At 42.5% G+C, this 121,306-nt stretch overlaps 1 protein-coding gene across 1 annotated transcript; it reads left to right on the forward strand.

Annotated features, from left to right (window-relative positions):
* The first annotated feature begins 3,696 nt into the window (after positions 1–3,696).
* On the forward strand, positions 3,697–116,129 carry TCF7 (transcription factor 7). The gene is made up of 12 exons (XM_065410188.1): positions 3,697–3,894; positions 4,037–4,103; positions 4,785–4,891; positions 84,007–84,139; positions 87,867–87,957; positions 92,088–92,174; positions 94,815–94,925; positions 95,331–95,493; positions 97,714–97,821; positions 103,624–103,713; positions 106,640–106,688; positions 115,962–116,129. The coding sequence occupies exons 1-12, from the start codon at positions 3,697–3,699 to the stop codon at positions 116,039–116,041; spliced, it is 1,284 nt and encodes a 427-aa protein (XP_065266260.1). The 3' UTR covers positions 116,042–116,129.
* The last annotated feature ends 5,177 nt before the right edge of the window (positions 116,130–121,306 follow it).

The following is a 121,306-nucleotide window of genomic DNA, read 5'->3' on the forward strand; positions in this document are numbered from 1 at the left end:
AGGATTAGATTAGATAAAATAGATCTCTTTAGTCTTTAAAACGCATAATTATCACCCGTGACTTAGTCACATAAATTATTGTACATGTTTAATTGTTTAAAAAAAATGGAGGGTAATTAGAAAATTTAACAATGCTGACAGCAGATGTGTTTCTTTACTTTAGGTGTCTGCTTATAGAAAAAAACCACGAACAAGTATGTCAGAGGCACAAAGATGACAACAGAAAAGGTTCCTTAATTCACAGATGACTGCACCTTTCCAAAAACATTAAAATGGAAAAGCTTTATTGATTTAATCACCCATACAAGCGAAACAATGTAATGATGATACTTAGTGCCAAATTGGTCTTTTGGGACCTTTTCCATGTAAATAATACAAAATCAAACCTTGAGGTTCAGTGCAGATATGATCTGACAAGTGAGCCAAGCTTTTCACTTTACTTTGATCCAGCTCCAAAAACATACCCAAGGTAAAATTGTGTTTAACCATTTTCCATTTCAATTTTAAATTTTAGACATTTATCATATGGGAAACTTGCCTATAGTGCTTAAAAAACAAGTTGACTAAACTGACTCCTAGCCTTTACCATGAAAATATTCCTATGTTGGCTATTAAGTCTGAAAAACATAATCTGCAATATGCCATCTGATGAGATTCTGCATTATCTGATTGTTTTTAATGGTGTGTCCTGGATTTGTACAACCTGACTCGGAATCTTGAAATATTTCTAGCACTGTTCCCCTTCTCTTAGATTTAATTGTTTGAACCTATAGTTCTGAAGATAGCAAAGTGGATAGGCCTTTGTTTTCTAAATGACTTTCCAACTTTACCACAAGCTTCCTTTCTACAAATAGCCAGAATATACTCTGCAAACAGCAGTGAATTGCTTTAGAAGAAAAACTCTGTATGTATTAATTTTATTTTGATTTGCGGACTCCTTTGGTTATTTTGTTGTTATAGTCAAGCTTAGGTGTTAATTTTAAATTTTCACATTTGACTGTAAAAATAAAAGTCTCTTTCCTTAGACCCTATTTTAATAACAGAGTGAAAGTTCAGCAACTTGAAATCTATACAAATAAAAGAAAAAAAATCCTGGCCAATGCTTTCAGAATTGGATGCCTAAATATGGATATAGTAACCTAGCTTTAGGCACCCAGATTTTTTTTTAAAAATTGGCTCGTGAATAATATAAACCTTGGGTATTTTTTTAAAAACTTCCATAATTACTAACTGGTGTATTTAGGATTAAAACGGCTTTTCTCTTCCCCTCCCCCCACCCTTTTTTGTTGTTGTATGTGTGGGTCAAGGTTAATGAAAATAAGACAGATCTTTTATTTTGGGTCTTAAATATAATATTATGTGCCTACCAGAGATATAGGATAAAATATTTGCTCTGCTTGAAGATTATGTGATATTTGTATTCTAAGCCTCACCACAGTGGGTTTCTTTAAATAGAAGCTATACTTTACTCCTAAATTGCTTAAGGCAAAGGAAGCAGAGATGATGTTTTTATGAATGTTTAAATGCAAATGGAACTGAGAGTGAATGCTATGCTAGCTAACATCAAAGGCTCACCAAAATCTCTGCATTAATGAGGCTCTTTGTTTCCTGGATCACAGATTACAACAGGTTTCCAACTCATTGCCAAGGTTTTATCTCCATTTGGGAGGGCTGTAAATCCGACGATTTTTTTTTTCAGATGCAAAACAAGAGGATCATCTGAAAGAAAGGAAAATTTAAAGTAGCAAATATTTCATTCAAATTATTCCTCACATTGATTGCAGCTTTTGATTCTTTTAAAATATAATCTGAAAAAGAAAGGAAATTTACAAATGGATTCGCCTAAACTGTAGCACTTTCATTAATTTGGTTTGACTCGCTGAGTCAGGAGAGGTATAAGCAATATCATGGATAGTATCCTGTCTATTTCACATATCATCTAGTTTTCCCCATAAAAAAGTAGCAAAAAAAATTATCTGGTCACAGTGTTTTTTAAAAATTAAATATATTGATTACTTTTTAAAGTGGCACCAAATAATTATTCTCACCCCAAAAAGCAATAAAAAGCCACACACAGCAATAAGCTCCTTAATTAACAGGCAAAATAGGGACCCAGATTTTCAGCTCCTTAATTCAAGTGTTGAATGCGACAAATATGTGCTATATTGGGTCATACATGGCGTCATTACACCCAGTAGAAAAACTCTCCGAAACTCCGGGCTATCTTATGCAATCTTAATTAAGGAAAACAAACAGCGGTGTGTTTTTCTAAGCTACCAGAGACATGCACCGGACCTGTTGTATGTGATCAGCCGAGATGGGGAGTTTCCTTTCCATGGGAACTGTGGGGTTGTTTTGTTTTTTTTCTCTTCTCTCCAAACTGACGCCAGAACAGACGTGTCTAGTGTCTTTGGAAATTGGCTGCGAAGATGTTTAATTTCATGTTTCCGGACCCTCCGGGCAAGTTAGGAAAACTAATAATTTTCTGGTTTCAGAGTAGCAATAATTTTCTGAAATCCGACGTCACGTCTGTGTTCCTAACGAGATCGGGGAGAGGGAGGAGGGTGTTTGCAAGACTTGCAAACGAGAATGCCCCTGCCCAGGACCCAGCCAGGACTGGAGACCGAGGCTGGGCAGAGGGGACGTGGAGGCTGAGATGTCCCCTTCCAGGATATGCTCAACCCACTGCCACGCTCCCTCGAGGTTTGCACGTTGCCTCGGCCCTGGGCGCGCTGGCAGAGAACCGACGACGCACGGGCTCGGTCAAAGCAGGCTAAAGAAATAAATAAAAATCAATCCCCAAAGCAAAACGTCTGGGATGGGCCCGATCCTGCTTCCCCGGTGTAAGTCAGGGGCGTCCCCCATTGACTCCAGGAGCGGGTCCCCGGGCAGCCCCACGCCCGAGCGAGGTGGGTAGCGCCAGGGCCGGCTGGGGGGGGGGGGGCTGAAATTTAACATTTCAGCAACTGGTGCCTGGTTAGTCCAAAAATAAAATTAAAATCTCACTGTGGAAATCCCCCGAGCCCGCCTTAACCCCCCCCGGGGAGACCTCCCCGAGCCCAGCACAGCCTCCCGGGGCAGCGAGCAGCGCGGGCCCCGCACAGGCGCTGGGGCAGAGACGGGCTGTGCCCCCGGGGCGCCTGGCTGCTCTGGGATGGGGCATGTAGCGGTGCCCAGGCTCCCTCCAGCCCGCTCCGCGGGGACGCGCCTGGGCGTGCAGCAAGCGAGCGCGGGCCCTTTAAGACAGGCGCGCGGGGCTGTGTGTGTGTGCGCGCGAGAGAGAGCGCCACACAACCCCTCCCCTGCGCTGTCAATCAGCCGGCGGCTGCTTTGATGTCTCCAGCCCTTGGCTGCTGGGGCTCCTCCGTCTCGCTCGCACACACCGCTCGGCGCCGGGCGCTCCAGAGCCGTGTCTCTCCCGGCCAGAGCCTCGGGCTTGCACTACCCCAGGCTGCTACTTCGCTGAACTTTCCGGGGGCTGGGGGGGCGGGGAGGGGGGGTGCTGCTGGCCCCAGGATCCTCCTGCTGCTGCTGCTTCTTCATCATCCTCCAGGCTGCAGCATTGCAACCCCCCCTGCCCCCGCCCCTTCCCCCCAAAAAGGGTTTGATCTTCGGGGGGTGGGGGGAGAGCGGCTGCAGCCGGCGAAGTTCCCGTGTGGCTCGGAAGGGGCGAGGCGGGGACAGGGGGTGGGGACCATGCCCCAGCTCAGCAGCGGCGGAGGGGATGACCTGGGGGCCAATGACGAGATGATCGCCTTTAAGGACGAAGGGGAGCAAGAGGAGAAGATCCAGGAAAACGCCTTCACCGAGCGCGATCTGGCCGACCTCAAGTCCTCGCTGGTGAACGAGTCGGAGAGCAACAGTAGCCCCGCTGCCGCGGCGGCCGATCCGGAGGTGAGAGCCCGCGGCCAGCCCCCAGCCCGCACAAAGGGCTTTGCCTCCTTCCAGCCGATTTCTTTCTGGTTTATTGCAATGAATAAAACTTTCTCTCCCCCCCCTCCCCTGCTGTGCTTTTCTCTCCCTCCCTCCCCCACAGGCGATCAGGCGTGTGCAAGATCCACAAAGGGTTTATCAGGAGAAACTCCCGGATCACATGGAAGATGGTTAGTTTCATAAACCATTCATTTCTCCTGCCCTTCCTCTTTCTGTACACCCCCCCCCAACCACTTGGGTGATGCGCTGAGTCCTGGGGAGGGGAGGGGGGAGAGAGAAGAGAAACTTCGGTTTCTTTCTATAAATCAGAGCAGACAAAAAAAAACAACCAGGGAGGAACTTTGATTCGCCAGATGAAGAAGCCCTTGCGTGCTTGATACATTGGATTGCCACAACACAAGGGGGTTTAGTCACTCCCTTGACATTTAATGTGTAAACAATCCTCCCCTTTCTCACAGTGTCTGAAATATTATTGATCTGCTCATCTCTTGGTGGGGTCCTGGGAGGCAAGTTTTGCAAAGCGGCGGTGATGCAGGGTGGATGGTCCAGGAATACTGCTGCTGTGTGAAGTGTGCTTCACCCGAAAGGGAAAAGGCTTGAGCACGGGCTTTGTTACTAAAGCCAAGTCAGAGCTGTTGATGGGGGTGGGCTAGTCCCACAGATAGAAAATACAGTCCGTTTATAAGTCCTAAGGGCAAACCATGCACATGAAATAATTCTACTAGTAGAGAAGGCACCAAAAATATATATGATGCACGGAATGTTCTGTTTGCAAACTACAAGCACCTCGCACAGGCAGAGGAATGACCTGTTGCAGGGCAAGTCCTAATGAAGTACTTTAATTTTAACAGGTATAAAGCATCAGGACACGGGGATGTACAAAGGATCTGCTTATTCTGGCTACCCTTTTCTAATGCTCTCAGACCCTTATCTGCCAAATGGATCTATGTCACCTTTGGTGAGTTCATCATGTTTTCGAGAAGTTTTTAACCTTTCACAATTGAAGTATATTGCTGTCTGCCATGCAATCACTTGATGCCAGTGTTTTTACTGACATGATGTAGCATTATTTCTAAAATGCCTAGGACGGTGGCCTAAAGAAAGGAAAGGAAAAAGATCAGAGAGGATAAATGATGCTCAGCCATAGGACAGTGGTGTAGTTCTGAATTATCCAGAGCAGTTTCTTTTCAGATCACCTCAGCTTCTAGTTTCATCTCCAGTGTTTCAACAAAAAGAGTTACCTCCAGAATGCCCCCTTCATTTTTGCTTAAATATTAGATGATAATTTGTGATGTATGTGTTTAAGGATCTAGCCCCCAGATCAACTTCCCCTTGTAAAATGGCTTGCTTTGCACTCCCCCTCCCTCCCCGGCCCATGAAAGGGTTCAGTGGTGGATGATCTCCATACTGATATACGTTTTACCATATTTAATTAATTGTAGTTGGTCCTGCACAAAGGTCTAATGTGACTAGTAGGCAATATTTGTTCCAATCTTTATTTTACGGAAGTTTTGCAAAGAAATATCAAGTAAGTTCTAGTAATTAGATACACTTCAATACTTACAGTAAATTGTGCGAAATGAAGTCTTTGATATAGTGTGCTATTTAGGGAGGGGTTTTAGCAGAAAATCCCTATCCATAGCCATCTCTAGCAGAGTTTCCAACAGAAATTGCAACTAACAAACACAAAGGGGCAAATTCTGCCGTCCTTAGCATTGCTGTAAATCTGGAGTGATTGCTTGGGTTTCAGCCATTATTCTGGACGTGGAGGAGTTGCGTAAATGAGAACAGACTATGGTTGTCATTTTTAGTTTTGATCTTACTGCTACAAGATTTTGAAGAATACATTTTGACCTCCTTAATGTAAACCTGAGGTTTATTGAAATTCTACTAAGTTTAGTAGAATTTCAGATCATTTGTGCACTGGAAAAGTAAGAATACAAAAACTGCTGCTATGAAAAATGCTTCGGTGGTGGGGTACTATGAAAATCTTTGAGTGAAGGTGTAATATAATAATGTTTGTGTGCATCATCCAAGCAATTGCAATATCACAAGGTTTAAAGTAGTTAGCTTGCAGGGTAGTGGTGGTGTCTAGTTATTTTTGAAATCTACTTGTGTCTGTAGTGCAGTTACACTTTACCGGGCAGATCTTCAGCTGGTGGAGTTGTTGTAATTCCACCAAAGTCAGCATACAGCAGCTGAGGACCTGCCTCTATGTTTTTATAATTTTCTTCATTGTACAAAAATAAATGATACATTTGCCAGGCAGTGCCAATATGGAGCATTGTATATGCATCTCGTCGCTTGCTTCCTATCCCCCTACCCATTACTCCAGGTTCCTGTTAATCCTCTCATTTCTCTAACAGATAATGCTCTTCTTTCACTATCACATTTTGAAGCGTGATACTAAAGCTGTTTTTTACAATGGCATTAATTTGTGCTCCCTGGTGCAGAACTTGGATGAGCTGTCACTTGTGTTGGCACAGGAGCTATTCAGATGCTTCAGAAGTCTGTGAATATTTATATCAATCTTAACCCTTTGCAGATCTTATTCTATTGGTTAAAACTGTGGCAGCCTATTTATTAGCAGTGTGGTTAAGAAATACGCTTTTGGTTAGTGAACCAGTTAAGGAACCTCCCACCACCGCTAATGTAAAAAAGTACAGGTTTACAGTTGGAGGAAGACAGTAAAACAAACAGTACAGAAATCAAGAGAGTGAAAAATGACAAGCAGAGCAGGCATGATTCAAAGCCCATTACAATCAATGGAAATCTTTTAAATCAAGCCATACAGATTGTGCAATGACTTAAGTTTGGTGGATCGAAATGGTGATTTAATTTTCTATCTCAAAATCTGCAATCTATTTAAGAAGTATGGGAAGAGTTCTTCCTTAAGTCAAAGAGAAGTTGCTAGTCTTCTTTTTAAGTGTAAAGAAGGTGCAATACGTATAATACAAAATACGTATACAAAAGTTAACCTAGTAAGTACTTTTACTACTATATTTGTGATTATATTAATACTGTCCATGTTCTATAAGAAGTAGGTCTTGATCTGATGGTTATTCCCACTGATTGTGTGATCAGTATTATGACTGAAGATTTGGGATACTATACTTGTCCTCCAAGAAAAATATTGTGTTTTTAATTAAAATTCTGGCAGGTTAAGGAAATGGAGTTTGTTTTCTTTTAATGTGCGAAGAATGGGGTTGTACATCACTGTAGTGCATCTACTTGGTAGTGAAGTGCTTTCTCTAACTGGGGTTTCCTGTGAACATTTGTAGGCAGGCAGCTGGGATGAATTTTGTAATCTTCCCCCCCCCCCCCCCCCGAAAAAAGAGAATGAGCCAGGCAGTGCTTTTTCAAACTGTCAGAGGGTTTTTTCATTAAACCATTGAAAAAAATATACCTCAGGCATATCAAAGATCCTGGAAAGATCCAAGAGCATTCAGAATTAAGGCTGAAAGTTGAACCCCCGCACTGTAGTGTGTTATAAAATTACATATTGTCTGGAGATTCCTGCTTTACTTAGACATGGTGTTGTGAATTAAGGCTGGAGTTAGTTTGGAGTGTCTCTACTTTTGTGAACAAGTCACAACTTTAGCATAACTGTGGTAACATTAATTTTTTAAAATTTATTTTCACACTAGCCCCAGTTGTGTTTCAGTTTCCTTTAGGGCTCAGTCGTAGTTTGCTAACTGAAGTAATAGACAGGAGTGCTTGAATTGATCTCTTGTTAAGACTTCATAGCATAGTAGGTTTCATATATACATATACATTTTATTGAAATGCACCCAATCCTGATTTTTATGTGCATCTGTGCCTTTCTTGAACCATGAATTAGAAGTGACTTGGTGCTTGAGTTCACCAGCAGTAGAATGCTCCGGTTGATGGGTTTTGCTCTCACTTTACAGCGAGATAGTGGCTAAAGGCCATAGGTGCTGGAACTAGGGATGCTGCCACACCCCCTGGTTTGAAGTAATTTCCATCATATATGGGGTTTACAGTTTGGTTCAATGGCTCTCAGCACCCCCATTATACAAATTGCTCCAGCACCCCCGCTAAAGACCTAATTTTAGCGCCCTGTGGTCAGCTATTTGGCACTCTGGCCAAATTCAGGTTGCCCATGCAATAGACCGATAGGGCTCTTTTAATGTGATTATGATCGATCATATTGATACCTGCTTGAGCATGCTTTGCACAGATTGTGGATGTATTAGGTCACAAGGTGTTCTGGACTAGCATTGTCAATATTGGTGCTGCATATGTGTATCCAGGGACTAATCCCGCACTCCGTCCTCTGAGAAAGCTCTAGCTTTTCCCAGAACAGAAGGTGTAGACTCTGTCAGTTACAAATCTGCATGAAACTTCCAATGAATGAATATGAATGTGTTCAGAAAGTATTTTTCCAAATGAAACATCAAATCAAAAAAGTATATCCTTTTTTTAAATGGTACAAATGACTTTTAAAGCAAATTAAGGTGCCTCCTTAGTAGTTACATCTGTCTTTTAGGTAGTTACAAACAGTAGAGGTCAAACATGTTAAAACTTTGCTCAGATTAAAATCTTCTTCTTGCTCTGGTTGTATAATTGAGTTTAGGCCTGAGGGAGTTTTCTGAACATTGTTACATCTTGTAGCGCATGGTAGTTAAAGGTTTTCAGAAGCACTGATAAGTTTCCTGCATTTTGTATATGGGAATATAAAATAAGGAAATTAACTGTGTGGTAGTGGAAGTGCGTAGGGGCCAACCTTGCACTTCTAAAGTCAGTGACAGAATTCCCAGTGACTTTAACTGGGCAGGATCAGACCATCTACTCCTGGGGCCAAATTTTGCCGTCCTTTTCCATGCAACACAGTTGGATTTGGTGGGCTTGTAAGGTAATTTAGGGAATAATTAATGCTTTTCAAATACAAGACTAAGACTCTGGAGTGGCTTTCCCATTCTTTGGACTCCAGCAAACTGAGGCTTCAGTGCCCCCAGTTATTTGGAAAACAAACACCCTACAGAATCTCTTTAAAAGTACTTAAGAATAGATCTTCAAACCAAAGCTCAAATTGGAAGGGGGAAAGTAGAAGTACTATTCTAAGCTTCACCCATTTGAGATACCACAGTGAGATGCCATTGACAGAAGATTGCATGGATTTTCAAAATCTAATACCCTATAACTCTGTGGGGCTCCTCAGATTTGGTTCGTTCTCAGTGGAGTTTGGATACAACCTTGGGCAAGGCTGGATTAAGGCATAGCCACACAAGGCATATGCCTATAGCCCCAGTTCTCAAGAGTCATGTGATCATATCAGAATCTGTTTGAGCTAAAAGAGAATCTCCATTAGCTGTTAGCAGTATGACATCTATGGCACATGGCGAACCAGTTCAGTTTCCATTCAGTAGAAGGCAGTGCTACACAAACTCTAACCGCTTCCTTAGAATACATTAGCATTTACTCAGTATAAAAAAGAAGTCCATCCTCCTTAAAGCAAACAAGACATACTAAAGAACCTCCCCAGAATTATCCTCTATAGCCCATTTCACCTGGGAGGAGTCCAGAGTTTTCTAGACAAGCCAGTCAGTTTTGTGTCTCCTCCATTACTAGTACAAGACAGGGCTAAATTCTATTTTAGTGCCTTTCCTTCAGAGATGCAAAGTTGCCTTCTCAGTGTCTGAAAATCGTGTCCTGTTCCTGGCAAGTTCCCTCCACTTGCTGTGCCAAAGTATCACATCGCAAAATATTGATCCCTAACTCTCCAGAATATGAACAGAAAAGAAGTATTACAAGAAGTGGCCAACAAATAATGTGTAAATGTAGTTCAGTGAGCTACTCAAATATACTTTAAATCTGGAACTTTGGGTTCACATTCCCATTGGTGCAAATATTGTAATGGTTTGAGATTAAAAAAATGTTAGGGGCAGATTCTGGTCCTATTGCAATCAATGGCAAAACTCTTCTTGGGTTCAGTGTAATCATGTGTCACTATCTATCTCTTTAGATGCTCAGGGCCATATAAATACCTGATTAGATAGATTGGCTCAGACTAGCAGTTGCAAAGGAAAAGTAGCTCTGTGCCTTACCACTAGTGCCTGCTGCTGAGTGAAATCGGTGGTGTCATCATGATTTCAATCAGTTTCTCTTGACAGTAGGTGCCACACTATTGGGCACTAGTGGGACAGTGCTCTTCCCCTGCAGATGCCAACACCAGTTATCCTGCTTCTGTCACTTGAAGGGAAAGGCGATAGTTGAGCAACTCCCTGGCCAAGGGACATCCGAGCAGGCCGGCAGATGACTAATTTGCTCTCCCCTGACCAAACCACATCTTCTAGCTCTTCACCTTGCTTGAGATCAGATGAGGGTGAAAATAGTTCTTTATATTCAAAGTGAAATGTTGGATGGTCGAATGTACCAAGAGACAGAGATTCCAAAGTATTCTATTTACGTTTGGTTCAGCTGTGGTCATATCCTGAGGAAAATTTAATTTCTGGGGATTCATATTGTACCACCATATTGTATTTGAAGCAGTACTTGAAATAATTGAACTGTTTGAAATAAATTAGAGAGTTCTGCGTAAGAAGCAATGACAAGGTATGGCCCTTTGTCCCCCCGGTAATAAAACTTTCTTTTAAAAAAATTGTGACTGAAAAAAGTTGAAGAAAAATCTCACATACAAAAACTTATTTGTTTCTATAACTCTCTTTGCTTGTGAATAGCTGTATGCACATGTTTAAAGGGTGTAGTATATGTATCCTCCCACAACAATTCCTTAATAGGATACCTTGTCATTTGTTGCATCAATCATGAACATAGTTTACTGGTATTTAGTTGTAATTATGTTAATTTTGACATGTGTTAAAGTCACCACCCATGCAGGTTGGATTATTGTTGTTGCTGTTTGTTAAAGTGTTACCAAATCAGCTGTGTAAATATTTTAAAAACAAGAACAAACCTAAACCAAAATTCACAAGGCTCATCCATGTTAATGATTAATGTCCTGGAAACTTTCGCTTTGAAGAACAAAGTGATTTTTAGGTTTCAGGGATACAATGTGTCTGAAACAAGGGAACATACTTGTTCAGCCTAATACTCACCACTTAGCTCTTTGCAAATTGATATTAAAAAATAAAATCTTTAACACAGTATTGCTCCAAGCTCAAGACTAACACATTTCTGCCTGCAGTCAATTTTTTGCAGTCAACTTACAGACACTATTAAACCTCTGTGTTCACATAGAAAGCCTCAGTGCAGAGTTGCTAGCAGAATGCTTCTCTTGTTTACCTGTACATGTAACCATGTATGTGACTAAACATGTAAACACATTAACACGTCTGTATGGCTGACTATATTTACTATTCTCATAGTGTATCTATGCTGGGCCAGATTTTAATAATAGATATATGAGCAGCTTGTATCCCTGTGTATCTTAGAAAATCTGCTAGTATAGCAGATCTTTCAAGGTGCGGTTATGTGCATTGCACACCTAAGATTAAAGTCTGATCCTTACTGTCTATGTATAAAGATGTCAGATTACAGTTGTACACTGACACATACCAGCTGTTTTTAAGGAAGTATCTATCGCTCATGCTTATTTCACCTATACAGTTCTGTCTGGTTACATTTGCATTGTAAGTATTACAGTGACACCACATTTAAAGTTCCTTTAGTGCAACTTAGCATTTCACTTTCAGTGATTCACTTGTGGCCTTAGAGAAAATAAAGGAAATTCATAATCCAAAGTCCCCTACCTCTGCTCATATAGAATTTAAATGAATGATTTGTGAGTATTTTTGTAGGGAGATGAATGACATTTTCTTGGATAGAGTGGGTTTGTGAGAGTTGTAATAAAGTCTGTGCATCTGCCATTCAGTCAAGACTTCTGCCTTGGGTATGAGTCAAGATGGAAAGGGTTTCATGCATTCATTGTTGCTTTGATTCTGCAATGGGCCACTTCCGCTGTAGTGCTGGCCATCCACAAAGTACTTTGCTGTAGTGGTTCCTGGGGTACTGTATTTCCACAACCAGAACTGCAACTTCCCTCTCACTTACTACCTTGAATCAGTGATGCATGACTGCTTAGAGTGACTCAACATCAGACAATACTCATTCCTTTATTCTCTGCTGCTATTCTTTAGCTTTTTATGCCTCTCTCACTGCAGCTTACTTCTTTATCTTGGTGCGTTTTCTTGGTACTGTCAGCATCTCTCAAAGAGTGCTCTATATTGTTGCCTCAGTTTACCAGTAGTGGGTGGAGGTCACAAAGGCAGTAAAGTATGTACATGACTCTTGTCAGAGTCTTAAAGGAGTCACCATCCTAGGGGAAAGTTCTCAGCCTACACAATGTCCTGTGTTGCTGCTACAGTGGGATCTCATGAATATCCCCACGTGGGCTCTTTCATGCTGTCTACCTTCAAATAGTTCCTCAAGGGAAAAAAAAAAAAAGCTATAACATGATATTTGCTCATTAATCTTCCAGGATCTGGAAGATGGAACAAAGGTTCAATAGGAGGACTTGATGACTCAGAGGACTTTTAACGGGCTACAGAGCTGTTCGATTTGTGGTTGCTAATTCTAAGCTAGCTGGATCATAGAGACCTAAACACCATTACTATCTGATAGGCTACTGCACTAACTCCTCTCAGTTTGTCATCTCAGTCCAGTTCCTGATGGACTTGTGCCTGCATTATAAAAGCCACTGTTGCTGTTGAGCTGACTGGTGAGCCATCCCAGCAGACAGCAAGTTCTGAATGATCTGGATAATGGAATGTCTTCTCACCCTGCTATGTTAGTGCTGAGGCACGCTTGGCGCCTCTTGCTGTCTGCACCAAAACTATTGTGTGCGTAAACTGAGGACTAAGCCGACCAGTTCAGTACATTTTATGAGCATTACATCCTCCTACTTTGTTTTTGTAAAGGAAATTACAGCATCATATACTTTTGAGCCTTGAGGATCCAAAGGCCTTTTCTCAGTCACCTCTAAAGTAAATTGGCCAAATATCTCTGACTGTGCATTGGTCTCTCCTCACCATGTGACGCATAATCACTGCAGAGACCCACTGTTTTCTGTCTGTTTGCATTTAGAGGTTTATGAATTAACACCATACTCCAAGCTACTGAGGGCCAAATTCTGCCACCATTACTCAAACTGAGTAGTTTAATGGAAATCAGTGGCATTACTCAGAGTGAGATACTAATAAATTTGTTAGTCTCTAAGGTGCCACAAGTACTCCTGTTATTTTTGCGGATACAGACTAACACGGCTGCTACTCTGAAACCTACTTAATGTGAGTAAGGATGACAGAAACTGGACCTAACTTAACTTGTAGATGTAAGTCATTGAGTGAGAAGGAAGCAGTTGACTGTCCAGGAAGGATAAGCCTTTGAACAGGCCCTTTGTGGTTTAGCTGTGAGCAATGGTACCTCTTGTTAGGAAGCCCATCTGCTTCTCTTTTCTCCACACCTGATATATGGAGTGTTTAGTTCAAGTCAGAAATAAAGTGAGTTACGGATATTCTTGGTGCATAATTTTTTTTTAAATATAAACGTGATACATGTTGAACTATTAGAACGTGTCAAAGGATAAAATGTATATAACATGATGATTCTAAAAGGAGATAGCTGCTGCATTGATAGGCTTTGCAGAATTCAATTTTTTTTTAAATAATTTCAACAGCTAATATCAGGGTTTTTTTTATGCATTTATTTTTATCAATTTAAATTCACAGTTGTGGGAAATTATGAAGGGTGCCAGAATGGGGGTGCAGACAGTTAATGACAGATGTTGAGATTCAAAAAGTTAAAGCTTTAATTGTTAAAACACAAATTGTCAACAGCACATGTCAAACTGTACAAGTAAATATTTTTAAATCAAACTAACTTCTCAAGCAGCATTTTTCTTTTTTTGCCTATAACTAAATTTCAATCATCAGAGGAAATATTTTTCATCAATTTGTGGGGGTGAAATTGGCGTTTTACTGACATTTACAGATAAAAATCTAATCCGTCGAAGCCTAGTTATTGTGATGGGTCATTTCATATGTATTGGTGAGTATTAAAAAAATTCTCTAGAGGATCTATGACTGACTGTTTGCTTCAATTATTGACTAGAAGGCTTAATTAATCCTCTGTGATTATCTAGTATTATTGTTAATATGACATTGGTGTAAATGGTCACTCAGCAATGTTTCTAGGTATCTAAGTATCTTGTGATTGTTCCTGGTCTTCTCTCTCCTTCCAAATCAGAGTTGTTTTCTAGTATTTCAGTGACATAGGAAAGGGGTCATGGTTGGAGCATGCATCCATACTCTGGCAAGCCCCAGCTGACAAAATGGCCTCTTGGCGCCATTGGTACCCAGACTGTCAAACTGGCCAGAAGCTCAGGATTAAAGGGTCACTAAGAGGGCTGACACCCCCAACCTCTGGTCCCGTGCTAAGCACAGCTCAGCTGCACCAAAGAATCTGGTCCATTTTGTTTTACTCGGTCCCAAAATTAGTATTCTCTTAAAAACTAACATGGGAGGTTTTAACTACAAACTAAAACTAGATATTTTAATCTAGAGCACTTTCCACATCCACTTAGAATAGTTTGAAGTCTGATCAAATGTTAGGCAAAAAACACTGAGTGTCTCTTTTGTTCCGCTGAGCCGTTTGAACTGTATACACAAAATACACATCTGTGTAAAAGAGCCACACAGTAATCATGGACTGACCAAATAAGTATATTTTTTAAAAACGTGATTCAAACCCTATGCTGTATTCTGAATTTATTTTCTCCTGTGGTTTATTCTTTGGAATGGCATATGTTAGTGGAAACAGAGATTCTTCTGGGATGTGACATACACAAAAAGGAAAATGTGAGAGGCTAGAATCACAAAATATTATTGACTCGGCAAAAGGGCAACAAAATGAGCATGTTTTTAAAATAATTGTTTAGTTGATGTTCTTCACGCAAGGTTCTTGAAATGAACCTGTGTTCTAACAGAAGAGTGGTCCTACAGATATTGTTTTCATGTTTGGGAGATAAAAATCTCCTAAAATCTACCAAGTGAAAATTAGTTCCTGTTCTATGGCATGGAACGGTTAATGATTTGGATCTCATAAAATATTGCATCCTGGAAATTACTAGCACATGCTTTTGTGTCATGTAAGTTGAAAGAGAAAAGAAGTCGTTTCCTGCTGAAAAATGTTCTGCATCCAACCTCTTTAATATGACTTTGCTGTTTAGATATTGGACCAAATTCTGCTCTCAGTTACACTGGCAGGCATAACCTCATTGACACTGGTATAATGGAGATCAAAATCTGGCCTTTGGACTGGTTTCATGCCATAACTTACAACAGGTGGCAATGTGGGCTTTGAAATCAGAACACTAAGTGGCAAGCAGATTTTCAGGTCCCTACTAACGTTTTCTGGGCTCGTGAGTTGATTTGATGAAATGCCATGACAACCAATTTTGTCACTTATCACAAACAAATACTAACCCTAAATCTGAAGCAGAAGCAATAATATAAAGTAAGAAATGAAAAAAATTCTTAAATTTTCTCTGATACAAAGCAATTTGAGCAGGACTCTACACCATATGAAACACATTATAAATACTCTTGTAAAATCCACATCATTATACCACATGAAAAGCTGGGTCCTAAAAATAGCCATTCACAGAGGATGCTGGCTAGTAGTAATTTCGGCAATCATGAAATAGTTGCGTTGAAATCCACATGCATGCACACCCACAGAGTGCTCTGACTTGAATACACTTAGCAACGGGACATTATTGTCCCATAAATAGTCTTCCATCTATTGCCTTTTCTTTCTGCTTTTATTCCTGCTCCTCTGACTAGTTTTATTGAAAAAATGGGTAATCAGTAGAGATTTGCTTTCTCACAGGAAAACTCTTTCCCTGTCATCAATTTGACAGCCTCAGTGCTTGAAAACATCAGCTGTTGTGTTCTCCTTTCACCATTCTTCTGAATTATTCCTCTCTTTCCCCCCCCCCCCCCTCAATAGGGAAGTTCTTCTCACAGGCATTGTCAATATAATTTCCTTAAACAGTCATATTTTTCTTGTATGGTTTATTAAGTTTTCAGTTTGTCATAGAAGCAAAGCATGTACTTGCCTGATATTTAGACGTGTGGCTGTCAAAACTTATATTCTTACCTAGTGCTCTAGGTTTAAGAACTGCCATGCCTAATCAGACCATGTTGTTTAGTATTCAGAGGAATGTGCAAGAAAGTCACCAGTAGGCAGTTATGGAATAACTTGTCCAAAAGGAAAGCTTCTTCTTAACCTCATCAGTTAGAGTTTGGCTTATGCCTTGAAGCCTGAGAATTTATAATCTCCAAACTTTGGAATTTGGGGGGCAGATCCTCAGCTAATGTAAATTCTCATAGCTCCATGGAAAACAATAAGTTAGGTCAATTTACATTACAAGTTGAACTTCCCCTGTTTTTAAAAAAAATCCTCACTATTTTAAGGGTATTTCTTTTTTTTAAAAAGTTTGCAATGTAGGTGTTGATCTGTAATTTAATTTTTCTTTTGTAAGTAGAGATCTGGACCATGGATCCAAGAATCTTCAAATTTTGAATGGGGGTGTTTTGAATGATGTGGCTTAAGCCCATCCCTACCTTTAACTGTATGTCTCCTCTAAACCCACTGGAAACTATTTATTTCCCTAAAAGTTAGTTTGCTTATGGGATTGGGAGAAAAGCTTTGGAGATATCAAACAAAATAAGAGGGTGTTCAAGAAAATAGCTGGCATGAAAACCATAGCTGGCATGAAAATAGCTGGCATTATATAGCTGGCATGAAAACCATTACGTCTGAAGTTTCATTCAAATCAGATGTAACTGTGGTTCTAATGGTATAGTAGACAAAGTCTTTAGGAAATATAAGTTTAAGTGATTCACGGTGGGAGTTTTATTCAGCCTTCAAATTGCGTTTTAACTTAAAGGGTAAATCTTGTCCCACGTCCAGCTTCAGAGTTCCTTTCCAGTGGTAACATTGTCTACAATTTTTATTCAAGCTGTTGAATTTTTACAGGCCTTCAGTAAGTTTGGAGAATCAAGTGCCATCAAATAACTATTAGCTGTTGCTAATGTAGTTCCTTAAAAGACTCGCAACCTGACTTCATGGCTGAGACCAAGGTCACATTTGGCAATATAAGTGTGTCTAGTTTTCCTGCCATTCCACTGGCCTGGTACAGGGAAACTTTGTGGGGTACTTATTATGAGCAGAACCCACTAAAGAATACATGTTAGATTAGTGCTACGTTTGAATATTGGAAGTTCTTAGTGGCACTTGAATGCAAGAGTTAACGTAGAGACAATTTTACGCATGCATTTAAAAGAAAGAGAGAGTTGCTCATTACATCAAATTACAGTTTTCAGTGTTTGGCGTTGATTGACATTATTGTGTAACTAGAAACATTGTAAACCTGCTTGCAAAGGTATGACTGTAATATATTTAAAATTACATTAGTTGTATTGCCATAATGCCTAGAGGATCAGGTCCCTATAGTACTACACACTGTATAAAAAATTGAGACATTATTTTTGGTAAGGATTTAAGCCCAGCCCACATATATGAATGAACACAATAGGTCTTGGCTAAACCTAATCTATGTTGCATGGTGGGAATTTAAGTCATGATTTTCTGGTTTAAAAAACAAAAAAACCTAAACAATTTTGGCCTCTACTACTCCACTGCCTTATAGCTGACTCTCTCTCTTTTTGAAGAGACAAGGTGGGTGAAGTAATATCTTTAATTGGGCCAACTTCTGTTGGTTACAGAGACAAGCTTACACAGAGCTCTTCTTCAAGTCCTGAAGAAGAGCTCTGTATAAGCTTGAAAGCTTGCTTCTCTCACCAACAGAAGTTGGTCCAATTAAAGATAATTACTTCACCCACATTGTCTCTCGAATATCCTGGGACCAATACAGCTACAACACCACTGCATTTCTCCTTTTTTAGACTTCCCGCCACTAGCAGGTGAGACCATTGCAAACTAATAAGCACTTGAGCAGTTTTAAACACATTCCACCTAACACAGGGGATTGCATTACACCCTTAGGGCCAACTGTCTCACAAATAAGACTTTGATCTTCACTTTTGTGACAGTTACTCTTTTGGCTACCATGATGAAGACAAATAGAGTAGAATGATTGTGCAACCTGCTCACCTCACACACAGGCTTAAAAAAATGAAACGAAGCAAACAGTAGAAATTGTTTGACACAGGATACTTGATGGGGAGGTGGCCACATATCTGGTATACAAGTTACAGTTGAACAAAGAGTTGAGATCCAGCCCCAGAGACTAACTTCTGTCATGTGACTGGAGGGAGGAAGTGAAGATCAGACTTTTACCAACACTTGTGTGTCACACTGTTATTATATGGTGTCAGAAGAAAGTGAAATCTCTGGTAAAATGGAGATAATTAAGGTGCCCAAATCCCTCAGCTGGAAGGAAACCTGGACAGAGCAGGAGGAGGTGGTTGCACCATTTCCAAATTTTTAATGGAAGCAGTTGGTATTGCAAAGAAGTTGGAAAGGGTGGAATCCTCCACACTGCTGAAGAGGGCAGACCTGGAAGCAGTGAAGATCTACAATCCACTAGGAGCATGGAAAGGATGGCAAAACATTCAAAAGTGTCACCTGAAAACATTGCCAGGTGAGACCAATGATGATTACATTATAGGCCTGCATAATGAAGTTAAGTCACATGTTAGTCCATTTGTTCAAATACTAGAAACCAAATTGTTTGTGACTTAACTTATAATTCAGTCAAAACCCATGGTTATTGCCAAGTCAAGTCCAATTCTTGCAAAGAACTGTGGACGTTTGCAGGACTAGTGAAAACTGTTTCCCAGACTGTGGGGAAAGAACAGAAGTGCATGTAAATGAAAAATATGTTCTAAGGGATTAAGGTAGCATACTAGGATAAACAATGAGACCAGATTTGGCTTCAGTAAGTGTGCAGGCAGAGGTGTCCAGCACAGAAGCTGGTGTCATTCATACAATGACTTTCAAAATGGTTGCTAGGTGTGTCGCTCTTGGCACAAGTTGGAAAAAAAATGCAAAAGCAAATACATGAACTGTGAATCCCAACCATGAAACACACTCAAAGGAGTTGTGCCTGCTTCCACCAGGCTGGATTTGACCCTCTGTGTATAGCATCTAGGTTCTAGTTAGGTGTTCATATTTATTTATTTGTAATTGAGTGATCTTATTGATGTAGGGCACCAGGCGCTTTGCCTGATAGGCACAACATGTAAATATCTAATGAATGTGCATTAGTATAGAAGTTGTATATGGGATAATGGAGAATGTTCGAGTCATGTAAGTAGTGAAGGATGTTACCAAGATTTGTGGAAGAGAAATTGGATGGCCTTGTGAATAAAGCACAGGACTGGGAGTCAGAGAACCTGTGTCCTCTCCCAGCTCTGACATTAACTCCCTCTGTGAAATTTGGTCTTTACTTCTGTGCCTCAGTTTTCCTTGAGGTTTAATTATTCAGTGTTTTATGAGGTGTTTCGGAAGCACTGAAAGGAAAGCCATGTCAAATTTAAAAACAAATATCTTGTCCCAAACCCATTGTCAACCTACTAAGGTGATGGGCATTTTAGAAATACTCAGAACGGTTTAAAAAAAAAAAAAACCCCTACTGTTGCTTTCTACAGCATGTATTTCTGAATATTAAACAAATTGTAACTTCATAATCCTTCAGCAAGTTGCAGGTGGCTCCAAACCACTGTTCCCCCCCAGGCAATGGGCATTTTGTTTCACTTGAAAAAACAAATCGCTTTTCCAACATAAATGATAAATTCCATAAGGTGGTGGTAGCTGGATAGAAATGTTGTTGTGAGTGTGTGATCCCAAAATGTTTTATAAGATACATGCACTATACAAATCCGTGTTATTAATCTGACAACAAAGTGTCATTGCTTATTTACCAACTTGTAACATGCTGATGAGAAAAACCTCAACAGTTGTACTACATACTTTTTGGACACATGTACCAAACCTCTGGATGCATAATTCAAATTCCTTGTTGTAAAGAAGCCTGTTTAACTTGGAACATTTTTTACTTAAACTGTAATCTCTGGGAAATCATTTGTTAACTGTAGTTAGCAGCCAATCTGTCAGTTAATGGCTTGAGGCAAAGTCAGAAGTAAATAGGATCCTTTCATATGGCACAGAAAGGTTTATAATGAAAATATTAGAGGACTCTGTCAACTGGATATAAACCAAATTTTGAAGACATGAAGGAACTAGGAGTTATTTGGCTGCATAAGTGAGTCTTGCTAGCACGTCTGTTTGTAAAATATTAAAGCCATCAATCATGCCTATGTTTTGGCTTTTAATTCTCTGTTCTTCAGACCAAGAGCGACAGGTGAGAGCATGCAGGCACACATGTGTTCACGCAGACTGTCTGCGCATTGCTTGACACCTCTTGCGTCGCAGCACATTGATTCTCGTCTGGGCCCAGAGAGCTCCCACAGTTCAGACCGCTGGAGGAATCAACCAAAGCCAGCTTTAGTGACACTCCAGAATTTGTCCATGGCAAAATTCTCCCAAACCCCACGCAGGTTTCATAGCAGCAGAAAGTGGGAGGTACAGACTGTATCATTTCTAAATAAAAGCATGGCTGTTATTTTCATTTAGGTAACAAGAATTATCTGCTTCTTTTTCTGAAGAACATCCCAGGCACAATTATATCCTCAAATTTCTGTTTACATTTAGCCAGATGCTGTGCAGAAGGAAGCCAAGCAGCAGATATGGCCTAGAATTTGCAGAAAGGGGAGTAGAGAAGTCTACTTGGTCTACTCTAAAACCTCTCTGTCTCCGTGTCAGGGTGGGGAATAGCTGCCATAAGCAGCAGCTCTCCTGGTAACCCACAAAAGCCAGCAGAAATTAATGTTGCTTCCTGCAGCAGGATCTTCCATTCCATCGTATCTTTGCACAAAGGGTGGTAAGGTGTGCGCCCTGCCAAGGGATCAGTAGCAGCACAGGCAAGTTATGTGGCCAAAAGCTAGGCAACCCAGACGGAAGTACAGATAGGCTTGCCCCCAAGATGTGTGTCTGAGGCCAAATTTTCCCCACAGATTTTTGGCCTTCATATGATTTGAAGATACCCTCGTCTGCAGCTGCAGTCCTTCCCTCCCCTGAGGGGAAAACAGGGTGGCAACTCAATGAGCTGAACCCTGCGGAGGTTTAGGAGCGCAGCCATGGAAGGGAAGATTTGGCTGATTATTGTGGAACATTGTGTTGCCAGGACTGAGTTTTGGGACAGAACTAACAGTGTGGAAACAAATGCAGTCAGCTTTTACTGAACTGGTTTGTAGATTACTTTAAAAAGACAATTTGTGTGTCTTGTAAAAGGCAAGACTCTCCTTTCGGATCCATGCAGCAGAGTTTGACTCTGATATCCGGGTCTGCCTACAGGTGCAGAATGCCCATCAGGAACTCCCATGTGGATATGAGAGAGGAATTTGGTCCTAAGTGGTGTTTCAGAAAAATGCTGTTGAATTATTCCTTTAAAAATGAGTGTCCTCCTTATATCTCTCTTGGAACTAGCAACAGCTTTAAAGTCAGAGTTTAAGGTCAAAAGGGGCTATCAGATCATCTAGTCTGACCATCTGTACATCACAGGCCATTTAAATTTCACCCATTTACCCCTGTGTTGAGTCCCATGTATTGAACCCCTATACTAAGAGATGAGCACAGATTTTAAGGATATTCAGTCTTGTTTAAGACACCCTCGTTTTGCAGATGGAGATGCATAAACTCCGCTTCAAATCAAGTTTTAAAGCACTGCTCTCTCTACTCAGCAGTTTGACTCATGCTTCATGTTGCTCTAATTATCTCAATTACACTTAACTTCTCCGAGCAATGTGTTGGATCCCATTTCCTGAAATGTGACATTCCATGATCCCAGGAACAATTATTTAAACTGGTTCTGTAATTGCACCATATAGGTACCTGGGTGGAATACCCATCATTTGCATTAAAAGTTGTCCTTCCTACCTCATCAGCAGAGCCAAGCAAAGCCATTGCTACTTCAGAATTTCATCAGAGCTCATCCCTTTGCCAGCTCCAGTGATAGCCTGAATATTATTGTTCTTCCTCAAATGCTTTCACCACCTCTACCCTGTTGGGCCCATTCTGTCATGGTCTTCTGGGCATAACAGGCATGGTCCACCCATTATGGTCTTTTGGTTGTAACTAAGCATAGGCTCCATGTGTTTCAGTCAACCACCAGTAGTCTTTCTGGACTTCCATGAGCTCCTGAGCATTCCCTCTTTTCACAGTGATTTCTGCAAAGGCTTCATAAACACAAAACACGCACAGAAATCTTTTCCATGTATTCTGCACCCAAGGTTAGATCAACAAATGGAACAGCCTTTCATTCATGCATTCCTTACATACTCATTAGTCCCAGAACATTCAGTAAGGTATAATGACTGTCTTTTCAATCTTATTATTCTGTCCTCTCTCTGCTGTGCAATACTGTTTTTTCAGCCAGTTTCTAAACAGATTTCAGAGTAGCAGCTGTGTTAGTCTGTATCCACAAAAAGAACAGGAGTACTTGTGGCACCTTAGAGACTAACAAATTTATTTGAGCATAAGCTTTCGTGGGCTACAGCCCACTTCTTTGGATGCATAGAATGGAACATATATTGAGGAGATATATATACACATACAGAGAGCATGAAAAGCTGGGAGTTGTCTTACCAACTCTGAGGGGCCAATTAAGTAAGAGAAAAAACTTTTGAAGTGATAATCAAGTTAGCCCAGTACAGACAGTTTGATAAGAAGTGTGAGAATACTTACATGGGGAGATAGATTCAATGTTTGTAATGGTGTTGTATCCATCTAAACACCACAAATGGCTCAGCCATTCCAAGTCTCTATTCAAGCCTAAGTTGATTGTATCTAGTTTGCATATCAATTCGAGTTCAGCAGTTTCTCGTTGGAGTCTGTTTTTGAAGCTTTTCTGTTGCAGAATTGCCACCCTCAGGTCTGTTATTGAGTGACCAGACAGGTTAAAGTGTTCTCCTACTGGTTTTTGAATGTTATGATTCCTGATGTCAGATTTGTGTCCATTTATTCTTTTGCGTAGAGACTGTCCGGTTTGGCCAATGTACATGGCAGAGGGGCATTGCTGGCACATGATGGCATATATCACATTGTTAGATGTGCAGGTGAATGAGCCCCTGATGGCATGGCTGATATGATTAGGTCCTATGATGATGTCACTTGAATAGATTTGTGGACAGAGTTGGCATCGGGCTTTGTTGCAAGGATAGGTTCCTGGATCAGTGTTTTTGTTCAGTGGTGTGTGGTTGCTGGTGAGTATTTGCTTCAGGTTGGGGGGTTGTCTGTAAGCGAGGACAGGTCTGTCTCCCAAGATCCGTGAGAGTGAGGGATCATCTTTCAGGATAGGTTGTAGATCTTTGATGATGCGCTGGAGAGGTTTTAGTTGGGGGCTGAAGGTGACAGCTAGTGGTGTTCTGTTATTTTCTAAACAAAGTTGTTCTGGGATCTGTAAATAGCACAATGAAAGTCTGGATCTCACTTCAGGTTCCGTCTTTCAGTTCCAAGGGTTTAAAATCATAATACCACATTTCCAGGGCTTTCACTCTCCTTATCTAATGTGCAGCATTTTGTATCTCTTGCAGTGGTGCTCTCTCTTGCCAACTTTCCAGTCTTTTCTTTCTTTCCTAACTTTTATGGAATCCTTGTCTAAACTCCCTCTGCACTTCCTCACTGAGACTGTTGTTGATCCATCAGGCAGACCAGAGAGCCCTCGCTTTACTACATTTGTTCTGGGACCACCATATTATCCAATAGTCTCCTTAATCTGCTTCCCTTAGTTGAGAGCTGCTCTTCATGGTGCCCCATGCCATTGCTGGAGAGGATAAGGCTATTATAGTTCTAACACGCTCATACTGATGTGATTTTTTTTTAAAGTCTTCTCTCCATTTCCCCACCCCCTCCCATTTTTTGATAACTTGTAAGATTCCACTTGCATGGGCAATATGTGTGTGAGGTGTCTTTCATGGTTAGCTGCAATACACAACAACATACAGTATGGAATGTAACTTGCTGGTCCTCCTGAACCTAATGGAAGCACATTCAACATCTCTTTGGCTCTGAGTATGTGAGGAATGGATGGATTGTGAATAACTAGGTGCTAATTTATTTATTGGTGACAGTCATTTCACCCATAAAGCCTGTATAATCCACACCCCAAGCCCAGGGCAAGGCTATGGGCCCCATCCATGCATGCTGCTGTAATTTATATGTTTGAGTGGTGTTTTCAGTCACCCTTCTCATGCTACTTATATAGGATGCTAAGGGTGCTGGAGCCATGTAACTGCAATTTCCCCCATGATCCCATCCCTTCCAGCCTAGTTAGGGCTGGCACCAAGTTTAATCATTCCCCTCCATCCTGGTGTGCAGATGAAATGGAGTTCCCCTTCACAGCCATTCCACTTGCATTCCCCCCTCCCCCCAACAAACTAGTGTCTTAAGTGGCATGTATGGACCCTACATGGGCTAGTTTCATGGATGCAGTTCCCACTAGCTATTTTGTTGTATAAGTCCTTCTGAACTAAGTACTTTGGTAATTAGCAAATGCATAAACACTTAATCTTGTGATCATGGCAGGCAGATTAGCTCTTCTGCCAGCTTTGCAATTTCTGTGCCAGTTTTGGTTTTAATTGCAAATACATCACTGCCAATTCCCTTGCATATTATAGCAGTAGGCAAATTAAAACATTTGGGCACAGTTGGGCTGGTCAAGTTTCAGTTAAGCAATTAATTGCTGCTGCCAACCAGTGGGTTGTTTTTTTTAGTGTGTGATTGGCATTGGCAATTTTACACTTAAATACAAACTCAAAGACCTTTCTCCCCCTGTACCCCCTTCCAAACTGCAGTCTGCATTGGTGTGTTGTTAAGGTCTACCAATTTCGTGCAGCAAATTCCTGTTTCTTTCAACTCATGGTCAAGAAATTTTGTAGGTATGCAGCTCTATCACACAGAATCCAGTGGACCGGATCCTCAGCGGGTGTAAAAAAAGTGTGGCTCCAATTATTTCACCAGTTCACACCAGCTGAGCATTGGGCCCACAGTGATGTTATTTCATGGGAGAAAATATAATTGATGTAATATACATCTTGCAAATGGGGCCCATTGCCATGTATTTGCCAGCAGAGAATTCCAGGTAGACTGATGAAGAATGGAGAATAAAGGAGTCAAGTACAACTTAACCTTGAGGGGGTGTCATCCCTCTCCTAATACAAAAATCTAAAGTATCATTAATTTGTATACAAAGGCCTGGTCTACCCACAAAGTTACACCAGTTTAACTAAAGGTGTGATGTTAAACCATTTGGTTAAACTAGTGAAGCTTTGTGTGGGGGCATCTTTATATCAATTTAAACGTGTCTTTATAGATTTAGCTTGCACCTACAAGGCCTTTGCCTTTCTTGCACAGAGAAATTGCATTGCTTAACTTAAATCAGTTTTTAAATCAATTTACTTAAATTGGTGCAAAAGACTTGCTCAGTGGCTACTTTTATTTTGGTTTAAACCAGGTTTATTTCAGTTTCAGGAATTGACTTAAACTAAGGCCTGATCTACACTGGGGGACCAGGGGGCAGGAAATCGATCTAAGTTATGCATCTCTTCAGCTACGTGAATAACGTAGCTGAAGTCAACGTACTTAGATCTACTTACCGCGGTGTCTTCACTGCAGTAGGTCGATGGCTGACGCTCTCCCGTCGACTCCGCCTGCGCCTCTTACCTTGGTGGAATACCGGAGTTGACGGGAGAGTGCTCGGCGGTCAATTTATCTAGTCTAGACTAGACGCGATAAATCGACCTCCGCTGGATCGATCGCTGCCTGTCGATCCAGCAGGTAATGTAGACGAGCCCTAAACCAAAATACACAGGTCCACACGTGCTTTTGCACCAGTTTAACTAAATTTATTTTAAAATCACACATTGATTTACACCAATGCCATGTCCCCATGTAGACAACAGCCAGGTGCAAGCTAGACCACTATAACTGAGTTTTAAACTGTTATAAGTGTTGTCCACACAGGTGTTTGCACCACTATAATGAAATAATTTTTAAACCAATTTAGGTTAAACTGGTGCAACTTGTATGTTTAAGTAAGACCTGTAGGGGCGTAAAGACCAAGAGGACTGACACTGTGCAGAGGAGTGCTTGTTCTCTTAAAGGTAACCAGCAAAAGGGAGAGTGCCCCCCTTCGGTTGTTTTAGTTTGCCTTTTTAGGCTGTACAAAGCAGCAGAGAGGAGGGTGCAGGCAGGGGTGTGTGTTTCAAAATAAATAAAAAAAATACTTTAGAAATTCAGGTCTTACCTCTTCCTGTTTTTTGTCTGGAAAATTGTAAAGGTAACTAAGGGACTGGTTGGACTATGCCCTCACACAAACAAAAGCAATGAGTTGAGCGTATGCTGTGACAAGATATGCTGAATTCCCCTGCACTTGTCTCCTGATTAACAGGCCCTCACACATACCATGCTAGTGAAAACCTGACTGAGTGAGAGTGTAGGAGAGTGACTTTTAACAGGCCAGAGCTCAGGCTTTTCATGACGAAGATATATTCTATAGAGTTACACTTCAGAAAGAGACTGACACAATTTCTTAGAGGAAAAAACCCAGCATTAAATAAAAGTCATCTACAAATCATATTGAAGTTTATTGTGAATTTCTCCTAAGCAACTATTGTGTGACAGCCCTTTGTTTCTCACCTCAACTTCCACGCTTGTTGCTGTGACAACACGTTGAGGGAATGTTTACTTGTACCCCCTCACATACACTTCCTTCTAGTTCTCTCGTGGGGCGAGTACTCATCCCGTCTCCTTCTGTGACTCTGGGGGGAGAAGGAGGGAGTACCGTCTGGATCCAAATGGACTGGCATCATCAGTGGACACTTCGTGTCTTAGTGCGGTGCAGCCGATGAGTCTCGTCTTCTCACAGTCACTTGCCACGCCCCTCACCTTCAATGGAGTTTTCCCAGGTAGCTTCTGTCTGCCTTCTGAGCACACCCAGTGCTCACCACACCCAGCTTCTGGCTCGTTCCAGCACAGTCCCCACTGACTGACTCCGACAGGTCTCCAGGCATACAAAGCACTCCAAAAGAAAAGAAATTATGTATTCTTCCCCACTGTTTACTCCCCTATGTATACCACTCTATCCCGAAATGCACGCATGTGGCTTACATTATTACTACGATGTCTCAGTGCTAAAGACAAGCTTCAAGTGTATTGTTGAACGTTTTAAAAAGTCTAGGGGATCTACAACTTAATAGACAGTGTAGTGCGCTGGAAAGCTTAACTAATCCACCCTGATCCAATAATGAAATGTTGTGCCAACAATACGTGTAAACAATTGCTCAGCAATGCGGACGGTTGCAGATCTCCTCTGAGTGTTCCCATTCTTATTTCTCCTTCCATAGCCAATACAGCTAGTTGAGAGTTTTTGAAGTTTCAGTATGGCACCTGTAAGTGTTTTGAGTCTCTGCCAATGCAGAGCCAATATAGTGATGGGAAAGGGAACTGGATTAAAATCTGGTTCCTACATCATGCAGTAAGTGTGCATTCAAATATAGGCAAGCAGTGAGTGGGGTCAGGTCACTACTCAAAACTTGGCCTCATATATAGCTTATTGAATTTTATTTTAGCATGCTGCCTTCCATGGCTAGGAGCTTGATTACTTTGTTTCCATGATAATTGGCCCAGTGCTGTGTTAAAGTGCGATTCTTCTCTGAAAGTGGACTCTGAAATTGTCTAATTGTGCATGAAGCTAGTCTATATAATTGCTTGTTCCTACCTCTTTTCCTCTTTCCCCTGTTCCTTGCAGTTGTTTAACACACTTGCTCTGTTTTGTCTATTCAGTTTGTATTCTCTTCAGGGCTGAGGCTGTCTGTTGCTGTGTGCTTGCATATTGTCAAGCACCATGTAACCCTGCTCCATAGCGGCACAACTGTAATGCACATAAATAATCATATGCTCAATAAATGAACTTTTTTTTTTTTTTTTTGGACTGCCAGCCCCGCAAACTTAGGCTCAGGTCTGAGAGTCAAGCTAAGTTCTTTCCTTCTTGTGCATTATCACCAATAACTAGAAGTACTACAGGACAAATTATGCCTTCAGTCTCACCTGTAAAAACTCCATTGCCTTCGCCGGGTTTGCATATATGCGAATGACTGGAACTTGAACAATTCCACTGATGATGCACAAGGAACAGAATCCAGCTTTCTCTGAGTTGCCTCTGCATTGCTAGCAGAGTTTAAAAAGAAAAAAACCAAAACAAATTTTTATTTTTGGTCACTAAAGCCAGCTGTTGGTCTCTGCATTGTTGAGTGATGTGGACAGCTTTTACGTAGTCCGTGTAGAATGGCACTTTAAACATTGTTTTTGTTTTCTGAACAGAAAACAATGGAGGAAGCACAGTTTTGCTGCAAACAAAACTGAATGTGCTTTAAATTACACTGAATATCAAAGAGCATTTATTCAATACACATTACCACCCTTCCGTTCTGCAGCCGGCACCTTGTTGCTTCTGAGAGGGCCTGGAAAACGGCGTACAGAGTATTAAGTACTTGAGAGTTCTGGTTCAGTGATGTTGTGGCTAGTAAATCTCTATCAGTGCAGACATCAGGTTTGAGTTCAGCCACCATGGAGTCAGGAGAAGTAAACATGCATCTACAGTAAGATCAAAGCACCAGAGAGGTGCGCATGTGCTAATAATAATAGCTTATGAAAGCTCATATTTTCCTTCAACAACATCCTGTCATTTGTGTATTAGCTTTGAAAGGGTAAAAAACATTCAGTATAATTTACTCCAGTGAAGTGAGAGATAAGGCAGATATTTGATTGCACCAGTGCGTATGTGGTTTGCTAAAGGACTGTATATGAACCACCTCCTTCAGTGCATGTGAGAGTCTAGTATGCAGAAACTGAGCTTGCTGTGACCGAAGTACCATTGTTATCTGATTTTTTTAAAAAAAGAAGGTATATACAGTCTGTGACAATGTGATGCAGAAAGAAAGCTGAGGTAAACAGTCACAAAGTTGGTAACCGCATCCACACCTGGTGGACCTCGGAAAAACGTCTGTAAACAGATTGCATAGTGTGTGAGGTTACAGCTAGGCTAAACATGGGTGAAGATATGTAACGGTTTCTAACTACCCAGGCAATCTCAGGAAAATAAACACTTTTTTTTTTTTTTTATACTGGTATTTTTGTTTCAGTGGCGTTGCTCCGGATGTACCCAGTGTAATTAAGATCAGAATCTGGCCCGCTTACTACTGCATGCAGACCTACCGGGCTTTTTAATCAACTGAATAGAAAATGTGTGATCACTGGAATGAGATCAAGATAATCACATCACATGAGGCGTTTCAGGACAAAGTGTCCTCAACATTAGCCTAAATGTCAGATCAACAGTGATTTATTTTTCAGACTTACATGACCTACTTAGGATGAGGTGATCGGTCTTCATAACTGGACATAATGAAGCTAGGACACAGGAAGCTGTCACTGTTAAGTACTGTAGAGACTTTGCCTATCAGTTTTTGTGATCTAGGACACAGACCTACATGTTGTGTTAATGTTTGTTTCGCTCTGTACCAACTTATAATGAGCCTGCCGGCGGTCAGTCACAAAGGCTTTGGGGAGTTAGTTAACTGCAAGGGGTGATACCGGGAGATAGGTGGCATTTGAACTGGGCATAAAATAGAGCCATTTTGCTCAAGATCAGTTAATTTATGGAGGTGTGCCAAAAGGAGGGGCCAAGATGGAATGAATGCTAGTTGCTGGAAAAGGCTATTTTTCTTTCACATTTCACACACAACTTCATAGGTGAACTGAATGTCAACATTTGCAGTTATCTAGTCTAAGGAGAGAGGGGTCATTTGGGGAGCAGGAAAGCAGGGGTAAGAGGTGGTGAAGTAGTCCAGGTTAGTTATTAAAGATGGGCTGGTTGAGGCACTGTAGAGTAGTTAGAAAGGCAGATAGGGTTACCTTTGTTCTTTAAAAAAAAAAAGGTGGGGGGTGAGGTTGGTTTTAGACAGAGGAGCTGTTCCAGGCATGTTTACCCATCTCTCTGATCCCTTTGCTTCTATGATGTATCCCGCATAAGTCTTGTCTTTATTTTGTAAGCTCTTTAGGACAAGGACTCTTACAATATGTTTGTACAAACAGCCAACACAGATTGGACCCGCTGTTAATTGGCACCTTTAAGTACTACTGCAATAATCTTAGCAACCATAAAGCTAGAAACTTTAAAAAACAAACAAAAAGAGCTGATTCTGCAGCCTAACGTTGAAGCCAAGATGGAATATACAACAAATTCTGCAGCCACTGAATCCCAGTGAACATGAAATCCTCGTTAATGAAGTGGTGTTACAGTAAAAATAATAAAATATAGGGTTATTTAATGCAGAAGAGAGTCTTATCTCAAGGACAGTGTTGTAACAGAGAGCCTTAGATGGAGGATGGATTATACCTGTTCTCTACTTTCAACAATTCAGCTGTGGTGTTGCAAGCAGGTCAAATTGTAATAGTTATTTATTATTTGTATTTCCATAGTGCCTAAGAGCCCTATTCATAGACCAGGACCCCATTGTGCTAGGCTCTGTACAAAGACTGAACAAAAAGATGGTTTCTCTCCCGCTGAGCTTATGCTCTAAGTATAAGACAAGACGATGGATAGGGGAATAAAAGGAAAGGGTGAACAGGATTGTTCAGCCTATACACAGTGGTCTTGGTGCATTAGCAGCCTAACTATAGTCAAGTTCTTTTAGGCATCAGGCAAAGGAGAGTTTTAAGGAGGGAGTTGGAGGATAATGAGGTAACTTTAATGTTCATGGGAAGTTCCTCCAAAGTGTGAGGGGCTGCCTGGGAGAAAGCATGAAGGCGTTTGTTGGAAAATTTATCGAGAAGATGGCATCACTGGCTGATCAGAGGTGGGAGTCGACATTTTGTTAATGAATGAGAGAGGATAGGTAGGGTCGAGATAGACTGAAAATGGCTTTGAGAGTGAAGTATTATGTTTGATGAGGAAGAGAAGGCAGAGCCAGTGGAGGGATTCAAAGAGAGGGATGGCTTTGTCAAAGTGATGGGCTAGGAAAATGATCTTTGCAGCAGCATTCTGAATGGATATGAGCGGGGCAAGATTGCATTTGTCAACGCTAGAGAAAAGGATGCTGCAGTATATCAAGATGTGATGAGATGAGAGTTTTAGCTGTCTGGATGGACAGGAAGGGCCGTATCTTGGAAATGTTATTTAGACGTAGCTTGGATATAACATTGGGAGTGCAGGTCTGGGAGTCTGGAGACATAGGGTTTGTTCTCAGCTATGCCACCGACTTGTGGTGTGACCTTTGGCAAGTCACATCATCTTTGTATGCCTAAGAAAGGAACACACCTTAGGGCTCTACATAATCATAACAACAAAGCTCACCCGCCTCTGTGAACAGTTTTAGAATCTGTGATTAAAAAGTACAAAGTATTTGTGTTAAATTAATATCTGCCATTCTAGTCTGTAATTAAAGTGGAGTATTTATGCATACATCCTGCTCCCCATTAAGGAACGGAGTAAGTCAGACTGCTTTGCCATTCAGTACCTGGCCTAGAAAGACGATAGAGGTAAGTGCTGCCATGGGCATAGTTTGGAGGGGGTAAGGGGACATTGCCCCCCAAAATTGCAAGTCTTGGGCAAGTGTGGCATTTGCTCCCCCCATGTGCCTGACTGGAGCTGCCCCCCAAATATAGAAGTCAAACTACACCTGTGAGTGCTGCTATGCCTGATGCTAGTGGCGCTGCTTCGTTGGCTCGCTGGATAGAATGTTTTGAGGGCTGAAGGTAATAAGATCTGTGCTGCGTGCGTGCAGTTAGTGCCTAGTGCTGCACCATTGAAGTCAGGGAGCTTTGCCATTAGCGTCAATGAGCACAGGATCAAACCCTTAGCTAGCAATAGTGCTGCCAGTGCAACCAAGCGTCACTGCAAATTGGCACTGGATGGACTGATTTCTTGTAAAGTTCATATATTCAGAACTGAACCGGAAGGCAAACTGCCTTCACTGTGGAGAACATATAATGTACTGTTTTGTGGTACATGTGCTACACTTGCCTGAGTCCTGAGAGATTCCTTCATTAGACTGATACAGCGGAGCTGCTCCATTAGTTTCTTTTCTTGGAGATGATGGTTGAGAGTTGTATTCTCCACACAACATGCAAGTGATTAGCTGGTGAATAGACAGAATTTCTTTTTGCAAGGGCAGGGGGTTCCATGTTTGCACTGTCTGGTTTTGTGTCACTAAACAGAACCAGTGCCAGACCAGGGGGTCTCCAGCTTTTCCATTCATTGACCCATCTCAGACAAATATCCTCTCCCTACCTATCTCTGTCCCCCAAACACACCGCTGCTTGGTTCACAAAATATAAACATGTTGAGTAGCTCCTCACCCTCCTTCACTTAACCCCCCTATTCCCATAATTATAAAATACCCAGTCATTTCACTTCTCAGCAGAGACTTCATAGCACACGAGGGATTATTGCCAAAGTTTTGTTACTTTTACAGACTATAGTACAGTATATTCACTAGTATAATCAGAAGAAATGAACAAAGTAGATTCGATGATGTAATCTCCTTGATTTTTTGCAGCCTGTGATGTTGGCATGTTGCTAATTCACAAAATAACTTACAACCCCTCCATTACAATTTGCCTTCATCATTACTGCTTCACAGAGATGCTGAATCTAATCAAGAACAAACTCACTCCCCTGCCAGGTACACAAAATAATTAAAAATAAGGGCAAAAGCTGAAAGTACTGTAAAGAGCATCTTGTCTAGGTGCAGAACACATCAGTGGCAACAATGATGATGTTCTTTTGTTTCATTATTGGTGTGTGTGGCATCCCTGGATATATGCCTTTGCAGATTCAGGGCTGGATCCTCAGCAGCTGTAAGTCAGTTAATGGAGATGCACTAACATACACAAGCTAAGTATATGGCCTTTATACTGCCAGCATCTAGGGACTGCAGGTAATATAGCACTCTCAGCTTCATATTTTACCTTTGATTTTTGTGGCAATGGTTTGCTGTTTCCCTACAGCAGCAGCTCCTCTTGCTTTTTGATCATTCTTGCACCATATGGAATAAGTCACAAGGGAGACTAATAGGCCGGTAATCTCAAAGGATCAGTACTTTTTATTTATGGTGGACTGTTATGGAAAAGTCCTAGGAATCAAACAGCTATTGATAACGTTTCTTTGGAATGTGTTAAGCCAGACTACAGCTTTCTATAGCAGGGTATGACACGGTCACCACTCCCAGAGCACCCCTCATCAAATGGGCGGCTCTGCAGCAGCCCTGCCTCAGTTCTGCCTCCCCCTCCCCCGTTTCTCAGGGCTCCTCAGATAAACTCCAGAACCTGGGTTGGCTGCTGCAGTGACTGGGCCCTCCAGCTAGGTCCTTAACACAGATCCATCCCTTCCAGGGAAATAGAGTTCCTTAGTCCATGTTCAAAACAAAATACAAAGTCTTTGACCCAGTCTCAGACTGGGCCCAACATCTCCTCTAATCAATCTGCCAGCCATCCAGGCTCAGCTTTCAGCCCTTCCCAGGCTCTTTTCCATCTCTCCCCTCAGCCCATCCCTTGGGTTGCTCACTGCTCCTTCCCAAGCAGGCACTCCCAAACCTTCCTACCTGGAGTCTTCCACATGCCTCTGCCAGCCTTGTGTTCTCCTCAGTGCCATCTGCCATCACCCTTTCTCCCCAAGCCTCTGGACTGGAAAAGGTAGAGTCCTGATTGGGTCACATGATATTCATTTTTTTCACCTGGTGAGGGGAATTAACTGCCGCACAGGTGAGGAGAGATCCATCTTCCCCTAAACAGCCAGCCAGCCTGTGATACAGGGATATAATTCTTTATTAAATTCTGCACAACGCTTAGTATACTTCAAAGAAAGGAGATAGTTCTCTGCAAAATGCTGTAGATTTTTAGATAAAATTCTATAGAATTTTATCTAAACGTCTGTAGTACTCTGTTGGTTTCGTCCCTGTTAAATTCTATATGACTTTTTCCTAAAGCAGAGGTCTTCAATCTGTGGGGCACCCCCCCCCCCGGGGGGGTGCAGAGTAAGATTCAGGGGGGTGCGGCTGGGGCTTGGACCAGCTTCCACAGGGGATGGGGAGGAAGCGTCACCCAGATCCGCTCTTGGCCCTGGTCCTGGCTGCCGGTCCTGTGCCCAGGGATCCGTTTCCAGCTGCGGCTGCCCACCCCATGCCCAGGATCCCGGCTGCCCGCCCACACCCGGGGCTTCACACCCAGACGTGGCTGTAGGCCTCGGCCCTGGCCAAGGGTCCGCTCCTGCCCCCAGCCTTGGCTCCAGCTTTGGCCCCCTTACCTTATCCATGTGCTCCCTTCCAGGAGCCGCAGCCCTGCTCCTGGCTCCATGGCAGAGGTGTGGACAGGGGTAAGGGTGGGGGCGTGCATGAGGTAAAACGTTTGGGGATCACTGTCCTAAAAGTTTTACACTCCTCTTGAATGATGAATCTAAACTTTCTGATCCAAGCTGCAGTGGTACAAGTCATGGTTTACACTTTGGGCAGTGTGTCTACATGAGAGATTTGCACCAGTGCAGCTATCTCACCAATGGCTAAAATCTCAATGTAGACAAGGCAAGAGGTCTATGCAGCTCAATCTTTTGGAGTAGTTATTAAAATTCAGGGTCCTGTCAGTTCTTTATGGATGCTAAGGCCCAGAGCTTCCAAGGTCTGTAGATACCTAACTCCCATTTCAATGGGATTTAGGTACTTAGATCTGGGTCTGAAGGCCTTATGGCATTGTGAGTAAAAGTAGAGTTCTGAAACACTGTCCTTTATAAGAAACAGCCCCTAGTTCCAACTTCCCGTAAAGTTGGTTGCTACTTTCCACTACACAAGTGACTTAAAAATTTCAGTGTATTCTATGTACGTAGGCTCCTACCCTGCAAACATTTAAGCATATAAGTAACTCTGTGCACATGGACAATCTTGCAGTCAGCTATACACATGTATAAATGTTTGCAGCATCCGGGACGTAGTTTGTAAAATGTTTAGGAATAAATGTAAATGCTAATAACAGTGTTATTGGCTAGGATGTTCAAAGGACCCCAGTGTGGTTAAATGCTCAGCTCCCATTGAATTTCAATGAGATTCACGGACCTAACTATCTGGAGCTCCTTTGAAAATTGTACCTTTTAGTATTATTTTAAAATTTATGACAAAGTGAAAAATTGTTTAATTTCAATCCAGGAGACAAACCCAATGTAAAATGTAGTAGATACAATTGGCAATATACAGTTTTATATAGCCAAAGACAGATTTTGCATAGAACTGAGGAGTATACTTTCACCCATGGCCTGTTTTAATATGATCAATTAAACAAAGATAATTATGCTGATTTGCAGCTGGATTATTTTAATACTTTGCTACAACATCATTTTGACTGACAGTATCTTGAAACCTGTAGATTTTGCTGTTAATCATTATATACATGATAATTAATTCTTCATCTGATCTGATCAGATGTTTAGCATCTTACAACTGTTTTAGACCAGACAAATTGAGTAATATGGGACACAATTGATTTCATTGTCATTTTGGGGTTTGACCGATATCCAGGCAACTATCCCAGTAAATTTCACTGCCTCTATCTTCCAAGTCTATTGCTGATGTCTTACAAAATAGCGCACTCGGAAGAGTTTTCACCAATAGGTTGAATAGCCAACTAGTACCCAGGGTGGAAGCTAAATTTCAGTTTTGAAGACATTTTTAGGCCTTCTGTGGTATCAAAGGGGATAATTTTTTCCCTGAACACTTTGATTTTGAAAATCCTAACTCACAATTCATGTGGTCTCGGAGCTGGCAGTACTTGCACTGAGTTCTCCAGATTCAACAGGAGCCTGCAATCTGTTGGAGCGCAAAATGTAGGCCAATTACATCAGCAAAATAAACCTTTCTTTGGAGGGACAGAGGTTCCCCTGGTCGCCTCCCCACATACACACACTTTCCCTCCATAAACATTTTAAATGCTTTTTTTCTTAGTCACTGAAATCTGTAACATTGTCAGGAATGCACTATGGCTGCTGGAAGAAATAAATGAGGAAAATGAAGTCTATGCATGCTACAAAACTGTAATCTTTAGTTTATGAAAAAAAAATTGAATTTGCCTTGATAAAGTCCAGTATCCTGCCTTCAGCACTGACCAATGTTTGATGCAATCTACAACTAAAAAAAGAAACAAACAAACCTAAAAACCATAATTTAAAATTCTCTGTATTGTCCTCGTCTAGTTTTCTCTAGAATTTCCCTTCTGCTTTAAAATGTTCACCTCAATAGGCAGAGTGAAGGTTTTGCACTTTATCTTACAATTGACTTGCCTGGTGCTAAAATCAGAGTAAGACATGGAACTGGTACAGAGGGAGCAGAAAGAAGGAGAAAAGACAGCAGCGGACTTAGTAGTTCTTCAGTCAAGTTATAAAGAGGAGGGTGAGTTCAATAACTTAAGTATCAGGGGATTGCATCTGAAGAATGAGGTTTTTACCCACGAAAGCTTATGCCCAAATAAATTGTTAGTCTTTAAGGTGCCACCAGACTCCTTGTTGTTTCAATAACTTAGATACATAGCGAAATTATGCTTATATGGGGGATAGGCTGACATCTGTTGGATGGAATGGTAGCCTCCTCCCCAATCTTTGGACTGTATTATCTAATGCAAGACACCTGGCACTTTTGCTATCTAGGTTCCCACACAACAAGATAACCTAGCAGATGGGGGAGCTGGAACCCATTGAAAGAATGGAAGGAAAGATCAGAGACTTGTAGATGTTTGTGTAGCTGGTGTAATCAGACTTTAAGATATTTACCTCATCCAAACTCTGTACTTTTTATCATGTACCTGCATGTAATTTTATCAAAATCTATTTGTTGATGACTAATCTGGGGGGAGCAAGAGGAGTTACATTAATTGTTGGTTCCATATTCTACACCTCCCCCCCCCTTTCCTCACCATAGCATACATTTTACAAAGGATCCTTTTTCTCTGGAAATGTACATCGTAGTCAGTATTTTTTTTTAAACATTCTGTAAGTGTTATGTGTATTGGCAGTGTGAGTGAGAACAGATGTCCCAAATGATAAAACTGTTGTAGCACAGGGTGCGGTGGTATATTAATTGCTGGTGATCATGATAATATAGTCCTTTGCACTTACTTATTTGATCATCAATTTGGTTTTCAAAGCACAGATTTGTAGTCTCCTTATAATGGCTTGTAGTGGTACCCAAAGACAGTATTCTGTAGAATATTTGTGTATGCAAACTGATCTTCGTAAAGTGTAAATCTGAATGTCCTGGTCAGATTCTAACTCAGATAATTATATTCAATCTCCCTAAACCTTCCCTGCATTTTCATGTGGGTATGATATTCTTTGCTAATTGTCCCAAACTGTAGAGTTACTGTGCAATGGTAAAGATGTTTAAGGTTGTTGCTAAAGATATTGAAAGGGGTTGCATTAAGAGCACTGCGGACTGAAGTCTTTTTATTTTCTGCATAGAGATGGGAAGATTGAATGGGCATGAAATTAACTATCATTTGCCTCTCTGTTGAGACAACTGTGGTGCTGTGTTTTTGTGGAGTGGGTACTGGAAGCTGGATTCATTTTTCAAAGGCCACCAAACAGCTCTCAGATTAAAACAACTTTCAGTCACTACTGATCTGGGCTGGATTCAAATTGACAACCTTGAAGCAAATGTCTCTCTGGGCCAATGCAAATCCTATGAGTTTTTCAGCCCTCAAGTAAGGTTGGATTTAAAATGCAAAATTGCCGGGTTGAACAGGGTAACTGGGGCATAATTTGAAGATGATAGGGCTGGACAGTGTGGCAGAGTAGAATTTGGCATATATAATCTTTAGAATTGGTGATGATGTGCAAGGAAAGAACCCAGCTTGGCTTTCAGATCTCAGAATGAGTTTTCAGGATGGGCATATAGAAAAACTATAATTTTATTTGTAAACTTGGCAAATGTGTGTTGAAATCACTGAGCGGCAATAAACACGGAACCCCTCATGGCTATTTTTGTAAAGCCACTTATCAAACCCACACTTTAAATGTGAAATGTGCTATTTGGAGATGAACCCACATTTAATGTGAGATTCATAATGCCCACCTGAACTAAAAGGAAATTTAAAATTATTAAATCATTTTCTTTCAGAAATTCAACTATAAAGTTACCGTTTAATAATTTCATCTTGTAAAAACTATGGCACTTTGTACAATTAAAGACCATTCATGCCTCTTGTTGTACCGTAGCATAGGTTCAGTATATGTGTTCATGAAGAGTTTTATGGAAAGAGCTATGATAAGCCAAGCAAGCCAGTACATGGAAGAGTATAACAACCACATGCAACAAAAATGACTCTAGGATTTATGTTCAGAATGTATATTGTACATCATCATGTTTCCTTTAATGTTTCTGGCATTGCAATATATCTACCCATTGCAATCTTCAACTGAGATATGTTGCTTTCTGTGAACATCCAGTAGGGAGAACACTGAGAAATAAGAGAACATCAACTTCAGTTGCTTCTACATTTACTGTTTACACCAGTGGTTCCCAAACTGTGGTGTGTGGACGATTGGTGATAGCCAGAGGACTGACTGGTGGTCCAGGAGCTGCCAGATCACATGATCTTTGCTCTCTTGCTCTCTGACAGTTGCTTCTACAGGTCTCTAGGCTGTTCATTGCAAAGAAGAGTGTGGAAGCCTATAAAAGCAGCTGGAAACAAGGAGAAGCCAGTCTTGCTGCCTCTACTAGGCTCTTCCTCTACCTAAGAAGAGGAGAGGTAACAGGGTCTTTCCTTAAGGACTGGGGCCACTAATGAGACTAGAGTGGTCAGCCACCAGTGGGGAAAGGAATGTCCAGAGAGCTCAGCAATGTGTGGAGAGGAGAAACAGGTAGCTTGGCAGGTGTTCTGCACAATCACAAGTGGGAGTAGAAGTGTCCTGGAGACAATCTGTCTAGTAAGAGGGGCCCATGGCTTACAAAAATTTGGGGGAACCCTGGGTTTAAACAAAGCCATTATTTGCTCCTCCTAACATATGGTTTCTATCGTACAAGATAACTAAATATTAATTTTCCTCTTCAATCTAGCTAATAATCTCAGCAATGAGTTTATATGAACAGAAACCATTTGTTTTATATTTCCTTACTCTTCTACTCATGAGTAATGCACGAGTAAACCCTGCATGATGCATATTACACCTCGGGACTCCATAGGGCGGTGTTTGGAAGCTAATGGTAAGGACTGGTATTTTGCCAACCCATCTTACCTCCAGATCACTGGACACTGCCTCTGGAATTCCCTGGAGTGCTGGGTGGAAAGAAGTGATACTGGGTGTAGTAGGAAGAGAGCATAAGACATAAGCCCTTGTATCAGATGCCTGGTATGAGGCAGGACCTGCTCACAGAATCTGGCAAGAACAGGGCTGATATTGCCAAAATACACATTCCTAAGAAGTGGTAGGCACAGAGTACTCAGGCAAACACATCCCAATATCAAATGATACCAGAACATCCTGATATCAAGGATGGTACAAAAACATTCCCCAAGGATAACAGGAACACACTGACCCCTCCTAAAAGATAAGGTCAGGATGACAGTATGTAATAGAGATGTTTTAATCAAACCAACATGTACAAAGTGATGGGTAATAACTAGCCACATCAGGGGGCAGTAACTAACTATGTCAGAGGCAGTTTGTAACTTGTTTGTATCCGGATATAAAGATGGATCTCAGAAGGAGTCTCTTTGTCCAGCCAAGGTGGGACTGGAAAGTCCCACCATTCACTGAGCTGCGTCCCCATTGTCACGGGTATACACGTCTTAGTATCCTTGTAGAGTCTGCCAGGTACTATTATGGTGCTTTGTTGACAATAAACTTGGCCTGGTGCCTTCGGACCTTAACAGATCTTGTGGTCATTGGGCAGTTCGCTCGAGGTCTGCTGTGCTGGCTGTCAGCGCAGAGCTGGGACAGCACACAGGAAGAACATGCACGCAGCCAAACATCTAACCACGCTGGGATGGACTGGGGACTCTCAGGTAGTTCAGGTGACCCCATTTTTATTAATCTCCACCAGGGGAAACTAAAGTAACAAAACAAAACAAAAAGTCTCTTTTCATCTCATATGGTAGAGATCAGTTGCCAAGTCTGATTTTTGAAGTCTTGTCTATCTCGCTGCTTGTGGCAGTAAGTTGTCATTTGTAGTAGGGAGTAATCACAAAATCACACAGAATATCAGGGTTGGAAGGGACCTCAGCAGGTCATCTAGTCCAACCCCCTGCTCAAAGCAGGACCAATCCCCAGACAGAGTAATGATGGTGCTGAGACAGCCATAGACTCCTTTTAAAGAAAGATTACTGTACCTACAAAGAATGTAGGTGATCCAGATTAAATGGTGCAACTTTCTTAGGAAGAGACTAGCAACAATTGCAAATAAGAATATCTGGCCACTCACACAATGGCTTTATTTTCTTTCTCCCACCCCACTGCTTCTGTTTTATCCACCAGCTGACAAGGAGACAATATAAAACATGGAATAACATCCACTGCTCTATCAGAGGAGCCCTTTGAGCCCTTCTGCTGCTTCCCATCCCATAGCCAACTTTCCTAATAAAGGAGAGACATGAAAAGCCTGATTAGGAGCCATATGACTTAGGAACTTGCCTTTGCACCACCATAATATCACAAAGTGGATGGAGCTCTGGGGTTAGGACAGGGATCTCAAACTCAAATCACCACGAGGGCCACATGAGGACTAGTACATTGGCCCGAGGGCCGCATCACTGACACACACCCCCCCGCTGCCCCTGGCCCTGCCCCACTCCACCCCTTCCATGAGGCCCTGCCCCGCCCCCGCCTATTCCAACCCCTTCCCCAAAGTCCCCACCCCAACTCCGCCCCCTCCCTGCCCCATTCCAACCCCTTCCCCAAATCCCCGCCTCTTCTCCGCCTCCTCCTCTGAGCGTGCGGCTCCCCACTCCTCCCCCCTCCCTCCTGGAAAGCACTAAGCGCTGCCAAACAGCTGTTTGGCAGCAGGAAGTGCCTGAAGGTAGGCAGAGGAGCGGGGATGTGGTGTGCTGTGGGGGAGAGGGGGCGACGGGGGAGGGGAGCTTGGTGGCCGCATGAAATAACTCGGGCGGGGGGGAGCTTGGCAGGCCGCAGGTAATAACTCCGTGGGCCGCATGCGGCCCGCAGGCCACGTGTTTGAGACCCCTGGGCTAGGGTCTGATCCCTAAAATCTAAAAGATCCAACCTGCCAAATTTCTTGCTGCATGTTGGATGGTGAATGGGAGTGATCATTTAGACACCAAGCCAGCAGTGTTTAGATGCAGGCCGTGGGGCTGGGGAGAGGATTGATATTCATTAGTCTAGTACCTGAGAGTACTGCTGAATTCCATCTCAGATAGAGGCGCTGGGGAAAGGAGTCGGAGAGTGCAGGGGTAGTTGTACTCAGAATCTGGTCTTAACCAGCCCAGACAGACCAGGTGTTTGGCCCAGAAAAATAAACCAAAATTCAAGCTGCAATTTTGCTAGTGCTACACAGGACACAATGGGGCTAGCTCTGAGGTTTATTGCTTGTGGTTGAGAATTTAACTTTCTTGTTTTTGAAAGTGCTTTGACATAAGACAGTTCAGGGGTTAGGGTTTGAAATGAAACTAGGATTTCTCTGCATGCAGGAGCTGCTTGTTTGCAAATACAGTGATGTGAATTTAAACCCATTGTGGTTTACCATGGAAAATAGAGACGTAGTGTTTTTCACTTGAGCTACACTACAAATAAATTGCAGTGAGAGGAGACCACTATCGAAGAGTAAGTAACTTCAGGCATGAAACTAAAATTAACCCCCCAAACACACACATAGCTCCTCTCAGGTAACTTCCTAATATGTACTAGTTTAGCTTGTGGGCCAGTTCCTGTCGCTAGTGAATAGGAATTGGTGGCAACTTGACAGAGTTTGTAAGGAAAATCTGTCTTGTATCACCTAATTAAATACATTCAAACAGATAAGGCCTTGTCTACACACAAAACTACTGGTCAAGTGGTATAACCTCACTAGTGTAGATGCAGTTACACCAGTATAAAAGTGCTTATACAGATATTGCTTATTGCTATAGCGATACCAGTATAAGAGGAGTAAGCTCTACCGATATAAGCACTCTTATACCAGTATAACTGCATCCACAACTATATCAGTAAAAAAAAAAAAAAAAAAAAAAAAAAAAAAAAAAATCACACCCCTAACTAAAATAGTTATATTGGTACAAAATCCATGTGTAGACAAGGCTTAAGTCTTTTATTTAGAGCCATAGAGTTTAAGGCTAGAAGAGAAAGCCAGATCATCCAATCTGACCTCCTGTATATCACAGGCCACTAAATACCACCCAGCCACATCCATACCAAGCTCAATTAGGATTAGACCAAAGTATTACAGCCCTCAGGAGACAAAACTATTGCATGGGCTCTTGTTCAGGGATGAAGCATAAATGCAGTCCTTGCATCCCCCTGAGCGCAAGGTTATATACTTGAGCATAGTACCCCGATGGCCTTACATTCCCCAGCATGGGAAGGGCATGTGTGTGGCTCTCCTACATCAGTTAGGAGGTGTACACAGGCCACACCATGCACCTCGTAACCCACGACTGTGCTACCTCCAAACACCTTCTGCATTACAATGGATCAGGCCCCAGGGAGCAGAACTGCAAAGTGCGGAGAGGCTAAGGGATGTGCAGAACATAAATTCATTCTAAACAAATATTATTCATTCTAAAATATCTGTTACTCAGTGTCAGGGATAAAATTATGACTGACCAGGCCTAAGAATAATCACTTGAGATTGAAAGTTTCTGGTTTGATATTGGAGATTCAATCTGCATCAGAAGAGAGGGAAACCCAACAGACATCGTGCCAATGAGATCTTCTGGATTCATTTTATGACTGTGTTTGAGACCTATGGGTCAGATAACTTCCCCCAATAATCAGAACTGCATTCATTTCCGATTCTTTCTGGGCTAACTTTAGAGTTGGATACATACAGCCTATAAAGTTCAGAATGGGCTGTGGGTTCCACATATTAATGTATAAAACTTAAGAGAAATGTATTCAGCCTCTCCCTCTCTCACACACGAACATGCTTTTCATGAGCTCAGGGCATTGCCAATAGAATGTGGAACCTTTCACTTCAGTTGCTTCTGGATGGTCAGTTATCAGCAGTGGAAAGAGAGCATTAGTTTTCAGATGGCAATAGTTGTGTTACTTTCTCTCTCAGACGTGGAATTTACCACAGTAATCCATTCCTTTGTAACCTCCAGAGTGCGTTATTGCAATGTGCTCGACATAGGGCTATAGCTTGAGACCATTTCGAAACTGGACATGGTGCAGAATATGACAGCCTGCTTGTTGAAAAGTATTTAATGCAGGAAACAAGATATTCCACAGTTGACACAATTGATTTTTGGGTGAAACTTAGGTTGTTGGTTTTAACCTGTGGTATAAAGGCATAAATTATTAGGGTCCTGACTACATTAGAGCAAGCCTTTTTCCTCCTATGATACCACAGCAGCTGCAATCAGATACTGACTGAGTATATTTCTGCATGTGGATTCCTTTACTTTCAACCCTTCTTAAAGTCGGTCTAGCTTCAATTCAGGCTCAAATAAAAGTATCTGGCCTTCCCAAGGATTTGCTCTGATGGAAGTGCATTTTCTGGATATGGGTCTCTCTAAACTTGCTAGCATTACAACAGAGGATGCCCTTCCTATGGTCAGAGTACAAAGCAGCAGGGTGTTCCTTTTCATTCGCTGACTTTGTTTTGGGATTTATGAAGGAAACTTTGGTGCTATTTCAGCACCTACCAAAAAAGCTTTTCTTGGAAAAATCTAGGTTTCATTAACAAATATCTATTGTCACCACTACAGTGAACGTCATTAAACCACTTGACCAGAATCTTTTCCAAAAGTGAATAAGGTGAGCTCATGTACTGCTTTGAGGTTCAGTAGTATAGCAGAGGGAAAGCTTTAGTAAGTTCTATTGACTTTCAGATGAGATCAAGGCATTTTAATAGGGAGTGTGCAGGATCTATTGATAGCCCTAAAGATAGCCGTTTGCTCTTTGGATCTTGTATTTTGCCTGGATGCTGCGTTGCACATTAAAAGTAGTTCAATCTCCAACTCCATCACAAGAATCAGCTGTTTTCTGATTTTGCTTGCAAATAAACCTGATGCTTTTTTTCATGGAGGTTTTCATGCAACAGAAGGACCTTTCCCACTTTGCAGCTTGCCAACAAACGTTCAAGATATGTGAGTGTTACCCCTATTCTGCATGGATAAAATAGCTTCAGCATTCATTTGATCGACAGTTCAAATATTTTCAGAAGGGCAAAAAAAAGGGATCAAATTGTTTGCAGTCCCACTTTCAGATGACCCCAAAGAAATTTAAGGCCAAAGTTCACCTAGAATTGAATAACTTGCTGTGCTCCAATCCACTCCGTTTAAAGTTTCATGAAGATCTTATTTCTAAAAATAGTGGCTGAATGACAAATGAAGAACTTACATTTTGGGGCACATCTTTTCTGATTTGACATTAAGCCTTTCAAAAGATTGAAGTCATCTCACAGGTTCAAATCTGCATCCCATTATGCCTGTGGACACCTCAATGATAAAGCCATACATCAAGAAGTTAGTTCTGAAAAACAATGATCGTTTTCCCATTGATACTCCTTCCACTTCAGGCTTCCAGCTGTATTTTTTCTTTCTACATGCTTTGTGAAATGCTGTATACACCTACTGTAATCGATAAATAAAAAAATCAGATGCATTTAATGCTTATTAAAATCCTCTTTAAATTTATATGCAAACTAGTTGCAGTCGCAGGCTCCTGGCAAGTTGCCTATGAAGCCCTTTGTACTCTTAAGGTTGTATACCACTGATGAGGCAGATAAATTTGTCTCCATCATCATAGTCTTGTCTAGGCCCTGAATCTTTTTACAACTGCTGGAAGATGTAGGTTGAGAAATGCTGGTTTGATTAACTGAGCTTGCAGTTGGCCTTTTTTGCACGCCGAAGTCATGCACTTAAGTGTTCCTGTCATGGCGTATACCCATGGAATCTATTAATACATTTCTTCTGTAGGCATCCTAATTCCTAAAGTAGTATGTGATGAAGCATCAGGATCCATCTTGAAGATAAGCTATCTAACTTTAATCCAAGCTCCAACCTATGTGAGAAAATGTTAGCTGTGCAGTCTGTTGGCTACCATTTAATTAATTAGTTTTTTTCTGTAGATTTTTAAAAATGCACCTCTTCAAAGCTCAATACACATGTAGACATATTTTTTTAAAATACATAACAAAATGAGCAACCGTTCTCCGCCCACTAATCCAATATCCACCCTGATCGCGCCCACCGACACAGTTTACTGCCTCAGCAGGCCCTGAAAATCAACAGACCTTGGGTCTGTCAACCCAGTGGGTGGAGTGAATTCCATATTTGAGGAGCTTTTTGTGAGAGAACCCTGCTTGCAGCTCCCTTACATTACAATCTGGAGGCTGTTAGCCCCAGAATTTGTTGATCTAACTTCCTGCAGTTTCACAGGTGTCACATGTAAGGAGTTTGAGACAATAGGTGGCAAAAGGAAATATTTCTCTGTTGTAGCCCAGTGAGATTATGTCGGGTGGTTGTGATATCAGACTCAGTTCCCCTCACTTTAGTGTAAAGTCTGGATTAATTTTTTTTTTAAACAATTTTGTAGAAGTATCTTATTTTAGAAAGTCTTCCCTTTTTACCTTTGACAAGCAAAATACCTAGTGACCGTGAATGCTGCAAAAACTTTCCCAGGTATAATCCATAGGTGAAAACAGTCTGGGTTTGGCATGGACAATCCTGAGCTTTTAAAGCTCATCACAGATAATGATGCCACAATCTATGTCCAGGGACCATGTTGCAGCAGCATAACTAGCTGCCTCTCAGCTGTTCACAGCAAGAGGCCAGTATGCAAACATGACCCTTCCCTAGATCCCAAACTACTGGTTTATTTAGAGAATTGTCCCTGACAAATTTCTTTGCAAGTTGGCAACTACAATATTCATTCCGTTTTTTTAATGAATTGGCTTCAGCTCTCCTCATAACCTTTTTGTTTTCTTTAAACATTGGTGCAATAAAGTTTTGCTAGCACGAATGCTGGTGGGAAAATGACTTTTAAGCTGACACTTTAGTACTAGCAGAAAGATAATTGACTTTCAATCAGCTTTAGGTTCCTATGAGCCAGATTTGTAAAGACTTTTAGGCCTTGTCTACACTGCCACTTTACAGCGCTGCAACTTTCTTGCTCAGGGTTGTGAAAAAACACCCCCTGAGCGCAGCAAGTTTCAGCACTGTAAAGTGCCAATGTAGACAGTGCACCAGCTCTGGGAGCCGGACTCCCAGCGCTGGGAGCTATTCCCCTCGTGGAGGTGGGGTTTTTAGAGAGCTGGTGCTGCAACTACACAAACCATGTTAAAGTGCTGCTGTGACAGCCCTTTACGTGCCCTTAGACACCTAGTGGGATTTTCCAAAGTGCCTAGTTACCCAACTCCCATTGATTTCAGTATGTCTAGGCACTTTTGAAAATCCTAAATACCATCAAAACTCTGGCCCTAAGTGCCTCATTCACTTTTGAAAACAGGACTTAGAGCGTCTCAACATGCAATATTTAGTTTGGGTTGTGTGAATCTACTTCACTCTAGCCTGCTACGCACTGGCTATCCATGTGCACCCTGCTGATGCGTATTGACAAGTTGTTAATGAGCTTGAATCTAGTCCTCTTTGAAATGGGTTTCACATCCCAGTTTGCCACAAACTGAATATTCATGTAGCTAAGCCATGAGTCTCCTAAGTCACTTAAAAAGCAACAGAGGGTCCTGTGGCACCTTTAAGACTAACAGAAGTATTGGGAGCATAAGCTTTCGTGGGTAAGAACCTCACTTCTTCAGATGCAAGTAATGGAAATCTCCAGAGGCAGGTATAAATCAGTATGGAGATAACGAGGTTAGTTCAATCAGGGAGGGTGAGGTGCTCTGCTAGCAGTTGAGGTGTGAACACCAAGGGAGGAGAAACTGCTTCTGTAGTTGGATAGCCATTCACAGTCTTTGTTTAATCCTGATCTGATGGTGTCAAATTTGCAAATGAACTGGAGCTCAGCAGTTTCTCTTTGGAGTCTGGTCCTGAAGTTTTTTTTGCTGTAAGATGGCTACCTTTACATCTGCTATTGTGTGGCCAGGGAGGTTGAAGTGTTCTCCTACAGGTTTTTGTATATTGCCATTCCTGATATCTGACTTGTGTCCATTTATCCTCTTGCGTAGTGGCTGTCCAGTTTGGCCAATGTACATAGCAGAGGGGCATTGCTGGCACATGATGGCATATATAACATTGGTGGACGTGCAGGTGAATGAGCCGGTGATGTTGTAGCTGATCTGGTTAGGTCCTGTGATGGTGTTGCTGGTGTAGATATGTGGGCAGAGTTGGCATCGAGGTTTGTTGATCACTGATGATGCTCCAACCCCTCAGACAGAGACCAACACCTACAAGATCTTCACCAAGCATTCTCAAAACTACGATACCCACACAAGGAAATAAAGAAACAAATCAACAGAGCCAGACGTGTACCCAGAAGCCTCCTGCTACAAGACAGGCCCAAAAAAGAAACCAACAGAACTCCACTGGCCATCACCTACAGTCCTCAGCTTAAACCTCTCCAACGCATCATCAGTGATCTACAACCCATCCTGGACAATGATCCCTCACTTTCACAGACCTTGGGAAGCAGCCCAGTCCTCGCCCACAGACAACCCGCCAACCTTAAGCATATTCTCACCAGCAACCATGCACCGCACCATAACAACTCTAACTCAGGAACCAACCCATGCAACAAACCTCGATGCCATTCACCTGCACGTCCACCAATGTTATATATGCCATCATGTGCCAGCAATGCCCCTCTGCTATGTACATTGGCCAAACTGGACAGTCACTACGCAAGAGGATAAATGGACACAAGTCAGATATCAGGAATGGCAATATACAAAAACCTGTAGGAGAACACTTCAACCTCCCTGGCCACACAATAGCAGATGTAAAGGTAGCCATCTTACAGCAAAAAAACTTCAGGACCAGACTCCAAAGAGAAACTGCTGAGCTCCAGTTCATTTGCAAATTTGACACCATCAGATCAGGATTAAACAAAGACTGTGAATGGCTATCCAACTACAGAAGCAGTTTCTCCTCCCTTGGTGTTCACACCTCAACTGCTAGCAGAGCACCTCACCCTCCCTGATTGAACTAACCTCGTTATCTCCATACTGATTTATACCTGCCTCTGGAGATTTCCATTACTTGCATCTGAAGAAGTGAGGTTCTTACCCATGAAAGCTTATGCTCCCAATACTTCTGTTAGTCTTAAAGGTGCCACAGGACCCTCTGTTGCTTTTTACAGATTCAGACTAACACGGCTACCCCTCTGATACTAAGTCACTTAGGTGCTTTTGAAAATTGTATCCAAAGTTCCTGCAATGGAGACTTCGGTGCAACTCCATATTGGTGCAGGGCGTCTGCACAAGAACCTCCCCAGGTGCAGGAGGAAAAAAAACTTGTATTGCTCTGGTGTATGGATTCAGAGGTCTTTTAAGAATCAGAATTTAAAGGATTTGAGCGTGCAGCCCTCTGATACTTCTCTAGTTGTTTTATGCCAAAGGATTTGCACCTTAGGCAGCCAGAGACACAGATGAGGTTATCTGCCATTGGAAATGCTTCTAACTACAGTGGAATTTGCAGTGGTCTAGTAAATTATAATTATGCTGATATGACTCCTCCATTATTGTGACACACACACACACACACACACACACACACACACACTTTTGAAAAAAAATAAATAGACTTTTTTAAAGAAACCACTGTCAAAGGGTTTCAATGCATCATTGTATTGTGCAGAGTTTTTTGGGGTTGGGGGGAATAGGTCCCTTTGAACTTTGGCTCTCTGATTTTAGTGTAACTTTTTTTGGTTTTGAGATCTATGGATCTGCACTGTACTGAACTGAAAAAGAGGTACAGGAATCCCTGTCCAGTTCTAGAAGATTAATGGATAGAAATATTTGGTAGAGTTGCGTGGCTTTATACTTACCAGCAGATGTCATTGTAGCCAATGCAGATTAGGATGCAGAGGATGAGAACAAAGATATACACAAATTCAGTTAACAACCAACCTATACATTAAATTTAAGAAAAAATCAAATGATCACTGGATCTCATTGCTGTATTTGGGAAATCCAGGTTAAGAAAATTAGGGATAGTTAATTTAAAAGAGATGTGCCTGGGGTGTAACATACCACACAGTAAAGTTGTTTTCCATGGAATACTTATGACTCATATGTCACAAGTTAAATTATAGTCCTTTTGTATCAGATTTAATATTAAAATTTAATATGTAAGCAGAAATGTACTTAATGATGCTAATCTGGACCATGTAGCAGACATGCCAAGTCTGAATTTATTTTCCCAGCCGTGTATTCCTTTCCACAATTCTGTGAGTAGCACCAGACTTAACTGCAAAAGGAAGCGCTGATAATTTCTCTTACACCTACCCCTCCCATCACTATCTGCTGAAAACTCTTCTGAAATCATAGGGCCTAATATCAAAACCTACTACAGCATGGCTAATGCACATTAATTCCTATTCAGTTTAAAACATGTTGTTTAGAGATGTGTCGGTGAATCAATTCAAGTGGACATTTCTTAGGAGGAGAATAATTCTGCATATATTACAGTTTGTTAAACATCTGGGGTGAAATATTGGCCCCACTGAAGTCAATGGCAAAGCTCCCATTGACTTCGGTAGAGGCAGGACTTCATCCCTGAAGTAGAGTTTAGCAGGGGTAGGCAATCTATGGCACGCGTGCCGAAGGCGGCACATGAGCTGATTTTCAGTGGCACTCACACTGCCTGGGTCCTGGCCACCAATCCAAGGGGCTCTGCATTTTAATTTAATTTTAAATGAAGCTTCTTAAACATTTTAAAAACCTTATTTACTTTACATACAATAGTTTAGTTATATATTATAGATTTATAGAAAGAGACCTTCTAAAAACGTTAACATGTATAACTGGTACACGAAACCTTCAATTAGAGTGAATAAATGAAGACTCGGCACACCACTTCTGAAAGGTTGCCGACCCCTGGTTTACAGTCTAGATCAGGAATGACGTGAACATAGGTTGGAAAACATGATCTTACTCCGTATAAATGCATTGCAAAAGAGGCTGCTTAAATTGTCCTCTAGGATTTGTCTAGATGCAGAAAATAGTCATGTTTAAAAATGTGTTAACTAGCACGTTTTAACTAATACATCTTCAGCACTACTGCAGATGGGATTTAGCACAATTTAAAGGTGTTACATCCTGTGTATACTAGTATTTAAGTGGGGGGTGACTGGTGTGTGTGTGGGGGGAGGGGGAGGAGCGGTTTGAGGGGCCAGAGGAGAGTAATCTCTCCTGCATCTTACAGAGAGGAAGCATTATTTAGTAGCTAAAGCACAGACTGGAGCATTGGGAGATCTTAGTTCTATTTCCAGCTCTGTCCCAAGCACCCTGTTTGGCTTTGAGCAAGTAATTTAATTTTCTCTGTGTCTCAGCTTCCCTGTCTATAAAATGGGGAGAGTAATATGCACCTACATCATAAGGCTATTGTCAGGATTAATTAGTCAATGTTTGTACAGGGCTTTCGAACAGGAAAAACACTATGGGCTAAATTCAGATGTCCTTACTCATGGTAAGCACCTATTAACTTCAATGAGAATGTTGCCTTAATAAGCACATTAGGATTTGGCCCTATCTAAATGCAGAACATTATTGTTACTAATAAGGAAGAAAGACATATGCTGACAAAACCATACCATAATATAGCCAGAAATCATGTTAAAGATGCAATCATGCTTTCTGTGTTGTACGTATAGTGACAGGTGCTACAGAAAAAACCTTAGCTAACATTTTAAAATAGATGAACTTTGTGTAGTAGTAGTAGTAGTAATAAAACCTTCTTAAACAAAAGGAAAGCTCAGATGCCTTTTATATTGGCTTATCTCTTTTTCATTTTAACTCGTGATACAGATATTTAAAGGACAGTGTTCACAGAAATGTTTATGTATTGCTTGGACGGCACTCAAAAGTGTGCTAGGTCACTTGGAGATACACAGGCAAAGATAAGGGCCCTTCCTGGAAAGTTTACAGGCTGATTTTAGACACCACACAGCTACAGGATGGCAAACAACAGGGTTAGGTATGTAAAGAAAAGATTTATAATACTAAGATCTCATCGTCACCATTAGTTTGGGCCTGTGCCACATTTTGAGGGTGTTTTTTTTTTTTACACATTCATATTAATTAATTCTCTTAAATTTTGTAGGTGTGAAGGCAAAACGTTTTCTAAATTGAAACAGTTGTTGTTACCATCATCTGTCAGATGTCACTAGTGTGAAAGAACACAGGACAGACAACTCTTCTAACCAGAGGCAGTTTTTTAAAAGGAGCGGTGAAATTAATTTTACCTGAAAAGAGAGAAGATGGTAGCCACTGGGTGACCTTGTACAGCCTTTCCAGCAGACTTGGGGGCGGCTAAATCTGAAGAGATTTGGCCTCATACCTTACTTGTGTTGTGACATAATGATATTTATGTCATGGCACTAGCTCAGAATATTATTTAACTTTTAGAATGACACAGTGGTTAAAATGGTGGCGGCCAGTCTCCATTCACAGTCTACATTGTGATCACCAATGGCGTTGTGGGGGCATTAGTACCACACAGGAAGATTGTAAGAATACTACTAGTTTATAGGTCCTAGATGGCAGAGAAAGCAAAAGAGGGAAAGTTAGTATAATAACAGAAAATTATATGTTGAATCACTAGTCTGCTGAACGCCCCCCTCAGTCCACAAAATGTTTAATTTACCATCTGGTTGCTTTCCAGCCACCATTTGTCTCCCTTTGTGCTTCTGGCTATGCGGTGTGATCCCACAGCAGACCAATGCCACAGATGTGGCAGAGGGAGTGGGAACTAAGGGCAGGTCTACACTAGAAGTGCTAGTGTCTGGTGAAGACGCTCTATGTGGCAGAGCGTCTCCCGCCAACATCGCGCCGGTGTGGACAGCACTTAGGTCGCTGTAACTTGCATCGCTCAGGGAGGTGTCTTTTTTTCACACCCCTGAGCAAACTTAAAGTTAGATCGACTTAAGCGGTAGTGTAGACCTGCCCTATGCCCGTGTGGAGGTCCCTGGCCCCCAGAATGCCCCACCTTTGGTTCGTAAGGAGCAACCATAAGAGAGAAAGAATTGTAGTGAGTTTTGAAAATGGCAAGACATGGAAAACAACAGAACTTTAAGGGGAAATTTTTCTGCAAATCTGCACAGAAGAATATAGAATAGTGAACATACATCCTCTAGCAGCGCTGTCTGCCGGTGGAGGTGCTTGTCCTATTAGATTCTAGAGTGCCAGGCCCAAAGTCTTTTAGTGGAGGAGGAGGAGGAGTAACCTGGCCATCAGACCACATGAAAGAGTGTGGGGGTGTAGCCAACTGTAACCAAACATTGCAATACACCGTTTTGGATTAGCAACCAAACACCGAAGAACTGGAAATCAAATGATAGATAGATAGATAGATAGATAGATAGTCATCACTGTTACAATAAAGGCATATATAGTACAATACATAACTACTGTTATGCTGTTAATTGCTATTCAATATTATCAGACATAGAATGTAATATTATCCCAGCATTTACTGCGCTTCTCGGCTCTCTGTGAGCTGAGGGGTGAAAACATTATCTACTATCTGTTCTTATCAGTTTAAATGTGTTCACTATACTGTTACCAGCTGTTCATCTGCAGTGCATCTACTTCAGCTAGCTGTGCTGGGAACTGTGGGATAGGAATCCACAATGCACGGTCACTGCAGACTTTGCTGCCTATTAGTGTACCCACCCCCCCCCCCCCCCCAAAAAAAAACCAAACCATGGTTAGTGTGAGCACAGTGGCAACTAGCAGTGTTTCAGTCCCATCACTGGAAGTTTCAGTGGTATGATTCATTCTCTCATGCAGACAGAGTTTCTCTGTTTGTGCAAGGGTACTTACTTTCCAGAATGCTATTTCTGTCCCATTGCTTCTGATTTTGGTGTTTACTCCTCTCTCCTACTAATCAATGATCTGGCCTTTTGTTTGTAAGGATCAGATGTGGAGGTGGCTTTCTATGGGGCTTTCACAGGCTTGAAAGAATTTCACACCTTTCTGGAAAAAGAACAGGAGTACTTGTGGCACCTTAGAGACTAACAAATTTATTTGGGCATAAGCTTTCATGGGCTAAAACCACTTAATCGGATGCCGAAAGCTTATGCCCAAATACATTTGTTAGTCTCTAAGGTGCCACAAGTACTCCTGTTCTTTTTGCTGATACAGACTAACACGGCTATCACTCTGAAACCTGACACCTTTCTGGGTGCAGCTTGGCTAAAGGTAAAAAAAAAAAAAGTAACAACTCCTGGGAGTGCTAATTACAGCCAATTATAAATTGATTCACCTTTCTTGGTAACAAAATGTCTTGCAGAATGCCCCTTATCCTTCAAAGATGGAGGTTTTGCTTCCATGCAGGTGACCTGGGATACTCAACAACTCATGAAACCATATGTAGTTGTCATTCGTACGCATTAATCAAAAAGAGAGATGGTTGTCCTCCAAAATGACCTCTCTGGGCTCCCCGTGATTCATCTGAAGATGCTTCAGAGCTGACTAAGCCTCTTCTGAGCTCCCTTTGTGTGCTTAGCTCAAGACTCAAGATATTGAAGACATAAAAATATGACTCCTTTGCACATGATCATTATTGTGATGTGACAAGAATTTTGGAAACAGTTAGCCTGATTGTCTCCACTCAGGATTATGCATTCCTTAAACAGCCCGATGACACTCTATCTGGTTTCTAGCACAATTATTTCTCTGCACAAACATACATTACAATAAAGTGCTAGTGCAATATACCTCCTATTGAGCTGGCATGATGGCTTAAGATCCTTCTTAGAGAAGTCTCAACATTTGATAGGATTACTTTAGCTAACCATGACAGGCTTGACAAATAGCATATTCGCATATGTGTATTTGGAGTCCTTCCAGCTTATTCTAGTACTTGGGGGGGGGGGGGGGAGGAGTTATTTTCTTCATAGTACATAGAGAAGGCCTACTCCTAAATTGTATTATTATTTGTATTGCAGTAGCATGCAAAGGCCCTATTCAAGATCAAGAGCCTATTGAGCTAGGTGTTCCAACATAAGATGACACAGTCCCTGGCCCAAGAACTTAACAGCTAAGAAACATGAGTTGTGATTGAGCTGTTATTGTATGAAACAGGGCAGTCACACAAAAAAAATAAATAAATAAACCAACCTGTAGGGAATAGCTATGAAGATAAGATAATCCCTGTTTAATGCAATGTATTACCAGACTTATGTGTGTTACTGGTATCTTCACAATACTATAGACAGGGATTTATCTTGTGATAAGCTTAAGGGTGACTCTTCAAGGTTTTACACAGGAACTTTGTTCACAAAAGATAGTTGGTTATATTGCAAAAAGATTGTATGTGCACAGTACCTTCTATACACCTGTGTGAAACCATACTCCTTTAGTGTGGTTCTCTTGGGAACCAGGATAAAATACTGTCAGTTAAAAAGCAGAGGTAAAGTAGATTTGCAGATGTTCTGAAGAAATAGCAGAGCTGTAGCTGCTATCTTCATGCCTGAAGCAGCTTTTAAGCCTGGTTTTCTCTTTACCCTGGTAAAGCAGGTGGCTTTTCAGTGGTGCAGTTGTTTTGAAGTTGTTATACCTGGAGGTGAATGATTAAAAGGAATACACTAATGTCTAAATAGGATACTGTAGTCCTAAATAAAATAAAATTGTATATTCCTGTTAAGACCTTCAGAGTGATTTTTGGTATCTTTGTTATCTATTTAGATATTGATGCCATGCATATCACCATAGTAGCTGAGTGTTTTACTAGTTTAAAGCACTTTGGGCACCTAAAGATGCAGCTAGGTGCCTAATGGGATTTTCAGAAGTGTCTAAGCAAGTTAGGCATCCCCCTGAGCGTAGCAAGTTTCAGCGCTGTAACAGGCCAGTATAGACAGTGCACCAGCGCTGGTAGCTATGCCCCTCGTGAAGGTGGTTTTTTTGGCGCACTCACCCAGCGCTGTGCCGCGACTACACAAGCCACGTTAAAGCGTTGCCGTGGCAGTGCTTTAACGTTGCAGGTGTAGACAAGCCCTAAGTCTCAATGATTTCAATGGGCTTTGAGCACCTAATCTTCCTAGGCGCTTTTGAAAGTCACATTGGGCACCTAACTGTATCTTTAGATACCTCAGTATCTTTGAAAATCTGTCCTTCTGTGCCTTGAAGTTAAAGGTAAAATTCCCATTGACTTCAGTGGGAGCAGAGTTAGTCCAATGCTGAGCACTTGTGAAAATATGTCTTTTAAATAATAATAATAATAATAATTAATAAACTGTTCCCAGCCTCAGAGGTCACTTTTTCATTTTGCCACAAATCTGATTAATGAAAAAACTGGAATTTGGGGCTGACAGTACATGTTATGTTCTAGTTTCTAATAGGAACAACACAGAAATGTAGATGGGTGAGTGGTCCATCTAGTCTAGGATACCCCCTCCTGACAATGCCCAGTACCAGATGCTTCTGAATAAGGTGCAAGAAACCTCATAGTTGACAGTGATGGAATAACCCATACTTGAGATGTTTCTTCCGAAATCCTGTCAACTAGAGGTTGGCTTGTATGAGGATGTATGTCTTCAAAAAGTCCCAGCTCAATCTCCTTTATAGTCTGAAACAGTACCAAAAAGTAGGCAACAAATTAAAGGAGTATGGTTAGGGTTAGCAGTATGTCTAATAAATGTCTTTCTTTGTGGGACACCTTAGCTTAGTAAAAACTGAAAGAACTTTTAAAATGTCTAGCCGTTCATCATTTATACGTTAGTTTCCTTTTTGCTTTTAAATTATCTTAGACAGTGGACACAGAATAGTCAGTTTCATTTTTGGAAATTATGTTTTAACACAAAATCATCATGTTTGGGCTTCAGAACACTGCAAGGGAATATTTAAATCCCAACCAAATAAAACATTGTTTAGTGTGGATTTTTTTTTTTTAACGAATCCTGAAAACATTTGTTTCGTAGAACATTTTTTACTTTTATAAAACCTCGATTAAGGCCTCAGCTCCATAGCCTGTCCCGTTATAGCAAGTTTCCTTTGTCCTTTGAGCATGCTCCCATTATAGAGACTTTTTTTTTTTTATTCTCAGACTTTCAGAGATCCAGGTGTAGAACACACAGGCCTTTTAAAAAGGTATGGCAAAGACCATAAATGAGAGAGAGAGACAAATAAAAAACAGCAGCATACGGATCTAAAAATGATGTGGAGGTGGGTGGGGTAGGTATACCACTTGGGTACAATTGATGTTCTGTATAACCTCCGTTTCAGCGTTCAGCATTGCCGCTGTCAATTACAGTAATAAAACAAGGATAATCCAAAGTAAGTTCTAAAATGAGTTCCATGCTGCAAAATGACCTACAGCTGAGCAGTAGGTCGCTGCCATTTTATTAGATCGCTTGTGTAAATTAGTTAATTGTCTGGCGATAAGCATGTATAATTCTATCATCAGAGAAAATCTTATTCCAAAATATCCACAATCTTGGTACATTGACTAAAAACCAGAATTGTAATTTGTCTTCTTCCTTTTTGTTTTAAATCCACCTTTTGGAACAAATCTGGCTGCTAAAACTGTTACAGTGGATGAGAGCTTGCATTTCAGGGCAAAAGCAGCCACAAAATAATGCCCAAGTACTTTAGTACAGTAAACTACAGCAGTGGAAAACCCCTAGGTAGTTCTCTGAGTTCTGCTATTAAAAGGATTCAGATTCCTACATACATATTAAAAATTGTACTTTTTTTTTTTTTAGACCAGACTGTTTGCATATTCAGATCTGCAGATCTGCACACTTAACTCTGGGGTATGATAGTATACTATAGACTCAAATCTGCTCTCAAGGCAGTGTGGTTTAGCAGATTAGCACAATGGACTGTAGGAACCTGGCTAAGCCTGGGTCCTGTTGTTATTTGAGTCAATAGCTCCCAGTGTGACCTTGCACAGGTCACTTCAGCTCCTTGTGTCTTCGACCAGCCTTTACCCGTGGGGCACGACCCTTCATTTGTTCACCATGGGACATCCAGTGAGCCACACCCACAAGGTGAGAAAAAGACAATGTCACAGAGAGCTCAGATGTAGCAATGAGGAAAAGCTAATAAAGTATCCTTCAGCTTTCTAGGGAATTAACCCCCTCAAACAACTGTTACAGTAAGAGCCTGTCTACACTACAAAATCAACGATGTAGGGGGAACTTATAGTTGTAACACAATTGTCTTCTGACATGGTGATAAGATAGTTCAGTCGTGCAGTATAGACAGGACCTAAGTATGTTATAACTATAATCCTTTAAAGAGACCCACTCAGGTGAACACCCACTGAAGTCTTTGGGGATCTGTATGGACACAGGAGGTCCACCCTCTCGGTTCTCTTTTTAGGAATGGGTTATCTGTCCTCATCCATACTGCAAGCTGAAGCTAGGTCTTAAATGTGTTTGCAGACTAGCATTTTCTAATCAAGTTCCCTGACATGGCTGACTTTGTAGTGTCAGTGGTTCCTAAGTCGGGTGACTGGCTCCCACTGTGAGGATCTGATCACTAGGACTGCGCTGCATTCCGTGGTTTAGTTTCCTGTGGGTTTGCACCCTTTGTATTTCATGTTCAAATGAACCCCAAACTCAAAGCAAAATCAAGTTGAAAGAGCAAAGTTGCACGGGGGGAAAAAAATTCTCATCAAAACCATATGAAATTGCGAGTTTCACATTGTTTCAACATGAAACCTTTGATCAGCCCTAGTTTGTGAACCTTTTGATGAGCCTAGGCTGAGTTTCATGTTTGTAATGAAACCCAAGGCCAGCCACACTTTGTGTGGTCTCAGATTTCGTAGTGAAAGTTTTTCATGGCTCTACAAACCATGTTATCCCCAGAGTGTAGTTCATGGTCTGCCTCTTCAAGCAGTCGCTGGAACCTTTGAAAAAATTCTGCTTCGAAGCAATTCTAACTCTCTGTTCCCTCATTATTTAATAATTAATATGAAGCAAGGAGAATAACTAATCTGCTGCTTAGTCTCCTTGTAGTCAAAGTCCTAATCCTCCATTTATAATGTCACCTTGCCACCAGCAACTTGTTGTGGTATCACAAACAGGAGATGATAACTTCAGCTGAGGTTTGAACAGCAGAAGCAAGCAGCCTCTCAAAATCCTGGTTTCATATCAAAGACTAATAAACTGAAATGATCATACCACTTAGCACTTTTGTACCAAATATTACGCAGTCCAGTTGAGGAATCTCAATACCTGAAAAACAGGATTTGATGATACATGATAAGATCTAATTTATAATATGAGTGACATAATACGAGTCAGGTAGGTAATCCTTATTATGCCAATTTTATAGATAGAGAAACTGAGGTACAAAGCAATAAGGAATAGAACTAAGGTTTCTTGACTTCATGCTGTTCCTTGACTACAATACCATCCTATTATCACTCCTACCCCCAAAATTATATCAGAATAAATGTTTCTAAATAGAATGTATTGACAATACTGATTAAAACCTGGAAAAGGAACTCAGAAATCCCCAAATGTCAAGGGTAGGTACAGACATTGCTCTGGCAGTTAATATATCATCGATTGCTGTTATTTGTTTTACTATGTGTCCTCTAGTATATGGTGTGAAATATAATATAGTAGTGTTATTAACAGTAGAGCTGGTCCTTTGAAATATGTGTTAGCTACTTATGCTAAACAATCTGTTCAACCTTGTATTTAGCTGTGACACTGAGTACATTTCCTAGACCTGAAGAAGAGCTCTGTGTAAGATGAAGAGCTTGTCTCTCTTACCAACAGAAGTTGGTCCAATGAAAGATAATACTTCATCCACCTTGTCTTTCTAATCGAGCTGGTTGAAATATTTCAAAATTCAGAATTTTTCATCAAAATTCCATCTGGTATAAATCCAGATTAAGGGCTCAATCCAGCTCCTTTTCAATTGAGTGACAATATTTTCATTGATGTCAGTGGGAGTTGGATTGTGCTGATTATTTGCAATAGAGTTATTTGGGTTTACAGCAGATGTAATTGACTGTGGATTTATCTGAAGTAGCTGAGAGATGATAGTCTACAAACCTAAGTGCTTCCTTTTGTCATTTTTTCTTTTTCTCAAATAAACTAATTTAAAAATACAATCCTGATTTCCTTTCTCGACCCCCTTCCCCACCCCACCCCACCCAAATAATCATTTGAAACAATTTCCACCTTTTTCCCGGTTGAGTATTAAATATAAGAGGAGGCAAGGTGTTAATTTACATACAGGGTGAGAAAGAAATCAACAAACACTTATGCAAGGTTACATGTGAGTGCGGATGGAATGATTGGCCTTGCGGACCAGCACCACGCATTGCCCTGGAATGCAAAGAGTAGCTAGCATAGCAGAGACTGCCTGTTGAGACTATTATATTTTCAATTTAATTACAATTGGCATTTTGGCTAACTGGGGTGTTCTCACAAGTAAGAACTGCCCTCACAAAACTGTTTTTCAATCAGGCTTGATTGATAGCAGCCATAAAAATGGTTCATGGTGTCAGAAAGGTGAAAAGCAAAAGGATCAAACAGTTTCTTGTTTAAATCTGGGTGATCTAGGGCACATTGAGTCAGCCCTAATGTATATTCAACACTCCCAACACAGGCAAAGAAAGCTCTCATTAAAAGTAACTGAAATCCTATTGAAATCATTGGGCCAAATTTGACCTTTCATTACACCAGTGCAACTCCATTCAAGTCACTGAGGTTGCATAGATTGTATCTGAGTGAAAAATGTGGTCCATAGGGAGTTTTACCAACAGAGGGCCAAATTGTGCCAAAATGGTGGAGATGTGGGTCCAGGGGAGGTAGGGAGGGATTACTTCTGAGGGCCTTTGGAAGGTGCACTGTTCTCCCCTCCTAGTGCCTAATCAATTCCAAGGCCTCAGCTGGAGTTCTGTGTCCAGTTCTGGGTACCACACTTCGGGAAAGATGTGGACAAACTGGAGAAAGTCCAGAGGAGATTAACAAAAACAATAAACCGGTCTAGAAAACATGACCAACAATTGAAAAACACATTGGGTTTGTTTAGCCTGGAGAAGCGAAGACTGAGACAGAGACTTGATAGCCTTCAAATACATAAAAGGTTGCTATAAGGAGGAGGGTGATAAATTGTTCTCCTTAGCCACCGAGGACAGGACAAGAAGCAATGGACTTAAATTGCAGCCAGGGAGATTTAGGTTGGACATTTGGAAAAACTTCCTAACTGTCAGGGTAGTTAAGCACTGGGACAAATTACGTAGGGAGGTTTGGGAATCTCCATCATTGGAGGTTTTTAAGAACAGGTTGGACAAACATCTGTCAGGGATGGTCTGGGTAATACTTAGTCCTGACTCAGTGCAGGGAATTGGACTTCATGATCTATGGGGATCCTTTCCAGTCCTCCACATCTATCATTCTAAGAATCTGTGCCCTGTTTTCTCCCCACTTTTCACTTTGGGGCCATTTATACCCCCAGAGACATACAGAGGGAGCATTGCCTATGCTGTCCAAGCACAGGAATTGCAGCTTTCCCTGGACCTTACATGAGGTCTGCCCTCTACCCCTGCCCAAGGCTTTCATATGGACCTCTGACAATCTGGCCCATAGGAGTCAGTAACGATGGCTGAATAGTGCCTGTAGTGGGGATTAGCTGACCAGTCTTCAAACTGCTCCTTGTTTTAAATTAAATTGTAGGTAATGTTGAAGGAATTTCCAGAAGTCAAATGGCAAAATGAGATTAGTTGGGATTCTTTTCTAATCCTAACAATGGGGGCATTTGCTTCTCACTGTAGGAAGTATTTAGTACCATATGTGTATGTTTGGATTTTTACCCTTCCTGCTGCTCCCCTCTTGACAAAAAGTTTAAGTAACATTTTAATACATTTTTTAAATGGTTTAAAAAACAAAATTAAACTCTTTTGTCTTTAATCTGGTAAAAGCATCAGATGTGGTGGCGGAGGAAGCCATTAAATTCCCTCTTAATTTCCCTGGCTGTCTAATTTTATGCAAATCCACCAAGCACAGGTTTTAATTCGGCCGTTCTCATCAAGAGATCAGAGAGAGAATTGAAACGGGAAAGTGGGGTTTGACATATCAGTGCCGGCTTTCAAGAATTCAGCTGTAAAAACATTTTACATTTTAATTAAAGTGTTTATTTCATTTGGCACAATAAAGCATGCTTGTTTTCAACTGAAAAAAGGGTGTTAGGCATTAAAGAAACTAATTCCATATATCAAGAAAATTAAGATTTCTCCCAGGCAGACCTATAGTATCATCCCGGATTAGTGACAGTGGCATTCTTTGTAAACATGTCATCCTTGAAAGTGAGTAACAAGGAAAGCTCCTATCACTTTCCTGCTGCAGGGTGTCAATAAAAGATTCATTTGACTCCAAAGAGGATTAGTTTTCCTCTGCCTCCTCAAGAGAGGAGTTTAAGCAAGAAACTGAGAAAAAACGTTAGTGCAGATTAGTATAATATGGTGGTGGTTGTGAGCAGAGACACTGTTCTGGGTTGGCTATCCCTGTCACAGAGTGGATCTCCACTACCCTGCATTGGGGATGTATTATATGTTTGTACCAGGGCTTCTCATTTCTGGCCATGCTCGTGAATTTGGTTTTGTGTTTCTGAATTTCAGTTTAATTGCTTCAAGGATGTATTTTAGACATTAGCAATCAACATTCCACAATCAAAGCTCTGGGTGTGCTGTGACAAGATTGGCCTCAATTCTTCAGCGAGGGGCCTAGATTCAGCCGCACTGCAGTGCTGCAGAGTGGAAATTCTGCAGCAGCTTCAGATAAATTAAAAAACAAACGTTTTTATTGAATTAAACATGGGAATGGGTAATACAATTCGTAGGCCGTTCACCAAGTCACTTAAATAAATTTCATTCTGCCCCCTAGTTTTAAATTTTCAGTATGTCACAGATTAGATTTTGGAGCGTGTTTTTGCGACGGGGGTGGGGTCTGCAGAAAGTCTTATGGCAGCAGAATCATGGTGTGCACAAGGCCTTCTTCATATTGGAGAGAGAGGGGCACATTCACAATTGGCATAAGCCGAGGCAAAACCATGGGAGTTAAACAAACAAAGTTCCACCCATTTATGTCAGTGGTGAATTAGGACCATGCTGTCAATTTCTCTCTTGTATTCACTGGGTGAATTTCTGGTCCCATTGAAGTCAATGGCAAAACTCTCATTGACTTCACTAAGGTCAGGATTTTAGGCACTGTGTCTGTTTTTCTGCCTGGACTTTGTGAGACTTCAGTGGAATTTGGATCAGGCCCTAATTAAATTATTCATGATCGTTTACAGTGGAAATGGTTTTGGCATCCACATAAATATCGAAGGAGTTCATCGTAACAATAAAATAAATACTGAGGAAATGTAATAATGATTATAAATTACTATCCCATGTTGTCTGTACCTTATTATCTTTCAGTTAGGCAGTAGCCCACACCATAGAATGTAGGTGTGATGTGAAGCACCATTTCCTACATGTTAAAATGACCTCAAACTAATGTCATCTGACACTTGAGTAAGTATGTAGCCATAGGGATCTAAAAGGGACATCAGGATTAGTTTATCATAATTTTACTCTTACTTACCCTTTTTGCTGAGCGCAATCAGCATGCTTAACGTTGTGCAGAACATGGAGGAAACGTGATATGACGCTTACAAAGAAAAACGGCAGACAACAACATACTGAAAGCATCAGTCAAGGACGAAATGATATCATCATAGAATGGTGTAGGAGGGGATTTTGTTTCTCTATTTTTTAAATAGATACTGCCCACTCTTCTTTGGATGGGGAGTTAACAATGATAGACTTTACGTGCGTTTTGGAGAAGGGATTTGAGAGAGGACAGATTGGACGTAAGAACAGTCATATTGGGTCAGACCAAAGGTCCATTTAGCCCAGTATCCTGTCTTCCGACAGTGGCCACTGCCAGGTGCTTCAAAGGGAATGAACAGAACTAGGTAATCATCAAGTGATCCATCCCCTGTTGCCCATTGCCAGCTTCTGGCAAACAGAGGCTATGGACACCATCCCTGCCCATCCTGGCTAATAGCCATTGATGGACATATCCTCCATGAGCTTATCTAGTTCTTTTTTGAACCCTGTTATAGTCTTGGCCTTGACAACATGTTCTGGCAAAGAGTTCCACAGGTTGGCTCTGCATTGTGTGAAGAAATACTTCCTTTTCTTAGTTTTAAACCTGCCCCCTATTAATTTCATTTGGTGACCCCTAGGTCTTGTCTTATGAGAAGGAGCATAACACTTCCTTATTTACTTTCTCCACACCAGTCATGATTTTATAGAACTCTATCATATCCCCCGCCTTAGTTGACTCTTTTGCAAGCTGAAAAGTCCCAGTCTTATTAATCTCTCCTCATACGGAAGCCATTCCATACCCCTAATCATGTTTGTTTGCCCTTTTCGGTACCTTTTCCAATTCCAATATATCTTTTTTTGACATGGGGCAACCAGATTTGCACGCAGTAGTCAAGATGTGGGCATACCATGGATTTATATAGAAGCAATATGATATTTTCTGTCTTATTATCTATCCCATTCCTAATCATTCCCAATGGACAGCTACTTTATGAGGAGAAGGGAGGACATTTCAATATTGCCAACTCTAGATGTTAAAAAAATCATGTCAGACCTGAAAAACTCAATATTTTAAAATATAATAAATTTGGGGTTCTTGTTATTTGCCTTTGGGCTTTTGAGCACTTAGGGGGTCACAGTTTCAAGTTTTTCTCTCCAACCAGGGTTAGACACTTTTTTTGTTTTAATGACCGCTGAGATTCTCACATAATAACATGACTTCAGGAGCTGGGACTAAGAAAAGCATCAGATATCACAAGAAAAACACAAAAGGCCTGATGCTGCTCTCACTTTCCCTGGTGTGAGACAGGGGTTGGGGGTAACTCTGGTGAAGCTGACTGAATTATACTGATGTGAGCAGACACTGGTCAAAGGAAGAGATGAGGTGAAAGTAGAATAAATGGAGTGTGGGTGGGAATGGTATAGGCAGGAATGAAAGTGGAGTGAAGTCAGGTGGGTGAGGGAATTCATGTGAATAGGGAAGGGAAACCAGTGAAGAGATTTAAGAAGGGACATTTTATGGTCAGGAGGGCTGATGCTGAAGATGATCTTGGTGGTAACACGTTGGATGGATTGAAGGGACATTAGGTAGCACAGGGAGGCTGGAGGGGTTACAGTGGTAAGTCTATTTGAGAGAGTCTTGTCCGGATGATTACTGTTTGGCTGTAGTTGTGCTGAAGCACCACTCAACAGACTGCAGCCATTCATGCCCTTGGATTTATATACAAGGCCAGCCAACTTTCAGCTGCTCCACTTAATGCCTTCAATTTTACCCAGCTTGTGTTTGTGTCAGTAATGGGTGCATCATCAACAAGCACTCGTGTGAGTCAGATCAGTGCAGCCCTTGTCACTTGTGTGAAGAGGCCAAGTTTCACCACCTCTGATGTTAGGGAAAATCGAAACACCGTGAATCACATCAGGGTATTTTTTTTTATTTATTCAGCTCTTTCAAATGAAGTAGCTGTTTTTGTTTTTATTTTTGTTGTAAATGGGGAGGGGAAAAATCTAAGCAGTTGCAAGCCTTGTCATGAGTGGAGAGACAACATTTTAGCAAATAAATGGCAGAAAATACGGACTGATAACAGACAAGGAAATCATGAGGTATTTTGCCAATAGATATGCTGAGAAATCTCTCAAAAATTTGCCATCCTACTGCTAGAGCATATCCTGATTAAAGATGGACCCAAACCCAGATCCTCAATCTGATAATCCCTTTAGCTTTGTTCCAGATTCAAATCCATATCTGGATCCATGTTTTGTAAATGTCTCCTTCAGAATGGCGTAAACTAAGTCTCTGGATCTGAACTTTAGATTGTTTGAAATCTGGATCCAGATCTTGCAGTTGGAGCCCATTTCTAGTTCTCACCGAAGGGTATCTGTCTCCGTGTTTTGTCTGGCTTGATGATGTTACCTACATACATACAAGGCAAATCAAAATAATTCCTTTAGTATCTTATGGAATGGCTATCTCATGGCTCCTTAAAACATAATGCAATAAATAGCTAAACTTCCTACTTTCTTGTTTTTGCTTTCCTCCCCTTCTCTCTTGAATATTTTCCTGATTATTTCTGAGTAAGATCTCATACCTCTATCAGACTCTTAGCATAAAATGGAGGCCAGATCTTACCAGCCTTTGGGGGTCAAGTAAGTGCCTTATTTTTATTTTTTAACTCAAAGGGTTTAAAACTTTTCTTTCAAACATCACAAAACTGCATAATAGCCTATAAAGTCAGCACTTATATGGCTCTGTTTGGGCTCACTCAATGCTTCAGAAGATCCATATGACAAATGTTTTCTGTGTAGCCTAGAGCAGTGGTTCTCAAACTTTTTTTTCACTGACCACTTGAAAATTGCTGAGGGTCTTGGCAAACCACTTAATCTTTCCAAATGTTGTTTGTACCGTTAGCTAACTATTGTAAAGCGCTTTGGATAAAAGCGCTATAGAAAAAAAACCTTAATAATTAACTTTTTTTGTTCTACAAATAAAAGCACACAACTCATATTTTAATATCAGTAGTCTTATCTTTCTAATGCGATGGATCTGCCCTCTCTCCCCCGCCATGACAGCGCCCGAGCTGGGGCTGGGAAGGAGGGGGGATCTCTTCCCAGCAGCCGCAGCCCTGGAGCTGAGGAAAGTCGCCTCTTTCTCTGGCCACTGCAGCCCTGCACGTCCCAAATTCCCCCCACCCCCTCTTCTGACCCCACTGCCCCCTCCCATCTACCCCCTATTCCCCCCAAGGCCATCACCTCATCTTACATGTGCATTTTCTCCAGGGTCCAGGCACCTAATTAGTGGAGTCGCCCAGGCGCGCACCTTACAGGGAACTATCCACAGACCACCTGAATGGAGCTCGCGGACCACTGGTGTTCTGCAGACCACAGTTTGAAAACCTGTGGCCTAGAGCAGTGGTTCTCAAACTAGGGCCGCCGCTTGTTCAGGGAAAGCCCCTGGCAGGCCGGGACGGTTTTTTTACCTGCTGTGTCCACAGGTTTGGCCGATCGCGGCTCCCACTGGCTGCGGTTCGCCGCTCCAGGCCAATGGGGGATGCAGGAAGGGCGGCCAGCACGTCCCTCGGCCCGCACCGCTTCCTGCAGCCCCCATTGGCCTGGAGCAGTGAACCATGGCCAGTGGGAGCCGCAATTGGCCGAACCTGCGGACGCAGCAGGTAAACAAACCGGCCCACCAGGGGCTCTCCCTGAACAAGTGGTGGCCCTAGTTTGAGAACCACTGGTCTAGAGGATGGCAGGCATACATTGAAGCAGGAGCCCAGGACCCAAGTGGAGATGGATGTTACAGAACTGAAGTAGAAATAAGGATTGAATTAAATACTGCTTTCTATTACAATACAGTTAGTTTTCAGAGTAGTAGCCGTGTTAGTCTGTATCCGCAAAAAGAACAGGAGTATTTGTGGCACCTTAGAGACTAACACATTTATTGTAGCATAAGCTTGCATGCATCCGATGAAGTGAGCTGTAGCCCACGAAAGCTTATGCTACAATAGATGTGTTAGTCTCTAAGGTGCCACAAGTACTCCTGTTCTTAATACAGTTAGTGTGGTTGTACCACTGTGACATTTCTTCCATTACCCCGAATGTCCCTATTACTTTGGCACATCACTATACTTGTAGGGAATTTTGGTACAGTGTACAGGTCCCCTTGAACATATGCATTAGTGTGAGTTTGATTAAGTTGATTAGTATTGCAGCCGTGGAGTGTTTTATAAGCAAAATTTGAATGGAGAGCAGGGGGACTTTCTGCACCATTAAGAAGGCTTCTTGAAGTGAGGTAGCTCTTCTTCTAAATGTGACTGTAAATATTGGGCAGTGATGTCAAAAGTTCACTTTGCAGGGAGTTTCTTTTCTCTGATATGGATGTAATCAACTCAGTACTTGTCCCTGCCACTCTAGGAGAGAAGCAGCCACTAAGGGACCTTTCCGATCTCTTTTTTTTTTTCTTTTTTGCAAAGAACCACCTACATCTTTCTCTCAACAGATAGATACTCCAGAAGTGAAATGTCTCTTCCTGTGCCCGTAAGCAGTGAGAAGTTCAGCTCTTTCCCCTACTGAGTGTAGCTTAAAAATAATAACCATCCTCATTTAAAAACAGAAACCCACAGCAGCAAAATGAACATCAAAACTACTCCTTTTCTGAGACAAAAGAACCTCATGCCAACAGTAAGCTCAGAGCATTTTAGCTTTTGTTCTTTTAGGAAAAGTTAAAGCCCTCTGTAACTTAAACTTTGCCAGTGATGGAACAGGTGTGGAGTTCTGACCAGAAATGTATAGACAACTGAGAAGATTGCTCAGATCTTTCCTCAATCATGCATAGAGCTATTTATAAATAACAAAGTTGGCATTGCTTTAATATTGAATAACCTTAACGTTTAGGACAGATGAAATTATTTTCATAGAATCATAGAAATGTAGGGCTGGGAGGGTCCTTGAGAGGTCATCTATCCGCCCCCAGCACTGAGGCAGGACCATCCCTCAGGTGTTTGTCTAACTTCTTCTCAAAAATCTCCACAACCTCCCTTGGAAGCTTGTTCAGTGCTTTACTATCCTTATAGTTAGAAAGTTTTTCCTAATATCTGTCTTAAATTTCACTTGCTGCAGATTAAGCCCATTACTTCCTGTCCTACCTTCAGTGGACATAGAAAACCATTGATCACTGTCCTCTTTATAACAGCCCTTACAATATTTGAAGACTGTTATCAGGTCCCCCTTAGGCTTCTCAAAACTAAACATGCCCAGTTTTTTAACCTTTTCTCATAGGTCAAATTTTCTAAATGTTTGATCAGTTATGTTGCTCTCCTCTGGACTCTCTCCAATTTGTCCAGATCTTTCTTAAAGTGTGATGCCCCAAACTGGACACAGTATTCCATCTGATGCCTCACCAGTGCTGAGTAAAGCAGGACAGTTACCTCCCATGTCTTACATACAACGTTCCAGAATACACCCCAGCTTTTCTACAACTGCATCACATTGTTGACTCGTATTCAATTTGTGATCCACTATAACTCCCAGCTCCTTTTCAGTAGTACTACCACCTAGCCATTTAGTCCCCATTTTGTATTTTGTGCATTTGATTTTTCCTTCCTAAGTATAGTATTTTGCACTTGTCATTATTGCATTTCATCTAGTTGATTTCAGACCAACTCTCCAATTTGTCAAGGTAATTATGAATTCTAATCCTGTCCTCCAAAGTGCTAGCAATCCTTCCATTTTGATGTAATCTGTAAATTTCATAAGCATACTCTCTATTCTATTATCCAAGTCATTAATGAAACTATTGAATAGTTCCAGATTCAGGACACCCCACTGTGAAAACTGACTAGATACATCCCCCCCTAGTTTGACAGCCAACTATTGGTAACTACTATTTGAGTATAGTCTTTCAACCAGTTTTGCAAACACTTTATAATAATTTCATCTAGACCACATTTTCTTAGTTTGTGTAGGAGAATGTCATGTGGGACTGCGTCAAAAGTCTTTATCAAGATATATCTTATCTACAGCATCCCCCCATCTTTGACTAATAAACCTGTTAAAGAAGGAAGTTAGGTTTGTTTGGTAATATTTATTCTTGGCAAATCCATGTTGGCTATTACTTATAACCCTATTATCCTCTAGGTGCTTACAAATTGACTGTTTTATACATTTGTTCCAGTATTTTTCCAGGTATCCTAGATAGTCTAACTGGCCTGTAGTTCCCCAAGTCCTCTTTGTTCCCCTGTTTAAAGATAGGTACTATGTTTGCTCTTCTCTAGTTCTCTGGGACCTTATCCATCTTCCATGAGTTCTCAAAGATAATTGCTAGTGGTACCAACAGTGCTTCAGCTAGTTTCTTAAGTATCCTAGGGTGAATTTAATCAGGCTCTGCCAACTTGACTAATCTAAATATTCTAATATATTATCTAAATATTCTTTAATTTGTTCTTTCCCTATTTTGGCTTAGGTTCCTTCCCCCACCTCCCCTTGCTAATATTCATTGTGTTAAGTATCTGATCACAATTTACCTTTTTAGTGAAGACTGAAGCAACAACAACAAAAGGCATTAAACACTTTAGCGGCCTTGATGTCATTAGTTATTAGCTCTCCTTCCCTGCTATCTAGAGGACCATGCTTTCCTTCATCTTTCTATTACTCCTGGTTCTATTTATAAAATCTCTACTGATTTGCCTTTTATGTGTCTTGCTAGGTGTAACTCATTTTCTCATTTTAGTCTTTCTGGTTTTGTCCCTACATGCTTGTGCTATTCTTTTGTACTCGTCCTTAGCACTTTGTCCATGCTTCTACTTTTTATAGGATTCCTTTTTGATTTTCAGGTCACTAATGAAACCATACTTGGCCTCTTATTCTTCTTCTTATCTTTCCTTTGCAGGGGGATAGATTGCTGTTGCGCCTTTAATATTGTCTCTTTGAGAAACTGCCTGCTTTTCTGAATTCCTTTTTCCCTTAGATTTCTTCCCTTGGGACCTTACCTGCCAGTTCTCTGGGTTTGTTATAATCTGCTTTTTTGAAGTCGATTGTCCTTATTCCACTGCCCTCACTCCTTCCTTTCCTTAGAATCCTGAAATCCATCATTTCAAGATCTCTTTTACCCAAATAGCCTTCAGTGTTCAGACTTTCAACCAATTTCCTCCCTGTTAATCAGAACCAAGTCTAAAATTGCTGTCCCCCTAGTTACTTCCTCCACCTTCTGAAACAATAGCAGAGAAGTTCAGTGTCCTAGTGCACAGGGCCGGCTCCAGGCACCAGGCAACCAAGCTGGTGCTTGGGGCGGCACCTGAAGGGGGGCGGCGCGGCGCTCGGGCCGCCGGGGAGAGCGGGGCCACAGCCGGGCTCGCCGCCCTCCCCCCGGCGCTCTGGCCGCCCTCCCCCCCCGCGCCCTCCCCCCGGCTGCCGGGGGGAGAGCGGCGAGCCCTGCACTCTGGCCGCCGGGGGGAGAGCGGAGCCCCCGCCGGGGCTCGCCACCCTCGCCCCGGGGCTCCGGCCGCCCTCCCCCCGGCGGGAGAGCGGAGCCCCCGCGGGGGGGGGGGGGGGGAGGCTTTTTTGCCTGGGGCGGCAAAAAAGCCAGAGCCGGCCCTGCTAGTGCAGCGAGTGCTACTCTAGTGTATGGCTTTGGAATTGGATATGGAAAAGATTTATCCGTTCATCTTGTCTATCCAGACTCAGCACAGGATTGTTTTCTCAGCACATTCATCAATGTGTTGTCCTATCAAGTTTTAAATGCCCTGATATCCAAGGCTTTTTACCTCTTTCCTTTGGAGACCTCTTGCTAACAGGACATTTCTTCTGATATACAGCTTAAAAGTTCCCTTTTCTGCATTTCATCCCATTATTCCCAGTTATCGTTCTTTGGACCGAGGCAATTCCTCTCATCTTTGGTGTTTACATCCAGGTATTTTGCAGATGATCCTCACATCCCCACCCCTTAATTTGTTTGGCCATACACACTATATATATTTAGTTCTTTTAGTCTTTCCTCCTAGGTCAATCCCTCTTGCTCCTTAAATGCAATTTAGCTCTGAAAAATAGGTAAATAAAGCAGCTTCTTACTCAACAGATCTGCTTTCTTTGTATATTCAAAGTCATATAATAGACTCATAGAAATAAATGTAGATCTGAGAGGGACCTTGAGAAGTCATCTAATCCATCCCCCTGCACTGAAGCAGGCTTAAAGTACCTAGACCAGCCCTGATGGGTGTTAGTCTAACCTGTCCTTTAAAACCTCCAAGGATGGGGATTCCACAAACTCCCTAAATAACGTGTGCCAATGGTTAACTATCCTTATACTTAGAAACTTTTTCTTATTATCCAAACTAAATCTTCCTTGCTGCAAACTAAGCCAATTACTGCTTGTCCTATCTTCAGTGGACATTGAGAACAATTGATCACTGTCCTCTTCATCACAACTACACCGCTACCTCGATATAACGCGACCCGATATAACACGAATTCGGATATAACGCGGTAAAGCAGTGCTCCGGGGGGGGGGAGGGGCTGCACACTCCGGTGGATCAAAGCAAGTTCAATATAACGCAGTTTCACCTGTAACGCGGTAAGATTTTTTGGCTCCCGAGGACAGCGTTATATCGAGGTAGAAGTGTATTTACATATTTGAAGACTTATCGTGTTCCCCCCTTCAGCCTTCTCTTCTCTAGCCTAAACATGCCCAGTTCTTTCAACCTTTCCTCATAAGTCATTTTCACTAAACCTCTCATGTTTTTGTTGCTCGCCTCTGAACTTTCTCCAATTTGTCCTTGACTTCCTTAAAGTGTGGCCCCAGAACTGGACACGGTACCCCAGCTAAGGCCTCACCAGTGCTGAGTAGAGTGGAACAGTTACCTCCCCAATCTTGCATACAACACTCCTGTTAATACATCCCAGAATGACATTTGCCTTTTTCTCAACAACATCACACTGTTCACTTTAGTGACAAAACCTCCTGTTCACTTTAGTGACAAAACTAAGTTTTTACAATGTTATTTTACTCTTGCTGCTGCTCTTATTATTTTTTCTTATTTACTATTTGTATTACAATAGCATCTGGGGACCCCAGTCAGAATCCTGCCCCCCCCCCCCCAAGGTGTCAGGTGCTGAACATATATAGAGTAGGAGGACAGTTCCTGCCCCGAAGCAGTTCTTATAGCCTGGGAGAGTAAGCTGAATTCTATTCTGGCTCATGCACAGTAAATAGAATTCTGAGACATGTTCCATCTGCTTCTCATAGGGCTCCATGCTTGTCATCTTACTAATTTCAAAGGCAAACTTTATCAGTAAAATGATGGTTTGTCTAATTTATCCCCTGAAAACTCAACCTGCAATATGAAAGTCAAGCAGGGCTCCCTCTGGCTTGGGGGTTTGTTCTGGTGGAGAAGGGCAGTGATAAAGTGTAAAAAGATAGCACTGCACCCGGGAACTCTGAGCTGGCAATGGCCCCTTGAGGGACACAGCCAACTATCATCTGCACCAGCTGTGTGGCTAGTGCATAGTTTGCCTCAGAATCAGGGACATTAAACTAGCTCCTTTTTGCCCACCCCAACCGCTCAGGGCACCTTGCAGCTGGGAATCTGGCCCAGAGGCTTTAGCAAATGGGTACCTATCTTAGGATTTCAAAATGCCCCAGCAACCTGCCATTGTTTCTGTCACCCCACTCATCACTCACTAAGTCCTTTTAGCTCATCTCCACTTTCTAGTAGCTCTTCTCAGCACTCATCATTTGCTCATTAGAAGAAGCAGGCAGGCCTCCATTTGTTCTAATTAGGTCAGAGGCCAGTATTTATGCGAACCCAGAAAGCCATATCTGGTAGCCAGTACTTCAGTGACACAGAACAGAGCAGCAGCAGAGATGCTAGCCCCCCCCCCCCCAATTTGGTGAAGGGAGCAGCATGGATCGTAGCCACTGAAAGTAGCACCCAAGTGTGAGCGGCATTAACTTTCCTTATTTCCTTTCTGCTACGGCAGTGGGCTGGAGAGATGAGACAGTGTAGCAAAAGTGAGAAAAGAGAAAAAGTGCACAGAGATGTGAAATGAGTTGACACTGGAGGTAGCCCAGTTGCTAAGAGAGTTGAGGTGTCAGCGGCTGCTACTGCTATATTCAAGTGGTAGGTGCTCACACGCTTTCAAACAACAACAAAAATTATATTGAATTTTTACTTTGGGTGTGATATTTTCTATCAGTTCAATTTTTGTGGTGCAATAGCACAAAGAGACAAGCGCTTAAGGTGTCTAGAGGCATCAGAACAATCCTATTTGTTTTATTTTTATTACCCAGTGGCTCAAACTGGCAAACCAGCCAGACTCTAGACATACCATGGGGCTGTTCAGATCTGGTTCTGAACTAGGTTGGTTCAGGCCAATACCTGCAGTGGACCTAAATCAGAACATTGCATGCAAACACACATCCACCCACCCACCCCTGTGAGCTTCTAGTGAACTTCAGCTCCAATCTGCAGCATGGATCATGTCCCTAATACTTATGCACTAATTTGAGTTGGTTACAGTGCAAGGAGATGAAAATGAAATCAGCAAAGGCATGAGGGTATACCCCATCTGAGCTTGGGAACTTCTTCCAAAGCAAAACGTGCTTCATATTCAGTGCAGCCTGACCTTGTAGCTTTATTTCTCAAGCACAGAAACTGGGCTCGGATGACTAATTTTACAGAAAAAAAGATAATTCCCCATTGAATCAGCAACAGTAAATGTTCATGCATTTTGTTTTTCATGGCCTAAATGTGGACTCATCTCTCCCTGAGAAGTGGTGTGTGACAAACACATGTAGGATGACTTCTCCTGACTTGACTGCATAGCTTGCAGGATGTATGTTAGAACCATAGTCATTCTAAGGTCTTAAGTGGGAGATATCCATTTACTTCAGATTATGGCTCCCCAGCAAGTCTGCGTGCAGGCTTCAGAGTCTCTTCCCCTTAAGCCACCTCAAGTGTAATGAACAGCTATACAGAACTCTTAGGACTAAGCTCTGCACATACACAAAATTCTACAGAAATGGAGCTCTTCTTTTCAACTGGGCAAACAAAGGAAGCGAGATTTTTAGCTCCTCTGAGCAGGCCAGCCTCAGGGAAGCCAGCTCGCTGATTATCCAAACTTTTCTTATCTGAATTGTCCAGGGGACACAACTCCCCTTCAGATAACAGGACTTTTGAGACAGTCAAGGCTCCACTGCTGAAGACTGCTGTTTTCCAGCAAACCCAGATGGACAATGAAAAAAGGTTATTCAGTGAGTACAGCTTACAATTGTCCTTGTTTATGTGGCTCCTATGGGAGAGTGAGGTGAATATTCACATGAGTTCTGATTATTGCCTATCCCCCATCCATATCAACATGTGCAGCTGTGTTTATGTGTAGGACCTACACGAACTGTGGTATATGTTGGGATTTTCTACTTAGAGTAGGAAAATGTAATCCATTTTAAAATATTTTGGGTTTGATTCTCGGCCAGTCTGAGCTCTACTTGCGTGCTTTGGAGAGGGGAGGCTGTCAGGAACCTGACATGCTCCAAAGCGGGACCGCTTTAACTCACATGTAAGGACCCAATCAGTGGAAAATTGGGTGTAACAGATCTTCCCCTCCCTGCCCTGACACACCTGTCCCTAACCCTTTCCCTGCCCCAGCACTCCCCTCGCCTCCTGTCAACACCGGTGTTCCAGCACAGACGGCCACAGAACTCGGTTACAGAGCTGGTGCAGGAGGCAGCACTGTCACCTTCTCCAGCTTCGCTGTGATGGAGACCATCTCCCTACAGAGGGGCAAGTCTCCTGGGGCAATCTCCAGCTGCTTTAAGTTCAGCTTTTTGGACTGGGGAATCCAGACAATACATATAATAATAAGCAGGATATGGAACAGCTCTAAGGATGGGGAAAAAATCCTTGGCAGCATACCTCAGAGCCCGGGTCTCATGAGGCTCGTGTTATGGTGCTAAAAATAGCCCTGTGTGGATATTCCCATTCAGTCTCTGAGGCCTATCCCCATTGCCAACTTTCAGAGCCCAAGAGGGAACATCTACACGGCTATTTTTAGCACTGTAATGCGAGCTCAAGTCTGTAGACCCAGGCTTTAAGACCTGCTGCCAAGGGGTTTTGGGTTGGGTTGGTTGGTTGTTTTTTTGCAGTGTAGACGCCAATACAAGTCAGTGCAGTCCCATGTCTGAACAAGTGGTGAGAGAAAAAAGGAGGGAATTGTGCAGCTCCTCAACTTTGTTTAGGATCTAGAGGTTAGTGACTATGGGTCAAAATTTCAAAAGGGCCTAAGTGCTTTAGGCACATCTCACTGAAAGTCATGGGATGTAGTCTCCTAAGTGCCAAAGTCACCTTTGAAAAATGGGGTTTAGGCTCCCAATTCATTTAGGCCACTTTGACAGCGTTGCCCTATACGTACAACAATGCTTATCTCTTATCTGGTGGTTTTCATTCTTCCATTGAGCTCAAGCACATCGCAGTGATGGATTACTATCCTTATTTTACAGCCGGGGAAACTGAGGCAAAGGGCAGGACAGTGACTTGCGACACTGCAGCCACTGGAGCTGGAAAGAGATCTCTTTGTTCAAAATTTTGGGCAGCTCATTCTGTTCTATTTCTTTATTTTGCCAGGCAGGGATTCTCAGTCCCTTGCTCAATCCCTGAAACCACAACTTCCCTTCCATTAGATGGAAAATCAATTGCTTCCTTCAGTTGTCTGAATAATTTTCTTGCCCATCTATGCCAAGTAAAGTCAATCTGGTAAAATACAAAAATAAGATGGAGTGAGCTGCCCAGAATTTTGACTATTTTCATTCACAAGAATTTCTCATGGAGTCATGGAGAGTCTCCCCAAAGGTAAAGGGAGCTGACAGACTTGCCTGCTGCTTTTTCAATGAGCTATTTCTGGGGCCAGCAATGTGGGAAAGTTTGAAAGTGATATGACTAATCTGCACTTACCGCTGCTTAGGTTACCCTGCCGAGTGCTAGAAACCACAGTGATCACTCAACTCAGCAGCGGCGGCGGCAAGCTTGTGTACAGTATTTGGTTAGTGACAGTGAGGGACTAGTCATACAAAAACTTAAGGGGGTGTTTCCAGATTTGCGCCTCTTGTGACCAGAGCTCACTGGTAGGCGCTCGCTGCTATGTGCATGTGTCATCAGAACACAAAGAGATTTCAGCAAGGTGGGGAGGCGCAATTGGAGAGGGGAAATGCAGAAATTCTGCACAGCAAGCTTTTGGAATGATACATATGGATAACATCGGTAGCAATGTCTACTAGTTAAAAGACAGGACTAGGAACTGATGCTTTGGATTCAGGTCCCAACTCTGCCACTGCTTTACTGTATGACGGCAGGCAAGTCATTTAACCTTCCTGTGCCTCTGTTCCCCATCTGTAAGGGAAAAAGGGCACACTTAAGACTTTGAGATGAAATGAGCTACAGAAAGGCAAAGTATTATACTAGGCAGCAACCATTGGTAAATATATCCTTGCTGATAGTCTTTTTTCCTACTGATCTCTTGCATGTGGCATATTCCTGTGATCACAAGGAGACTGTATCACACACCATTCCTCAGGGATCATACTCTTATAAGGCAGCAGCGACATCCAGGGAAACAATTGGGTAGCAAAAATGGAAATTTTACTTTTTTGTCTAAATAAAAAATATTTGGGAAAAACAACCCTCCTCCCAGATTTACACTGAGTTGTCTGTGCCTGTTAACTGCTTAGAAGCCTGGCATTTTCCATGGTGTCTGCCGAACTAATTTTCAGGAAGATGAGGCACCATGATCCAGAGGCCTGGGCAGGGGTCTGGAATCCTGGTTGTATTCATGAATCTGCCATTGACTTGCTCTGTGATTATAACGGAGTCACCGTGCCTACCTATTTGTAATATGGGGCTAATGGTCTTACCATCCTTTGTAAACTGCTTTGAGATCTAGGCATGGAAAGCATTAGATAAGTGAACATGTTGTTGTAATAATTAATTCGGCCTTTGCTAAAGAAGAGCTATTGTGTTTTACTGTTTGGATGAGGAGGAAACAGAATGTGGCAGTGCGAAGCTCCATGAGCCAGATCCTCCATAACAGGCACAATTCATTACCAAATGGTCTGTGTAGAAATGTCCTGCGGTCAGTACTTGATTTCTGTTTCCTTTACGACTGAGGTGTTGGTAAGGTCTGGAGACCACAAGTGTCAACTGTCATCCACTCCTTGCAGTTTACCCACTCCGTTTAAAGTAAGTAATCAGTGAATGGAATGGAAAGTCAGAAGGAAATTAAAATGTTTTAAATGTAGATTAGAGGATAGTCTAAGATCGTTTTCACCTTACAAGGTTTCAAGCGTTTTGAAGCTGATGGACCAGATGAGCCCATTGTGTTCCACTTTGCAGCTGCAAACCAGCCTTACAATTGGCTAGTGTAGGGAAATCCTCTGATTCAGCCAACTTGACACCACAATCACTGTTAACCCCTTGGCATAGAGGTTAACAGGAAGGGGCATGGCCAGAGCATGCTATGCTCCAGTGATCTCTGTCTGTTGAAGGCAGATACAAGTTAGAGCAGCCCAGAGGCTACTCTAATTTATGCCAGGAACCCAAACCAATTCCAGCAGCCCCAGGGAGCCAGAGTTGGCATAAAATGTCTCTCTTACAATAGGGCAATAACTGAAATATGATAGGTGCTCCCTTACTGTTTCTCCCTGAAAGAGAGTGTAGGAAAGAAAAGGCAAGAGTCTTGCTCTTATACTAAAGAAAAGATTTTAGGTAGTTAATAGGAATTGGAGCCAGAGGTTAGGATATTTCATATGATGTCTCAAACATAAATTTGGAGAGCAGATACTTTCTTACTGTTTTACTTATTTTATATTATTGGTATATTTTGTAGTGGCTTCCTTGGATGAAGTGCTAACAGACTGCTCTGTAGCTGCAGAGTCTGCCATTTGACTATAGTTTTCCAAAGCCTCAGGAATACTTGCAGTCCTTTTAAAAAAAAAAAATAGAAGGCAGGGCAGAATAGTGGCAGAGTATGATTTAAAATATCAAAAGTGTACTGGAAGAAACTTTGATTGTAAATCCTCACCCTTATATGGAGGATTCAGGAAGCTGATCAGTTAGTTTTAGCCCTCTTCATTTTTAGTGGGGATAGAGTGACATTGCAGGTTCTGAGTTTTGCTTATCTCAGCTGGGAGTGCCAGTAACCTGCTGCTAGGCTTGATTGTTATAAAGTGTCAGCAAAATCCTCCAGCTAGTTTCTTCTCAAACAGAAGGAAATCTGAGAAATGACTTTTGTAAGTTTCCCTCTTACAGGAGATGCACCACTTGAGTAGTTTTATTAAACATCTTTGTACTAGTTCTATTTTGTTCAAAATGGGGGGGTGAGGGGGAAACCTTCTTGAAACATTAGCACCTCTATCAAATGTCTGTCCCACCAAAGATGCCCCATGCACAGACCCTGCTAGGATGATCCATGTTCACCACAAAAGCTAAGCTCCTCTGTTGGCTTTGTCTGTTGTGTAATTCAAATTGTGGTTGGATGTGTGTGCTTTTTTGCTTTAATATATTAATTCTGGTGTTACCTGCATTTCTCTCTTATTTTTAATGTGTGAAGAACAAAGCACAGACCTGGAATCTCAGGTGAGAGTCCAAAAGAAGTTTGATATCATGCTGAATGCTATATCCAGAGTTTACAGCTCACGGCTGCAGACCCTGAGTGCTTGCTCCAACTCCCAATGAAGTTAATAAAAAAGGCTTTCATTGGCTCAGGCCCCTAGTGGGTTAAGGGTCACCAGAATTACGTGTCTTCCTTTCAGTTATGACTTGTCTACACAAGGGAATATTTCTAAAAAACATGTCCTCTAGCTGCTACTATTGATGCAGCTCCACCAGCGGCATCAATGGTGGGATCCCAAGTGTAGACAAAGGTCCTGTGGCTGTTGACATTTTTAGCACTGTGTCAATACTTTAACACCTGTTTTGAGCAGTTTTGGATAATGCAGTAGTAAAACTACCGGTGGCTTCAGGAACCTTGGGTAGCCAGGGATAAATGGTACCCGTTTGCACATGCATCTTGGTCACGTTTGGCCAAGGATGGGAGTTGCCTAGCCCTTTATCCTGCAGAGAAGGGAAAGATACTGCGGTGGTGGTGATGATGATGAATCTTCTGGTTTTATGTCCATTCAGCAAGAATAAGAATTTGATAGCCTAGAGCCTCTCTTGAAGTTGGACACACCTATATGTGAGGGAGGAAGTCTCCTAATTGTCCCTTGCCAGCAGTTCATCTTCCTTAATAATCAATGCACCTGCATTTCTGCACTGCCCATCCAATTACATTAGTTAGGAAGGTGGCTTTTCTGCTTCAGAGTGATAGCTGCTGCTCTCTGGGTCATTTTTATTTTTTTTCCCCTCTCTCAATTTCACACAGGTTAGTACGGCCGAGTAATCTCAGTAGTGTGGCTACTTAAAAGTAAGAGCAGTATAAGATTATGCATGACGGTGACAGGAAGTCTGCACCAGAACACAGTGTTCTTTGGTTACCAGGGTGAACAAAAAGAGAATGCGCAGTTGCGCACTTAAGAAAGTAGGTGTTTAGAGACCACTCTGAGATGTCAAACTTGTCAGAGAAAATGGCGGTCTGGGACACAAGAACATTCACGTACTGTGTCTCATTTGGGAAAAATAGTTCTTGTGTCCATCCTCTTGTCCATAAAACAGGCCCTGTGTGGGTAGCAGAGAAGCGTAAGCTGGCCTGTAGTGTCCTATGAACGGTCCCACTTTTCAGGATGAGAAGACAGGTTAATCTCTTCGGTCCATTCATTCCTTGGCCTCTACTGAGACTGCGAACAAAGACTCCAGTTTTGGTGGGTTTTGATGTAGACATCTGTGCATGGGAGGCTGGACTGAAACCAGACTGGTTATTTTAGATAGGCATCTAAACAGCCCATCAGTTGATAACTAAAAACTTTCAGTCACCACGGACCTAAAATCGATTTGAATCAGTGACTTTTAGATAAAAGTTCATGGAACCCTTCACCAATCCCAGAGTCATCCAGTTCCCCATATTTTTAGGATAACTTATATTTTCCCATCCCAGTTTCCTCTGTATTCTAGATAGACATTCTAGATAGACATATTTCTGATACCATCACATCCTTTACAGTGTCATTTAAATGGGTTTTTTTCCAGGTGAAATATTTAAACTACATAAAAATAGATGCAAAGCAGTACAGTTCAGAGTCCTCCAGTAACAGTTCTACTTCTCCTGCGTTCTCTCTGCAAATTGTCTTCTCAAAGCTAATATAGGTTGAAGGTTAAATAGGGGCCTGGTTGGAGGGACTACTAAATTTTTTAAAATACTCCTATATTAAATGCAATTCAGCTTGTGGAAACATTTGTCTTCAGGTCAGTTTTCCTAGCATAAGGCAGTTATTGGTTGGCAATTTCAGACTTACCTTGAAGATTCTCTCAGGGTTACAGTTTTTTGCAGGAACTAAATCCAGGCCTTATCAAAAGAGGAAATGATTCGCCCTGTCTTGAGTATTGGCTTTCATAGCCGTCCGGTTTGATTTTACAATTTGCAGTGTCTGGCAGCTTATAGAGAATCTGATGGTGACCAGTAACCATGAAGATGGGTCCTGGTTGTGAACAGATACAGACTGAAATATTTAAAGTTGTGAATCAAAGTGGAAGACACCTTCTCAGTTTCTCAGCATCTTCCCAGAACCTTCCTTCCTTCTCCCTGTTTTTTACCCAGGGATTTTAAAATACTTTATACAAGTTCAGCTTTGCAAGACTGCTGTGGAGTATGCATTATTATCCTCTTTTATAGATGGAAAAAACCAATACACAGAAGCCTGATTCTCCACTTTCTTCTACCTGTGCAAATTGAGTGTGAAACTGCTATGAAATCAGAAGAGTCATGTGTTTTATACTCCTCTTTTACAGGTGTAAATGCTAAACCAGATGAAAGGTAGTGGAGAATCCAGTCTAGAGATAAGTGACTTGCCTACAGCTACACAGCAAATAATTTGTAGATGCTTAATAGAACCCAGGAGAGCTGATTCGAAGTCCCCTCCTTTAACCACTGATCAACATTTGTATATGGTGCACTCTTATTCCTCCTAATCTTGTACTATTATTAGTCCTAATGTTGTCTGCAGATTTTCCCTGGGACATATCCTGACTGTTTCCCCAATCATGGTGAAGTCAGTTTGAGTTTAAAGGCAATTGTGGGCGAAACTGGGCAAGTATGAAACAGCAGACATGCTTGAGGCAGACAGCAAAATTTGTGTGTGTGTGTTTTCCTTACAGCACTGCAACTGTTTTAAACAAGTTCCCTTTTCTTTGCTCCAACATGCAGAAATATTCTGCATTGTGCTTAACACAGCAGCCTGATTTCACAAAGATTTCAGGCCTTGATTGCTCTGATAGTGTAACAGAGAGAGAGGGAGACTGAAATTTTCTTTTCTTAATTTAATTTTGTTTGCTGCATCCTTCAGATTTGTCCATGACTACCATAAAGCTACTACCAGGTTACTCAGGTTTGGTTGTGTAGAAGATATAGATTTTGTTGATGTTTGCTCTGGATGAGTGCTTACACAGCACTCAGGAAAGCCAATGTTTTCAAAAAGTGTCCACTAAATATGGGTTTCTCCATTTCTGAGAACCGTCCATGAGATATTTTGGGCCTGATTTTCAGAGGTGCTGAAAACCTAAAACAACAAGAATCAGTGACTAGAACGTGTGAAAACCCAGAGTGTTCCAAAGTGTGGGCCTATAAGCTCCTAAATTCTGTGTCCCAGAATGTACTAGACTCAGTGTAGAACCTATGTAGGAAGCTTTGGGGCCAGTCTTTCCTTTGGGTTTTCCAAAGTACAGCTCAGGAATCTGGAGGGGCTGTTCTCAGGACATACTGTCCTTTTGCTTCCTATTGTTCTCCTTTCCTTTGTTGCTCTCCTTTCCTTTTTTGCTCCTTCCTTTCTTCACCAGCAGTTTAAGGGATTGTGCTCTTTCCAGAATTTCTACATTTGACACCTGTCCCTACTTCAAAAAGACCACTGTGTATGGTTTAGCAGAGTCTGAGGCAGGGAAGTGTCTTTTGTAAGTACAAATTAGCACTGAAGGGCAGATCTGCACTATTTATTCTTTACCTTTAATTACACACTTTTCTGTGCCATTTTTTCTTTGTCATATAGGGCAACTAAGAGGGGCCAATGTATCCCTTTCCTTGAAGCCATTTTGCTGTGTGTTCTTTAAGCTTTCTTTCAAGGGATTACCTTATTTCTGCCAATAGGGAAGAATTTGGTAGTTGAAGCGACTAGATGTAAAGTGTAGCACTTTATGCACTAACAAAGGTGACTAAACTTATGCCAGAGATGGTGGCAGAGTGAGGGCAGTGGCTTCACCAGATGTTACTGAGCATGCTCAGTCTGTGTGAGCATGCTCAGTCCAAGCCAAGCAGCAACTCCGGGGGGGGGGGCACATGACCTCATGTGTCCCCCCCACCTCCAATGCATCGCCTCTGACTCATTCCCTCCGACGTCTGAGAGTGCAAGAAATAGGCGTGCTTCAAGTCTGCTAAACTGAGGAGCCCCTGGAGTCAGAGGGCTGGGTCTCTGTATTAGTGCGCATCTTTGATATAAAGGCACCAGGCCTGTCGCTTACTTTAGTCTCGAAAACACGTGTTCAAATTTAGTTTTAGAAAAGAGAGAGAGAGAGAGTGTGTGTGTGTGTGTGTGTGTGTGTGTGTGTGTGTGTGTGTGCGCGCGCAGAGCACACACACCCCGGCATGCCTCAGCAGAGGGAACTGGCAGAGCAAAACAGAGGGTGCTAGCATAGCAGTACATTTGCTAACATGCTCTGTATCATCTGGAGATAAAGAAGCTATTGTAGGGTCTCACAACAAATATTTGGTGGCCTCAAAGTGCGGCCACCAACTCTTGGTGGTGGCCGCACTGACAAATTTTTCCTAAAATACTTAATTAACTTTAGGAAAAACAAATAAATTTGCACATACACATGTCCAAATCATTCTAATTTATTGACTCTTTTTGTAGACTCAATAATAAAAATAATGTAGTTGTCTCTATTGTTTACTGAACCTAAACAGAATAGAAACACAAATAAGGTGCTCTGCAGGTTCTTGTCTTTTTTGTTGTTGTTTCTTTTGCTTTTTTGGTTGCTTTTTTTAAAAAGACTTGCTAGCTAGTAAGTCTGCTGCTGTGAAAAGGGATATCAACAAACATACACATATCACTTTTCACATCAGCAGACTTACTCAGTCCTGGCAAGCCCAGGGACAAATTAAGCCGTGGATGGGGAGGTCAGTAGGGAGGATGTGGGGGACGGGGGGGAAACCTGACAGGCTGGCAGAGGCAGGAGGGGTCAGGGGCGATGGGGGTTGGAGCCCGGTGACCAGAGCTTGCTGCCTGCCACCCCAGGGAACTCACTAGCTGCCTGCTCCTCCAGCATTTATGTTTCCAGAAGGGGGGCAGGGTCCAACCCATGCTGGTGGCCCTGTGGGAGGGACGACTGCTTTGCTCTCCCCTCCCCCAATCACTGGCGAGGAGGCTGTGGCCGCAAGAAAAGCCACTGGTGGCCACATTTGAGAAACGCTGTGCAGAATAGGTACTACTGCAGAGTTTGAAAACTTCATGTTGGTTGTGCTGGTCCAGGGGTAACATCATAAATATTACAAAACCGTGTTTTATTTTACAGTGATGGTCCAAAATACACCAGCTTACAGCAGTGCCACTGCTGTTGTGGATCTTTCCTGTAAGGGACTGTAGCATTTATTTATTTAGGTAAAGCTATTTTTCTGCTCTGTTTTTGAGAGGATTTATTATAATTCTCAGCATCTCACTTCCAAAGCCAGGCCTATAGAGGGCACTTGCAGTCTTAGGCAGGCAGGAATGGCTGCTTTCATATATTTACCCTGTGAAGTCTCTGAGCCAGAGCTTTGCTGTTGCTAGGAATAGCAGTTCTAATGATATTTGCTTAGACACTTAATACCAGATACTCAATATACCTGGATTGTAAAGCACAAAGGCATAAATTGCTGAAGCCTTTCCCCTCCCCTTGTATTTTACAGTCCAACAAGGTTCCTGTAGTGCAGCCGTCCCACGGAGTCCATCCACTCACCCCACTCATTCCATACAGCAACGAACATTTCAGCCATGGCTCCCACTCACCACACCTGCCAGCCGACATCAACCAGAAACAAGGTAACTCTTATCCTACATAAGCTTATTGGGGCAGGGGTCCTCATGATGATTTAGAAGAGGGGGCTGATGCCGTAAATTGTTGAAATTAGAGTTGCTACATAGCCAGTGGTTCTCCAGCATGGCCAGATTCTTTAACCTATGTCCAGTTCAAAAAATAAATGACCATCAAATTTGCAAACGCTGAGTGCGGTGAGCCATGGGCAGGTAGGGGCGTGGGCTAGCAGGGGAATTTGCTTGGGATTTAGCTCCTTGAGGATGCTTTGCAGTCATGGCCAAGAGAAGCTTGAACATCAAAAACTGTCTGCCTTGATCATCCATTTTGCTTAATTCTCCGTGTAATAACTCTCTTTGTAGCCTTAGAACAGACCAGAGTCTGGGGATGATTCACAAAAGTCAACCAGAAAATGGAAAGTAACCTTTCCTTTGACTCATACCCGAACAGTTGTCAAGTTGTCATTTTGAGAAAATAAATGCTTGAAACAGGAAATATTTTGACTAACTAGGATCTGTGTCTGGTGTGTAGCTGGATTTTTACAGTCCGCGGCTGTGCATATGTGGTTGTCACGCAGTTTGACTATTTGGGTTTCTCTTATTTGTTAATATAATACATAGCAGACAGACAATCATCTCAGGAAGGGTATAGAGGAAAGTACAATAAGGAGAGGTTAGATCCTGTACTGTGAAAAGTGAATACATGTGTGTGAATTTATCATAAATCATTTTTGGTTTGGGGGCTGGTGAGAAGCTGCTATTATATGTTGTATTGGTGCAACAGACTCAAAAATCTTCCAAGTTCATCCAAAGCTATGCTAAGATTCACAAACTGTGGGCAGACCCTGGGCATAGTTTCAAGTAAATCTAGGTTAATGTACAGCTTTGTGTCAACCTCAATTCTGGCAGGGATCTTGGGTTCATTTGAACCTGGAAGTCAATGGAAAACTCCAGGTGCATACACAAGATGGTGTGTTTCACGCACAGCCCTGCATACGAAAGCCACATGGCTATCTACTGTTCTAAACTTTATGTGAAGCTATCCTGCCAACACCCCCATTGAGAGGTAAAGACATGAAGTCTTCCACCCACACAGTATTGTTGCTCACCTTTTGGAGTGGGGGAGTTTTCTGTAATTTCACGCAACAGTCACCAGTCCACGTAATCTCAATTTCTAAAGCTTCTGAGCATGTTGCAAAATGATAGTTGAGCTGAGTTACGAGTGCTGCCAAACAATGTGCCATCAAGTAAGGGGAACGGCTAAGGAGGTGACGGTGATTTGTCAGCAGTTTGAACCCTAGGGGGCACATTCTGGTCTCACCAGGGTTACCCTCAGTAAATCCACAGACTGCTGAGGATTTACACCCATGGAACAGATACCAGCATATGTCTGGTGTTTCTTCCAGACAGCAAATCGCTTGCCAGCCACCAGCATGTAATAAAGTCAACAGAAAAATACAAAGTTAAATTAAAACCTATTAGAAGCACAGCTCATGGCAGATTTCCAAGTCTCACAAAAGTGGAGAGGGAAGATTATTATTATTTTTTTTAATCTTGCTTGGCTCCTGAGGGAATATAACACAATGCACCTTATTTCAGGCTACCCTTGAAAACTACTTGCAGAACACAGCTCCATGACTACTCAAGGGCCTTTGAAAGTCCCTGCCTGTGAATGTGCTTCAGGGACTTCCTATTAGTATGTAAAGCTTTAAACAATAGAGCACCAGCCTACCCCAGGGACTGGCAGCTGCCCTATGTCCTTTCATGAAAATTAAGATTGGCACTGGAGCTGCTAATGGTCCCACAGCATAAATCTCTGTTGAGGGCCCATGAATCTAGAGTGCTGTCCTCCTGGAGATAGGCCAAACTACATCTTCAGTGTCCTTCAGGGCAAGGCTCTAATGGCTAATACGTAACTGGAAGGTTATTTGATGTTCTGTTGTCACCAGGTAACTATACAAAGGTCAGTGTTGTGTTCAAGGAATCATTCATTTCATATTCTTTCACCACAAGGCATTTCCCTGGCAACATCTCACTCTTCATCACACAGACAGATGCGCACACATACACACGCTCTCTCTTTCTTCCCACATCGGGGACATTAATCTGGGGATCTTTCTTCCCCATGTGCCTTTTGGAGGTAGATACCTAAAGCCTGGTTCTGGGTTTTAATCCTGTGCCAAATGCAGTGAGAGCAAAGCAGGGTGCTTATGATTTTCAGTTCCCCAATTCTGAGGGCAGCTGAAGACCCATTTGGCCCTCTGTGTAGGAGCAGCTTCAAGGCTGCTCTAACTTCTTCCCAGCTACCCAAGGCTCCAAGAGAAGCTGTCCTGAAAGCCAGGAAAATAGCCAATGTATAGAGACACTCTGGCCCTACCCCCTTTCCTCTAACTACACCCCAGTACCGACAGCTGTGAAGAGCACCCAGGGAATCCCATTACCAAAGGGGAATTCTCAGCTGGCCACATGAACCAGGTTTATGGCCCCTTGACACCAGCAGAGCAGCACAAATAGGTTGTGGTGTAATAGAAAATCAGGTCCTTAAAATCAAGGCCTCTCTGAAATGGAATACACAAGGTACGCTTAGAGAAACAGCCCTGACGGAAGCTCATGGGAAAAGTCATTATGGATAAAGAGTGCACAACAAAATGGCAGGAAGTCACAGGGAAGGAAGGCCTTGCTCCTGAATGGTGTCATTGGTCAGCATTACCGTGAACACCCTAAGGAAGAGTTTATCTGTGATGAACTGGGGAGCGGGGGGAAAAGAGAAATAGAAACTGATGGGATGGAACAGAAATGCAAAGCACAGCATTGTTTGGCAGGTGAGTGTTGTGGCCTGTGGATGACCGAAACATGAGTAGAGGAGTCATCTTTTTTTCTGAAGTAATATTTGAAGGTTATCACTTCTCCCCTTCCCCCCCCCCCCCCCCCCGCAAAGGGCTACACTGAAGGGCATGTCTGGGGGTGAGCCTCCCAGCCTGGGTCCATGGTGTTAGCAGGGCTCACGCTAGCCCTTAAAAATAGCTGGCTAAATGGCGCTTTGCCCTTGCCGATCAGGCTGGAGCTTGGCCTCTCAACCCCCACTCGCCTCCTGCCCAGGCTTCAGAGCCTGAGCCGTAAACATCTATTTTTAGAGCACTAGTGTGAGGACCCGAGCTGGGAGGCTTGCTCCCAGATGCAGTGTAGACACACCCTTAGTGGTACAACCAAACCACTAAAAGGGATTAATTGTTGTACCCTGTCATTTGGAACGATTGTGCATAGGAGAAAACTTTTGTCACACATGTTTCTCCGGGCAGGTCTGCACTAGAAGCGCTGCAGCTGCATCAATGCAGTTTTAGCGCATCTGGTGAAGACACTGTATGCTGATGGGAGAGCGCTCCCCCATTGGCATAATTACTCCACCTCTGCGAGAGGCAGAAGCTACGTTGGCAGGAGAGCGCCTCCCACTGACATAGCGCTGATGTGGACAGCGCTTAGGTCACTGTAACTTGTGTCACTCGGGGGGAGACGGGGGTGTCTTTTTCACACCCCTGAGCGACATAAATTACATCCACTTAAGTGGTAGTGTAGACCTGCCCTCATGAGTCACAAACCTACACTGAGTTGCTGTCCTTGGAATACATGGAAGTAAATAGAGAAGTTGAAAACATATTGACTACCATAAACCTGGAAAAGCTAGTGCTTGCTCTTCCCAAATTTCCTTCTCTAACCAAAGTCTTGATCCTCTGCTTAGGTGTGCACCGTCCTTCCCAAACATCGGATATCCCTGGTTTCTACTCCCTCCCTCCTGGTGGGGTTGGACAGATAACACCTTCTATGGGATGGTAAGTGTCGACAGTTTATCCAGGCCTCTGAAGGCAAATTGAGCATTGCTCTGACTCCTGCATCCTAAGCTGTAACAAGGTCCATTTACTCTCTAGGTCTTTGATCCACTCTAAATAGTATAATTTACTGGTGCACAATTTGTTTACCAAAGCACTTTGCAAACATTATCTCTTTAATCTTCACAATTGCCCCACCTGTGGACTCACAAGGCCTAATTTCCCCTGTTCCCTGTGAGGTTGGCAAGTAGTATCACCCCCATTTTACAAATGGGAAGCTGAGATACAAAGAAGCTAAGGTATTTGCCCCAGGTGACTCAGCATCGGAGCTGGGATTGGGACTCTGGGCCACTAGCTAGATATCTCTCTGCGTTCCCCGATGCCTTTCACCATAGTATATGACGTTGTGCAGGGATTTAAAATAAAAAATTGAGAGCTGTTTGGGTCAGCAGTCCATTGCCCATCCTGCTTAGGTGTAATCAAGGCTTCTCATTTTGAGTGGGATGCTAGTTCTGTCCTGCTCTGGATTTAGCCATTGGCTGTTATTTGTGAACATATCAAACTTCTGTGTCCCAGCCCAGCGTTCAATCCACCAGAAGCTGCCTTTCAAAAAGGGTAAGACAGAGAAAAACACAGTATGGCAGAGAACTGTTTCAACGGAGTACAAAGAATGCTTGCTCACCCAACGGCAGGATGTGTGCATCCTGACATTATCCAACCCATGATCTCTTGGAATCCTGCATTCTGAGTGGCCCAGAGACTTATTTAAATCCTTTACTCCTTATTAATTAATATTTTATTTTTGTCATTAAAACTGAGTGACTTTGAGTACACATAGGAACCAGATCTGGTGAGTCAGGAGATGCCATTTTTGCGTGATCTCTGTTCAGATTGGATTAACATTTGCAATGAGTGCCATCACCAGTCCCTGGTAAAGTATTGAAATTGTAGAGACATGAGGCAAGATTTACAGTGGTAGGGTGAGTTTGGGAACATACATCACTGACCACTGGCATGAGGGAATCTTAAGGTGAAATAATCAATGGACAGCAGTGTGCAAATAATTTCCTGCCTGTTTCTCTTGCAAAAAGCCGGTATAGACATGTAGATATCTTAAAATGAGAGAGGTGAAACAATTAAAGAACAATGTGAAATGTTAACTAGATTTTTGTTTATTAGTGTTCCAAATATTTAACCACAAAGAAACGGAGACTGAGGCCAGACTAGATTTATGTTTGGCTGTGAGGAGATTAAATTTTGCTTTCCGTCCTAAACCTGTTGCTCTTGGCCCATGGTTTAACTCCTTGGACAATGTGATTCCTCCTCAGGACAGACAAAATAGAAACTGCAGGAATGACTGTGTTGTAACGTGGAAAAAAAAATGTTGGTGGAAAAAGCAGCTACTTTGCCAAATGCACAGCTGGGAGAATGGGAAACCGTTAAAGGCAGCCTAGTTACATGGAAAAAGTCTATTTTTCAAAATGTATGTTTGTTTGTTGGTCAGACAGGAAATTCATTCTGCTGACAGCCACTAGAGCATCTGGCAGGATTTGGCGCCTTTAACCAAGTTAGTCAGACAAGTTCATTAATGACTAATAGAAAAACAGCCCTGTGGATCAGAGAGCAGACCATTCAATTAGCACGTTTCAAATAGGAAATGTATGTAATATAGACTTTTCTTTTTTTAAATGGTTGTCTGCTTGAAATTTACAAAATTCCATAAAATCACTTCCCAAGGTTCCTAGTCCTAAACTTTAGTTTGATGCTTATTTTTCAAGATCTGTTGTGAACAGAAACATGGTAAGCTCCAGTAAGTTTCAAGCTTGGCTTCCCCCAGAGGAATGATGGGCCTCCCAAAGGGAGTTCCCAGTCAGAATTGCCTCTGAGTTATGTAAATGATGAAATTCTGCATTTGAGAAGTGCCTAGAAGCAAAGATGGTTCTCAGCTGTGTCCGCTTAGACCTTCTGCATGTGTTTACAACCCAAATGTTGTATATCTCCAGAGCCACAAGTTATCAGCTCTCCCCACGCACTTCAGGGAAATGTGACTGATATTTTCAAATGTTTCATCAAAGAGATAGGTCACCAGTTTATGCTTTTACAGAGGTTTCGTGCTTAAACAGTGTGGAAACTAATTGTGTAGGAGAAGAAACACTACAGAAACTCCTTGTGCCAATAACTAGTGCTGTGGTAGGTGGACAGTTCTTAAGGTTCACTGTTCTGGAATGAAGCTGACTTCAAACGCAAAGCGGTCTTAATACAGGAAGCAGCTTTTCCTTAGCAAGCTGCCTAACAAGAGTTCAGCAGAAGTGGTCTTTGTTCCTGCTGAGCATTTTGAGAAGAGGAGCTGTAATAACTCTCTCTTTAATTAGCTGGGATGACAGTCAGGAACTTCGAATAAAAATGAATTATAGTCCAGTCCAGTGAGTTTGATCGCTGGAGCCTGACAACACACCTTAACCAAGAGCCTTGTAAACTGTGTCATTTGCACAGCTCACCAGCTGAACTATGCACCAGGTTTGCTGGTGTCTCATTATTATGTTTTCCTCTTTGTCTTTAAGAGCTGTTCTCTCATCATGGGGTGATAAAATCTTTAATTGTACATTCCCAGGGATCATGGATTGGTTTTGCAATTGAATTAATTTGCATGTCAAAATCACTTTGGATAAAGGCTTGAGTGCCATGATCCTTTTATATTCGGATATCTTGGCCTCTAGAGTAATGAATGTCACTTCTGGATTAACTTTGAATGTTTTCTCGCCCCTGGGGCAGGAATGTTAAACTTCAAAGGTTGTTTAGGTTTCCTGATATATTGTAGCGCTTGGCTGTTTGTTGACATGTTTATACACTACTAACTTCTAAGCAATGTGAGAGGAATTTTTGTCTGGCAGGTTGTAAACAGAGCAGGCCAGTTCTCAACCACATGCACTAATTTTAATACACACAGAGCTTTTTAGATTTCATCAAGCTGAGACACAGTAATTCACTGAGTGGCATAAGCAAAAACCTTACTCTTTCAGGTTTAGGGGCTAAGTACCATGATTCTACAGTTATGGCTCTTCAGAGCAGGGACTGTGATTACCTCTGTCTGAACAGCACCAGGCAAAAGGCAATCCCAGTCCTTTTCAGGACATCTGGATGCTTTGGTGATATAATAATAATAAATAATAATAATAATAATAATGGACCTCATTTTCAGAAGGGTGGGAAATCAGTTGGAGCTGTTAATGCAGAGCACCTCTGCCAATCATGTTCAGTAATAATGACTGAGGCAGCACTTCTGTTCTAAACCCCAATTTTCTTGTGCTTAACAAAACTCTCATTTCAATTTCTTTGGGTTTGAAACTTCATGCCCAGCTTTAAGCCAGAGGTGAAATAATTTTTGGAAAGTGTGTAGAAAATCCATTCTGAGGGGGTATTTTAACCTTTCATTGATTAAGAACGTTACTCAGACATTTGCACTCTAGTAACTCCAAAATAGTTTCAAATTCCAAACCTGGCACATACATTCCGTACTCAGGAGTTTTGTCTCCTACTTTTGAAACGAGATTACTTTAAAACGGTATAATACACAGTATGTTATTTTCCTTACTGACTTAAAAGATCTACCAAAGCCTGCTACTCCAGTGATCCCAGGTGCAGATATTTGATTGGTTGATCATTCCCCAATCACCAGCGTGGGATTGAGGCTGATTTTGAACTTGGCAGTTCATCTTGGTTTGCACAGCAAGTTTCTATGCCTTGTAAACTTTACCTTTTCAGTTAGGGTGTGCACTGCTGAACAATTTGTTCCTACAGTAATAATCCACCTGAACCTTTCATCTTGATACCTGTATAGCAGATTTTAACTGTTTAGAGCTAATGAAGCAATACGCTCACATAATGCTCTAGTATTTTCAACATTGTGGGGAAGTTGGGATCCACATTCAGATCTGAACTTTGCAGTCCAGGTCCATCTGCATTACCTCTTCACGGAGGTTGGAAAAGAATGTATGCCACAAGCATCTGTCTAGCCGCCGGAGCAACTAAGGCTTTCACATCGATGAGTAGCAATAAGTCCAATTATAGAGGATATTTTTAGGAAAAGCCACACAGATGTAGATGCTTTATAGACTCTTTCTTCCTGATCCCAGGCAGAGCCAGTCTGTCTATCCGCTCCCGTCATGTGGATTTAGACAGCCGTATTCGTCAGCGCTCTCTGCTGGGGCTACTTTCTCCAGGTAAGTATGAGCTGTGTGAGACAAGACAGCAGCTTTGCTGGTCTCGCAGCTTGCAGTTTGTGCCATACAAGCTTGCAGCAGACTGCAAATGTCCAGGGAGGGGCTGTCAAGATTCCAGATGGCAGGAGTAGGGAAAGAATTTTGCTTTTAGTTGAGTCTCTCTAAAATCATAAAAACATTGAGTTTCCATGGAGAAGCCATGAAGATTTGGTTTTGAGCAATAAAAGTATAAAAATAAAATATTTTAAAAATCCCCCACTATCAATATTATAAAGATTGGATGAGGTCCAGTTTTTATATTTGGTGTCACTGAGGTCACTCCAAACAGCTCCTTACCTTGAACTGTAATCTTTACTAGAGATAAACTGTTCCTTTCCTCAGTATAATGGACTGGGTTATGTTGTGTGGAGACTGACATGTTTTACTGGCTCTCGGTCAGGTTGTAAAGCTGGTGGAGAGTGTGATCACTACCAGTGATTTTATTTGTCCCCAGGACCGCAAAATTTAAACATCTTGAGCCTTTTAAATTCCATTTGTCTACTGCTGCACTTCCCTGCATTCCAGTAGATGCTGCATCACTGGATTGTTGGAACTAACTCCTTGCTAACCCCTGTAAAAGCCTCCCCACAAAACTTAAAAACCTAGGGTCAGGTACTTAGCAGGTATAGAACAGTGTAGTTCCATTGACTTCAGTGGATCTCTGCCAATTTAGCTCAACTGAGGATCTGGCTGCTAGAACACAATAAAACTTACATACAGAGCAAGTTGCATTCTGCAACACAAGCCTAGGACATTGGAGTACTGCAATGTCCCTCTCTTCTCCCTATGTTACCCTGGCGGATTTATGAGCATGTCAGGCCGAACTCTGCCTTCATATACATGTGCACAGTTCCCACTGATTGCACAGACATGCCTGTTAACACAATTTGCCCCTTAAGTGTGGATTTGTCCTACAATTACATAGCACTAGAGCGCTCACAAACATGTTTGGACAAAATTGTGAAGAGTTTGTTACAAATGCTTGCGTTGTTCCTTCAGCCGACCGACAGCAAGCCCCTATGCTCCTGTTGGTCGCTTCAGCTAGACTAGATTAAGCCCCAGGGGAGTTTATGTGCAAGCAACATGTGTTCGCATCTCCAGCTTTTGCTTCTGCTATGTGTTGTCATGATATGTAGGGGATAACATTCAAAACTGTTGTTGAAGGCATTCTTCAGGGACTTATCCCTGGAACTGTGGCAGGAAAATAGTCAGCCACGTTACCTTAGTTTTCCACCATGCTGCCTGAGGCAACTTCTCCTGTTGAGCATCTAAATAGAATATAAAACGAGAGAGAGGAGTTTACATTCCTCCATGGTTGCCCCAAAAATCTCATCTTGCATGGTGTTGGCATTTTCACTTATACTATAGAGTGGGACAGGTTTTGCAATACTGCAGACAAAAAAGAACACCTTGTTAGATGAGGATCAAACTTCACACTGTGGCCAATGGATCAAATCAAAACGTCTTTTTTGTGTGTGTGACAACGTATCTCCCAGGGGCAATTCTTGCTCTCTCCGAGCTCCAGCCATAAAATGGCAAGCTTGGTAAAGCCTGGCTAGAACCTCAAAAATCTATACGGAGCTAATGAATCTTGTAAGCTAGTAAAACCTCTTATGATCTCATTTCTGTGTTGGTGGATAACGTGGCTAGGGCTGGGCGTTGGGTGTACCTCCAAGAGTTGCAGTTTGATTTGTGCTGAGACTCATGCTTTTTCTATTAAAAAATATGGAGGTGTATGGGGGTCCCAATTCAAATCCAAATGTTGGTGTGGTTTTGGTTTTTGCTGTAACACTAACAAAAATAGTGTGACAACTGAGATCTGAAAATGCCTTTTTTTTATTAAATAAAAGCTGCTGATCTCTGTAAGGCTAGATTACATAAAAATTAATTTTTATAAAAAACCCATGGAATCTGAATGCCGTTCCAAATCTTTTCTGCTATCAGTTTGGCTACTATGTTATGCACTCATCCGCTGTCGTCATGACAGAGGAATACTCAGCAAGGATGCATTGATGGATGAAGCCAAAGAAAAGCGTCAAAGACCCCAGGCAAAATGCACACCTCCCCTTTGTTTTCATTGATTCAGAAACTTTGTAAGTGCCATTCTTCAGGTGAAATCAAACACCAAGTGAAGCACTGCTGCCTTTATTTAACTACTACTGCTAGAGCATCAGCAGTGATGGAAAAGTCCTGGGTTAGGCTTGGCAGATCTGCAGCACCTTGGCATCCCTACATGGCCCCCTATTATTATTTCAGGAAGAATGCTTTCCTTACAAAATTTCAGAGCTGCATAAGATAAGGAATGTATCTCAACGATTTGCTTTTTTACTTCTGTTTAGCATTTGTTCCTATGACTTAAAAACAACTCAAAGAGTGCCATCTAGTGAGAAAAGATGTGTTCTCCATCTGCCAGACACAAATACTGATGGAAAGAGCTGTTCCCAGCCACCCCTTTTCCTGTTCATCTGGCAATAATGTTCTGCAGATAGGTCTCTCTCCCACATCTGAATCCTCCTTTAAGAGCTGAATCCAGCCATCTATCGCGGGAGGGTTGTGCTAAACGCAAAGTCCCAGTGATCACTGACATGCCCTCTATTGCAGGTTTACACATCCCCTGATGCTGAGCTCTGGAATGCATACCACTGGAATCCCTCATCCAGCCATAGTACCCCATTCCGGGAAGCAAGAAATGGATCATTACGACCGGACCATGTAAGTCAGCAAGTCTTGAGACAATGGTGAGACTATCAAAATGGTCTCCTTAACTATTTAGTCCTAGTCTCAATTATTCCGCTTTTTATATGGGAGGGGACGCTATGGGTGGGAAAACCCTGTGGAGGCCAGACATGGAACGTTTGCAACTCTGTCGATTCGACAAGCAAGGTTGGCGGCACTACGCTGTTGCCCCAGCAACTGAAAGGCGCTGGTGTCATGATGGGCATGATCGTTAGAAGGGTCCGTGCCCTAATTGCCTAAAATACGCATTAGTCTAGGTTTGAGCTCAAGTGTTTTAGTATTTAATATTTTCACGAGGAACAATTTCTTCTGACTACTGTTCAGTTCCGATAGCTGAGATGCAAGAGCGTGCTCGTTACTGACTGTTTTGTTTTTCTCCAGGAAACCCCAACCAGAACCAAAGAGAGAGAAAGAAGCCAAGAAGCCCACTATCAAGAAGCCCCTGAATGCTTTCATGTTGTATATGAAAGAAATGCGGGCAAAAGTCATTGCTGAGTGCACCCTGAAAGAAAGTGCAGCTATCAATCAGATTTTAGGAAGGAGGGTAAGAGCACAGAACAGAACATATTGCTGGCTTCTAAGCAAAGCCATTCTCTTCTTCACAATCCCATAAAGAGAGAGAGAGAACTGATTAGCTACTTAACAACAAAACTATTACCTGGGAGGCTTTGAGGAAATCAGTGTTTCTTTAAATGTGGTCTGTGTCACTCCACAGAATAAAATGTTTAGATGAGCAAACAGTAGGAGTGATGGGGGTGTTCCTTAGAAGGATTAAGCCCATGGGAGGGTCTCTCCCCTACTAGTACTTTTTAAATAACATTTTTAAACCACCAGGTAGGTGCCTTTTTATATCCTGTTACTGAAATGAATATTTACAAACCCCCTTTCAATATATGAGGGCAGAGGGGTGGAAGTACAAGATCGTTACTGTAATGGGGCTTGGCCGCGGTTCCTCCCTCAGCGGGGCTGTGGGGTATCCCACCACCTCGCTCTAGTTCACTGTCAGTCCTGGTCCTGCGGTAGTGGGGGACAGCAAACCCACTGTTAGGGGCTCAGGCCCTTTAGGCCGGGGCTGAGCCAATAGTTCTATACAGACGCCCAGGCCCTAGGTCAGGGCGGGGCAGCAACCAAACAGTCAGGGACTCAGGCCCTTAAGCAGGGGCTGAGTCAATGGGCGAGAGGTCCCAGCCTCTCCAGGCCAGGGAAAGGGGGAGTCTGCCACCCAAGGGGTGGGTGGCAGGGGGGACGCAGGCCCTCCCACTCCACTGCGTCCCAGCCCGGGGCCCTAGCAGTAGCGGAAACTCGCTGCTGTCAGTGGGGATCCTGGCCGCAACACACTGACATAGGCTCTGGCAGTGCTGCAACCAGACTGGGGTCGGCTGCCCCTGGGCTACTTCCACACTCCCCCTCGTAGAGTACCTGGGTCGCGCCAGTGTCCTTGGCGGTCTCCAGCAGCATCGGTTCCTCCGGGTAGGTGGTGAAGGGTAGGCTCGGCTGCTCCTCGGGGTAGCTGGCAAGGGGCAGGCTCGGCTCCTCCTCGGGGTAGCAGGCACGGGGCAGGCTTGGCCAGTCCTCCTCGAGGTAACGAGCGAGGGGTAGGCTCGGCTGGCCTGGTGAGTCCTCAGGCCAGCCGCGGCCTGCTGCCGTCTCCCAAGTGGGAGCACGGCCACAGACGTCTGGTCTCTCTGGCGGCTGGTTCTCAACTGAGCTCTGCAGGCAGGCTTTTATACTTCCGGGTCGGCGCTGTGACCTCTGAAGGGCAGGCGCAGGGCCCAGTGGCTCCGCCCCCGTTGATGTTAGGGGAGGTTCGTCCCTCAGCGGGCCTGTGGGGTATCCCACCGCCTCGCTACAGTTACCAATAGATCAGTGATGTGTAAACTAACCACTCCGACACTGGATCCTAATTTAAGGAGTATTATGACTAAGGCTGCGAGTTTGTCACGGAGGTCATGGATTCCGTGACTTTCCATGACTTCTGCAGCAGCCAGTGTGGCTGGCTCTTGGGCTGCCCTAGCAAATCAGGCAGCCCCTGGGCTAGTCACACCAGCTGCTGCTGGGCCTCCCCACGCACCCGCAGAGCACACCCACCCCAAGCACTCGCGGTGCCCCCCAGCACCCGCTGCACGCGACCCCCCCTGGACTGCGCCCCCCCCCCACCCAGCACCTGCAGCACTCCCAAGATTTAGTCAGGGGTATAGTACAAATCATGGACAGGTCATGGGCCATGAATTTTTATTTACTGCCTGTGACCTGTCCATGACTTTTACTAAAAATACCCATGACTAAAACGTATCCTTAATTATGACTATTGTAGAGGCAATGTGTTTATCCCTGCTAGGGAAGAAGTGACCCCTATGGATCCAGCCATTAGGGGTCTATAAAACCTAAGGAGAAAAAGACTGTGGGGAAAGTGCTCCAAGCACCACTAGCTACATAGAGAACTTTCACTTCATTCCCTGGGGAAGCCAATTAGCCACGCCACTATAGATTGAAGGGTCAGCCTTGCATCGCTTACCAGTGTTTTCCTCAAGCAGGTAGCAAGCTGCTCACCTTTAAAAGTGTGTACATTGTCCTTATGCCACTGTAGATGCCCAGCATCAAATTACCCCGATGGAACTCAACTGACACAAGTGACGCTACGCAAGGGATAATGGAAGGAGATCCCATCTAGCCCTCATCTCATTCTGACAGCAAAGAGGAATGGTGATGAAATGCACTGAGGAGTCTCACATGGACTTTTTTGTTGTTGTTGTTGTTGTTGCAGTGGCACGCACTGTCACGGGAGGAGCAGGCCAAGTACTATGAACTGGCTCGGAAGGAACGGCAGCTTCACATGCAGCTCTACCCAGGCTGGTCTGCTAGAGATAACTATGTGAGTGCTTAATGCAGCTAGGGACTAAAGGCCGCATCTTGGCAGCATGTTTAGAAATCTATAGTTGAACCTGAAAATGTCACCTGCCTGATAGCGTACCTCCTGATAGCCATGGGGCGCACCAGTGCACTCATACAGATAGGTGATAGAGGGGAGGGTATTCATATACCCATAGGCATAAGAATATATGTCTAAGAAATACGTTACATTTTTTGTTTGTTTGTGGATTAATATATACTTTTGGCAAGCATGTCACATTTCCCAACAGCTGCTAAATGATGTGTCTTTATTAACAAGGAGGTTTGCATACTTATTGTCTTAGGTAGAAGCTCTAATAAAAATACCGAGGTTCATATGAAAAATAAGCAGAAATCAAAATGATTTTTAAATTACTTGAATGGTCGTTGGCAATATTAGTCCTATGGAAATATACTCCTATGATGGCCTTAGGCAGTCAATGGTTTTCCATCACAGAGGAGCATTTCCTGATGATCCGCAGAATGGAACGTTTTGAGAACTACCTCTTAGGGCGGGGTGAAGGTTAGGAAAGGAGGGGGTCTAAGAGGAAATCGCAGCCTCTGAATGAAAGATCTGGAGAACTCCTGGCCTAAGACTTTGATAAACAGAGAGCTGCAATGACTTCCACAATACTCACTATGGTGCTTGTTAGGCCCTTTTCCTGAATTCCTTGGGGGGGGGGGGAAATCAGCTTTATGGATTCAGGAATGACCGAGAGAAAATCCTTCTCCTTTAATATGGCTGCCCCCCCGTGGAGACTTTATGGTTTAAAGACTTTATACTCATTTTTTATTATTTGTTGATGGTAGCACTTACTTGGCTGGTAAGATGGAATGTCCCTGCCCTAAAGAGCTTACAGTCTAAGGACAGACCAACAGAGGTTGGGGGTAATGGGAAACCTACTTTTTTCTGTCCTTTTACTTTATTGTGCTTGTCAGGAGATTTACTGTAGGTGGCAGTAGGTCTTCAAGAGTGCCTTAACTGTGGAGAGTATACAGGCTTTGTAGATGAACTCCCTTACTGGCTAAGCAGTCTCTCACCTATCCTTATAGTACTGCATCATAATTTTAAAAACTATTTAATCTAAAAAATTAGAAATATCCCTACTCAATGACATGACATGTAACATCAATATTGTTTTGCTCTGGGGCTGATGTGTCTCTCACTTAAGCCTGTTTTATAACTGAGTAACTCCACTGATCTCACAGGAATTGCTCCTGATTTACACCAGTGTGAAACTAGACAAAGTCCTTTTATAAGTTTGCCAGCACTGGCCTCATGTACGGAAGCAGCTCTACTGCCCAGCATCAGTCACTGCCCTAAAGTTACTGGAGATATCAGTCTTTGTATTTTCTGTTTCCTTAACTATACAGAGCATAAAATATTCACAAGCTGATTCTGTTGCATTTCCCACCCATATATAACAATTAACCAGTAGTTTTAATTAGCTATAAATATACTGTAACAAGTGAAAGTTACTGAACTTCAATGAGCTTTGGGGAATTTCAAATGGGATCCTTATTGTTTCTTCACTCTAATTCCATTTACCATGGTTATATCCTCTCTTGGCCATTATTATGACACCTTTATTATCAGCGGAGTTGGTGGCTTTTGGACTTTTTCCAATATTGCTTGCCATTCATTAGGAGAGAATTCCACAACAGTGGAGATAATGATCTTCATTGTACAGATTCTAATCCCGGCCTTAGGTTAGCTGCCTACCTGGGTTAACTTTCAATCCATTCATGATGCTGCTGTCATAAATAAAGGTAAGTACAATGTTGTCTAATCTGGGATCATATGCTGCGTTTGCAGGATGACAGACTCACTGATCTAATAGGTCTTTACCCGATCCTATAATTCTAAAGGTGTCCCAAACAAATGTTATGTTCACAGTGTTCAACTAAAACAGGAACATCCAAACATGGCAGCGGTTCGTCTCTCAGCGGGGCTGTGGGATATCCCACCGCCTCGCTCTAGTTCACTGTCAGTCCTGGTCCTGCGGTAGTGGGGGACTGTCTGTGTGCTAAGCCTAACTCTTCCATGATTCTGCAGTCAGAGCAGGGATACCAGAGACAGGTGTTTTTATTTTAAATGACCATTTTAGACAAGTGTCCAGAATAAGGTTGCTGAATAGAACAGCAAGAAATATGCTCTGTAAACATCTCAGCTGTCACTACTGGATTCAACACATGGCAATGTCAGAGCAGCGTTCCCCAATGGTTGTTGGCAGTGTGAAGCATGATCTGCAGTAACCAATGGGGAAGGCCATGAAGCACACTGAACGTTGGGATTTCAAGTACCCATAGGCTATGTCTACACTTAGGACGGCATGTAGAATACATACACTGCATGGCTGTCTAGCATGGGTATAAATAGCAGTGTAGCTGGTGAGGAACTGCTTAGGTGAGTAAAGTAAAGACATCCTAAGGTTCTGGCGTACGTACCCTACCTGGCTCTCTACACACCCACGCCATGCCTTCATAGCAGTGTAGCATCCTGCTGCTGGAACCTTTCCCTGCCACCTCCCCCTGCCAGAGACTTTCCCCGATGGGTGTAGCTACACTCTGCAACATGGACACAGCCTGCAGCTATGCACACCCTACATGCCGCAACCACCAGTATAGACAAAGCCATAGTCACACAAGCCACATCTGGGTATCTCTCATATAGCCTAACTGCTCTCCAATTCTCTGTATGTTTGTTCTCATCTTGATTAGATTCCTAGAACAGTAGGATCCAACAGCCTTGGTAGCAATTCTGAATCAATTCATTAAACATTAGTGAAATATTATTTGTTTTGTTCTGTCTAGAAATCTGATTAGATGGTTATATTTATAGAGGATGGGATTTTCAAAAATGCTCCCTGTTGGCCTAAACTCTGCTCCCATTGAAATCCAGGGGAGTTTTACCATCAACTTCAATGGGAGCAGAGTTAGGTCATCCATAGATGGTAGGAGCTGAATCTCTTGGAATCAAGTAAGAGAGAATTTTGAAACACAAAGCCTTATTTGAATTAGACTCTAAAGAGTATTTTTTAAAGCAGACACCTGATGTCCCTTTAGCACCATTTTCTTTGTGTTCTAAATTGATCTTTTTTTCTCCTGACCATTCCAGGAATGTTTCTGTGACTACTAACTTTCAGGCGAGTACAAGCTTCCAGTAGCTAAACCCTGGTGTAGAGTCGTCTGTCTGAAACAGTCTCATCACCTCTTTACTTTCTAATCTGTGGCACATTTGAGAAGAGCCACTATAAAAAAATAAATCATTTCCCCATTTTCTCTTAGCTGTACTGATCATTTAAGAGGCAACCCCATTAAGTGAGGTTTTATAGGAGTAAGAGTGCTACACAAACGTGCACATTCAGCTTTGCTTTTCTAGTCTTTATTTTGAGGCTAGACAGAAATGCCTAACTAGTTAGCTTGGCACCTGATCCAAAGCCCATTGCAGTCAGTGGGAGTCTTGCATTTTCTTTTAGCTGCTCCCTTCTCTCCTAATGCTGCTAAGATAAATGATCACGCCACCAACTGTGTTTATAGCCACTCCTTGGCTTCCCAGAATGGCTGTTCTCCAGGTGACTCCTCATTCCATAAGCCTGCATCTCTCTCTGTGGCACTCCACCAACCTCAGCCAAGGATCTCCTGATGGAACATACGTGGGGGAATTTTGCATGTAGCTCTTCAGGATTCTCAGTGGCGTGTATTCCCCTGGGATGGCTGCTAAACCAGTATCCGAAGCAGCAGTCAGTGGTGTTATGAGAGCCAGGGCAACACCAGCAGCCTCTGATACAGCAGGTTGCTTCCCCTCCCACACACCAAGATGGAGTGCTTCCTTTAACAAAACCGCCTCGTTCTGCATTTCTCCCACTGAATCTTTTCTCCTCAAAAAAAAAAAAAAAAAAAAGCTGCCGTCTGGGCTCTGGAAACATTCTCTCACCCTACCTGCACTTCTCCAGTAGCCCCCATATCTTCTGCTGGCCATCCAGGCTCTAGCAGTCTGCTCATCCGCTCATCCAAAGTTGTTTTGGGACAGAAGTGCCCAAAGCCAGGAAGCGGCCGCTTTGTGATTTTTCTCACTGTATCTACAACAAATGCTTTTCTGTCTCCCCAGTTTTGTAACTCAAATGGGGAGGAGGAATCTAGGTCAACGCCCTTGGCACGTGACTTGATATGAGACAGGAAATACAGTTACTCCCACACTGAAGAAAAGCTCACCGCGATTAGGAGCTTTCCACCTTCACTCAAACCACAAGAAGTCATATAAGAAGTCACAGGTCAAAGCCAGCACTGCAAGCAGTCCTTTCATACAGGACAGATTTGCTCCAGCAGCTCTTGTGCGCTTGTTAATAGAACTCATTGGGACACAAAGGGTGTTGTTATGCATTCCGTGTCAGAGAAGCAAGTAGAGGATAAAAATGTGTTTCCTTACTAATGGGCAGAAGAAACGGAAGAATTGATAGGCGGGTCCAGAACAGTGAAGAGAGAATTGAAAACACAACTGGCTATTTTTAAGAGTCCTTAACAACACTAATGTGGTCATGGCTGTTATTACCAAATATTGTACACTAAGAAGAGCATCTTCTCTTCAGTGATACGTCAGCCGCACAGAATGCCGTCAATCCCATGGAAGCTCTTCTGTTCAGCCTTAACATAGGCTTCCTTTAGAGTGCACTGCTTTACTAGCGTGAAGATAAAATCTATTTTATTTTTACAAGTTTCTAAAATGCGCCCAGCACTGCACAGAAACATAAAAAGGCATGGTCCCTTCTGCAAAAGGTTTTAGTCTCATTTTCTTTGTGATGCAGTGAGGTGACAAGCAATAGGAAGGGAAGTTGTGAGGGATGGCCGGAGTTACGGTAATAAGATCACACAGTGCCTCAGTTGGGCATGGGCATATTTTGTTCTATTCATTTAAAAAAAAATAATGGGCCAAACTTACTGCTGGTGTAAATCACTGGGAGGAACTAAAGAATGTTGTTCAGCAGTTTAGACCCAACGCTAATGTGAGTAGAACTATCAGTATGTAAAACAATTCCAATGAAAACACGGGGGAAGGGGAAGACAAGGAGTCAATTGAAATATTGCCCTATGGTGTTGGCAACCCAAATAAGAGAGGGAGTTTGAAGAAAATAATAATCTACTTGTTATTTAGTAACACAGGCAACATATGAATTTATCTTGACCATATTCTCGAACGTCTACACACTGAAAGAAAGAAGCTACCTCTTAGGGTTGTTTAACCAGCCAGTTGCCATTTTGAAGAATCAGTTTTGGCACACCTGGGAAGCAACAAGAAGGGATTTGCTGATTCGCCGTTACTGATTTAAGGTTGGGACTAGTACTGTATTGTCAATCAAGTAACAGTGCATTACTTTCCTCTTCGGATCTCATTATACCCAGCTTTGCCAACCCCAAGCATTCAAGAGTCATGCCTTAAAAACAAAACAAAAAACCCACACACACCTTCCTGATATTTTGAAAGTAATACATTTGGGGTTCTTTTTGTTTGCCTTATGCTGTTTGATGGGTAGATCTCCAAATATATAAGGTTCATGATTTCAAGCTTCTCCCTGCAACCATGAGGGCAATTTTTGTCTGCTGAGATTCTCTCATACCATAATTCTATGAGCTGGGACTTTAAAAACCACCATTGTGAGACTTGCAATAAAGTCTGGGGCGTTGACAACACTGTTTACCTTCTGTGCATGTATTGGATTTATTTAAAGAGATCAGTTACTATTTTAAAACTTTACCATTTTTACTATTTTAATACTTTGCTCTTCAGTCTTCAGGCTCTTCAGCCCGTGAACACACTCAGTTATACTCAGGGCCCCTGGAATTCTGCGGCACTTCAGGGCCAGTTTCTGCGGCAAGGGTAAGAGAATTCTGCAGCGAATGTTAGTCAACTCTGCAGCAGTGAGAATGTGTAGCTGTCTGCCACTCTGTACCCACCGATTCCAGTGTTAGCTGCAGAATTCCAGGAGCCCTGAGCTTTTCACACTTCCATGGCCATGGAATCGCTCACTGGCTATGGAATTTATTTAATCCTCTCACTACACTTCAGAGTACAGTGTGGGCTAAATGTTGCTTTAAAGTCAATGCCCGGTATGTCATTCGACATTGTTCTATTATGGAACATAACAGAACAGAGACAGACGTGAAGAAATTGCAACAAATGGACGATGTGTTTTTTCCATTGAGGTATTGGAAAAAGTTAAATCTAGGACCAGCCCAGTAGTGCTGGTATCTTTACTCCTGATCTTCAAGAACATTAGCTGGAGTGTGAGCATTCAACGCTATCCAGCGACTTATACCCGTAAGTCAAGCCTGTGCCAGCAGGGCAGCTGGCATCAGACACTCATTGACAAGCAACACTGAATGGAGTGCCCTGGATTTAAATTGCCAGCATTATTTTGCTCAGATGGAGTTTAATCCAAAGGAGGAGGGTTATAGCTGTGTTCTAACCAGCTCCTTCAGTGCAGCTGAATTTGTAACGTGGATGTGATCGTAGACTAGAGTTACATAAAATGGTTTGACCATACCCGCAATTATCAGGGAAGCAGTGTTAGCACCTTGTTAACAATAAACATGTTTGAGCACAGTAAAAGCTAGAGTGTGGACAGGGCCTCGGTGGTCTCCAAACTCTTAATCACTTTTCTTAAATTATATGTAAATCTTATGCACCATCTTTGCTGCCTGTTGTGGAATAATCAAAGTGCTTATGATATTGGATTCCAGGACTTTGAAAAATCAGGAAAATATATTCCAGAAAATAGTAGATTTGTGGAACGTGAAAAACAGGCCCTAGATAGTTGAGCAAATGCTTATTTTAAAAACATTGGCTATGGTTTCACTCAAGGGGACCAGAACATGTAGTGGAAAAGTGGGTGTTCAGATAAATAAACTGTTTGGCCATCTCACCTGCATTGATTTCCATTCCATGTGCCTAGCACTGAGTCTCAGAATGGAAAAAAATTCAACCATCACCTCTCTGCTTTTTGGTTAAGATCAAGTGTTTTGTTAATCTAACTGGGGGTCGTATTCTCCTGTGACCGGAGTCTATGATCTACCACACTGGGGCATTTCCTTCTCTAACTACTTGACGATGATTTATCTAGAGACACAAAGTGGGTGAGGTAATGTCTTTTATTGGACCAACTTCTGCAGGCAAGAGAGGCAAATTTTAGAGCTTACAGAGAGCTCTTCCTCCGGTCTGGGAAAGGTACTCAGAGTGTCACAGCTAATTATTTATCTGTCAGTGGCATCCTCAGAACTGCTCATCCTCTCTCATTTTTAGTCACTCCTTCATGACAGTTGAGGAAGATATAGCCCCTCTATAGAATTTGCTACCTATGTTAGTGATATCCCTCCCTATCAGTTTACTCATGCCTTTAGGCACATACCTCCAAGAGGAGCTTCAGGAAGAAGAAATTCCACCTCCAAGTTTCCTGCTGCACAAGAGGAGCACCAGGCTTCTACACTCTTTCAGGCCCCTCCCTGCTGCAAGGCCAGGCCATGATGGTGACTCTCTGCTGCACAGGGGCCCAAAGCGGGAGGCTCCTTATAGCTTCCTTCTCTCCCCTGGCACTTTTAGAGATCATCAAGGCACAATCTGGCCCTACATGCCCCGAACTGTCGGTCTATACACAATATATATTACTGCATGTGCAGAGAGATTCTGATTTGGTGAATTCTGAAAAATTGTGTGTTGCATCCCGTAACTTCCAGTGTATGTTGAAATACTTGTCCTAAGTTGTTACCAGTATGTTCCCTTTCCACGAGGGTTCGCGCTACATCTTTTTGTCTCTCCATCTGTGTTGAGTTGGCATTTATACAGATAAAAGAAGCAGTGTTTCATTCCTGCAACGATTCAGCTGGCCCATTGGCGGCTACCTTGTGGAAGATCCCTAAGCCTGCACAGTCTGATTTGTGGAATAAATCACTGGTTTTGGTATGTGCTTGCATTTGGGAATATGGCTGGCAAAGGAAAGCCCACACTGTGCTGCCTGAGCACTTCTCTCACTGAAGGGGAGACAAAGTATAACAGTTGTTGTTCATGACTCTGTCTCTTCCTTTGTATTTAAAAATATGGTATTTTTTCATAGTAGAGTTTGCTGTCTCTGTCAACAAGGTTCTTCAAAATGAATATCAGAGACTAGATAATCTCTGGCAACTGTGAAGACAGATAGCTCTAAACCAGACAGAAAATGAAGCAGTGGTTTCTCCCTATGCTTTTGTTACACCACGCAGGCCTGTGTTCTCCACGACTTGCTAAACTGTAGCTTAACCATGACTGTACATACATCTCTAAAACGCTAAGGAAAGGTTGGTTTTACCAGCAACCTTTTGCTGAAGTTATCAACCGTAGCTTTGAAAAAACCCTACACACCTTTAATTCCTAATGTGTGGATTATTGATGGGCAAATGGCCAATCAGGTGACACAGAAAGCTGTCTGGTTCTGTACAAGGCCCCTCGTTGCATCATCTGTGATGAATGAAATGACAAAAAGGGAGATGTACATATCAGACTGGGCAGGTCATGTTGGGAGGTTTAAGTTTGCTACTGCCCCTGAGCTAATAGACCTGTTTTTTTTAGTATAAGCAGAAGAGGGCTCATGCTTTTAGTTCCAAAGGTGCTTGGTTCAGTCCTCATGGGCAACAACAACTCCAGATGTTGTGACGCTTCATGAATTTTACTTATGCCCTATGACTGTCCCTTTCAATTGTTGTAGTCATAATACTGAACAACCTCCACCAGTCCTGAGAGAAGAAACTAATATTATTTCCCTCTTGCATCCTAGGGAAAAAAGAAAAGACGAGCAAGAGAAAAGCAGCAAGACTCCAATTCAGGTAAACTAATTGGTACTGAATTCAGCATGTTACTCAGTAGCTTATCACTGGGTGTTGTATTTTGCCATCCAGGTTTTAGCTCATTCGGTCAGCTTTCTAAAGCTAAAAAATGGCATATTTTAAAGTCACAGTAAATTTCTTCTATAACTGTCTTGTTCCTAAAAAACACATGGGTGGCGTTTATGAAAACTGAGCAAGCGGGATTCCAGACCTGAAGAGCTCTTCGTAGCTCAAAAGTTTGTCTCTTTCACCAATGGAAGTTGGTCCAATAAGAGATATTACCTCACCCACCTTGTCTCTAATATCTTGGTACTAACACAGCTACAATACTACAGTCAAACTAGATTGTGGCTAATAAATCATTTTTAATAGAAGTCACCCCTACAATTTGTTCTGCCACAGAGATATTCAGGGGAAATGCTCCAGTAGGTTCTGCATGGCAGGAGGCACCAATGTCCTTTAGTCAAAAGTGATGCCTTTATCCGTTAGATGCATCAATATTGCGTATCTAAGAGCTATGAAACCTCTTTAAAGGCCACCCCAGGGACCACATCACAAATCTTTTTGTAGTAGAAGTAGCCTAAAAGTCAAACAAAATTGCACTGAAAACCATGGGGTACTTTAATGTGGTTGCTAACAACAGAGTGCTCTTTATTGGAGGTGGACCTAGTGCAGATTTCACTGTGTATATAGATGTGTGTGCACACCCACACAATCCAAAGTTATTCACATCCTAGATTTGGAAGCATTTCTAAGTTATCTGTACTAATGGACCTTTGTTATATCACATCAAGAGAAAATGTCAAGGCATATGCTTTGTGTCTCTCATGAAGCTAAACTGCACATTTCTTATAGTAAGTTAACTTTTCATCTCAATTCTTGCCTAGATTGATAACAAATGTAAGATTTTATGTAGTATACGTGGTGTAAAAATAAATAATTTCACCCACCACTGGAATGCAGCCCTCTTTGGGCTGGAAGGCAGCTGCTGATTAACGGCACAGAGCAGGAAAAGTTGGCGATTATGAAAGTGAATGAGTAACATTGACACAAAGGTACTGCTCAGATCTCATTTACCCTAGTGCGAAAAGTTCACATGTATCTAAATGAAAATAGGGCACTACCCCAATCAGCCCCTATTGTCACACAGCAACACTACACAGGACTTTAGGGCAGTACATGCAGAAGAGTGGCTTGTCCATTAGAACTAGAGAGAGAATTTAGGGAAGCAGAATGGAATTGCCCCATATGGGTCTCATTGGTGCTATTTGTTTTCAATCTGCTTCTGCAGTATTTTCCTCTTCTGTTTTAATATATATGAGGACTCAGTTCTTTGGGCGGCCATTTAACCAGGGAGCAGGTAAGATTTCAATACAGGAGGCAATGGGTGGCTGTCTGATTTGGCAGCATTTCAAATCTAAGAAGTTTGACATTCCCTAAGAAGCAATTAATTTCCAGGTAAATTCCTAGCTTTCCTGTAACTGAATGTTGACTGCCTGGACTTGGCTTTGTGGAGAAGTGGTTGAGTTAGGAGAGCACCAGAGGTGGGAGGGATCAAAGTCTCCAACATCTGTAACTTGAGGCCATTTCCCAAACATCTCCCCCCCCACCCCACTGGGTGTAATCTCTCTGATACTTGCCTAACAATCCCTTTTTTACAGGAAAGTGGGGTCTGAATAGTTCTGTTGCTGAAGAATGGGATTTTAGTCTGTTAGTTTTGTCTTAAGTGGCTGAAATGATGTTGCATCTTTTCTTCTTCCTCCTGCTCCTCCTCCTCCTCTTTGTGCCTCTGTCTTGCCCATTCTCCGCCACGCATGCTTCTATGTTCAGATCCCGCCTCTCCTAAGAAATGCAGAGCTCGCTTTGGCCTCAACCAACAAACGGACTGGTGCGGCCCGTGCAGGTGTGTATCAGAGAAACTCTACTCTGCTTTTAGTGCCTTTTCCTGAGCGCATTGTTTTCCCCCCTGTATGTGGTTTTATTTTTCATGCATGTTTCTATAGTGCCCTTGGCTCCTAACACACAAAACAAACTACTGGCATTGCTCAAATTTGTTCCTTCCAAACTGGGAAGGTTTTCCCCGGGTATCATTGTTGTGGGCTGGTATTGCTGAAGGTTCCCCCCAAATTCTTTCAATTTCTAAGAGAAGAGAGTTGAAGGGACGTATGTTGTCAAGGTTGCTAGACCCAAAATTTGACACGTATTTCTTATAGCAGGTTGGTGAAGTGCATGTAATAGTTTACATGTTTTATTAAGATTCCTATTTCACTGTTCCTGGGAGGCTGATCTACAGGGTCAGAGGTTCCTACAATGGTGCACATGTGGAATGGAGGAAAACAAATGCTTATTCCCCATCTTCCTATTTCCAAAGAGGGACTTGATGTGGAGCCTTTTTCCCCCTATATGACCACCACTTTGAGGGCCCATACAATGTACCCAAAGTGCTGCCTTTCCCTATTTACATTTGGGACTAAAAATGTACATTACCGTAGTACGCTGCCATTAGAACAGTTAGTGCCCCAAGCAATGAGATGTTCTGAGGACTCCACCAACTAAGGCTTCCAAGGAACGAATGAGGGACTAGAATGAGGAAATACCTTGACAAGTGAACAGAATGAGTAATACCTGGGTCAGAGTGTCATTAAGCAGTCCCAGGCATGAGAGGCCCATGACCTACTTCTGGACAACCATGTATGGAGTAAATGCAGCCTGAGCAGAGTAGAGGTGTGTACAGTTCTCAGTACAATCTGCTGAGTCACAGGGCATTATAGTTCCATCTTTTGGCTTCTGTCTAGCAAAACCTGAAAGTTATTTGCATTGCATTAAAAAGCAAATAACCTGAATCTCTAAAGGAATATGCAGCTATGAGGGGCCTAGATGTTGGCTGATCACAGCCTGTGATGCTGGAACATTCTTGGCTGGAAATGGGGGCTTCCAGATTGGAGCTTCAAAAAAAATCTCTTCTGATTGAGCCAGGGTGTCAGATACTGGCTATCCTTCAGAGACCAGTCTATTTAACAGGCAGTGTCCTGATGCAAGTTGTGTAGTTAGATTGGTCCAATTTCCAGCATATCACTGGTCATAAAGAGTCTTAGTTAACCCCTTGTATTCTCCTCCTACACAAAATCGCTCCCTGTCTGTATTTGGTCTTTCCCCTGGGGAATTCTTTGTATAGCCCTGAAAATTCCTCATTTCCCTTTTTAATACAACACACCCTCATGATGCCACCACAATCACTACCTTTCTGACCTTGGAAGACTGGGGTGCCCTTGGAGGCTCTGAATGCTGCACCTAAAATTGGTCAAAGAGCCTCTTATGTGATGTAGGCCTTTCCTAGCAGCAGTGCCAGACAGGGAATTGACAGACCAGGACAAAGTGTTGAATCCAGGTCTCCCATGCAGCCATGAAGAGCACAATTCTTAGGTGTGTGGGCAGTGTTCGTATTTTTACTCCCAAGTTTATTTGAGATCTTTTAATTAGGATGCAGTGCTAACACTTTGCTTTGCCTGATGTTGCTTACCAACTAACACGCATTGCTGGAGTGCTCCTAAGACCTTAGCATGCTTTCTTGTTTTTTTACCCTGACATCTCACATACTGTATAATAGCAGCTGTTCTGCAATTCCAGGTACTAATACACAACAGCCAACTTGGGGGCTTCAGAAGTGTATGCTTTCTCATCATTGAGATCTGCCTCTGACAGAAACCTCCAGAGAATATCCATCCCCAAAATGGGAGAGAATTAACTGATTAAAATGCTTTGTCCCCTCAGAAGTTGTATCTTCATCTGGGAAAGCTTGGTTCTATTAGACTCCTTTTCCAGCCCCAACATTTAGAGGAAAGATAGTGGGATCTATGTAATTGGTGAACCTAGTCTAAGCAATCCACTGACGTCTCTACAGCCTGGGTCATGAGGTGTATGTTTATTGTGTCCATTTATCTTTTAAGTTGCATAGCCTACATGTAAATTTTAGGCCTCAAGGGTTAATGTATCTACTCAGACATGGCAGGTCTCCTTATGGTTTATAATTTTACTGTTTAAAGAGAGAGTCATTCAATTCATTAACCTTCCCCCTCCCCCACACAGATTTTTTGATGGAGTATAAAATACGGCAGTCAGTTTTCTTCCTACACCCACCTCACGCACAGCAGCAAGTGCCTGAGGTGGAATGGGGAAATGACTTCACCATGGACTTGTCTACAGTGGAAAATTCTATCCCATTAGAAGCCGTGTGAACATTCAGTTTACACAAGGACTGTCATGTTTAATACCATACCCGCTGGTTCACCCTAAAGTGAACCACAGCACTGACACTTTGAATATAGAAATCCTAGAGACCAGGTGAACTGGGAGCAATGTGATAACTTCAGTCCAGGCCTTCTTGCTGTAACACTGAGAATACTGTCTTAACGCCTCCTGCGTACTTACAGATAACTAAACGTAGGCTAAATCTTAGCATTTCCGAATAGATTGAACAATGGAGTAACCGATCAATGACTCACTGCCAAGTAAGCTTACAGAGAAGATGATTATTAGTACAGGCACTGTTGAAGCATCCCTCCTCATAGTCTGTGAATGAATGGGGCCCTGGAGCTACTCTTCTGCAGTGATGTATGGGGTGGACTGTATGACCCAAGTACCCTTCTCTTCTGCCTGGATTTGCTTTTCAAAGTGGTTAGAGTTTGTCCTACAAAGGGATCTGGTCCATAAGACTGGGGTCATGTGAGAATAGAGGTAGTGGAATATTTTAGTGAATATTTGCTGTGAATTTACCCATTTTCCCATTGTCTTTATTTGAGAATGGATTTTTTGCAACATCTGACCAGCTCTGTTTAATCACAGTCCATTGAGAAAAGGTGTAGAACGGATTGTTTTGAATCAAGGGTTTGGTTAAGGGTTCATTCTAACACTTCCCCCTATTCTACCTCCATTACACTCCTCACCAGTATCTGAGCTTCTTCTAGGGACAATTCATGGTAAGCTTTCCTCACCCAGAAGGTACATTGGTTGAAGTGTGAGCAATGGAGTTGTCATGGCAGCTGCTGTCTTTTCCTGAGCTAATTAAACCAACGACTGCAAGTAGCCTGTACACCAGTATAAACAGGCGTTCTACCCTCCAGAGACTCACAGGCCAGACAATTCTATGTATTCGTGACTCTGCTGACTTTCTGCCTTCCCCAGGCACCTCCCCAGGGACAATGCTGGCCCTAGATTCATTAGCATCCCAGACTTGAAGGGATTTGGCACCTTCTGACCACTTTCCTCCTCTGGCCAACCCACCCAGTCCCCTACACCCTGCAGTTTTTCCTCCTCCAAAAGGTGGTCCCTGTTCCGCTACTCATGGCTGAGCAGGAGCACGTTTCAGTCTTAAATATGCCCCAGAGTGCTCTGTGGTTGTGCTTTAATGCAGGCACTGCACAGCCAGTGCAAAGAATTTGGGATTCAGAGACACTGTGGAGGCCTAGGCAGGATCGAGGGTCCCCTTCAGGAGGAACCAGGGGGGGCAGATGTAGGAAGCAGTTCAGAATGGCACTGGGGATAGATCTGTTCTTCCATGAGGAGCCGTGGGTGGCCATCTGCTATGCCTGAGGCTGTCTCTGCCTAGGAGGCAGAGCCACAAGAGGGGATCAGGTAGAAGAACCAGAGTGGGTGGCACTGCAGCTAGAATGGAGGGACATGAGCACCCTACCCCTAATTTGAGTCCAATTTTTGAAAATGTTGGCCTCTTTTCGATCCTCTGGGGAAACTGCCATCCTTTCCACTGGCTAATCCTGAAGGGGAAGGGCAGAACGCTGTAGTTATCCTTCCTTGTTTCCCCAATGACTACATTGTTCCCAAATCATTCTTCCTTGTGCCTTTGTTTCCACTTCAAACTATAGCCGTAGAAGAGTTCAGGTTGGTGCACCCCTCCTCCTCCACTGAACAGGGATGTTACCAACGTGCTCTCGTTGTTGGGTTCTCAGAACGAACTATTGGTAGGTTGTCAAGCTACCATAAAAATGATCACGTATTTACTAACAAATGTTAACGCATGTTACAGGTCTTACCAGCTGATTGTTTAAAATACATGTATAGAGAGAAATCTTTTTGTCCTGCACTTCAAGTGTAGCCACCTCTGGGGTAACCCACAGCCCACACTAACATTACTCAACAACTTGGAAAAGAAAGAGAAGGAGTCTATGGCCAACTGAAATAGCCACGGGAAAGGAGGTAGGCAATTAACCTCAGCGACAAAATCCAACTGGGGTAACACCCCTCTTCTTGGGAGAAGGCCATGAGTGATCTGAAAGCGTTTCAAATCGGATGTAAGAACCACCAGTAGCAGAAGTGATCTCAGAACCATGACTGGGCACTGGCTCAGTCTGGATTCAGTAGGTGACACTTTTCCCTTTGAATTACCAGCACCATTTCACTTCCCACAGCTTGGGCTTTCCCTATATCCTAGCCAAGTATGCTTATGTGGTCCAGCTAGATCTTGGCTTAGTGTGGTCTGAGTACCAGAACATTGCGTGGTCGGCTGTCCAAACACCCTTAGTCATTCCCTTCCTACTGCTCTGTAAAACCAGTATTTCGAAGTACTTACAGGACTGGAAAGGATGAGAATAAGGGAGCTGTAGAAGAGGACTCACCACTGGCACACCTCCTTGTGGCTGGCTGTGGCATAGCATGCTCTCGGTGCCCCCTGCCAACAGCTGGTCAGGCTCTGTGGTGACATGCTTCTTCTGGTGACTCAACCCATCCAGCCAGGTCACTTTAAAGTGTCTCCTCTTCCAGGGAAACCAAAAATCCAACAAACAATAGTCCAGCATACTCAAGCCAACTCTTTGACCCAAGTCCCAGCTTGCTAGTCCTTCCACTCCTGGTTTGCAGGGTCTTTGCATAACCTTTGTTGCCAACCAGTAAGGAAACCCAGGCCCTCCAGCCCAGAGACCCTGTTATAAGCAGGCAAGGTCTGTCCATTCAGGCCCCCTGCTTCTGCCTTGAGCTTCTTCCTAGCTGAGCCAGTACATCAGCCCCTTCCTAGGCTCACCACATACCTACATTGCCCCCCAAGCTCCCAGAGGTCTCAGGCTTTACCCTTCCTGCAGGGCCTGGCTTGCAGGATTCCCCTGGAATTCTCCAAATCCCCAACCAAAAGTTTAAACTTAAACCACTGCTGTCCTTGAAGTGGAGTTCTTCACAAGCCTTCTGCAGTACTCTGCTCCTCAGCTGAACACCAGCACTGACTCCCCGGAGCTTTGGCCCCAGTTTGAGACCCACCACCGGAACTATCTCCCCTCTTACTGCTTTTCCCAGTTCTCTCTCTATGAACCCATTTTCAGACAGCAGGGTCGTCTCCAGCTGAGCCCTCTCAAGCCTTTTAAGGAAACTTGACTCACTTCCAGGTGGATCTGCTAATTTACCTACTTTGCACCTCTCTAGTGCCAGCAGGTGCATTAATTGAGCATTCAGACTCCTGCTAACCCGCTCGGTACCAGTGTGGGCTTTACACCCTATCACAGGGGCCCTCACTTAAGGACCTGCTGTCTGGGCCAGATAACGGCAGCCCTTTCTGTGCCCCCAGTTCATTGTCAAGTTACCAAGGCTGAGCGCCTCTAACTGAAGGGGTCTGCCCTTGCTGCTGCTTCGTAATTGTCTCCCCTCGCAGTGACCCACTTCTATAGTGGGTGTGACTCTTTCCCAGCCATAGCCAGTGCCAGCTTTCTCATACAAATGCAGCATTGCCCATCTTCCCAGAAGTGACCTTGGGCCACGTAGGCACAAAGTAAGTGCTCCTGGGCTAGACATGGAGGACAGAGTTGAGAATCAGCCCTTTTCTCCAAGTTAATACATAAAATAGCACTTCCATCACAGTCATCGTACACACCCCTTTGTTAGAAGTGAGGGAGGGCTCCCATGCTGACGTTTGAACTTTGCATGGCAATTCATGCTGACCATAAGCCTTTGCACAAATTCCACAAACCTAGGCTTTGTTTTGGGTCTCCTTTGTAGGAAGTTAGCAAGGGTGCAAACGCCAGAGATAGGCAAGGAAAGGCAAAATCTGCACCTGATCAGTTCACCCCAGTATCAAGCAGAGGTAAATTCAAGCAGTGCCACTCACAGCATTCCCTGATTCTACAAGGGGTTTCAGCTGTCGCAGCCATACTTGTTGCTGGGGTCTGACGTCTGAATTGGAACTAGTCCAAAGTATAGACCAGGCCCTAGACTGGGGTCACATTCAGATCTGATGTAAGTGGGTGCACCTATTGAATCGCCAGGGATGGGCAAGCACAAGCCCGCCTCCATTTAAAGTAAGTGGGTGCAACTGCACATGGCATCATGGGGTTTCAACCCATTTACATGAGGCCTGAATTTGGCCCTGCTCCCATTAGGTCAGCAATACAGCACACAACTCAAATGGTGAGCAAAAGGCACCTTCTGAAAATGGAACAACTTTGCTATTAGAAGGGCTATGCCTAAGGAAGGGAGTAACCATGAAGGAAAGTTAAATTTTAGTAGCTTTAAATATTTAGCACTTGTTTTCTTGACCCTCATATACTCCACTTGACTTGTGTTTTGAGCTCTGAATAGTCACACTAGAGGTGTTGAGAATAATGGTATCAGCTGAAGCTTTATTTTTTGGCTCATTCTGGATTAGTCTAATTGTCCATTCTTATTAGATATCAAAATGGTTAAACTCGTTAAGGTTATTGATCTGTATAAAAGATCTATAGAACAACTATCTTCTTGTCACTGAAAAAAGATGGTCTTCATTTGCTAGGGCCTTTGGTTCTTTATCCACCAGCCTAAAGTAAGGCTGAATGCTGTTATGCTGCCACCTAGTGACAAGATTTGGAAACTGAATGTAATCAAAGACAACACAGGCCCAGTTCTACTCTTGAGTTATGCCGGTTTGTACTGACGTTTTGACGTTTCTCTGCATTTACACCAGTGCAGCTGAGACCCGAATTTGGTCCTCCACTTCTGTTCTGCACACTGTCTGTCAGCCAAAGGCTAGCTCCAAATACTTTACGGAGCTGGACAGCCCAGTTACAGTTATCTAACAGAGTAGCAGAGAGCAATAGTTACAGGCCCAGAAGAGAGAGGCTGTTGGCTCAGCATTGAAATAAATTGGATTTTTATTTTTTATTTTGTAATTTGATGTTCTGTCTTTAGCACTCATTTCTGCTGTGTGCCCTCTGTTTACAGTGAATACTGTAATGTTTTCATTTTAAATATATGACACTGTAAATTCACCCTTTATTTACAGATAACTCTCTTCACTGTTCTTAGGAGGAAAAAGAAGTGCATTCGGTACTTACAAGGAGAAGGACCCTGTTCCAGCCCAGTTTCTTCCGATGGAAGTGCTATAGACTCCCCTCCCTCTCCTCTGGATACACTCCAATGCATATCCTCTGCTTTTACTTCAGACAAGCTTGCTACACCTGCTGATTTCGCACACAAAGAACAACGCAATCCTTTCCCCACCTCTATTCATGTCAAAAGCGCTCCATGCTCCTCTGGACTGACCACTCACTGCTCATCCACGCCACATGTGTCAGTAGCATCCAGCGACTCCTCAGAGTATAGTGTGCCATCAACAGGAACATAGTACCACATTGTACAAGTCAACACTTACTAATGCATGGGGCACTTTGCTTTTACCAAGTGGTTTTGCTGCCCATTGAAATGGACTGGAGGCCCATCCAAATTACCCATCATGCTGTAAAACACTGTTTTCAAAGTCAAGGGACAGCTGTGTCCTGAGCCCCCAAGTGATTCAAAGATGCTGGAATAGTCAACTTTTTTATCTAGAGCAAAGATAGAAAAATGGTGTCTCCCTCCATAAAAAGGGTGAAATGAGGACTTGCCAAAATTAAAAATGCCAATCAGTAAACAAATCTTTCATCCCCACCCTGAGCTTCCTTTTACTGCATCATCTGCTCCAGTAGCTGAAAGTGAAAGCTAACTCCCTGGCTTGTTGCATTAGAGGGTAGGTGCTATAAATCTTAAGCATTGGTTTCTGTTTCTTGCATCCCAAACAGCTTTGCATCGTAGTCAGTCACAGATCTCTGGTAGCTATTTCACCATGGAGTTAGGAAAGCTGGTACAGGAGCATTTTTTTAAAAAGCCTGTCTCTGTCTGAGAGCTAAATGTTGGGAAGCTAGATTTCACTCTGACTGGCTTATAAGAAAAAAGTGAAATATAGGCAAATGAGGTGAATATTATTAAACTTCTTGTTCGAGGACAAGAAAATATTGTTTACAGGTAACAGATCTTTGCAGACATGTCAAGTTCTCTTAGCATACAGAATGGCAGACAAACAGTGAGAGTACTCAAGGCAGAAAAGGAAGCTTGGACTGGCTGCTTGAAGGTCTATCTAGCCAATGTTTCATTGTTATAGAGCTAAAATACAATAGTAACATGTCAGTCAGGTGCAGAGTCCTCCTTGCTGCTCAGGTTGTTCACAGTAAACACTGGAGAATCAGACCCCTTCAATAAAGGACCTTGCAAGGCTCAAAGTAGACCCCATTTGCCATTAAGGCCTTGATCCTACAAGTCGTTGCATAATAGCTGCAGCAGGGTGCATGAGATTATTAAGCATCAGCCCAAGTGTAAATAGAGGCTATATGTAAGGTCAAAGCATGGCTTGCTGCACAGAGCTGATGTAACTCTCAAGCCCCTGTGCACTCACTCCCTTACTCTTACAAACCCAGGGTAGGGTTAACAGTGGATGTGGGCTTGAGCATGATGTTCATCACGTTAATGAGGTGCTTACCTCCACTCTTCCCTTTTCAGCCTTTCTCCCCTTGGTGGCAGGGATTTGGAAGCAGAACACAGAGTCCCTGCTGCAGGGTTTTGCTCCCCATCACCTTTAACCTCAGGTGTCACTCTGCAGTGCAGGATCAAGCTCTCAATGTGGTTATGAGTGAAATGAGCTGGTATACAGCTTCGACTAGCTAGTTACACTGTAGATTTTACAATGCAAATGATTTCCTCTCTGCTCCCTTTCCCAGCTAGTGGCTGTCAAACATTAATACAGTCTCTCTCTCTCTCAAGTGTCTAGGGATTTCTGATATTTTATTTATATTTTGAGCCTGGTAAACAAAAACCTTTAGGGGCCAGATTCTGATCTCAGCTCCACTGATGTAAATCCAGAGTTATTCCACAAAAGTAACTGGCATGACTCTAGATTTACACCATTGTAATTAAGATCAGAATCCAGACCCTTGTGGGTTTTTTCCTGCTTTATAAAAAACCTATTCTAGAGCAGTGATTCTCAAACTTTGGTACTGGTGACCCCTTTCACATCGCAAGCCTCGGAGTGTGACCCCCCTTATCAATTAAAAACTTTTTAAATATATTTAACACCATTATAAATGCTGGAGGCAAAGCAGGGTTTTGGGTGGAGGCTGACAGCTCATGACCCCCCCTGTAATAACCTCATGACCCCCAGAGGGGTCCCAACCCCCAGTTTGAGAACCCCTGTTATAGAGTGAAGAGAAAAGTACCATAAAACATTGGGGGGGGGGGGGGGGGAGAGAAGAGGAGGAGACTATTTTTTTTATTGTACACGATAGGATTTAGAATACTGAATACAAACTTAAACTAGTAGTATATAGGCTTGCAAGAAATTTAAAAGGACCTTTAATAGACAAACTATTGTATTTTTTTCTTAAGGCAACCAAAACTTTTTTTACATATGTTTATTCCAACTCATTAATAGGTTTCTATATCAGAGACTGAAGATCAGAAAGCTGCTTATAGTGTAGAGCTCTATAGTTATTGGTTCCCTCCACCCCATTTAGTTCCTTTTGCTTCAAGCTGCTGTAGATTTTTTTGGGGGTGGGGGAGGGGAGGGGACCATGCAAATTCTTTGCAAGAAAATGTAAAGCTGTTGCTTTATTAATCTCCATTCTCTGTGCAACTGTAACCTCCAGTAGTATTAATGGAAGTTACAAGCACCACTCTAAAAGAGCTTATTTAACCCCCAGACCACTGGCATTGTCTAAACTGCCACACATGTATAAATAAAAGCATATGCTGACAGTCACCACAGGGTTAATGGTGTAGCACTGGATCAATATTTGAACTAGTAGCATTTGAATGATTTCCAACCAATGTGAAAGACAGCATGGCCAAGTGGTTAAAGTTGAGGTAGGTATCTATTTGCAGCTTAACCACTGACTGTGACCTTACGCAAGTCTCTTCACTACTCTGTGCCTCAGTTTCCCCACCTGTAAAATGAGAGTGCTAATATTTTTTCAAGCGCCTTGAGATTCTCAGATGTAAGGTGCTGTGGATGTGACAAGTAGTAGTAATATTAAAACCACAATATATGGTTCAGCTATAGCATGGGTTAGTGGTTGGATATGTTAGTCAAAAAAAATTGGGTGTGACAAGTGAAGCTTGCACCTACTATAGTTGTGCAAAACAAATGTAACCTACTCCCTCAGCAGACATCACAGGAGAGTACAAATGGACAAACAGAGGTGGCTAGCTAACAGCCCAGGATGCTATGGGGGAAAGTCCTGCAGTATGGAAATAGCACCCTTTGACCAAGGGCCAAACTCAATGCTGGAGTAAACAGACATCACTACCATTGACTTCAGCATTCAGTGGAAGTTGCACCCACTTAGTCTAATGCTAATTGGGACCCCCGAAGTGCATGGCAGCATCTGGCATAGTACAGGGCTGCACTAAATTGGGAAGGGCTGCCTGATATCACCGTCTACTCTTAGTTGATTTCCATTTCCCACTGTTGCAGGATCTGCTTGGTGGCACTCTGGCTAACAGCCCCAGTTCCTCCTACAGCTTTTCCTCTTCCCCCCCAAAGTAGGCAAGTGATGTTCGCATAGCTCTGGAACCAGGATCATTAGATCCCTTTGCAACTTACACCCATGTTCTGACTGCTGTACACTATCACTAAACGTGGCCCTTAAGCTCTAGCCTTCTTCTGACTTTAAAGCAGGGCAAATTATATTTTGCATAGATGTACACGTTCAGCTTTTGACCCTATCCTCTGCTCTCAGACACCAGGGTGGAGGGCTGTAACTCCAACTTACACTGGTGTGTGTAACAGAGCAGACTTTGTTTATTATTTGAAACATGCAAGGAGACCTTTAAGCTACCCATTCCAAGGAAAAATATTGAGTAAACGTTATCACCTTTTACAACATGCCAGAGGAAGCCAAAACAGAGATCTTAAGTTTTTTAAATACCAAAAAAAAAAAAAAAAAAAAAGTCTTTAGCTATGCTATAGGAAGTTTTACTTTTTTTAAAAAAAGAAAACCTTGCCTGTAAATTTTTACTGCAGCAAGATTTAGTTCTCATATGACAATTTCAATTTTGTTTTTAAATTACCCATTTGATTTCCTGTTTGAATGTAGAAGTCACAGAAATACCACTTCATTAAGTCAAGTAAAACCACTGTATGTATGTAGCACGGATAAGTGTTTCGCAGCTGTACTTTCATTTGTCCAATAACTATCCACCATATACTGTATTTTTTTTTTACTTCACTGAGTTTGTATTTTTTGGCTTTTATGTTCAAAATATGTTTATAAATAAAGAAGTGTGCCAGCCTGGCCCTTCAAAAAGGGCCACTGGAGGTTATAATCCTATAAAATTATATCAGAAGATCTCATTTCTTACTATTTTAAAGATTCCTGTGTTTCTTCCCCACCTGTAGGCAGCAGGGCTTTTTAAACTATTGCCTGTAGCTAACTGTGAGTATATGATTGACAGGGAGAATGCTAGCAGCTGAAGCAGATTTCTTTTTCACCAATCCTCTTTCTATGCACAAGGGCCTGGTTCAGTCACCCTTTGCATTGGCTCAGCTAATAACAGCTGTATCTGTTACTGAACATGTAAAGGGGAAAAAGCCAAACAGAAAAGAACATGGGCACAGCTTGCTTTTAAAGAATCAGAGGGGACAGAAGCAGCCTCATTTCTTTTTAAGCATTTTGAAATGAATGTAGTGCTGATAAACGATGCCCATTTATTCACATCACTGACAGAAGCCTGGGCTACCGCCTCCTGTATTCTACTCAACACACGCTATGTCCCAATAACCTAGAACTACCACCTTTATATGTGAGAGGGGAGCTCCTTCTCCACCTCCTTACACAGCTGACTGATCTGAGCAGTTCAGTATGTCAATATAGTCCCATATCCTCCCCCCTGCAACAGTCAAAAACCTAGATGCTTTAGAGAAAGGCATAAGAATTCTGCAATAGGCAGCTATAAAATACGCACTATCCCTACCCGCTCCCCTGGATCTCATCCTGCTCTCTAGTAGACTGGCTTTAGCTCTTAAACATGAGCCTTAGTCTTTCTTCCAAAGCTTTCCCCCTTCATTAGTTAGGACAACCCTGGCTATTCTTGATATCCATAGAAACCGCCAATCCCTCTTTGACTCTGGTTAAATTCACTCTACCTTATCTGCTGAAAGTATGACAACTAACATTTCACAGGCTACTACTGCCCTTGGCTGGTTTTGAACTGGCACCGTAGAAGCTGAAGCCTGTAGTCCTGTAATAACTCCTGAGCCAATCAGTTCTCCAGAGTCACATTTCTAATGCACACTTATAAAGGAAGATGTGTAAAGGCTAAAGGATGAGCTGGTGGATTTAAAT

The sequence above is a fragment of the Emys orbicularis genome, chromosome 8 (genome assembly GCF_028017835.1).
Source record: "Emys orbicularis isolate rEmyOrb1 chromosome 8, rEmyOrb1.hap1, whole genome shotgun sequence".
NCBI classification, from domain to species: Eukaryota; Metazoa; Chordata; order Testudines; family Emydidae; genus Emys; species Emys orbicularis.

Coding starts and splice junctions, on each gene's coding strand:
- TCF7 (XM_065410188.1), top strand. CDS start 3,697: ATGCCCCAGCTCAGCAGCGGCGGAGGGGATGACCTGGGGGCCAATGAC. Junction 84,140..87,866: donor CGACATCAACCAGAAACAAG/GTAACTCTTATC, acceptor TCCTCTGCTTAG/GTGTGCACCGTCCTTCCCAA. Junction 97,822..103,623: donor GGTCTGCTAGAGATAACTAT/GTGAGTGCTTAA, acceptor TTTGCTCTTCAG/TCTTCAGGCTCTTCAGCCCG.